The 121896-nt window shown below is 37.2% G+C and overlaps 9 protein-coding genes, 1 long non-coding RNA gene and 2 pseudogenes across 19 annotated transcripts in view; 11 read left to right on the top strand and 1 right to left on the bottom strand.

The window, feature by feature from the left end:
• Window positions 1-663: 663 nt before the first annotated feature.
• LOC149018068 (protein IN CHLOROPLAST ATPASE BIOGENESIS, chloroplastic-like) lies at window positions 664-6525 on the top strand. The gene is made up of 11 exons (XM_089152395.1): window positions 664-923; window positions 3729-3812; window positions 4642-4716; window positions 4812-4854; window positions 4946-5003; window positions 5161-5328; window positions 5405-5467; window positions 5555-5649; window positions 5774-5855; window positions 5948-6058; window positions 6163-6525. The coding sequence occupies exons 1-11, from the start codon at window positions 809-811 to the stop codon at window positions 6301-6303; spliced, it is 1035 nt and encodes a 344-aa protein (XP_089008521.1). The 5' UTR covers window positions 664-808; the 3' UTR covers window positions 6304-6525.
• A 205-nt stretch (window positions 6526-6730) lies between these two features.
• Window positions 6731-8273, top strand: LOC149018067 (disease resistance RPP13-like protein 4 pseudogene; annotated as a pseudogene).
• Window positions 8274-8322: 49 nt separating this feature from the next.
• On the top strand, window positions 8323-9070 carry LOC149018066 (disease resistance RPP13-like protein 4; annotated as a pseudogene).
• Window positions 9071-9468: 398 nt separating this feature from the next.
• LOC149018065 (filament-like protein (DUF869)) lies at window positions 9469-18230 on the bottom strand. 6 transcript variants are annotated; one of them, XM_089152393.1, is made up of 7 exons: window positions 17781-17973; window positions 17011-17126; window positions 14891-15035; window positions 12255-14742; window positions 12108-12168; window positions 10136-10355; window positions 9469-10036 (listed from the first exon to the last, which is right to left on the bottom strand). In XM_089152393.1, the coding sequence occupies exons 2-7, from the start codon at window positions 17107-17109 to the stop codon at window positions 9858-9860; spliced, it is 3192 nt and encodes a 1063-aa protein (XP_089008519.1). In that variant the 5' UTR covers window positions 17110-17126; window positions 17781-17973; the 3' UTR covers window positions 9469-9857. The 6 variants fall into 6 exon arrangements, with proteins under 6 accessions (XP_089008519.1, XP_089008520.1, XP_089008516.1 ...); XM_089152394.1 differs by having other exon boundaries at window positions 9469-10033; XM_089152390.1 differs by adding an exon at window positions 17982-18230 and having other exon boundaries at window positions 9470-10355; window positions 17781-17844.
• Window positions 18231-24197: 5967 nt separating this feature from the next.
• Window positions 24198-47204, top strand: LOC149018064 (SEC-C motif-containing protein / OTU-like cysteine protease family protein). Of its 3 annotated transcripts, XM_089152386.1 has the most exons (13): window positions 24198-24508; window positions 28997-29103; window positions 29262-29337; window positions 33626-33775; window positions 40015-40076; window positions 40530-40622; window positions 42642-42726; window positions 42842-42994; window positions 43152-43410; window positions 44045-44172; window positions 44255-44349; window positions 46335-46619; window positions 46722-47204. In XM_089152386.1, the coding sequence occupies exons 1-12, from the start codon at window positions 24461-24463 to the stop codon at window positions 46459-46461; spliced, it is 1383 nt and encodes a 460-aa protein (XP_089008512.1). In that variant the 5' UTR covers window positions 24198-24460; the 3' UTR covers window positions 46462-46619; window positions 46722-47204. The 3 variants fall into 3 exon arrangements, with proteins under 3 accessions (XP_089008512.1, XP_089008513.1, XP_089008514.1); XM_089152387.1 differs by lacking the exon at window positions 40530-40622; XM_089152388.1 differs by lacking the exon at window positions 24198-24508 and having other exon boundaries at window positions 29003-29103; window positions 29255-29337.
• Window positions 47205-49103: 1899 nt separating this feature from the next.
• LOC149018063 (F-box protein At5g67140-like) lies at window positions 49104-52948 on the top strand. The gene is made up of 5 exons (XM_089152385.1): window positions 49104-49454; window positions 49575-49721; window positions 50420-50555; window positions 52033-52131; window positions 52369-52948. The coding sequence occupies exons 1-5, from the start codon at window positions 49360-49362 to the stop codon at window positions 52579-52581; spliced, it is 690 nt and encodes a 229-aa protein (XP_089008511.1). The 5' UTR covers window positions 49104-49359; the 3' UTR covers window positions 52582-52948.
• Window positions 52949-53646: 698 nt separating this feature from the next.
• Window positions 53647-55552, top strand: LOC149018062 (small ribosomal subunit protein uS9-like). The gene has a single exon (XM_089152384.1). The coding sequence runs from the start codon at window positions 53750-53752 to the stop codon at window positions 54179-54181; it is 432 nt and encodes a 143-aa protein (XP_089008510.1). The 5' UTR covers window positions 53647-53749; the 3' UTR covers window positions 54182-55552.
• Window positions 55553-67138: 11586 nt separating this feature from the next.
• LOC149018061 (small ribosomal subunit protein uS9-like) lies at window positions 67139-71079 on the top strand. Its single transcript, XM_089152383.1, has 2 exons — window positions 67139-67683; window positions 70579-71079. Exon 1 carries the CDS (start codon window positions 67231-67233, stop codon window positions 67660-67662), a length of 432 nt encoding a protein of 143 aa, XP_089008509.1. The 5' UTR covers window positions 67139-67230; the 3' UTR covers window positions 67663-67683; window positions 70579-71079.
• A 9956-nt stretch (window positions 71080-81035) lies between these two features.
• LOC149018060 (protein FEZ-like) lies at window positions 81036-89162 on the top strand. The gene is made up of 4 exons (XM_089152382.1): window positions 81036-81645; window positions 86295-86594; window positions 87315-87955; window positions 88090-89162. Exons 1-3 carry the CDS (start codon window positions 81151-81153, stop codon window positions 87426-87428), a joined length of 909 nt encoding a protein of 302 aa, XP_089008508.1. The 5' UTR covers window positions 81036-81150; the 3' UTR covers window positions 87429-87955; window positions 88090-89162.
• A 2476-nt stretch (window positions 89163-91638) lies between these two features.
• Window positions 91639-97968, top strand: LOC149018059 (uncharacterized). 3 transcript variants are annotated; one of them, XR_016172893.1, is made up of 5 exons: window positions 91639-91723; window positions 91819-91898; window positions 96024-96114; window positions 96227-96358; window positions 97332-97968. It is a non-coding gene; the product is annotated as an uncharacterized LOC149018059 (long non-coding RNA). The 3 variants fall into 3 exon arrangements; XR_016172892.1 differs by having other exon boundaries at window positions 97275-97968; XR_016172891.1 differs by having other exon boundaries at window positions 96469-97968.
• A 1234-nt stretch (window positions 97969-99202) lies between these two features.
• On the top strand, window positions 99203-109959 carry LOC149018058 (NAC domain-containing protein 54-like). Its single transcript, XM_089152381.1, has 4 exons — window positions 99203-100013; window positions 108019-108318; window positions 108943-109547; window positions 109691-109959. The coding sequence occupies exons 1-3, from the start codon at window positions 99513-99515 to the stop codon at window positions 109054-109056; spliced, it is 915 nt and encodes a 304-aa protein (XP_089008507.1). The 5' UTR covers window positions 99203-99512; the 3' UTR covers window positions 109057-109547; window positions 109691-109959.
• A 9249-nt stretch (window positions 109960-119208) lies between these two features.
• The window catches only part of LOC149018057 (E3 ubiquitin-protein ligase MBR2-like), a 9820-nt gene continuing 7132 nt past the window's right edge, over window positions 119209-121896 (top strand). The window contains exons 1-2 of the mRNA XM_089152380.1: window positions 119209-120258; window positions 120347-120433. The gene's annotated coding sequence lies outside the window, so the exon portion shown is untranslated. The remainder of the gene's footprint in view (window positions 120259-120346; window positions 120434-121896) is intronic.

Here is a 121896-nt window from a genome sequence, read left to right as displayed (position 1 = left end):
ATTATTCATTTAATTCTTAAATGCTTTTTTTCTTCTTCCAAGGTTAAATTTATTTTATCATAGTTTTTATCCTTGAGTTTGCTTAATCCGAGACAAGTGTCATTTGTGAACAACATGCACCTCTTGAATGCTCTTGATTAGGTTACCTATGATAAGAAGAAATAGATAAAAACTTAAAGCAAAATTCTAACACAAGCTAATTGTATTTCGAAATCATTTTGTTCCAATTTCACATAAGTCTCACACTAGTCGCCACATCCTCATATATACTTTTGTATGCATATTTACATCCGCATATTTACTTAATTATTTTACTAGAGCGCATATGTGATTAAATCTCTAAGTATTGTGTGACATATTCCCAACCAATTAGTAGATTTCCATGTAATTATGTCGACATAATGCCATAATGAATCTTTTTGAACTATATGGCAAACCTTCTTTTAAAAAAAAAAACCCTTCTTCCAAGCTTCCATGAATGGGTTGGGCTGGGCTGCGTTTTGTTAAAGAACGTGCGGATTGGGGAGGCACATGAGATCAGGAAGGCCGGATTTGGGCTTATAATCAGAGTTTTTAACGTCATAATGGGTGATATTGGGCTTACTGGGCCCAGTTACGTTCCCCGTAATGGACTAATGGCGATTCGCACCTCCAACCGACGCTTGGCAATCTGCAATGCCTACCACAGGGAGCCAGTGGACGCAAACCGCCGAACCCTCGTTCTCCAGCCTGCAGATATGAATCGGCGCAGCGAAGACGCGTTAACTGTTTGGTGTTTGGTGCTTTGAATTGGCCGCGGAGGAAGAAAATGAAGGTGGGCGGAGGAGTAGCGATTGGTGGTCCATGTGCCACTGCACTCCCAACACTATTTGTTCGCCGCAGCAGAGCTGTTCTGGCGAGCTCTCCTACAACCTTATCTTCTGGTAAAGTATTAACTTTTCGATTACAGTCTGCATCATCATCACATATTTGAATAATAGTAACTATTCTGCAGCTCTTGTCTCTTTAGTTACTATCCTTAGTGCTTGATATTTAACTGTAAAACCCCAGTTTCCTAGACTCCCAACTCTAATGTCTAATTGGCACGCACAGGGAAACTCAAGAGTCAACCGAAAACCTACTCCAAAACTATAAGCATTTGGGAAATTGAAAAAACTGGGGCTAACAAAACTTTTCATTTTCTCAACTGTAATAATGGCATTCACATCTTTGAGAGTTGCTATACTAAAAGAAACAAGAGAGACCTCAATTCTCCCCAAGACTTGACAACCTGGTAATACTGTTTGCATCTATCAAAAAAGTAACATCTGTTACATAAGTTAATAGAACTTCTTTTCTTGTGAATCATTAGTTATTACTGTCTTCTCAGCAATGATGACCCGTCTACCCTTCTCTCTAGTACCTTTGTCTGAAACAATTAAAGAAATTTAATGAACCTTTTAGCTCAGCAAGTGAAATAGTCCTTAATCCAAGCATAGTTGCAAGAAACATCTTAAAGAGTTCAAACTAAAAGAATGGAGTTCAACTTATGGAAAGAATATAATTCCTACGCAAATTCTCTATAAGGTTCTTCTTACCTATCATCTTCTTGGTAGACCTTCCTTTCAGCATAGAACTTCACTAGAGGGTGTTTTATAAACAGATTCAGCATGCATGTCTACAATGGGCCCAAAATTGATCCCTAGAGTATCTTAAAATGAGGTTGAAATAACATTTGCATGTACAGTTATTATTCAGCCAAGGGTTCTCTACGTTTCTTTTAGAAAGATCAGATTTAACGTCCATGGGGTTAACCCTTTTTCAATTCACAAAATTAATCCTATCACTAAATCTACAAAGCACCCACAAGTTAATTCCTCTAACCGTATACTGGGTTCAGTTCTTACCTCAAAGTTGAGCTCAAATACTTGTAAAATATCCAATCTAACGCTTCAATCCTTAAGTTCCCAGGTTAGGCTTCTAGGGAAAGGTCACTCCCACTTTGCTAAGCTTAAAATCACCTATGTAACTGTTCAATTCCATCACTTTCATCTCCTCTTCTCTTCTTCATCTAACCTCTCAATCAATCTCTCCTCCCGTTTTGCAAATAAGTGAGCTCTTTTTGGGTCAACAGTTGAAACAAAAACAGATTATGTAGTCTGGTTCTATCTTGATTCTTGAGTCAGACGAACAAAGTTGAACCAAACCTTATCAAACCATTTCCCTTTCAAGTGGATTCACCTTGAAAAAAAATCAATACCGGAACCCTCATTGACCTAACTAAACCCATTTAATCAAGGTCCACTTTGAGCCACCTTTTGAACCAAATGGACCTTTAGTCCAATTCCACCTTTGATCCATGTAAACCATTTGTTGATTAATTTAGACCTGGTTCAAATTGTTCTAGGATTGTTTCATAGCCTGTTTGTCCTACTTGCAAACCTTAATTACTAAAGTACTCATTCTATTTATTTGTTACATAATCTTTAATGTCTTAGCTTAACTAGTCTTCTTTCACTGGTGCCTAATAATACGACAATGAAAATTTTATTTAAACAATAAAATTATGGGGCATTAGATTAACATATCTGAAAGGGTACCAATTTCAGTTCTTCCCTAAGGTGTCATAGTTTCTGATATAAAGAATTAGACATTTGATCCAAACTGACAGAAATAATTTGTATTTTTCTTTTCAATTTATATGGGAAGAATGGATACTCATGATAAGGCTTGGAGTAAGGGGGAAAATCAATCTGTAAATTTCTATCCCTGAAAAAATTGCAAATGAACCTATATCTCTTTTATTGTGCTCAGCCATGTGCATGCTTCTCTCAGTTGCAGAAATCACCATGTGCTCCACTTAGAAATACCTAATGTAAACCTTGTTGAAAGCATTTAGCAGCCTTGTACTTTATTTTCACCCCTATAGTAAGAATGAAGTATTGGGATTGGTGATGATATTTGTGTATAAAGGCTTTAGAATCAGCTGTATAGCTCCATCTTATGACCAGGTAATCAATCTCACAAACAGCGCCTGCAATTGAGGCATAGTAGTGGAACACAATCTTGTGCTCCAATGCTGTGTTTCAATTCTGAAGTGCTTGTTTTGAATTAAGTATGCTTTTGATGTTTTGATTCCATTATGGGTGTAGTAGAATGGGTTTTGTTTAGTTTATGGATGATGAATCTGAATTAAACATTTGGATTCTGTATTTAAAATGATTTATTTTGGAAAAGAAGCCTATTAGGGGTTCTGAATTGATCAGTTATGATTTTCATGTATATGTTGATCTTCTTGCCTTGGTTTCTGATATTGGTTAAGATTTCGGTATTTTCTTTTTGAGCCTAACTTAGGATAGTTGTCTATTTCTATGTATAGGGAATGGATGCTTTGTTTCTTGAAGAAAAGAGATTGCAATTGTATCTTTAAAAAAAGATTCTAGTTTGGTTATAGTGTATATCTACTTGTCTTCACCACGATCCTGGGTGGAACTTGTTTTCAATATCTATATCTATTTCCAATTGATGATGACACTATTTGATTTTCATGCCTGTTACCCATTTAGTTGGGATAAGGCTGAGTTTTTGTTTATGTTTGGCTTTGAATTGATATTTTTTATTTATCAAGTATTGTTTCTATGTGCTTAATATTGAGAGATGATTTCCCCCCCCCCCTTTTTGATTAGAAGTTTTGATGAATTCTGATTTAATGTATTGTATGCTTTTAACCATTTCCGGATGAAATGCAGACCATGTATCGTTCATCAAAGATATAGGTGCAATTCAACCTCCCGAGTATTTACAGTATTTATTGAAAATGCTTCACGTAAGAGGTATATGCTACACAACCTCTTTTATAATTAATGTTTGTTCTTTTCTGGTTCTCTTATGTGTTGTGTAGGGCATCTAGAAAGTCATGATGTTATTTTCTTATATCAGCATCTTTATTTTTTATTTGTGCTTCAATATTATCTGGGAGCTAGGGAAGCCCAAAATATTACTATGATATAAAGTCATTGGACACAAAGAGGTGGACATAAGCTGCCTTATACTGTCCCTTGGAGAAATGATACTTCAACTTGGAACCAAGTCACCTCATCCCTTCCCATCATGAAACTAAAAGCAAGTAAAATTGGAAATCCAGCTTTGTTCTCCCGAAGATGCAACAAGATCTTGAGGAATGTCCTTATCTGCAAAGATGGTCAAGAAAATCAAAGAAATACAAGCTGAAGTAGCCAAATATCAGCTGGCTGGTTGCTTTCTTGAAATGAAAAGAAAAGGTTTTCTCCATGGAGTCATAGAGAACCTGCTGGAACCAATATCAATAAGTCCATAAAGGACAACATATTTGAGTGACACAACACACAATGGTTGTGATAAATTGGTAATCAGAGTTGACATGACGACATCTATAACCCAATCCAGAATACGTATGAAGGCCATCTAAAAGCGCCTTCATTTCCACCTCCGAGTTGATGCATACTCTTAAGACCTTAGTTATATAGCTTTTCTATTGTAGAAGTCTTATAGCAAATTAATGCAAAGAATCTGAATATTCTTGAAGAGATGAAACTCTTTCCTAATATCTGTTTTATTAGACACTTTGACCAGGATTTTCATAAAAGTAGCTGAATTCTGCCATGGTCTTTATTCATGGTTCAGGTGACAGAATTGTGTCTCCAGGAGCTAGGCAAGGGTTGATTCCCCTTGCTATTCCCCTATCAGAAAATCATTCAGGTTCAAGCAAAACACCGTCTTTCTGGATAATCATCTACTACCAAAAAATTTGAAGTTCTAATAGTTGCACTGAACCATTCTCTCCTTTGTTTTAGGTGCTTTAACTGCATTGTTGAGGTGGCCAACAGCTCCATCTGGGTACAAGATCTAGTTTTTGATGTCTCTTTCTTCTTTTCTTTGTTTTTATTTGCTCTATTTTTAACAAGTATGTCTTCATTTGGTTACACAGGATGGACATGCCAGTTGTGGAAGTTCGTAAGCATGGAGTATGGCTTTTAGCCAAGAATGTAATACATTAAACTGGAAGGAGGCTTTTGTTTGCATGTATTTACTGATTATTGTTTCATAGATTAATGGATTGATTTGTATTTGAAATGTTGTGATTCCTAAGATTTAAGTTTAGGTAAGACATCAACTTCTATCCTCTTGGACTTCCTAATGTAGGTGGACCAATATATTCATAGAATGCTGGTGGAAGAAGAGGCCAACTGCTTAGTGGGAAGTAGTGGTAAACTGTTCTCTGCTTCCTCAGAGGCTGGTAAGAGACTTTACAGAAAAGGTGACTTCACTGAATCTAAGAGTGCAAACCTTGACATCTATCTTTTGAAGAAGGTATGGCAGAGGTATCTAAACTTTGTTGCATAATGACCTCACCGGGTGAAATTTCATGTCTAATTGTTCTTTTCAGGTTGGTCTATTTCCAGATGTCATAGAACGTAAAGTAATGCAGCACTTTGAGAAGAGGGACCAGGTACGAGTTCCGTAGTTTGGCTGATTCCATAAAAACAATGTCGGTATCTCGTGGTTAATCCTGTTAAGTGTTTTTACTTGGTGGAAGGTTTCTGCATTGGTGACTGGGGAGTTCTATACAAAGAAGGAGCATTTTCCAGGGTTTGGACGGCCTTTTGTATTCAATGCAGAGGTTTTGCTGAAGTTCGTAGTCTTGTCTCAGTAATTCAGAGGATGTTCGTCACTGGATTTTAAGTTTTCACATTCTGCTAGCTGATATGGATTTTAACTGGCTTCTAACAAAAACCTTTTGGATGCACTCCTGCAGGGTTGGGCGTAAGCTAGAAGCAAAAGATGCTGCGAGGGGTGCTTTGAAGTCACCATGGTGGACGTTGGGTTGCAATTACAAGGTTTCAGCTTCTTCATCTACTGTTTTCCTGAACTCTTTTATCTTTTATTCCTGTACTCTAATTTTCAGTGATAATGTTTTAATCCTGTCCAGGAAGTTGCTGAAATTGCAGGATGGGAGGATGAGCAAATTGAGTACATAAAGGAGAAAGTGTCAGAAGAGGGTAAACTGGAAGATTTGAAAAAGGGGAAGCCACCTGCTCAGGTTGTATGACTGATAGTTTCTTGGTTGATTGGTTTTATTGGAATCTAATGCATTAAGAAATCCAGCTGGCTTATTTATGGATACTTGTGTGATTCCCATTACAGGTTGCATTGGATGAAGCTGCATTTTTGTTGGATTTGGCATCGGTTGAGGGCACGTGGACTGACTATATGGAGCGAATTGCAGATTGTTATAAGGAGGCTGGACTCCATGATATTGCAAGATTGATTCTTTATAGAGATTGACTTGAGAGCTATCCTAGCAGATCAAGAAACTGACCTGGAGAATTTAAAATCTTCCCCCCAGTTTTGGATCTTTGTTTGTTCAACTTTACCTCACAAATGGAGGGATGGGCTTTTTAGGTTTTTGCTTCTTTGTTAATAATTATCGAGGCTTTTAGCTGGTCATATGATACAAAGTGGCAAATTGTTTTGTTACCATTAGAATATAATAAAGTTTTAAATTTTTGTTGTAGTTGCGAAATTAGTTCCAACAGAGTTCAGTGGTGAGTTGGCATGGAGGAAAGCAAAAAGAATTTGCTAGAGGTTCCAGCAAAAAAGTCAAAGTGTACATAGTGACCTGAAAGGGACTTAGGTGGGTCTCTATACCTGCTGGGATGAAAGAAAAGTCCTTCGTCCGAGGCTTTATGTGCAGTTACGGTACTTTCTGACAATGTGTCACTTTGTTTCCATAAATGATCATTCACAGTGGGAAGCTTGTTACACCCCAAGCATGGGAAAGCTATCCAAACTCTGTTCATGTAAGTTGCATAACTTTGGATTCGGCTCCACCATGCTACAGGTTTGACTTAACAGAAAATCTGCTCTGCCTAAGGCTGCTGAATGAAAGTCAAAGCTTTTTCTTCCTTATTTGTTCTCTCTTGGTGGTTTCATTCCTAGTTCAATTTCAATGTTGCATGGCCAAGATCTCCTTGAGTGGTTGAGGTCCAATTTCGACTACTTATTTTGCATTTTTTTCTTCTTGTTACAGGTAGGTATGATTGAAAAAGTAAAAAAAAAAAAAAGAGCAAATCTGGTGGTCGAGATTTCAATTTGACTATCCATTCCATCGGAATTATTTTGCATTATTAATTGCGTAGCATTGAAGCTCCATCGACTGCAGTAGTGCCCAAATTTTTCATGTTGTGGACTTGCAAACCACAGCTCATTTTTTTAGGTCTTTCTTCTTCATTTCACTAGTTTTTAGAGGAAAGACATGATGGAAGTGGTCGTTTGTGTTCTTTGGGGAGCTGATGAATGCTTTGCAAGGACAGAGCTCCATCACTTTGAATTTAAAAACCAGTTTGAGAGGCTCTAGGGTGGGCTGACACAAGAAACTTGAAAGATTGGCTATTGGAGCAAATAATAGCCTTATTGCCATTGTGATTGTTGGGTGGGGATTGGGGGAGACCACTACGGCTCAGAAGATCTTCAAAGACACAGAATTGGAGGCAAAATTTGAGAGTAGGATGTTGCCATGTTGGTGTCTGTCTCTCAGACATTTGCCAAAGAACTAATCATGAGAAATATCCTGAAGCACTTGGGAGATGCTAGTGTTGAAGATGATTGAGGCAAACTGTTGAAGAAAATAAACCAGTGTCTCCAAGGCCTTAGATATTTGATTGTGATGGATAGTGTTTGGAGCCTGGACATTGAATGGTGGCTTCGAAATTTTGAAGGCTTGCCAATGGGAAACTGGGGAAGTGTTATATTCCCTACTGTAATAGAAAGAGCTGCCCAAATGATGGGAGTGAGCAAGGGCGAGGATGCATTGGCCCGAATTTCTCTGTGAAGATTGATGGTGGCTCAGCTAGTAGAGTTGAGCAGCTGAGGGTGCGTCTGCCCAAATTTTCCAGCAAAGACAATAGTTGGTTCTGTAAGATAGCCTTCACAGTGGTGGGGATGAGTGTGGTAAGCCCTAAGTTTGAGAGCACTGGAAAGGAGATTGTGAATAATGCCAAGGCCTACCTCTAGCCATCAAGGCAGTGAGGATCAAGCTCTGTATGTTGCCTTACTATTATTAATGGAGGAGAACTGCAATTAATTTCAGAGAAGAGTTGGAACACAAGGCTGAGTCTGCTGACTCTGTGATGGCTTCTAATCAATCCAGAGTCATGCTTCTTCTGCTTCTCTATTTATCCAGAACAACTAGTAGGTTGGTATTCATCCAAAAGGAACTAGAAGATTGGTGGATTGGAGAGGGTTTGTTTCCATGAGGAATGACTGAATAATAACAGAGGCACCAGTGGACTTTTTCCAGGTTTGATGAACAGATGTCTGATAGAAGTGGTGGATAAGACTTAAAGACTTATAACGGGTCGTCAGCTGGGTCTTAGAAGTGGTGGATGATTTCCTTGATCGCAGGTGTTTTCATTACAATAAAGATCTCCCAATATTGTTATTCACAAGGGAGACTGGCAAAGAAGTACCCTGATACCATAAAAGGATCTTTCTAAATCAATCTTTGATACGCATTCAGAGAGTCTTCTGGATCAAATGGGATTCGACCAACATTCAACTTGGATCAGTTTTAGCAACATCCACCCTTTGGCTCAACTCCCTCCTCTGGATAAATTCAGTAATCGTTGAAATTCCGGATGCAAATAGCTGCCATAATCTTAAAATGCCTTGGATGTAATCCATTGTAGCTCACTTGAATACTTGCCAAAAGAGATGGGTCAAACCTTCGAGAATTGCTTGGGTTTAGACCTGCAAAATCAAAGCAATTAGATGGATGACACATTCTAAAGTTGAGAGCATTTTGTGACTCTGAAAGCTTGAATTAAGACTAACAAGAGGTGATAAGACTGGAGATGGTGCGGTTAATGTTCTTTTATATCGTCAACCATTGCAATTTCTAACCATAAATTGTTTCAACTCTCTTGGTGGTGATCTTGTGGTGAAGCTGCATAAACTCTTTCCTCCTCAATAACTTCATAAGCTTTGTCTCAAGTTCTTTCCACGGGTGATCAGCCCAACTTGGCTCGACAGCAGAAACATGGATTCTATCTGAGCATTATGCCGTAGAGTGATTTTTATTCATCATTTGTTTACTTTGTTTAGAGTTTGGACTGAAAGCTTCGAATTCTGGAGTATTATGAATGCTCACACATACTAAAACGTTTCTGCATGGATTTCAGGGTGGGAGAACAAATGCGGTGAGAAATATTCCTGAAATTTATAATCAACGACACCAAAGCCAACGTCTGCTGATTAATACCTAAGTAATTTTTTTTAATCAGCAAGCTATCTGTTATATATAACCCATGAGTTCTCTTAATATTTTCAGAAGAGGACCAAGGTAGAAGTTCTTATAAATTGGTGGTTCATCTGAATAATTATTTTCTTAATTAATGCCAAACAGCACTACTCAGTGGCACCATTTTGAATCCCCTATAACTACTGAACCAACAGCTCTGCGGTACAAAGGCGGTAGTTACCTGAATTCATAAAGCCTTAAAACAATATAGCAGGATAGTTTCAAGCTGAGGGTTTGTGGGTTCTCCATCAAATTGAATAATCAGAACTATACTTGATCTCAATTAACTATATAGCCAACATAAATTTCTAGAGGCTTTGTAGTGTTTCAACCCAAAAATTATATACACACTCAGGGGAAAACTACATACAAGTGTAACAAGACCAAACCAAAATCTCTTTCCAAGTCTCTCTCCAGCTACTGTATTTTAGAACAACAAAGCCTAACCTCTGTTATTTCCTATTATAAAGTTGCAATATCAAACATTTGTCACAACCAAACCACGGGCACTGCCCTTATTGATAACACTTCATTCCGAGAATCATGTGGCAACAGGTAGAGAATTCTTCTTTCTGTTCCCTCTCATCCTTCTTGACAGGAGCTTCTTCAGAAAGCCTACACCCCCACCACGTTTCTTAACAGGAACAATTGCAAGAGCATCACTTGTGGCTGTCCGTTTGTGCTTTATCTCATTTGAAGTAGGAGTCTCTTCTGTCTCTACTGGTACAATAGGATAATCATTAGAAGGAAGGGAGAGAGCCCTTAGAGGTTCTACACTGCAAATTATTTCTTTTGTTTTCGGAGACTTGAGATCCTCACCCTCTGCACCATCCTCTGCTAGCATCTGATCAAGTAGGGAAGAGCGATGTGTTGTGTTCTCTGTTTTATTCTTTGGAGTGGTGTCAGGGGTTGTGGAGATGACTTTGTCAAAGAGAACAGCTTCCCTAGGAGAAGTCAATGCCTTCAATTGTTTCCCCAGGTTTAAGATGGTTTCCTGGCACTCTGCCAGTTTTTCTGATGCTGCTGTTATCTCCCGGTCCTGCAAAGTTTGGTTAAAACACATTTGGGTCAATTCAAGTCTAAATAAGTTATACTTAAAAGGGCCTAAAAGAGGACCCATCTGAGAATTATAAACCCTGAGTTGCATGGCAAAGCAGGACTTCTCATCTAAAATGTAACTTCATAAATTATAGTGGCTTTCTTTCCTCCTCCCCTAAAACACCTTCTGTAATGTTTATTTATTCAAAAATACTTTGAAGAATGAGGTCAAAGAAACCAAATTATTTTGTTAAGTTACTTTTGCAAAGGGGGTGGGGGAATCAAAAGGTGGGGAATACCCATTAAATAAGACTCTTGCTCCCGTGGGGTCTGGGGAGAACAATAATATATGCAGCCTTGCCATGAAGTTGCAGTATAGAAACTGTACCATTGAGCCAAGGCCCATTCTCATGACCCAGAAGTTAAAAAATCACAAAGGGTTTAATGAGAGAGAGAGAGACTTGAGCTGGATATCCTTGACATTCTCTTCTCCCCACATTGCCTTTAAAGTTCAAGGGAAAATCCTATAGGACCGTTGTTTGGCCAATTATGGTGTATGGTATAGAGTGTTGGACTATTAAAAAGCATCATATAGATAAACTCAATGTAGCAGAAATAAGGATGCTAAGATGGATGAGTGGAAAAACTAAAAAGATAAGATAACGATGATCATATTATAGCTGGTATAGAAGTAGTTCCAATAAGTGATAAGCTACGAGAAAGTCGTTTGAGGTGGCACAACCATATTCAACAGAGGCCTATAAATGCCCCTATACGGCTATATGGAGAAGTGATTTAATCCAGATGGAAGGTATTAGAAGAGGTAGGGGCAAACTTAAAAACACCTTAAGAGAAGTGGTGAGAAAGGAATATGTGCAGCCAACCTCAATTAGTTGGGATGAGGCTTGTTGTTGTTGTAGGGCTATTTTACAAGATCCTACAAACTGGTACTCCAGATGACCTACTTTTAAGTGAATTGGAGGTTGTGGTCTAGTGACCATGGGTACTAGGTAGTTTAGCCATCGTAAAAAAAATTGGTGCATCTCTTTCATTGGTTGGAGATTTACTTACTTTATTCAAGGAAAGGTTCGATAAAAATCCAAAATGTAATTCTGTTAATTGTAATCAGATATTAATGCCTATTGCATTAAATAACAGATTGAAAGTCTACAGATACGGTGTTACCATGTTTCCAATCTTAGAAGTATTACACAACAAAATGAAAGACTCAAAACTGTTGCATTTTTTGGAATCAGAGAACATAGACACTCTTTTAAAACATGATTACATACTTATATGTATAGAGGGTTTTCTTACTGCAACTAAACAAAATAATCCTATTATAGCTATGATGTCCACCACGTGGTATGTTGGTTGGCATTCAACATGATGGACATGCTCTCCATGTCACCCTCTACTTCAATGGCAAGCTTCAGCCAACCAGAGTCACCAGAACATGTAAATGCAAAAGCAAGGTATAGAAAATGGCGAAAAAAGTCTCTTTTTTCGAATTTTATCACCAACAAGAGAAAGATGCTAATATGGTGGACCATAAAGTTGAGATAGGCCAATGCATTTGACTCTTTGGCCAATCAAAGTAACTCCCTACCCTTCCAATGCTCAGAATGACTGAATCAACCCCTCCATGTGCAGATAGACATATGAGAAGGTTAAAAGAAACCTTTCCTACTCATAAATACTGTAAATTTAGAAATACGCTAGCACTGTAAATTTTAGAAATGAGCTATCTTACAGTACGGAGCTGCTTTTCTTCTTGATTTGGATTGTACTTGGGAATTTCCTCCTTGGTCACACTGACAGTCAAATATCACAGCAAAGTTAGATATCTCGGCAACAAATAAAATTAGTTATTTATCTTATACAGGAAAGTATTTCCTACCTTTCTAGCTGGAGGTGTAGTTCAAGACACGTTGCTTCTAGTTCTTCACAGCAGTTGCTTTTGTTCTCCAGTTCTGCTTCTAGGGATGAAAACTTTTTGCGAGCCCCATTTAATTCAACCCTGGCAACTGTAAGCTGGGTGTCAAGATCTTCATTAAGCAACTTGTGATTTTCAATCTGATCTTCAACAATCCCTTTTGATTCTATTAACCTTTCTAATTCCATCTGTAACTTTGCTATGTGTTGTTTTGATTCCTGAAGTTGCATGGTCAAGTCTTCTTCCTTCTGAGTTTCTGACTGGAGCCTACCTTCCAAATCTTTCTTTGCAGATTGCACGTTTGTCAATTCTCCAAGACTAGATTGAAATTCCTCTGCATAGGACAAGTTACTTGGCACATTTTGAGTAGTGCTTAAGGCTAAACATGAAAACCGTTCACCGGATGAATGTTTTCCCTCCCTTTCTGGAAATAGACTGGTCATCCCCATTTCACCTTCGCTTTCACTTCGTGATTCATCCCAATCAAAATGCTTCTTTATCATATCCCTCATGCTTGAAACATCTTGGAGAGAAAAACAATGGTTGACAATCCATTCCAAAGCTGAAGATAATTCTCTGGCAAATTTCTCTAGGTCAACTTTTCCAGTCAAAAGATCGTTACAGGTTTGGACAAATTGCTGTAAAACTGCACAGAGTTCTGAACATTTCCATTGAAAAACACGAACTGTGTATCCTGTGGGGGTTGCCGGATTTTTGTGAAGTAAAGGAATCCCATTATCTACTGGCATTATTTGTGGTGTGTTGTAATCTGTTAAAGATGCTTGGTTAATACCTTCAATAAGCTCAATTATTTTACAGATGGAATTGCTGAGATTTGACTGGAGCTGCTGCTTGTTCAACTCCTTGGATAAGATGTTATTTTCCGATGCTCCATCAAATGAAGCTGCCCTTGGAGATGTATTTGAAGATCTCCATGAAATATAGCCACTAATATGCTTGGGCTCTGATGCTTCATAATGCCTTGGGGCTGCCTTGGCATTAATGAATTCACCACGGTTCATGTGCATCACTGCAGTTCTAATCTCCTCAAGAATTTCTTCAGGATTTTTTTGTGTGACATGACTTTGCTCCAAAATTGTCCTCAAAATTTCCTGAATCCAACTAGGAGATTTTGTGACTGATTGATCTATCAATTGGATCTCTTTATTCGTGTCACCAGAGCCTGAGTAACTATCACTGATTGGAACTATTTCCTTACCAGTAATATCTGAGAAATTAACACCTGTCTCGGATTTCAATGGGCTCATAAATGAAGGGCTTTCACCTGAAGAATGGGAACTTCCAAAAGGTTTATCAACAGATACAATTGCCAATTTTTCCATCTCAACAAAGTCATCCATTAGACTTAATTCTGGAATCCCAACAGTACTGCACGATGATCGCCTCAGTTTGCCATTTCGGAAATGCTCTAGTTCTGAGATCAAAGCAGAAGCCCAAGATCCAGCAGAACTTCGCTCATCTTCATTGCCAATGTTAGATACTGAATCAACGGATAGTTCATGGGATGAGGGAAAAGCCCTTGCTAGTTCCATAGGTGTTTGTTCTAGTGATGGTATTCCAACATGAGCCTCAACTAGTGATAATTTAGAAGCTGTGTCTGAACACGTGATCTTTGAAGATTGGAGTTCATTGTTTTTTTGGGATAGCCGTTCTTTGAGATCCCTATTTTCTTCCTGTATAGCACACAATTGCTCAGTTAAAAAATTGATCCTCCTACTAGAAGTGTCCAAAGACTTATCTGTGCCTTTCACCATCAAACCTGTCATAGAAGGATTCAACCTCCTCATATCTCCAGGATCTTTTCCCAGCATTTCAACTTCATTCTTCATTTTTGCCAGCGCAGCTGGACCTGGCAACCTCTTTCGAACCAGCAGACGTAATCTCTGACATTCTGCTTCTAACCTTGCAATCTTTTTCACATTCTCCAGGTGTTGCTTGTGTGATGCATCAGATGATCGACGGTTAAAGTTGCTTTCCTCATTTCGAATCTGAAGCTCTTTCTCAAGCATGCGGACCTCATATTTCAGAGAAGCCTTTTCCTTTTCCAAGGAGTCTAATCTTACCATCAGTGTTTTAAAATTAGTTTCTGCCTGGGATTTGCATCGCCTTAAGTCCTCATTCAATTTTTCCTTCACCTGTATGTCCTTCCTCAGATCAGTATTTTCTATGCCCAACTTGCTAAGCTTCATGCTTGCTTCTGCTAGCTTCTCTTCTAGAACAATTCTTTCTTTCTCAAATTGCGTAGAAACCTTCAAAACTGCATCATGAATTCTCTGCTCCTGCTCTTCCCTCACGAAACGTAACTGCTGCATGCATTCCTTTAAAGCTGCATCCACGTGAGTTAATCTTTCTTCTGTAGCCACTTTCTGTTGTAAAGCTTCATCTAGTTCTTGCTTGAGAGACAGAGACTCTGCTTCTGCCTTCTCCCAACCTACATAAGATTGTTCATAAACATGATCTGCTAGATGCTGAATAATAAACTTTCAGAATATATGTTCATAAGTCAATCTAATCTGCTGCATTGAGTAGAAATTCCATGCAATGCAAATAGGAAGGAAAAACAATTGTATCATAAGAACCTGCAATTGCTTCTTCAGCTACTTTAGCATGTTTTGTCACTAGATCATCTTTTGCATTGCACTCAGATATGGCCACAGACAGCTTCTCGTTGAGATTTTTCACTGATATCTCCAATTCTACTGCTTTCTCAATCTCAATTTTCTTCTAGATGATTAAGAAGGTAAAAATAAATCAGGAATATACTCAGGGCAGAACTTGATGTCCAAAATATTAAGTTTAAATTCAAAATATATGGTATGATAATTCACATAATTTACATGAAGAACAAATTCTGTACTTCCAAAAAGCAAGGTTTATGGATGGTAACGAAATTTTGTCCATATTTACCATATGAGAGTCTTGGGAAAACTAGATTGAAGATTTCTGGACTGCAAAAATAAAAATATAGGAGAAAGAAAGAAAGAGATCTGCTATTCACCAACAATAAAGAAATCAGACAGTTCCCTGATCAGTGAACTTATACTAACTTCTTGACTTTTATCCTTCTTCCTACCCCTCTTTAAGACATTTCTGCCTGGCTAAGAACCCTAAGGTTGCCAAAAGAACTTCTATGGTGATTGGGTCAAGCTCAAAGTCAACAAAGCTACACGAGGGATTAATTAAGCATAAGTTGATCATGTGACTGACATTTTAATCTTTAATCTTAAGAATGGATATTGTTTGCATCTAAATCATTCCCATGCACAAACAGAGGAATGGGATGGCATGGCCATGTCCACTGGAAGCCTTTGGATGCTTCAGTATAGAGAAGTAATTTGATTCAACTGAAGGAATTAAAAGAGCCATGAGCAGACCTAAAATCACCTAAGGAGAAGTTGTGAGGAAAGACATTCATATGTCTTGTATCAAGTATGACCTCAAATAGAGCTGGTTGAAGGGAAAAGATCCTTGTAGCCAGCCCAATTTATTAAGGATAAGGTTGTGTTGTTGCATCTGCAGAGAATTGTGAATTTCAGGTATTCAAATTCCATCAGTAAAAACTACCACCACTATTCCAGAGGTAATAGTTTAATAGTCTTGCATGCACGAACAAGATTCGTCTTGGAACTATAAATCTAGTTCCCCTTATTCCTCCAAGATTTTTATGCCAAATAAATATTTGAAACGTGTCCTCATTGGAATGTCCTCGAGGGAAATACAATTGATTCAAACCCCACCCCCTCCCCCCAAAAAAAAAAAATCCCAATCTCTCAAAAAAAAAAGTTAAAATAAATAAAATACCATCCCCATTTTCAGCAATTCTTATTTTGAACTAAACTCAGTGTCAAAGTTGTCTTTGAATTGAAATGTAAAAACATTTAAATCACAAGGTCAACAATGCTCAACTGAATACAGGGGAAGGTCAGTACTCGTGGTTTAACGTTTGGCTCTCCTCTTTCTTGACCTAAATCCAGTAAGTGGTTGACATTTGGTTTGGTTCTCCCCTTCTTTAGCGGATTTATCAAAAATAATCTTCTTCATGATAGGCACAACTCCTATTCTTCTCTTTTTCATTATTTAATGTTTGTGTAAATAGATGAACAGAGTATTTTGTGCAGAGATCAAGCCCCCAGCTGATGATCACTCCATCTGGCTTGCTGCTTCTGACTTCGTCTTGTTGGGTCTATATTATTGGTGGCAAATGCTTGGAACAATTCTGAACTGGAAAATTCAAAGACCTTGAATGCTTTCGTATGACAACCAGGCCTCCCCAAGCAATATCTTAAGCTTTGGGTTGGACAATTCAGCACCGCAGCAAGGGATGTCAGAGGAATTTCATCTTCAGTTGTTCTTTTTCGTGAATTCCATATCAACAGCCCTCTATGCTTAATTTGTATCTTCCTTTGTGGTGCACAGTATGTGTGTTCATATTCCCTTATCTCTCATTTTTTTCTTTAACAGAACTACCATTGCCAATCAAAAAGATGGAAGGACAATGAGAGCCTAACTCAGACAACTTTTGGGCAAATAATGTGACTTTATTCATAGTTATGCAAAGAGGTACAAGGCCAACTATATGCAGAGCTAATCATTTACCATTAACAAAGACAGCATAGTCTTGCATTGAAGAAATATGGAATAACAAAAAGAAGCTCATTCATTAATAGATGAATTCAGTAGGCAAGAAAGTTTCAGTTACCTCTTCTCCATTTGCTTTCTGCAGTAGGTTAGCTTTATCACTAACTACAATTGTCTTCTCTGTGGATTTTTTCCTCCAAAGCCATGTCTTTTGGTCCATTACGTCACTGAATTCAGCTATCAAACGAAGTAGCAAAAATTTTCTGAGGAAAGATCATAATGAAAAGCTTCATTTTTCTTTTATTCCAATTAACCATTTTGGTCGAAGATGGTTAACGTATGGCTGTTCATCAAAGGAATAGTACGTTCCATCTCACATTGAATCAAAATTTTAAGACTAGATTATGGGCTTTCAAGAAATAATTGCATTAATTTGACAGAAAACTGAAGCATAGAGGAAGATGACTCAGTTACTACATTTCCTGTTCTGTTTCACAACTGATTTGAGATGTGCCAAAAAAGAAAAGAAAAACAGACTGCCAACTAATTTTCAGAAGCAAATACCATTTCCTCAATAATTTATATTTTGCAGGTAACTTTAAAAGGAGATTTTGCTACTGTCATACAAAGAGCCTCAGCTGACATCTTAATAGAACAGAAAATCTGTTTCATGTTCTGTTTTATATGAGAGCTCTTAAGATTTAGTGATTAATTATCAGAGAAAAAGAAGAACTGGAATGGAGATACAAAGAGCGCATAAGAACAAACAAGACAGACCATCATGACAAGAGAAATACAAATTGGAGAAGATAGGCAAGATAGAAACAGAACATACACTTGAAACACACATGCAGAAGTGAAAAAAGAGTTTGAAGCTGTTACAGCTCTTACCTGATAGAGAATTTTAATCACTACTCCTGAATCATCCGTTACCACAGTGGAAGAAATGCAAACTCTGCATTCCAAATTCCAGATATCGGATTAAACCCTCTAGAAATGTAGAACAAACTCATAAACTACAGAAGAAGAACTGTTAAAAGACAAGGGGGAAAAATGATTTGGAAGCAAAAGATTAACACCACCGACAACCACCTACACAGTGAAAGAGAGAGAAAAGCAAGAATGTGGGAAAGCTCGTTTTGACAAAGTTTAGATAAACACAGTTCAACTTTTCTAGGCACTGGACCATCTACCATTATCAAGGTTCACTAGAGAAAGACCCAGTTCAAAATTTTCAATTATTCTCAGTGGTTTAGCTGTTGCTTTAAAGAATTTTGACTAAATGGGAAGAGACTAATGAAAGGAAAGGAAAGGAAATCAAAGCTTGAAGAGGAAGAAGCTGTCATCATCCTGAAATTCCAGATTATGATTATACATATAAATATTAATTAGGCATAAACATCTGGTCGATAGTCTTTCAATTTCAATTATTATTTGAGATTTTCTATTTGCTTTTCGTTTGTTAGAAGGAATCAACACTTTACCACCCCACCATCCCCAGTGTTAAATCAGAAGTTGTTGGCTTTTTCTATCATTATCTAAGCAAAGATTCTTTAATAAAATGGGCATTAGCAATATGGGATTAGCTTAATGACACCAAAGCCCCTTCTTAATAGTAGATTTCTTCCGTGCTGCCATCAATCAATGGAGGAAAAAAATAGAAGAAAACAAGAAAGTACTACTCACTATTACCCAGGAGAGACTACGACAGGTGCACAGGCCTAGTGGGTTCCAGACATTCAGGTTACCTTTTCTTCATTGATTCCTTCTTTAAAATCCATATGATCCAAAATCATATCTTCTCCAGCTATATTGTTTGGTTTTCTTTAAAGGCATTGAAGCATGCCTTCTGCTCATTTTCATCACAATGAGAGGAAACATAATTAAGATTGTGTTCAGTTTTCATTAACTTCTTCATGCCCCACCTTCCGTGCTCTATATAAATGGTTGGATTTTGGGTTTCTGGATCTTTGTAATGTGATGCCTTGCTCTCGCATTTATATATAGACCTTTTTCTAAAAAGTAAAAAAAAATTAATTTTGGTTGTAGTGAAGTTGTTCTTCTTTCTCTGATCATTCTTTCTATTAAAAATATCTAAGTGGATTGATGTGGAATGATAGGAGATTTTTATATAGGATGGCTGATGGTTCCTCTGCTGTTGTTTTCTTTTTGTTTATCTGTGGCTGCCAACTAATTACATTTTTATTCTTTAATTTACAGAATAATACACCACTTGTATGGACCATGGGGATTGGGAATTAGTGACAACTGAAAGATCAATTCTTAATTCTTATACCTAATTCCACCCAAGAACATTCTTAATGTGGTTTCAGGTTTCATCTTTCTTTCTTTTTTATTTTTTTATTTTTTTATTTTTATTTACTGATGCCCCTTTGTATTATAGTGAAATTATATACCAAACCCTATGATTTACAAATTTATTATTGTCCCTCACTTCAGTGTTGTTAACTCGTTTTTAAGTGTTAAGAGTACAAAGATCATTTTATCCTTTTTTAAATTCAAGATTTGATACAAAAAATATATTTTATCCTACAATGAGATATATGTAAAATTATCACTTTGTCCTTGTTGCTAAATCATGGAACCATCAGGTCTTTAGCATGGAACCATCAGGTCTAGTTCTGACTTTAATTTGGAAAAAATCACGAGAAATAAGTTTTCTCGTTATTATTTACCAACAATTAAAAAGTAATTTAACTAATAACTAAATCAATAGTAACCACTACTTAGGGTATTTTTAAAAATTAAAAAAATATCATATCATCATTTATCAAACAGTTCTTAGCATCAACAGGGCAAAAGTAAAAGCAAACTAACATATAAGGTTTGAGAAGTAATTTTTTTTAATAAAAACAAGAGATAAGGTTATAATTTAGCTGTACTACAATGGGACAACAATAATTTTGTATCCACTAACTATAGGTTGCATTTGAAGGCAGCTCTTACTCCTCAGTCCTTAGTGCAATGGTCAGTGGACTATAGTTGTAGTATGAGGTCAAGGCATCAAAACGACTTCTTAACATAAATTATTGAATTAAGTTTGAGTAGATTAATTTGCTTGTGATAAATTTTGTTTTGTTTTGTTTTTTTTTTTTTTTTTTTTTTTTTTATTCAAATCAAACTAATCATAAGGATTGAATGCCCATAAACCCAAGGGATGAAAAGTATAGAGGGATGAAAGTTTTCTTGCCTTCGGACATTATCATCACTATGCTAGAAGCACGTCTATGCTTGTAAGAATTTTAAGAAATGAATCTCTTTCCCACTCTACTTAAGAAAAAAAAAAAAGGCTGAAAAACTACCTAAAGCAATTTGAATCAATACTATTTGATTTTATCTATAAACGCTTCACTTTTCTTTTTTTTTCACTGTTCCGTTCCTTTTTCATTTGACTATTTTATCATTTCACTCTTCATATTCTCCAACCACAATTGATGGCCAAAGCTTTCATGAATGCCTAACAGGTTACCATATGCCAAAGTGATGAGATATACATCCCCATCACCTTTCCCTTTTCCCTTTTTAATGACAGCTTCACTTATAGCTTCAATTTAAAGCATGAAAACTCATGTTGCAATTGCTCATTATTGAAGCTAATAATAGTTGAAGAGAAGAAGAGAGAGACGTTAAGGAGAGAGAGAGTCTGAGTGTGCATATGAAAGAGTACGGAAAATAATAATCACATTAATTTATAATGAATTAGTACATAGCTTTATATAGAAACAAAATCATTCTTCATAGTGTTCTTGGAGTCCTTCTCTGTATAGTTCTAACAGTATTGTGGTTGTGGTGCTAAGACTCTAATGTTTTAGATTACATAAAATATTGATTAGGAATTTGTACCAATTAATATCTCCTTTGGGTTACCTAGTGTCTTTGTGAGCACCAATTGTAGAGTTCTTCTTGTATGTAATAACTGATGTTTGATCAGCTGTGAGACTTCTAACATCAGTATAATTTTTTGAAGTAACAGCAGTAGAACTCTTGGAAGTTTTGTTAGCTGTGGAATTTCTAACACCAATAGAACTCTTAGAAGTTTAATCAACTGTAGAACTTCTAATGGTAGTGGAACTCTTCAAAACGATCCTAACCACATATGCTTGAAATGAAGTGGCGGCTAGAATGTTGGTTGATTTTCAAAATACATCTTTAATACTCATGATGCAAATGTTGAGCCATAACAAGATTTTCAAGTACATAGAAGTTACAATACCAGTTTAAGAATCACCCACCATGATCTATTACAACCCAATTTGTTGTTAAATTTAGAAGGACATTACATTTCTACATGCACAAATCTGTTCTACAAACTTCACTCATTAGCTTTTCTAATCACAACGTTGATTAAATTCTATATTATAGCGCCAAGCTCAAAATTTTGGCTCTAGGGGCTGGTTTGGGTCGACTCAGTGTGGATCAATATTATGGCCAATTCAAATTTGAGCATTTAAATAAGACTGGTGCAATTTTGCTTCAACCTTCTTCATTGTTTTGTAAAATATTTTTAGTATGAATAAGACAACAATATAGAATTATGTGTTGTTTTATTATTTTATAGTTAAAGTCAACCTCATGATCAATGCCAAGATCAAAACAAGAGCTAAGGCTATGTAATGTCAGAGTTAGAATTGATTTAGGGTATTTAAGATCAGGGGTTTTTAAGTACACTGACCCAATCCAATGCTATTGCAACCCTAAGTAGGGGTAAGGGAAATAAATAGAAGAATTCAGAAGTCAAGATTCTAAAAGTTGGGTTGTATTCCCATTAAAGGTTACATCTCATATGTGGGTCCTATACCCATTAAAGATTTATATATCCATAGTGAACCATTCCTTTTCTTTTTTTGTGGGTAATACCGTGCCTTTTCTCAACAACCATAAAAGAAAAATAACATTTTTTTTTGTCTTCTACAAAAAAGGAGAGAAAAATAACAATAGAATATGAGATCCATGGTACACTGTGTTGGCGATATATCACCTACACAGGGCGATATAACCCCGAGTCGCTAGGGGGCGACACGACTCTCTCCAAGCAACAGGAATTCGCAAAAAGTTGGCAAAATATCTCCGAAAAGTCGACATTTCGGCGATATATCGCCCAATTCACATATTTAATAAAGATTTATTCGGGTTTTCATCGATTTTTTGTTCAATTTTTGCCAAAGTGATGTAGGACCTCTACGAGCTCCCCTGTGTCTGTCGACAACAAAATGTGAAGCATGAACCATACTCAACATAATTGTATAATGAATTGTAAACTTTAATACATTTATTCACAAGTTGCGCATTGTGTTCTCTTTGCATTGTTTACATTAGTTTATATTAATTTTCCAAACTTTCAGTTTTGCCCGCATATAGCCAGACATGTGCTAATAAAAAACTTTAGATTAAGTGATATTTCAAGCAAAAAATAATGTTCCCAATGTGTTTATTGGTCTCAAATTAGACTACACGTCAAATTTCAGGTCAAAATGACTTGAAATACCTTTCGAAATAGGGGTTCGATGTAAAATCGAACCCCAACCAAAAGTCACCCGACTTTTGGTGACATGTCGCCCAAGTCGCCTTGTCACCAGGGTCCGACACGGCGACACGGGCCGACATGTCAAACCTTGATGAGATCATGAATGGATTGTTTGTCCTGGCTAAGCATAAACCCTCTTCTCTTCCCGAGAGAAGTAAAAGCAGAAAAATTTACAAATTGAATCAAAGATAAAAAGGGTCAGGTTCTTGGAGTTGCCATGAGTGTTTGTCTAGCAGATGGGGTGCATACACCTTCTGATAAGGGAAGTGTGGGGTTCTCACTCTTTCACTTTGCATTCCTTAGTATAAGAAAAGCAGTTGAGACTTGAGAGACCAAATTTAAAACGCTTGCTTCGGATTCCCTCTTTGCTTTGCAACCACCAACATTTACCAGTTTAGCTGTCGCTTTGGATTCTCCATTCCACATGATATGAGCCACCAAGCATGGTAGTTTGAAAACCTTTTAACGTTCATCGTAGTCAGCTTATGCACCTCTCAGCTACATTTTCAATTTTTCAGAAATACTTTACACATGTTTTATGTATATGATGGAACTTCGCCTTGACCTCATACCATGGAGTTCAACTTCAGTTAATGCGCAATACTGTGCTAGCAATGGTCAATATTGAAATCTCAACGGTCCGTCTTGCTTTCAACCAATCACCTGCGAGATGGACGATCGAGATTGAAATCTCGACCGTTGGCAGTAGGTGCTGCGCATTTAATATGCAGCTGTCAAGTTTGCCCCCTATATCATGAGGGCTGGAAACTTGTAGAAGCACGGCAATGAAAGTCTTCTCAGTTTACCTTATGTAAGTATCATTGTCATGGGCCAAGGCCCAAATTCATTAATTCCCTAGTCACTTGTTTGGGCTGGAAACACTTGACTTTTGGGTACAAAATTCTGAGGCCCAACTGAGAGTCGCAGGCCCAGGCTCACGCTAGTGTGATTATGTTTAGACGGGCTTCTTAGATGGTGTGTGGCGGGTAACAAGTTCACTAGCAATAAACTACGGCCCAACCGTGCAGGTTGAAATTTTGGCCCACCCATCTGTCTGGCCCAGTCCAATGGGATGTCGTGGCATTTTTTTTTTCTTTTAGAGATTTTTGTGTGAATCTCTTTAGTATACCGTAAACTAATATTGGGTTGTTTACCAAAAAAAAAAAAAAAAAAAACTAATATTGGGTCTTCTTAATACAATATATTACATGTGGGTTTTAAGCAGACTAACACGGATAGTCACCATTAAGTATATTCAAATTTCAAACGTGAAGGAACTAAAGTGTCCCTCAAGTTATTTAATACATTGTTTTAATATATAATTTTTAAAATAGATAATTGGTCATTAATAGCCAGTTATATGGTAAAAAATATATTTATATCTAAAAAAATAAAAAAATAATATAATAACATAATATATTAAATAATTTGAAAGAAATTTTGGTCCTTCCACTCTATGTTTAAAATTTGAATATACTTAATGGTGACTAACAGTATTACTCTAATTAAATTCACGCGTAATTTATTGTACTAAAAAGACCCAATATTAGTTTGTAGGACCCCACATACGAAACAATAAAAAACCCAATATTAGTTTGTAGGACCCACATACGAAAACTTTTTTATTTTTTATCCTCTTTTCTTTTCTTTGGGGTAGGATTGTAGGAGGACCGTTTAAATTTATTTTTTTTTTTAATTTTATTTTTAAAATTGGGTTCTTAGCTCTTGCAGACATAAAAAAAAATTAAAAAGTATCTCGGATCTTATAGGGATTGGTCGATTTAGGGCTTTTGGACTTCGGAGTAGAAGTCGCCAATAGAAGCAGCGGTTTTAACGGGAAGGGAATGTTTGCGCTTCCCCCGAAAAAATCACAATAGTTGAAGCTCAAGTCGCCGCGTTTATCTGGGCGACCAAATTTATATGGTCTATTTGGTCACCACCTCCTACAGTTCTAAATTCCTAAATTCCTAATCTTCGTCGACTACCTGCAAATTTCGAGCGTGAGCTTTGGACTAAAGTAATCGTCATGGTTCAGGCAAAAAAGCAAAAGTTTAAACCCAAGAAGCATGTCCATGTAAGTCTTGCCATTGCCTTCTACAGCTCATTATACGCTACTTATTTGATTGCAGTGATCTTTTATATTATTGATAACCTTTTCCGCTACTGATCTCCATGATCGACTCGCAAGGAATTAATAAAATATCTGTGGATGTTCTCTAATTTATGTCTTTCTCAGTGTTTTTATCGGCTTGTAGTGATTCTGAAGTTGGGTTTAAGTTGAAAGCAGCCTTTGTGCCGGTATCTCTATTTTGATGTGATTAGAACCTTAGGCTATCTTTTTAATGAACTGCTTCGAGACATTAGTGATTTATCCGTGGTAGAGAAACTTGCTTGGTTTACTGGTGGTTTGTGCAGGTATTTTTCTGCAAATTGAATAGTGTTATTCCCAGATTGACATTGAGAGGGGGTGAATCAGTGTCTTCAAAAATTCGCTCCGATGTGAGGCTTATTTAATCTCAAAACATTCTTGTAGCTATCAACTGCACAAGGACACGTGCTCCACACACCACAATGTGGCTAGGTCTACCCGATAGTGTACCACCACTTTGCAATCAAGGCTCTCCAATATGTGCAACAAAGAAAAATAAACCAAAGACACAATGCACTTTACGTGGTTCAGCCAAATTGCCTATGTCCATGGAGTAATACCCTACCTAGGGTTTCGTATATTACTCAATACACTCCTAGATATTTTGACTGCTACAACAGTCCTGGAACACCAATCCCTGCTTTAGTCTAAAATGCAATTCAGACAAGGGCACCAACCCCAACCCCCTAGACAAGCTCCAACTTGCTAGGTTACAATGTAAAACAATAATTCAAGTTCTTCCAATTACATTCATGATCTAGGTCTTTCATCAGTTAACATAGCCTAGAAAATAATAGACAAAAACTTGTGAATACGGGTTACCTCACTTGTGTAAGATGCATGGTAACAACACTTGTTTTTTCTTTTTCTTCAATTTTTCTTTCTCTTTTCAATCTTTCTCTTTTAAAAAAAACTTTCTGCACCTCTGTTCTCTATTTCAAGCACACACTTGCTGCACTTTTTCAGACAGGCTAACAGCAGCCCTTTATCTCTCTTCAAAGCAGGTAACAACAACCATTTTCCCTTCTTTTCTTCTTCTGCTGCTTCTTCTTGTTTCTCTTTTCACTTTCTTTCTTATTCAGCAAAACAAAAGACTTTCCTGCAGCATCTTCTTCTTGTTCAAAAAACAGATCTTCAACAGCAGCAGCAGTAACCTTTTTTTGTTCAAAATGCAAACCTTCAACAGCAGCTTCTTCTTGTTCAAAATTGCAGCAGCATCAACATCTTCCAGCAGTAGCAGCAGAGCATCTTCATGTTAAAAAAGGTCTTCAATCAGCAGCAACAGCTTCTTCTTCTCTTTTTAAAATTTCAAAAAAAATGGAAGATATGGAGGAAGAAAAATTCAAATCGTTTTCAGCAATGTCTTCTCTTCTTTCTCTCAAATCTTCTTTTTCAAAATCATTGCAGCAATGTTCTCTTCTTTCTCTCAAAACGTTGCAGCACCATTTTTTTTTTTTTTTTTTTCAAATCTCAATTCTCCCAAATCTTTGCAACACTTTCTTCTATTTTTTTCCCTCTCAAATCTGATTTATTGCTATATAGAAGACCACTAATCTTTTCACGCACAAAAGCCCTCTTCTTTCCAATCTCCAAAAACGATTTTAAAAAAGGAACTTACCTTTTTGTAAAACTATTGAAAAAGACAACTAACCTTTTGTGTGTTGCTGTTCCATATCAAAAGAACCATTGTTGAACTAGTTTCAATTCTTGGCTGAACCAACTTGATTTGACCCCAACTAATAAGCCACTCAAACATCTCAATAATCTCACTGAAGTTGCCAACAATGACAACACCTTCATTTTAAGCCAATGGAACAACAAATAGGTTTCTGGTTGCACTGACATACTAATTGGTATTTATGTTTTCCAATGAGATCAGAAAAATGAGTAATTTCATGGTTGTGGTTGTAACTGTTTTATGGGGCCCTTCATAGTTTGGGTGAATGAACTCGGCCATAATATGACTCGTCCATTTTATGGTTTTATTGATTTGAGTAGATATTGATGAAAAAATAATACTTGTTGGAAAGACATTTTCTGTTTTCAGATTCTGAAAATTTGGAGAAATTGAAGGTTTTTGAAGTCTGAGGGCAATTATGATACCCATGAAATGCTTTTTAAGTTTTTGGTGGGACTTTTGTTGATTATAAAATGAAAGAGTATCCATAAAGTAATTTCCTTCAAGTGAATATTGGGTGTTGGCAATCTGCATGGGGGAGCAAAGAAACAAGCCAAAACATTATGAATATGCTAAAGGCCTTAGTGGCTCAAAAAACAACTAGGATTTACTAGATTACACATGAATGCTTTATTCTTGGTTATAGTGAATATGCTAGAGGATTTAATGGCTCATACCAAAGTGGCGGGTCTTGGCGGAGTGGTCAGTGGCCTATATTTGTAGCCTAAGGTGAAGGCTTTTAAGCAGCCTCTCATCAAAAATTGTTGGGGTAGGGCTGACTAACCTCCCCTCCCCCGCGGGACTCTACTTGTGCGGAAGCCTCAGCATTAGGTCACCCTTACAAAAGCAGTATTGTTAAACTATACATTCACTTGGTATAGGAATTTTTGCCTAATGATGTTATGACTCCTAGAGATAATAAGTAAGAAGTTGATATTGAACTCCTTGAAACAAAATTATGCCATGGCCTTCGCATGCTTCTTGTGGTTTGGACATAACACTTTGCAGATATTGTTATGTTTCTGAGATTGCTAATAAAGAAACTTTGAATCATTAACATCAAGATAATATCTATCACATTTTGACAATGGAAAATATGATATCATTTTTTTGCACCATGTCTACTCTTAGGCTTACTCGTGATCCAACAAACTCAACTGAACAATCATGCATTATTATTGAATAAATTCCAAGTTCATTTTCTCTATGAGAAACAAATGATGAAATATTTTATTTGAAGGAGGAAAAGATGCAGAATATCCGTGGAACAAAATGGGCCAAAAATCAGCTCAGCCCCTTTGACCTCCAACAGATTTGCATGATGGGTAGGGATTATGCACTCTGAGAGAAATTATAGTGAAGATTCTAAGCATATTCAATTGAACATTGGAAAACAGTCAAGATAAAGTTAAAGAATTTTCCTATGAGTTGCAGAACATTAGATAGTACAATGCGAATCCTGAACCAGTTAGATCCAGTGGGTGATCAACTTGCAACAGAATCATAGAAAAAAAGGAACAAACTGAATTAAAAAAATTTAAAATAACTCAAAGAGAACTTATCTCATTATGCTTGAAATCTGGTAAAAGGCTGTTCTTAACTGGCTGGGTAACCCTGTCGAGTTTGGTCAGAATCTGATTGACAGATCCACATATAGAACACAATCCTACTGAGAGTAAGATAGTTCAAATTTTACAGAATTACAGGACAGAAAAATTATTCTTTATTCTTTATTTTTATGTTTTTTTTTTTTTTGGGGGGGGGGGGGAAGGGGAAGAGGAGGTCATACCAGCAATTGGAAGTAGGGATAGAACAGTCAAACACGTCCAGAAATCTGAAGATTTAACAGTACTTGCAATCAGATCTTTAGTATTAATAGAAAGTTCAGGGGAACAAGAAATTTTGGAGAAATGCAAGTTAAACTAGGAAATAGAAACCAGTGAGAAAGATATACTTAAAACAGTTTCTGAAATAAGGATATAAAGGAATGAACATAGTTGAAAATAAAGATATACTTAAAACGGTGTCTAAAATAAGTCTCCAAAGGGATGAACGAAGAAAGAAAATATATGATTGATAATCACCATCAGATCTAAATGGCTGGAATTACCACAGCACCCTATGCTCGAAATCACCACCAGGGAGTTGAATCCCCAAATAGGGAGCATTCTGAATTGCCAAAGAACCAAAGTGCAAGGCAATATTACCTGAATTTAATTTACAAACTTACATAAAGACTCAAAAGAGGACCTAAACTAAGCCTAAAGCTCATTTGGCCAATAGCTTACGACGTTGTCCAGAATGAGTAAAACTCAGCATAGTTAAATGAAAGAAACTTAAAACAACGTGGGACTCATAGAAACCTAATCTTACCAAACAATTAAAGGTTAAGGTAATCAGACATTTAACACCCCCCCCCCCCAAAAAAAAAAAAAAAAAAAGAAAAGAAAAAAGGGGTTGTCGGACTAACTATTCCAATAAAACCCATTGGACCAAAGGCCCAGCATTTATAGAGCCCCACATGTATAAAACCCAACCCAAGACTTATTTATGCTAAAATTGGTAGTTTGGTACATTTCCGTGTTTTTTATCTGCATCACTGGATTAGATGTCTGGTTTCTTATTTGTTCATGGACTTCTGGCAATATCTTTCAGTTGTACAGCTCTGGCAATGCTTGATCTGTTAATCTGAAATCTTTTCCTAGAATGTTAAAGCATGACCTTATTTTGAGCAGGTAAAAAAATATGGGAAGCAAACTGACATTTCAGAGTTCCGGTCTCACCTTGATGCTTTGGGCTTAAAAATTGTTGAAGTGACTGCAGATGGTAACTGTTTCTTTAGGTTAGTGCACTGTGGACAATTTCATTTGTTATGTTCAGGTCATTGGCTTCTTTATCTGGGTCTACCTCGGTTTCTTCATTTGTCTTTCTGTTGAAGCTTATTTTTATTTATCAGGTTTTGATTCTCATAATTTAAGTTGATCATTTGATAGTTTGTAGGGCTCTAGCAGATCAATTGGAAGGCAATGAAGAGGAACATGGGAAGTATCGGCGAATGGCAGTGCAGTATATTCTGGTATGTAACTGTTTATCTAAGCTGTAAAAGATTGATAAACATTGTAAGCTTCTCTCCCCCCCCAGCCCCACAAAGGGGGGACTTATGTTTGTATTTCAGATATCTGTCAATTCCCTTTTAAATAAAAGTTTCTCCATTAACTTGAGTACTAATTTAAGAAAATCTATAGTGTCCCCCCTCTCCCTGAAACCCCCCCCCCCCCCAAAAGGGGGGGACTTATGTTTGTATTTCAGATATCAGTCAAGTCCCTTTTAAATAAAAGTTTCTCCATTAACTTGAGTACTCATTTAAGAAAATCTATAGTGTCCCCCCTCTCCCTGAAAAAAGGAAAAAAATAAATTAAAAAAAAAAAGATCTCAAGATACGGTAGAGGTGCTTCTCCATCACATTTTCCACTATATCAATACATGCTTCTTGTCCGGTTATCATATCTCCTATCAACTGTTGTACTTAATTGAAAGAATATTGGATGTGTATCAGATCTTTTTGCTGTGGATATTTGGCTACTTAAACACAAATTGAACATATTTAAGCTTCTAAAATCTTTAGTGCTGAGATTCATGGTATGACCATAGCATTATTAAAATGAGTCTTCATTTGAAGGCAGTTCTAGATGAGGCTAAGAACATCTCTTTTGATTCTTGAAGGATACAAAATATGGGGATGGACCATACTCTAAGTGAACTGCGATTTTGGGTGTAAGTTGCCATCTGAAAAAATGAACCTCTGTGGGGGGGGGGGGGGAACCAAAAGAAAGAACAAATTCAAAATTATCTGTGGATTAATGTTCTTTAAGAAGCTTGCCAAATTGATATTCTGGACCTCTAGTATTCAAAGGCATGATTTGGTGGTCTTTTCCATCAACAGGAAATAGTGGCCGAAAGGTTTTTCTATAGAACTTGAGAACAACTTGGACATAGAGAGTAATGATGGCTCAATTTCTCTTCAATTTAGGCCAAGATAATAAAGCCCCTTTAGAGATTACGACTATAGACAAAAACCACCCTTGAATTATAATATTTCTGCCAGCAGTGCTAACTAGATTGATGCAGAAGTGTGGTAATGTTTTAAGTAATTTCTTAATTGAATTCAATGAATTCCAAAACTCTTAATTGAATTCAATGAATTCCAAAACTCTATGACGTCTGGTCCCCAGAGCAGAAAAGGTGACTTGCTATGAATTTGAATGCCCTCATTCCTTGTCTTTCCTCTTTTATTACGCATTGGGAATATTTTAGTGAAATAGATGGTTGTAAAAGGGCCTCAGGTACTTAATTCATGTCATCCAGAGATAGAAAGTGACTTATGGAACAGCAGGCCCAGAAATCTTGTGGCACCCTTGGAGCACTTGAGAAACTAGATTGTATTTTGTCAGATTGAAACATGGAATAAAGAGAAAAACTATGCTGTTCTGGAACTTTGATGGCCTTTATTCATTTCATTGAAAGATGGAAATAAATTCTAATGTACAGGAATCCTCTGTTGAGGTACCTGATTATGGATTTTGGACTAGGCTTGAGACATAGCGCAATATTAACACACAATTATGGTTGATAATGCTGATAAGTTGCAATTATTGAATGCAGAAACTGATCTTTGGTCATTTTTGTGCAAGCTTTTGTTAACTTTATAAGCTAGACTGTGGTTGATGTGGCCTCGAATGAGGTCCAGATATCCAGGGTCTTGTCAGAACCAACTTAATAAAAAAATAGGTTTCCTTACAGTTAGATTATGGTCTCCCCGGGGTGAAACAAAGGGATCTCACAAATGAGGACCTTAGGTTGTCTGGTAGTTGTGAAACACGAAGGATAAGGTTATGTGGCAGTTAATGTAATTTCTAAATGATTTAGGTCAATCAAGCTGCTAGGGAAAAATTGCCAATGGGTGGTCTCCTTGCATAGGGTAATTCTCTTGTGGTAGGAAACTGGGGTTTGTAAGAATCAAAATGGGCTAAAACTTGGAGGGAATGTAAGTAATGATGTAGGGGATGATCCTCTAGTTTGGTGATATTCTTCTAATGGGTAAATTGTGCTGAGTCTAGGTTCTTCATTTTTAGGGTTTTAGGGGGTACAAAAATTCAAGAAAGTTGGTGCATCTTAAGTTTAGCTGGAAATACTTCATGCTAGAATTGAACTTAATGGCTTATGGGGCAGGCTATGGACAAAATTAATCAGAAGTTATGAAGGTTTTGATTTGGAGGAAAAGGGTTTGGTCAGGGACTTTAGGGGTTGGACCAAACAGAAAAACAGGGGGCAGAAGGTGGGATGGGGCTGTAGTGTACTAACCTTGATGTGCTTCAGTGGATGAAGTGATTACGGAGAGGGCACAGTGAATCAACAACCTGATACAAGAATCTTGGACTGAACCACCGACATTCTTAAGTACCTTGGACTTTAACCACCAAGGATGTCAGGTGTTGGATTTTAAGCAATGACTCCAACACAGTCCAAGACTCTAAACACCATACCAGTTTTTCACCAACGGAACAAACAACAAAGCCAGAGCTAGGAATTGCATAGAAATACTTGTCTGTCCTTGTATTCTTCCCTTGGGGGGGGGGGAAGGGGGTGATGTGTAGGCTTCTAAAGCAAGTTGGAGTACATCAAGGACTTGAAGTCCTAATTAGAGAAGGAATCTAATTCTCCAACTCATGGAGGCCTTCAAAAGATTAAAAAAACTGGAATTAAAACATATTTTAAAGAATGATATGCCCTTGTGGCGTAGGGTGGGTAGAGTACATTTAAAGACCCCCCCCCAAAAAAAAAAAAAAAAAAAAGAAGAAGAAAGAAGTGTATGAGAATATTTCCAATAAGAATATTTCCCTGCTAGTACTAATACAGAAGCCTGTAGGTGCTGGATAGCAGGTCTAAGAGCCCTATTATGGTGGTTGTCGTACACAGTGGTTGTAGTCTGAACCTCTGTTTGAGGGGCTTCCCTACTGCACTGATTATTGCAATGCTGTTATCATGTACAAATTTCAGTAGTAACAACGATCAGCACTTGGGAATTACTTTATCAGTGAACATTGATTGTTTCTGTTAAAATTTGGAATCCCATATATCTGGAACCTGTAATGCTTGATCGCATTACAGTTTTTGCAATTTTGATATTTTGTCTTATAAATAATTTTTTTGGGTCCCCTTGAGATTTTGTTCAAGTCATTTTTAATCGAAACAAAATGACATTTTGCATTTGCCTCCCCTTTGGTATCCGAAAAGATCAATAAAGGACATATCATCATGTTTATCATTAGAATACCCTTATAAATTTTCGATTTCTTTTCTTCAACTGGGGTAGATAATTCATCCATTTAAGTCAAAAGAACCAGACTCGAACCAGACTCGGATCGAACCAGACCTCCATCAACCCAAAACCGTAAAAACTAAAAGATAAGAATACAAAAAAGAAAAATGAAGAAGAGAAGTCAAAGCTGGAGGAGGCGCAGCCACTGGAGTTACCGCAGATTTGCAGTCTCCGGTGGTTTTTCTTCATTGGCAGCCGGTGCTGCTTTTCCCCCTCATTTTTCATTTGGAACATGCCCCTCTGTTTAGGAGATGTTTGCGCCTGGGTTGTAAATCTCATTGGAGACCAAAGAACTTGCTTCTCTGGTAACTTTCAACAATGTTTTTTAAACGAGTTTCTCTCTTTGATTAGTACATACTGTCTTAAGAAAATCTAACCCAGGGGTTGAGGCTTCCCAATGAATAAACAATGCAATGAAGGCATTTTTAACAATTATTTTGTTCTTTTCCATTCTATTCCTGGTTAGCTTGTGATTTTGGGCGTATTAACGTTCTAGTAGTTGATGGGTTTTGCTACAGAAGCTTGTGGTTTCATTTTGCTGTTGTTTCTTTTCAATTAAGTATCCATGGTTTAGCAGCAAATCTCTGCTACTAGGGTTCTTCTGCTTCATGCTTTCTGTCTTCCCCCCCTCCCCACACAAAACAAGGAGATCTAGTGGTTTGGTTTGGGTTAAATCAATACCAGCTGTTTGTGGTCCAATTCCGGTTCATTTTGGTTCTTTCCACATGTTTATAAGGTGTTTTGGTCATAAAAATGGTAATGTTTGCTTAATTGATTTTTTTGGATACCACAGGAGAGGCAAATGAAAAATATCATTTTATTTGGACTAAAAATGTCTTAGATCAAACCTCATGGGGGTCCAAGTGAAAATTACCCATAATTTATTGCTTCTGCATAGTGTGTTCGTTAGTTGTCTGCTACATGACTTTTGATCTAGCTTACTAATAAGTAAATCTGATGCCAAAACTATGTTTAACTTTAACAGAAGCATCGGGAGGATTTTGAGCCCTTTATTGAGGATGATGTCCCATTCGATGAATATTGCCTATCCATGGAAAAAGATGGCACATGGGCTGGGCATATGGAATTGCAAGCTTCTTCTCTTGTGACACATTGTAATATTTGCATTCATCGAGTAATACCTTTCTTCCTTCACTTTCTTGAAAAACATTTTCATGGTTTATGAAACTTAAAGATTTACATTTTTGAGGATTGCAAGCTTTTTAATTGTATGCCTAGGAGGTTCCTGATTTATATTATTTTAATTCTTTTTGCCTCTTAATACATATGCAAAATAGTTTGTTCATTTTGCTTTTGTAGATCTGAAAACTAAAAGAATATACTGAAAGACATACTGTAAGAAATGGAATAGTTGCTTCATTGTTGAGTATTTGTTAAGCAATAAGCCAGTAACTAGAGTGCGGTCTTTTCAACCAATACCATTAAAATTCTTTTTGGGTGAATACACTAGTGAAATATTATGTTAACTTTCATACGTAATTAATTCTTCCAACATATGACACAGTTATGATGCAGTATCCTCTTCATATTAAAAAATAACAATTAAAGGAAAAAAAAGTTCTACTCTTGCAGTCAGGCTGGTTTGGTCCAGATCTGAACCTTTTCGGTTTGATTTGGTTTACTACAGAACTAGTTTAGTTTCATGTCAACAGAATTGTGTTCAACCTTGGTGTGGAATGTTTTGGTTTCCTTGGAGCTAGGATTTGTAGGACCCATTTGAAGAGGTATTATGTTAGGGCCCTTGGAGGATGCCACGTGGAGGAGAGAGAGAGGGTTACCATGACCAACTTCTGGTTGGTGGGTTATAAAAGGAGGGGCGGGGGGAAGATGTGAGGAGAGGTATTGGTTAATTTGTGAGTGTTTTGGGGCAGCCTTTGGCTGAGGGCAGCATATGCTGTAGGGGGTGATTGGCACCATCAAAACCAGTGTAGCTTTCATATTTTCAGTGTTTTCTTTCTTGCTTTGTTACTATATAGGAGGTTCGTATCGTATTATATGTTGTAGTTTACTGAATTTCAGGAACCTTATTGCCATGTTTCAACATCTTGTTCTTGACACCCATCTTGCACCCTCAGAAAGAGAGATCTCACTTGAATTGGCGAGATCTCGTTCGAGATCTGGGATTTTTTCCCGGCCAACTCGAGGGCCCATCTCGGGGGATTTTAAGGGTCAGGTTGGGCTTAAAGTTTGTATTTAGACTATTTTTTGCCTTCTAAACAAACTGGTGGCCTTAGATTTGTGAGAAGACAACCCTAAGTATGGGTTCTAACTCGACCCTAAGTTTGAAACCCAAATGCTGCAAGAATGAACATGCAATGTTATAGAACATGAAATATATAACCATTAGGACATATAAATGAAAAGCAAGTGATAATATATAGCAAATAACTTAATTAGCAATAGAGTTCCATCGATATGAGTATGATACAACATCACATTCTCGACTCTTAAGAGTGCAATAATATAACCATCGTGAGTTTAATATAAATCATAAGTTCATAATAGAAGTGTTAGGTATGGCTCACGCTTCACATTCTGTTGCCGATGACCTTCCCCCAGAGGCATACGGGGGCCTTATATGATTTTGGGCCTTGGGATTTTCTTTGCGGTTTGGGCTTGGGCCTATGAAAACTTGTTGTGGCCTTGGTTGAAGAATTTCAAATGGCCTTATTGGATCTTCCTTTCTTGAGCTAGATGTGCTAAACCTTGTTGCAGGTCAATATTAGGGGTAATCCAACAAAAAAAGGCAAAAATGGAGGCTTGGAATGTCTTGGCGAGGTGGGAGGCGAGAGAGAGCCTCAACCTGTGTCACTCAAGAGTTGGCATATAAAGTGGCTAAGGGATGATGTATCCTGGGTTGGCTCCCCTAAAATTGGCCCCAAAAACCAGACCCAACAAGGCATTCAAAGCTGACTGAATACCCCAGGGGTATTTCGGTCATTTTCCAAGCTTCTTTTGGGGCTGAATATGGGTCTTGATAGAATCCCCTCGGTCCAAGGGTCAGTGATCTATTTTTATTTTTTGTTTGAGTTAGTAGTTTAAAAGTTTCAGTCCATTAAAGTTAGTATTGAGTTGTTAGGATAGGGTTCCATAATTTTAAGAACCTTTTCTTAAAGTAGTTTTATTTTTAATTATTTTCCTAATTTGGAGTCTGAGTAGTTGAGTTAAGTTGGTACTTATTTGTGAGTGTGATTTGTTTAGGATATGGTTCTCTAAAATGAAATACCTTATCTTGATTGGTGGTCTTATTCTAACTAAGTAGTGTTGGATCCCAAATAGGTCAGGGAATCCTTTTTTGAGTCCAATTCAATTGTAAACGCTATAAATAGCCTAGCCTTTCATGTTATTTCTCAGTTTTTGATGATTAATAAATTAATTGAGTGAAATTTTGACCTGGGAAGTCGTGGGTATTCCCCTTGGGAGTCTTCGTCTGGGTTAGAGAGCTTTGCTGTCTACAATTCTTAGATTTCTTCTTCATCTTCAAGCTTCCAAGCATTGAGTCCAACATTCAAGCACTCAAGATCATCATCCTCACCTATTTCTCTCCCTCTCTGTCCGCAGCCCTCACAGCCCCTCCCCTCAATCTCAGACCTTAGAAACAGCCCCCATCGCAAATCACCCCTTCCCCTTCTGGTCCAGCAGCTTCTTCCCCATTCAACCTATTTTAACCTAGTCTGAAATTTCTGCAAGTCTTCTTCAACCTTGGTATTCCTACAGAATTTTTGAAATTTCAGAATTGAATTTTATTAAGTTTTAACAATTAGAATCCATTCTAGTTAAAGGATCACATTAGAATTCGGTTTTGAAAGGCAGAACCAGCAGCCCTAGCCCTTCTTCCCACACTAACTGAAACCCTAAATTTCCCTAAAACCCTAGCCAAAACACCTAGAAGCCCTAATCAGTGCTGGTTCTTATTTAAGAGGATCTTGGATATCCAACCCTAAAATTCTGGGTTGCATCAATGGTATCAGAGCTATAAGCACCAGCCGTAGACAGCACTATGGATGAGCGAGAAATAAGTCAATGGCTAGGGCAAATTCTCACTCTAGCAATTGAGGTGAATTCCATGCTTGCAAACTTGACAGAAAAGTGGGGGATCAGCAGGCCTAGTCACTACACATAGAGCTACCCAATCAGTGAGTATTCTCAAATAAGGGAAGAGACAGTGTCCCAAAGCCACCAATCGATATCCTTAGAAGAAGTACACTGTCCTCCTTTAGAAGTGAAGCCAGAAAACTTCTCTAATAGTGAAGAACCCTTGGACAGCCCACAGGAGTATGATGAGTTATCTACCAATACAGTGATGCTGCCCTTGATTTCTTAGGTAACTCCAGAGGAGTCTGATAGGTCCCTAGTATCACGAGTCTACACTCGACAACGAAAGCAAATCCCTAAATTCTAGGGAAGGAAACGATTGGCAAATTTGAAGAGTCCTATTGTATTCAGGTTACTTTTTAGGATTAGATTGAAGAGTCATATTACATTCAGGTTACTTTTAAAGAGTCCTATTCGAATTCAGGTTACTTTTGAAGAGTCCTATTTGAATTGGGATGATTCTGTTAATTAATATTGTAGGAACGTAATTGCTATAAATAGGGGGACAAGTGAGTAGAGAGGATATGGAATGTTTTATGAGAGTTGTTGGGACACCACTGTGAGGTGTGGGGGTGACTGGCACCATAGAAACCAGTGTTATCTTGTTATTTCTTGCATTCTTGTATGAATTTTTGGGAAATATTATTAGGGTTTTAACAATTGGTATCGAGGCTGTAACGATCCAGGGAGGTGATATGGCTTTATCTTTGTTTTCTGGTGATGGAAAAGCGCATGAGTGGTTAATAGAAGTCGAGCAATTTTGCCGGCAACACCAAATTGAGTGTGAGTATTGGCTCAGAATAGCTCTCGAACATTTGGATGGTGATGCACTTGATTGGGTATACGTAAGGTCTTGGCAGAAGTTGGATTGGGTAAGTTTCAGAGAAGCCCTGCAGATTGAGTTTGGTGATGACCAGGTGACAAATGTGTGTGTGACTTTGGAAAACAACCAGGAAGAAGTTATGAGAGCTATTACAGTGGTCGAGATGGGAGACCAAGCATCCGACGGAAAGGCTGCCGAATGAAATCGCTGAAAGAGATCAAACGAGTACTGCGGTGGTTGCAGGCCATATTTGGAGAAGAGAGAAGAAGAGAATGAGAGAAATCGTTGTTGAAACCTACCGGATTAATTCCGCAACGAGGGAAGATGTCGCTCGATCACCAGTTTGCAAGAAAGCGGGGGATCGAAAGACGCCAGAGGCCATCGCTGGAAACCAGCAAGCGGTGGCGAGAGCCGTTGTTCGTAGGAGAGGAAGGCGAAGATGGAGATTTAAGGTTTTTAGGGTTGGTTCGGTTCACCTCAAACCGGTTCGTGGGTTTGGTCTAATCCCTATGAGCCAAAGATTGTGTTATTTGGGCCTCAATCAGTTATGTTTCGTCTCAAACTTAAGGCCCAAACAAACCCAACACAAAGACTGGGCCGCTAGACCCCCAAAGAAACCCCCTTGGGTCAAGCCCACTCCATTAAACCCCAGCAAAAGAGATTTTCAGATTTTCACCTTGAGGACAAGGTGAAACTGTTGGAGGGGAGTATTGATAGGTCCCTAGTATCACGAGTCTACACTCGACAAGGAAAGCAAATCCCTAAATTCTAGGGAAGGAAACGATTGGCAAATTTGAAGAGTCCTATTGTATTCAGGTTACTTTTTAGGATTAGATTGAAGAGTCATATTACATTCAGGTTAGAGTCATATTATATTCAGGTTACTTTTAAAGAGTCCTATTCGAATTCAGGTTACTTTTGAAGAGTCCTATTCGAATTGGGATGATTCTGTTAATTAATATTGTAGGAACGTAATTGCTATAAATAGGGGGACAAGTGAGTAGAGAGGATATGGAATGTTTTATGAGAGTTGTTGGGACACCACTGTGAGGTGTGGGGGTGACTGGCACCATAGAAACCAGTGTTATCTTGTTATTTCTTGCATTCTTGTATGAATTTTTGGGAAATATTATTAGGGTTTTAACAGAGTCCTAAGAAGACCAGCAAACCCACTCATGGAGAACCAGGTGGAAATCCTGGTTCTTAAAGATAAGACACTAACAGATACAGAGAACCAGGATTTCCACCTGTATCTGTTAGTCCCCTTATTTTCCATTCCCCTCCTTTTTGACTGAGCCCCCATCCTCCATTCTGCAGCAAACAGTGACCACCCACCCCATCCTACAAATCTTGCACCCCCCACCCTGGGGGGCCGCTGCCCATGCTCACCTTCACCTTCACTCACTCACAGCCTGACCCACACCCTCCCAAACCCCTCTGTTACCAACCTTATCCACCTTGAGAATCCCACAACCTGCCCCATCTTCCACTGCCCCCCTTTGTGAACCTGAGTCTGAACCCAAGTACCCAACCAACCCATGGTCACCATTAAGTTTTGTTGGACCTGTGCTTGGAAAGCCTGTTTGTTCAGAGGGAAGAACACAAAACTGCAGGACTGGCCTTTGCTTGTTTGGAAGTGGTTTTAATTAATTATTTATTATTATTATTATTATTAGTTTTTCTCTCTTCTTCTCTGGTTGAATTGTCTTGGAGTTTGACAGAACCACCATTACAATCTTCTATTCTGGTTATTGATGAAGAAGGTATCTTTCAGCCAACCGGTCCAGTTCAACTGGATTCCCTTCAGTGCCATCATGCGAAGTTCTTGTCCACCCACCAAGAAGTTGCTCTTTGAACCCCCAAACCATGTCACCATCCCACGGTTGTTGGCCTTTCGGACCCTCAGGCCATTTTGAACATGGCCGTTTTGCTCAAATCCTGACATGGGTCTTCCTGCTTCCTCCTCCCATCCTCAAAACTTTTCCCTAGTTTCCTCTGCAGCTCAAACCCAAACCATCTTGATCTACTACCCCTCCCTCAAACACCTTCCCCCCCCCCCCCCCCAAAAAAAAAAAAAAAAAATTCCCATAGCCCATGGCCATGCATGGTCGCTATCAAAGCCAATGCTGCTGTACCTCTGCTTCCATCTCCTACAGCCATGTGAAACCTACTTTGTATTGTCCACTTTCTAAAGGGGTAACTCCATGTACTCCTCTGAAATAATCATGCATCATTTTTTCCCAAAATTAATTTGTGTTGGCTTTATTGGATTCATGAAATTGACAAAAGCACTGTTTGATGAATGATCATGGCATAAATGTTATTTTGGCTACTAAATTTTGCATACATATAGTCATATCTAGCAAGTTATAGCGAAGTTTTTATTTAAGTATAATGTGCATATTCATTCTGCTTAGCTCTGCCCTTTGATGCAGCTGATGTCACCAAGGTGGTATATAAGGAACTTCGATGAACATGGAGTTCATATGATCCATTTGTAAGTGCTTTTGAATTCTATATTTGCTTTCAAATGTTGTTTTCCCTGGTCCTCTAATGAACTAGGATATATGTTGGTGTTATCTAGATATGTTTTGCAGATTAGTTATTGATGTTGTGTTTTATAATCTACTTTAGTTCCTCCTCCCCTAGAAAAGATGATGTTATCCTTGCAGTTGTAAGTTTTTTCCTTCTCGAAGTCATCTCTTATCCTGGAATACCAAGTAACGTAAATCGTTTCAGCCTAGAGTTGGAGGCTAAGAAATAGATGCAAATTTGGCATAGAAGATCTTGAACAAAACATTTAGTTTGGCTTCAGTGGAGAAATCTAATCCATTACTTTTTATAGTTTATATTCACAGATGAGACATGGTTTATTTTATTATTTTGTGTAGCCTAAAAGTTTCAGGGTATATGTAGCCTTTCTCTATCAAGTGACTATCTGCATTCTCAGTGAAGGTGCTGTGCTCTGTCAAGGCATGAAGTTTCTTCTTCTCAGTGAAGGCTTGAAGAACAGAGGGCATTCCCTGCAACACATTCCAAATAAGTAAAAAGAATTATGTCATACTGCTTGTTAAGCTAGTATCTACGTTGACATACTGCTTGTTTTCACTTTCATGTCAGGTGCTTTTAAAAAATGGCTAACCTGTAATTTCTATTGTGGATCCTCGTGTAGTAGCAAGGCATGGACCCAGGCAAAAGGATAGTTTTTGAACTCTAGGTGACTGGTTAGCAGACTATCCAAAACTTCCAGATAGAAAATCGGGAAAACGAAAGGAAAATTATAAAGAAAAGTGAGGATAAAGATAGAAAACAGGGAGAGGAGTGAAGAAGAAAAAATAGGGAATAAGAAGGGGAGAAAGCCAGGGCATTATCATCCCTCAGGTCGCCACCCATTGCCAAAATGCTTCAGTGGCAGCAAAGGGGTTGGATAAGGAGAAGGAGAAAGAGAAGGCTGCAGCAGCAGATCTCGCTGCCATTATAGGACTGACACTGCTGCAACTGTTGATGCTAGACCAGGAGGATGAGGAGGAAGACAGAGGAAGGCGCTTACCTGTTATCAGTTTCTTGCTTAAGGTTTTCTAAACCATTGAGGTGTTCCCCATCACAGTATCCAGCACCAGGAAGAGGGGAATAGGCGTTGCAATTTCTACTTCCAAATGGCTTCTGTTTCTACGTTCTACCCATTGACCTTCGACAGAATGAATTTATTATTTTACACTTAAGTCCTGCTGTACGACTAATGATAATAGGACAAGCGTATGTATGTTATAAGTATGGAACATCATTCATTTGGGTAAATAGTTATTTGACAGGAGACATGCTTACATGGTGCTTGAAAAGAAAACCTGGGTCCTTCCTCATTTCTGGGGGTTGCTTTGTGAACGGATTGAAAAGCATCCTCATAGATATGGTGACTACTATAAAACTTATCCTGTCAGTGTGTTGAAAACTGACTCTCACTAGTGAATGCACCCTCTTCCATGTAGATAGCTTTCTTTGGTCATTATCTAATTTCTGAAGATGAGATTATTTTCTTTCCCTTCTTTTTTTTGGGTGTGTGTGTGTAAGAAATGAGGAAAGCTTGGTGGAGTCGTGTTAGTAGCAGACCATTTACTTTGAGATAGTGCTCTTGTAATCATAGAAATCAGGTTGCAGGGAAATAAACGATAGCAAAACGGGAGTAGGAGGAAAGGAGGGAAGAGTAGGAGATATGACCATGGCCTCTCACCTATGGTCTTATTCTGCTTCGCTAACCATAGTGTCATCTCACAGCTCAGCCGTTTCCTAGAGCAACTAGGCAAAAAAAATCCAAGCATTTCAATCATAAAATTATCAGGTCCAGTGGTCCACCCATGTAGTAGTGGATCCTTTTACATCAAGTAACAATCAATAGAGACTAAAGATGCCACTAAATAATAGAAATCAGACTAGTTTTGTAGTAGTGCTACACAAAAGCCCCAAGATTCAGGTTTTTATATATTAGTCACATCCAGGCAATGGGTGTGGCCTGGTCTGAACCAAAAGGCCCAATTGAAGACCTAGGCCTATTTATGGACCTGGTTCTAAAGTCTATGACTATACTGTTTGTTGTAGTGCTTTTCTTCATAATACAGTAGGGTACCATGATTTTCCTTAGAGACTTGGTGTTCTGGTTTGGTGCCTGGATTTAGACATTGGAATATGTATGCTTGATGCATGTGAAGGTTATGAAGATGCTAATGAGTAAAATTATAGCTGCTTTGCATTTATGTCTCGAAGGTGGACTCACCCTCTCTATAGTTTTACTGCATTCATGCAATCGCTTAATCTCAAAAATCGAGGGTGCTTGAAAGAGTTAAAAATTGTAAATATCAGTCATACATTATAAATTTCAAGCTTGAATCTTAGCTTTAAGCGGAAAGACTTACTGCCTGTTCGGATCACATTCCTTAATGGCTTGATTGGCTTCCTCTGTGCCCTCAGTTGTGCTGTTCCCCTTAAATTGTTTCTTGTTTTACACAGTGGATTTTTTTTTATTGTCTTATTATGCAGTCATAACTTGCAAATTTCGACCTTATTACAGATCATATCATAATGAAGAGCATTACAATAGTGTGCGGTTAAAGGACGATCCTTGTAATGGGCCAGCCAAGCCAATTGCAATTAAGGTTTCTATTATAAGTAGAACTTGCACACTTAGCAACTGTAGTCTCTATTGTGCTTCTAAGTTTAAGCTGCAAATTGAAGTGAAAACCTGACGATGTCTAAAATAAATTTTGGAAGGCGGATGCTAATCTTTCAACAACATCCCAGCAAGCAAAAGCTGCAGTTGCCAAGTCTAGAGGAGCTCTGTATGGAAATGAAAGAATTGATGCTGGATCAATTAAACTGGTCATGGCTGGAAGTGGTTGTGAGAATGCTGATAAAGTTAAAGAGGTATATTCCTTTAAATGTATTCTCTCTAGAGGGTGTCCTGTCAAGACACTGCTGCCCTCCTTCAAAATTTAACCTTCTTTCTTTTAATTTTCAATGCAGTGTTTGATGATTTATTTGTTTTTCTTCTGTTAATTCTTTGTATAATATCTTATTGCAGGCTTTACAAGAACTAGATGGTGATGTTGATGCCGCTATTGAGTTTTTGATTGCAGAGCAAGCAATGGACGATGATTCAGTTGGAGACCATAAATTTCCTTCCCAAAGTGATCTTACAATTGCAGAGCAAGCAATGGACGATGATTCAGTTGGAGACCATAAATTTCCTTCCCAAAGTGATCTTACAATTGCAGAGCAAGCAATGGACGATGATTCAGTTGGAGACCATAAATTTCCTTCCCAAAGTGATCTTACTTCTGGTAATGACCTGTCAACATTTATTTGCAAAGGTGCCACATTCATGTTTACCTACTCTTAAGGCCATGCTGTTGTATTCTTTCAATAGTCCTAATAGCTGAAGTAAAAAAGCAATAGAATTTCGAAACAGCTTAATCAAAAGGAAAGAATTCTAGTGATAGTTATCCCTCAGAGAATTCAAAATGAATTGGCGAATGAGGCAACATTGTGGGCAATCATTAAGAAAAATGCTTGATCATGAAAATAATTTGTTTTCCTCAGAATTATGTTGTGATCAACTCTGGCAGAAAATTTTTTCTACAGGATTGAACATAACTTGGCACTCTACATGATTAATAAGGGCTAACAGCTAAATTGACCTCCTTTCTAAGAAAATGGTGTATCCAGTGCACGAGGCTCTGGCCAGTGTAGGGTATTTGGTGTGTTGGGGGAGGGGGGCTCACAATGTATGCAATCTTACCCCTGCTTTCACAGAGAGGCTGTTTCCAAATTAATATTTTGGGATACCAAAACAACAAGGCATACAGCAATTGTGGAGTACAATTTTCATTTTCTTTTTTCTGAACTTTTAAACAAGCTTGAAAGAATTGCTCTCTGAGTGTTTTCTACTTTAATAATATGTCTTGAGCATGTCAGGTCATGATGAAAATGCAAATGCTGAGCAGCTAAAAGAGTCTGCTCCAGACATTGCCTCTGAACATGAAGGACCGAGTAAAAATATCAAACAGTCTCGTGATGATAAATGCTCTCAACATGATGACAAGGTTTTTCTACTGGTAGCTGTATTTTTAGACAGTTCTTCTGATGCATAGCAATTCTTTTAACCTTTCCTTTTAATTCTTGTAGAAAATTCCAAGAAACAAGGTATGCCCTTGTGGTTCAAAAAAGAAGTACAAGGCTTGTTGTGGAACAGCTACTGGGAGATCTACTGACTTTGTAAAGTACGTGCTCTTGACTTTTTCTTTTGGGTCCCCTCCTTTTAGTGCTATTTGAATTTCCCAGTATCACATATGGATTATTCATGGAATCAAATGGCAACAAATTTATGTTGAAATCATGATATAATTTGGTTTAATAGGGACTGGAGCTGAAATGATTCACTGATCATATTTAGATTGCTGAAACCCCTAAAAAAAATCACAGTTTGTTTGCCTTGATCAAAATCACTCAAAACTTTTTAATTCATAATGACCAAACTGAAGACAAATTCAACATTTAAATACCAGTCATTGTTTGAGCCGGTCAAATTTTGTCAGAGTACCCTTCTAACAATTACTCTTCAGCAGAATTGTGCCCTAGATTGTAGATAGGCTTTTTGTAGCTGAACTTAAAATTTTTGCATTAGGGTTAATAGCATAATATCAGACCATGAAGAGTTCCATATGAATATCACCAAGAAGATGTCACCTGGATGGATATGCTGGGGATCATCGAAAATTCTCTATGGTTGGAATGGCCTAGTTTGTCTGGTAGGTGCATTTTCAACAATGCTCAAATCCTAGGAGGTGGCGGCCTTTGTTACTCTCCCTGGGGCCTGGCCTGCCTTATCTATTTATTAACTCCTCCTGGGGCACTGTCCATGTTAGTCTAGACAAGAAACTTGCATAAGAAGTTCTCTTCTTGAGGCATGCGATGATTGTGTTAGAAATTCACACTCAATTGTTATAGTCTACATGACCTAATGTTGCTTCTTATTTTATTTTAGGAGCAATTGGGAAATGGATGTTCCCTTACAGAAGACTTAAATGATGAAATGGCTTCCTTGTTATAACTTTCTAGAAATTAAAAGACCTGTCACATTGTATTCATAATTACACTAGTTCTAATATTGTTAAAGAATAAAGATCCCAATCTGATTGAATTGATGGGTTTAAAGCATGATTGAATGCTAATATTAGCACTTTCTGCAGTAAGTTTCAAGGAGATAGGTAGTTGGGACCCTTCTCCATTCCAGTTGTAGTGCAGAAAAGACGTGTGCAACATTTGGGCACTCATTTGAAAAGTTTTTGGTCATAAATTTCAAATTCTTCTCTTGGGGGTGGGGCTGCGAGAGAGAGATCTAATGACAGAAATCTGCAGTGCCAAAAAAAGGGTTCAAAGTGATCATGCTATGCTAATTGGGAGTTGAGGTCCAATTGGTATTACTAGGAACATTCACCAAGCTGGCTTTGCTTTGTTTACTTGATACATATTATTGAAGGTGGCTATGATGAGTGCTGTCTGTATATTGTAATTGGTCTTTATGCCCATATTACCTTTTTAAGGGTCCAAAATTTTTGTTCTAAATTTTAAACCCATGTATGCATTTTCATCTTTTTGTCGTTTTCAGAATGTTTGACCATACTTTTAAAGTGTTCCATTCAAATTTTGAGCCATTATAAACATGACTAGTGTATTTTCTTTTACCTTTTTAAATGACAATGATCTGAGCATTGCTGTGTAGATCCATACAACAACCAATAAGCCTTTGTCCCAGTGCTGTCTAGATCCATCAGTTCAAAATTATCTGATAATGGTGCATCCAATTAATATTGAATCTAGAGCCAGATCTGGTACGATTCTGTTTTCTTTATTTCTTTTATCAGATCCATTGACAACCTCTGTAAAATTGTGACCTCTTGAGAGAGTTGGGCCTTACCTATTGGTAACCTATATTTTAAGTGTCTGCCACCAGACATCAGTACAGTTGTAATGTATTGACAAGAAGGAACTTTTCAGGTGTAGCACTCTGATTAGCTCACTGTTACTTTAAATTTGTCACCTGCCATTGCCTAAATGAACAACGGATCTTCTTGATCCTTTTTATTTTGTCGCTCAAGTATACCTTGGTCATTTCTTCCTTTTCACCTGATTCTTCTGTCTTCCATTTATCCTTTCTGTAGAGGTCCCTAATTGATCTTCTCTTTGCCGTTGGAATTCGTTTCAGTAATCATAAAGTGGCTTCTGGTAAGGGAGGAAAAGAAAGAAAGCAGGGTAGGAAAGGTGCATCAACCAAAATTGCCCCTTCCAGTGGATCCAAAGGTCCTCCTGATGTGGGAGCACTTTGCATCTGACAAGGTATCACAATTACCAGCTACTCTGAGCCGTCTACAATTAGATTTTCTGTAAATAAATTGATTTACCTTTGTCTGCCAATGACAGAATGCTTTTTATGACTACCATTTGAGGAGAAACATTTACAGATTGACCAATCCACAACCAACCCATTCAGGTTAGACATGTTGGCACAATTATATACAATTTTGAGTTACCTTGTGCACTTACTTTGATATTCTCACAGTACCAGTTAAGCATTTCTTTTTCTGCTATGCAGGTCTCGACTGCATATGTTCTGTTTATTGGAGCATGTGTAGATTATCCTTCTTGACATAACTAATGGAAAGGCAGTATATGCTTGGATATCTAAGATGATTTAACATTTTGGTGCTACAGAGGGAATGGTTAGTTGGTGTTTAGTTAACAAATTTTTCAAGGCAGTTTGTAGGAATCAAGAACCATGGACTTTACTAGCTGATTTGTAAATTGTTGTTTCATGTCGTATGAGCACTGCCAACATGGAATGGAGCCAACCAGCCAATGAGGTTGAGATGACTGCCATGCAAGGTGGTATCAGGCCTTAAGTGTACATTGCTAGCTTTCTATTTCTCTGCTCCCTCTTTTGGTTTTCAGGCATTGAGAAAAAACTGTCTATTCTCACTTGTTTTGGTTGACCCCGTTTGTGCTATTAAGTATTGTACATAAATCTTTGTTATTTTCCCCCTCCAAATTATATCCAGTCAATCATTATAGTCTAAACCCCCCCCCCCCCCCAAAAAAAAAAAAATTAAATAAATAAAAATAAAGAAAAGAAAAGAAAAAAGGCTGGGTATAACTCTACCTTAAGTTGAAAGTCATTGTTTATACTCTAATAGTGTAAAATAATTTTTGAAGAGAATGGCTTTTTTTTTGTAAATGATTATGATTATGATTATGAGACTGATATTTACAAGAATTGTAGCGAAACTGTTTAGTTATTCAAATTATGTTTGTATGATTCTTTTTGAAAACGGCTCGGTTATCCTAATCTTGTCAAATAATTCTTCCAAATAAGACTATGATAGGATTTAAAAAAGACTTCACGGAAAAGCAGGTCTATGAATTTATTTTTCCAGTTTCTAGTTTATTTTTCTAATAGGTTTTTATCATCTCCTCATTTTGGTTTTTTATTCCAATTTTGGTTTTTTAAATGTATGTTTTCATTTTTGGTTTTTAATGCATTTTTTCAATGGGAGGCCTCTATTTTAGGGTAGTAGAGTAAACTATTCTAATCTTTTCTATATACATGGTTGACGCCCCTGCCCCAAGGATATTCAAACTTTTTACCTCTTGTTAGGGGTTGAATCTGTTGATCTTTTGCCAAATTAGCCAATCTCATTGACTTAATTTGAATATTGTTTAAGAATGTAATTCTTTACAGATCATTTGAAAATTAATAGCCAGATAATTGTTTTACTTAATATAAAATAAAGAATCAACTGATTTGTAAAAGAATCAGATTTTTGGAAGCTAATTGGTGTCTGAAGAACTGTGACTCTCAAAATTTATATTCTAAAAAATTCATGTTAACTAAATACAGTGTTAAACAATTTCACTACCCTGAAAATTGTGGAGCTAACTCTAAAAGTTTGGCTCAATCAGTTAAGGCTAATAGTCTGAATCTTCTAGAATCTTGAACCTTCAATATAAATTCCTTCTGGAGGATTGCTTGAGGTGTGTAAGCTTTTCCAACACCATATTGTCTGAAGAAAAACCTAAGCTTAAGATAATATATGTAGAGGCAGTAAGTTTAACAAAGTCTCGGATTTGAATATCTATCCTTTTACACTGCTCTACTCTTACCCAAAAAAAAAATTCTTATCGAGAGTGGAAAGATGGAATGCTAGAAAGTTATGTGGAGTGAATCCACATTATTTGATTTTATATTCAAAAGTTTATTAATTCAAAATTTTACAAGATTCAAAAACCCACTCTTTTGATTTTCACTGTTGGATTTAATTGTGTAAGACATGATGCAAATCTTATAGTAGAATAGATGTGAGGGTATTTTGGTCATAAAAATTAGAATTTGTCCTTAATTGATCTTATTGGATACCTACGGCCTAAGGGAAGGCAGATGCAAAGTGTCTATTTATTTGAACTAAAAATGACATGGACCAAACATCAGGGGTCCAGATGAAAATTACTCTAGAAAAAAAAATATATGAAAATTATGGATTTATCGAATAGGTTTTCGGTTTGGAATTCAATCCTGCTTTTGACCGGTATGATTCATCCCAAATCTGATCGAAATCCGGTTGAACCGATTCAACTCCGACTCCATTTTTCCGTCAAACCCGGCTAAAGAATGAACCGCCCCCTACAGCTGGAACTGGATGGTTAACGCAGTTGCTAACGGCTGTAATTCGAAAACGTATTCAGCAAAACGAGAAGTAACGTGATGATGTTGTTTTCGTGTTTCATTTTTATGCTTTTCAGGGGAAACTTGAGCCTACACCGTCGGATGCTCCATCCATCGGTTCAGACCCTTCTGGAGATCCGAAGAGAAACTTTTCCTCCAGCGTACGTAAAGCCGTTGAAAGCTATTTCAAAGCCTTGCTATAAATTGACATAATCTAAGATTATTAACTTAATTAAGTGTAGTTGATAAAGGATTAGAGCCGCGAAGATTGAATTTCCAGACGTAAGACATTATCCTTTCGCAAGCAACTAAATGGCTATTTTAGTTTCTAATTGTGTTCTTGCTTGCTTGTCCCTCCAAAATACTGAAACGTCAGGAGAAGAGATGATAACTGCGACAATTTCCAGTTGTCGAACTTTGTTAGACTATTCCCAATTTTAATTCCCTCTGGTTGAATTCTTCCTCATCTCTTCTTTCTTCGGTTTTATTCGAGAGAAAGATTGGGAAGAAGGCGATGGCCGAATTTGCAGAAGCGGAGATTGATCGCCTACCCGTGGACCTTATTGCTCATATATTCCTTTATTTACCTTCCTTCACTGATTTGGCCCAGTGAGTAGTTCTTTGATTTGGGTTCTCTAATTGTTTGATTGTAGTAGTAGAATTGAACTTCAGTTGTTGAATTAAGATGCTATCATCTCTCATATATTTCTGCTGCGCTTCTTGAACCAGGGCGAGTAGCGTTTGTTGGAAATGGAGACGAGCGGTGAAGCAATCTTTAGCTCGAAAAGAGTGCCTCAGCTTTGCTGGCTGGAAGATGGATGACGAGTCCACTGCCCGCCTCGTCGCTCTTGCTTACAACCTCAAGGAACTCGACATGTAACTCTCTCTCTCTCTCTGTTTTGCACAAGATGTATAGAATTTCTTTTCTTGTTCATTTCCTGATCATTGGGCTTATACCTTCGATGATTTGCCATTGACTCCTTCTAGAATACCTTTTTTCTTATTAAATCAAGAAATTAGGGCTACTTTTTTCTTTTTCTTTAATAATGATGATGATGGGATTCTTATTATATAACTCAATGCTCTGCGTCTTTGTATGGTTTTATTTTGAGGGATGGTGTGGTGGAGGTATATTTTAACTTCTGAGGCTGCACAGGCCTCTACAAGGTGCATCAAATTTAAAACTGAGAAAAAGTAGTTTTATTGGGTTACTAGCTTTCGGTGAATGTTTTGATAAATTAGGTCCCAAAAGTTCATATTGTCTCTTAAGCATTTCAGTCTCAGTGTGGGTTTCCAAATCAAAGGATATGCTCACTTACTATAATTTACAGGCCCAGGCAGCACTCTGTCCCAAGGATCATTTGTAAAGCGGAAAACAAATTTAAGTACTTATTTGTAAAATAACATAAGCAATGTAGTGAATTTGTGAAATTATAACTGAATATTTCATCCTCTCATATTTTCATAAACTGACTGTGGTGCTGAGGAACAAAGTCATCTAGTAATTTATAAATGGTGTATGAAATAATCACTCAATTATAATGGTTGTCATTTGCTTTATTTTTTTTTGTCAGTTCGAGGAGCCGTTGGGGGTGTCAGATAACAGACGATGGTTTGTATAGAATTTCTTTGGCAAAATGTATTAGCAACTTGACATCAGTATCCTTGTGGGGTATGACTGGAATTACAGACAAGGGTGTCATTCAGTTGGTATGTGATCATTGCATTTTAAGTCACCTAACTCTGATGAGAGTCTCTTGTTCTGTGTAGTTTCTTGATTATCTGTAATTTTGTATTACTATGTGGACTAACAAACCTTCTTCTTTTGTTCCACATAAACACATTAGCATTGTTTTTTCAAGAATTATTAATCAAGCCTATATCTCAGTTATATTTTGAACGTATGACAGAACTCTTTCTGTTTATATTGCACTGAGTTACTTATCTTTGAATTTGAGTGTCTTCCTGACTCATGGCTTGAATTTGCTGTTGAATAACCTCACCACACTCAGGCATTCAGATAGAATGGAGCATTGATTTTGAATATGTTGTTTGAAGCTCTTTTTGGATCTCCAAAAGCCACAAATATATCAAACACGGAGTGGGTTAAGTGATTTTAGTTATAAATTGTACGGCTTTGAAAGTTCCTGTGCCTCTCTTTATCTGAGAACATACATCTAGTTGGCACATAAAGTTTTGGTTTACATACCGCATTTATTAAAAGCCAATATTGAGGACCATGAAAATTTTATTTTGAGAATAGTCAAAGAAGTCTCATGTACAAGTGCCAGGGGTAGGCTGGTTGGGATTGCAGGGTGATCTTCAAAATTTTATTTGAGGATCTGGAACCTTGTCTATGAGTAATAATCTGCAGTGATCAACTAGTATATGGTCTTGGTATTAGTGAACCCCCTTAACATAGTGAGACCAAAGCACTCTGCAATCTCAAGCAGACTGATACTCAGAAGTCAGAAGAACTAGAACTTATTTTATATACTTGAATCTTGTAGAAATTATGGAGCATAGAATTGTCGATATTGGACACTTCCACCTAAATGGCCTCTCTTTTTTTCCACTACGGAGGCCTGGGTAGTATTGGGAGTGTACAGTGAGGATTTCCAATACAGGGGCTGGAAGAAGCATGTCAGGAGTTATTGACATAATACATTGATGTATTCAATATACACATTGTATTCACTGGCCTTATCTTGTCATTCTCTTTTCCTACTCCAGTATTGATGCTTTCTCCTATTCCTCTTCTTACTCCTTCCGTTACATGGTATTTTCGAGGCTTTTGTTTCTTTAATAAGCCTGTGACGAAAATAGTGGAACTGTGGGTAATTTCCATTCCATAAAGTCTCACTAATTCTCTTCTCTAGCCATACTGGTGGAGCTATATGGCGGCAATGGCCATCCAAACAGGGTAGCTTAATGCCTCCGAGAGGGTCTGATTAGTGGGTACAACTTCTGGGTGTTTGGAACCTTCTTAATACTTGTACATAGATCTATAGCATGCATATCAATAATTATGCTACAGTCTTGTCCTGTTATTCCCTTCTGTTGGCATGTTGTTCCTCTCTCCAATTAGCTGTAATACTCCAAAGTTGACAACTGCTTACAATGTTTATTCCTTTCGTATTTGAAGTGTCTTTCCATTTATATTTGCTGATCGATTTTTCTATTGCAGGCTTCAAGAGCTAGTTCCTTGCAACACCTGAATGTTGGTGGTACTTTTATCACTGATGAATCTCTATTTGCAATTGCGAATAGCTGCCCCAATTTGAAGGTGAGTTATCTGGTACACAGTAGAATGCATGCTCTGTAATTTAGCTTTTATCTGCACACCAGCAATAACTGTGTATTAGTGTTCTAATTGGGGAAGATATGTATCTTTTTATTTATCTTGGTGGTATAATTGTTATCTGAGGGTCCATTGCAGATTTGCTATGTAAATCATCTCCCTGCAATTCTTTCTTTTAAAGGTCAAAATCATTTGAATGTATGAAATGCTACTCTTTTACAGACTATAGTACTCTGGAGTTGTCGCCACGTTACTGAGAGTGGACTCTTCTTCCTTGTGAAAAAATGCCGGAAGCTGGAGTCGATCAATGTTTGGGGGATGAGAGTTCCTGTAGATTGCCTCATCGCTTTGCTGACAATAAGTCCTGCTCTTCAGATAAAGCCTGGAGGAGTACATCCTAATGCTGAAATAGTTGCTCTTTTGCCCATTCACTAAGATTCCTTTCGGAGTTGCTCCTGTTGCACTTTGTTCATAATTTGTTCCTTGTCTATTATCGTGTAAACTCATTGACAAAATTCTTGTGTAAAGAACTCATGTAAATGATTTGTTGTTAGATGAATTGCAAGTCTATGTTTCTTATGAATTGAACTCATGTAAAATGTTTCTTCTAGTGCTCCGTTTAATGTACATATTAGGGCCATAACTATTTACTGCTTTGGTTTGGGGGTTAACCTGTCATGCTTTCTGAATCCTAACTCTTGATTTAAATAGGATTTGGAATTTGTTTTTATTGATTTAATTTTTCATCATGAGGAAAATTGAACAAATTTCCCTTCAAAGGAAACAAGAAACATCATACCAATCCTACCATGATGGATTTTTGCATTAAATAGTTTTATTTGATTTTAATTAGAATGACAAAGTCTCTCTATCAGCAGAACAAGAAAAAAATGGTTTCAGAAAATCAAGCTGAAAGAAATCAAAGCTGAAACTGGATTCATTTACATGCGGAGCTTCTCCACTTATCTGAAATTCTAGATAAGCCTATGGAATATTTACTTTCAGAAATAGTTTGCATAAGGAAAAAAACTTTCACGAATAGTTCTTGGAAATTTCCATTCTCTGGTGTGGAGTTCATCACCATGCTGATCTGGGTGTGTAACTCGGTTTTCTTAATATTTTATTATTATTTGGGGTACAAAGACGGTTAACTGGTTAAGGGTATAAATGTATAATTTGCTATTATACCAAAGAAAAAGAAGAATAGTTTTTGAAAATCTTTTTTTTTTTTGGAAAGGAACTTTCGCGAATAATTTTTGAAAATTGATTTCATGAGAATGAGTCTTTTCTCTTGGTAGTATTTAACGAGAATGAGATTTGATATAAAAAGGCCATTACTAACAATGGAATTTCCGAAAGAGGGCTTGTCCAGTGAGAGACTCACCATGCGATGAGCTAAGTCATTAGCGTAACTGAGGACAGATAAGTAATTTAATTGACCACATTCCTTCGTTTCCGTCGTTGAGTTCCTTCTTGCTATAACCCTAAAAGCAAGTATGTATAAAACGTTTTGAGACCAGCCGCTGCAAATTTCTTTTGAGTTTTGCCTGCTGCAAGTAGGGTTTTCGGAACGAGAGAAGGCAAGATCATACAATTCGCTCTCATGGCGACAACGGATTCCGTTCAATGCTTTGGACGCAAAAAGACTGCTGTTGCAGTAACCCACTGCAAGCGAGGCAGGGGTCTCATTAAGATCAATGGCTGCCCTATTGAGCTCGTGGAACCGGAGATTCTCCGATACAAAGCATTCGAACCAATTCTATTGCTCGGTCGTCAGCGCTTCGCAGGAGTCGACATGAGGATCCGAGTACGCGGAGGTGGTCACACCTCACAGATCTACGCTATCCGCCAGAGCATTGCCAAAGCCCTTGTTGCTTACTATCAGAAGTATGTCGATGAGCAGGCGAAGAAGGAAATCAAGGATATCCTCGTCAGGTACGATAGGACTCTCCTTGTTGCTGACCCGAGGCGCTGCGAGCCCAAGAAGTTTGGTGGTCGTGGAGCTCGTGCTCGTTTCCAGAAATCATACCGTTGAGAGGAGAATGAAGGCGGGAGGTTTTCATCTCTTTTACATTTTTGCTTGAGTTATATTTTAGTTGCAGCATTGCTGAACGTCTTTATAATGTTGGTGATCGTTTTTGTGTTGTTGGGATATTTGCGAAGACCCTTGCAATTCAGATAGTAGTCTTTTTGTTTGTGGTGGGAAATTATTCCCCATTTTTTTTTGGGATGAATTATGAACTAGAGATTTCACTTTAAACGGAAATTACTTTTGTTTGTATAGTTACGTTTTCGTTTTAAGGCTTAACAATGTCAGCACACCTGATTTTATGGATAGAATTCTGGGATTGGGTGCTTACCGATTGTTAGGATTTATGTATTCCATTAGTCGCTTTATTGGATTTGTTAAATTTCCTCCCCGTTCCTTATTTTTTTCATCTGGGGACATTACAATTTAGACCATGATCTGCTTCTAAATACTGTTAGAAGAACTTACTTTTCATTCCTCAGGTATATGAAAACTGAATAGTTTTGGTCTAGAATAATTCGAAGGGAGAAAACTCTACTTCTTGATAAGTTGTTTATGCTAGAAATTCTTTAGGAAGTTTCAAATGTTACACATTTATTTTTAGTGACTACTTAGGTGAGACTTCAGAGATTTTATTGACTTTGGTTGCTAGGTGAGTGGTCAATGGTGTTGAGGTGTGGTGTTAGATTTGTTTAATTAAATCTAATTTTATATTAAGTTTCAAAATTAGTTTCTTATTTTCCTTTATTTTAATTGATTTTTATGTGTGTGGGACTCATGAGTTAGGGATTCATAATTAGGCTCTTTAAGACCTTTGTCATGGGTAGTGAGGTGGGCTATGAATATCAATTGGAATTGATATGAGAGCCTTATAGACCTTGATCATGGGTGATGAGGTGGGGTTGTTTATTGGATGGAATTTATTTCGATTCAAGTGTAGGTTACCATGGACCTCAAATACCTATGGGCACCTTCATAACCATTCATGACCATTATCATGAGTAGAATTAAATCAATTGAATCGATTAACTCTAATTCATAACCATGAGACAAATAAAATAATTGATTCTCCACTTAGTGGGGAAGGTAGGTCAAGGTTATTGATTCTTCATTCAGTCGAGGATGTGGATGAAGACAATTGATTCTCCGTTTAGTGGGGGAAGTAGGTCAAGACAATTGGTTGGCCCAATTTATGACCATAAGGAACTTAAAGGGTGTAAGGTTTAGTCTTGGGCCTGTATAAACCCAATCCCATTCCTTGCATACAATGAAAACAATACACAATGTATTTGTGTTCTTGTTTACTTCTTTCTTGCAATATTTACATTTGTCTTGAGTTTATTTTAGCTGTGTGGGTATTACTTTTGGCTCCTTGGAGGGACTAGAATAATTGCTATATCTTTTGGTAGAGGTTGTTTATCTTGGAGGTGGTGGTGCAAAACGGCCTTTGATAGGAGGGTGCATCAACTATACACTAGGGAACACCAAAAGAACAACACGACTAAGAAGATTTAGCTGAGAAATATCAGCATTAAGGTTATAACTATGCATTGTTTAACCTTTTCAATGATGATTGGGTTTGCAGATAATCCAAAGGAATTTCACACCCACTTCCTTGCTGACACGGTTCTGTGGCCTTTGGGGTCTGTCGCGTTAAGTAATGTAGAGCTTACAATATGTGCATTATATATAACACCCATTGTAGATACTGATGTCAGACGTGTACCATTTGTATATTAAGTCAGGAGCAAGTAGACGGTTTTGGTAAATCATAGGACTCCCAGCTGAACAAACGACATCAGTTGCCTATATTTAGCTAATTGCAGGGCACACATTACTGGAATGTATTTGTTAGTTGTTGAGAGGCTATGCTATTCACTTCCAAATCAACTCTTATTGCTCATACTTTATCCTGCCTAGTTTTTCCATTCATTTTACCTCTTTAAGTTTTTTATCAATTGATGCTTCTTAACTGTCCAACATTTCACTCTATTCATCATGGTTGGTCTTAGACTGTTTTGTAGTACCTTTTCCTTTTAATGTTATAGGAATAAGCAAAACACACCCCACTCTAGATGCACCTTTCAACTTCATATTTCTGTTTTAATTCCTCATGAAACATTGTATTGAATGTCACCTTTATACATATGATTGAGCCTAGATGGCTTAAATAATCACTTTGCGGAATCTTTGTCTGATTAATTTTCATTTCATTGCTCGTCCATGTATTTTATCTTTGATCCATTATCTTAGTTCCAAGTTTGGTCTCCATTTGTCTCATTTTGCATTCATCCTACTTTTGTTTCATCTATCAACGCAAAAATCATACATGAAGGAACCTCATCTCAAGAGTCTCTGGTTAAATCTTCCATGCGAAGCACAGACAACTAAGAGCTTAAAACTGTTCCTTTATACAATCCAGTTGTAATTAAAATTCACCATCTTCCCCTCCACCTTTCTTCCTTCCCCCACACTCCTTGTTGCTATCATTCATATTTCTGTTTGGCCCCATATATTTATTTGAGACACTAATCTTCTTTTATACTTCTAAATTAATTCTCTAGGGACACTATTTTTTCCTAGGTCGATGTAATCCATTCATATGATCCATGTTGCAATGTCTAAATCTTTCCTTTTGTCTTCAAAGTAAATAGTTTATGTTGTAGTATGTACAAGAATGGGGAAGGTTACTCTAGGTCTTCCCTTAGGGGGAAAATAAGTAAAATCCGTCTCGGAATGGTAGGTCAAGACTTCTTGTGAAATTATCATCTGGTGTTATTTGGTAAGATGCAAAGTTAGATCAAATTAACCTAATTCATTTTAGGGTGCTGAATCTGCTTTTTTGGAAAAAAGAAATGGGTCAGCAGAGTACTAGGAAGAATGTCAATCCCGTTTCATGTGCCATGACTTGTGATTCCAAGGCTGGAAGAGCGTTTCTGGTTTTAACAAGTCCTTTGAGAGGATCATTTTGTGATTAATATTTTTGAGATGCATCTATTGTCCCATGGAAGAGTTACAGAAGTTTGTGCCTTTTCTTTTTGGAAGACAGAGAAAAGGAGGCTGGGGGTTGGGTTGGTTTGTTTTGAGAAACCGTATTACTAATAATATTAACAGAGACTAAATATCTTGAGCTAAGTTGTCAGTGGCCAAGTTCAGTCAGTTTGGTTTTGGTGTGAGTTATAGGGAAACAGATACATCTGTTAAGGAATTTTTGGATTCGGCTTTGCAGGTTGTGTTTGTGTTATTGGTGTATATGATGAAAAATCCAAATTATTGGTGTATATGATGAAAAATCCTGAATAAATTTTAGGTCAGAGATTTGTCGACATCAAGTTTGGTAAAAGAGCGAAGTTATTAAAATTTTTTTGGTCGAAGTTGGTGATTGATGAACACAGTTTTTTTTGGGGGTAGAATTGACAAGAACACACTTGCTCGCTTTGAGTATACTCCTTTCTTTTTATGTAAGATATTTGCAATTGCATTATAGACCTGAAAGAAAAATTGAATAAATGATGTATTTTACTTCCTTAAAATATAAATTTTTCAGAAAGTGCTCAATGAACGATTAAATTCAGCCATGTGTTCTGATTTTTATCCTCTCAAACCCACTCTCTGAAAGTGAAAACCAAAGAAAAACACAGAGCACGAAGAGGGATAAAATCGAAAGCCCCCTATTCTATATCCATCATTGTCACAGAAATAACTGCAATCCGAGCAAGGTTCTAAAGTTTTTCTCCTCTCTCTCACTTCTTGTTTTGGAAGAACTTATCAAATGTGATAAGCCAAGTTTTCTTACAGAACCAGGCCAAAATGCGTTTCAGGATTTTGGGGTTGCGTAGGTTCATTTTTTTTTACCTTCCACTTTTTAGCGATACAAATTTGTATTGATCAGTACACAAAATGTATTAGCAGTGAGTGATTCTCTGGTACCTCGGATTTCAGACCCAAGTTTGTAGATTTGAGATGGAGAAATCTCATATTCTTTTCTTACTCCCATATGAAAAACCAAAAGATCAAGCTGAAACTGGGAAGAAGAAAGTAAAGAATTTCAGAGAAATCAAATTTGGGAACACAAAAGAGAGAAGGAGAGTGTTTAAACGAAATTCCACTCGAGTTTCAAGGAGATAGGTTTGAAAGATTTTTCTGATCCACACCGCATGTCCTGGAGATTGCACAATGGAATGAAAGTAGAATTGTTGTATCTTTCTTTTTGAAGATTGTAAAGCCATCTTGGACTTAAACTGAGTTTCCACGCTTCGTTGGAGTGCAGCAAGAAATGATATATTTTCAATGGAGTCCTCGTACCATCTGTTAAACAATTCAAGGGATTTTTGCCCTTCACAAGTGACCTTGCCTTCTACAGTGCCAGCATGGGGATTTTTATTTGGCATTGTCAATATCCTCGCTGTTAAGATTGTCTTTATTTAATCATTTCTTGAAACCATAGGGGATCCATATTCAAAAGGAAACTTAAATTGGACTAAAAGTGACTTGGACCAAACCTCAGGGGTCCAAATGAAAATTACCCTTTTCTTTATTATGAATATGATCTTATATAACCTGATTCTACTGAATCATGATTCTTTAGAAACATAATTCTAATATTAATTCAAAGGAATTGCGGAACCAAATACAACCTTGAGTAAAATAAACCATAGGTGAACCAAAGCTTGTGGAAATCAAATCAAATTGAAATTACTTTGTATGATTACGGTTTCCTAGACCCCAATTCAAGGTCTTCGTACTCTCGATGGCTACTAGAGGTACCTATTCCGGCAGCACCACACTTCTCCTCCCAAGTTTGGTTTGGTTGGCATCCATTTGGCAATTGAGAGGATAGGATGGAGGAAACCTGATGCATATGGGGTGGCATATGGGCTTAAATTTGTCACGTTGATTCGAAATGAGCTCGTGAGAAAGACACACTACTTTGTGGTGATGAAGGTCATTTTTTACGTTTCAGGATCATTTTGAGGGCGTTTTGGGCATTTTACTGTTTTTAGTGGCATTTTCATAATTTTGTGTTTTTTATTTTAGGTTTTTTGGCACTATAAAATCATGTTCTGTGAATCTTGTAGAGAGTAGTTGAATATTGTTGTTTCTGAATAAACATTTGAGATATAGAGTTCTCCATTGTTTCTATCCATTCACCTGTTTGGCCTTGTTTCTTTATCGTTTCAACATCAATACCCCTGGATAGAGAGGATTTTGATATGTCTAGAACTTGTATTCATTATGTATTCATACCCATTTAGAATAACATATATTAAAAAAACTATACGAATATCATCCACATCCGATTGAATCAATTTGAAAACTAGCAGGATAGAATATAATACGGAGCAGATATGGTATTGCCACTACCTGATCCAGATTTTAATCCCTTCACACCTCAATTCAGCTTGTGACATGTGATATTTTGTAGATCAAACCGTTTTAATCATTCTCCATCCTCACAACTACACTTGTTGGATTTCTAAACTGCTATATGTACATTGTTCGGATTCTAATATGAAGGCTAATTCTACTTTTGTAATGAGATTGGTTAACCCTTTTTTTTTTTCCTTCTAAACGAGACTCATTACTGGGGGGAACCCCTTATTGCTATATTTATGTGAAGTATTGAGGACGGGTTTGGAACTGGCGTTGCTGTCGAGTCTATGCAACCGACTCCGCTGAACGTATCCTTAATTGTTATGCTAATTTAAAATGATTTGAAAATTTTTATTTGATTTTTGTATTGAGTTTGACTCTGGTGAGTTTCAGGTATGTATGCAAGGAATGGTTCACCCTGATCGGCGATCTGCAAACTCAGCTCCAACTTTCCCTGCCTAAAGGTGGAGTCGGAATCGTCTATGACCTAGAAAACCCAGGCGTGTTTTCCTATCACAATGTAGATATAGAAAGCGGATTTGAGAGCAAAGTCAAATTCAACGTAGGAAAAATTGTTGGGGATTCTTCCGTGATCCCTAGAGACTCCTGCAATGATCTCCTCCTCTTAGAAAGAGAATTTTCACTTCAAGAGAGAAAGAGACGATACTACGTCTGCAACCCCATCACCCAATGGTCTTTGAAGCTTCCTCTATTCCTCTGCGGCAAGGGTTACCATATTTGTCGACCATCATTGAGCTACGACAGTTTGAATAAAAAATTTAAGGTTTTGATCATCTTAAAAGCACCTTCAAGATATGAACTAAACTGGGATCAAAGGTCACGAAAGTGTATGGTATTTACACTATTGGGCAACAAAGAGAGCGATGGTGTTGATGGCAATAGTGGTGGATCATGGAGAGAATTGGATATTCCTCTCACATCTAGGGAGTAATATATTGGATGATAGAAAGAGGACCGCTGACGAGACCTTTCATCTTACAGATGAACCTTGCAACTGAAGAATTCAGTTTAATCGATATCACATTACTACAATCCCCACACAAAATCCTAAGTGCATGGTTACAGTCTACACAACATGAAAGGTTCTCTATGTCTAGCGATTTGTGTTTCTTACGATCAGGTGGATTTGTGGGTTTTGAAAGATGCTGCGAAGCAAACATGGAGTAAGGAATTCAGTATCAATTGTCAATCAATGATTGATGCTGTGGAGCAAAAATGGAGTAAGCAATTCGTTAGTGCGGGTGTTCGATTACTCGGAGATAGACGTAGGCAGGATGCTTTTTGCTTTGAGGAACGGCTGTATTTTATGACAGAGAATCCTACACCTGTGATCACACCTTCTTGGTTTGCTGCAATGGACTTTGTGTATTGTATGATCTAGAAACTAGGCAGTTTAGGCTGGCTAATAAGTGTTTTGCTGGTTATCCGGTTTTTCATGTCAACAGCTTAATCGGCTTTTAGCCTTACCTTCATCTCAGTCCAAATTTGTTTCTGGAACTTCATACTTAAATCAAGCTTCATCTATACTTTTGAGTTCAGGTTACTGATTTATGATATTATATTTGTTTTTTTTTTAAATAAGATCCCATAATGGCTTCTGCTACTTAGATACTTTCACTATTATGAACTCAATCCAACTCTATATTTGTAACAATAACTAAGCAGTACCTATATTTCCTCACATCCAATCTAAATCAATCACATCTCTGCATTTGAGCATTCAAAGTGATACGGTCATCATTTGAAAATCTGTCCTGATCTGGACCAACCAAGATTGATAAGGTCTGATCAAATCCTTGTTGGATAGTGGCGAACATATTCTAATTGTAACCAGCTTCCTTGAAAGTTAGGGACAAGATGTTTTACTAGGTCAGGAAACTCGAATTGTCCCTTGAATCCAGTTCGGGTTCCACAATTCGAATACAAGTAATATTCTCTTTACAGATAAGGGTTTGAGAGACGGAAGGTATGATCATACAGTTTACGTTGAACTCCATTACAGAACTAAGGGAATCTCTTATGAAAACTATATAAATCGATTATGTCACCAAAGGTAGGTACGCTTTTGGAGTTATTCCCATTAGCATCAAGATCTATAACTTCCTTCCTTTATCTAAATCTGTGTGCTCCATTGATTTGATCGTTAGAGGCTTTACTCGACCATCCATGTCGAGCATGTTCTTGTTGGTTATGTCTTCTTAGTTGTCGATCAGGATTTTGGAGCAACAATTGGAGCCGTTTGTGGGAATCTAATTAAAAAGCCATCATGCCCACTAGAGCATAAATGCTAGTTGAGGATGACTCGAATGAGGACGGACAGGAGGTCAATAAAGAGGATGCACCCCGAGGAACCAAAAAAACTCCTCATAATGATGCCCTAGCAGGTTCATCCAACCAATTTGCTGTTGTTGATCAATTTAACGAATTTTAGAGACAATTGTTGGAGATGAACCAGTTAATTAGGGCTAGCATCCGCCAACAAGTAATTCTACCAGAAGCCACCCAATAAGATAACCCTATAAATCTAGATGGAGCAGAGGGCGATAGAGCAACAAAATAGTGAGATGGACGAGTGCCTCCGCTCGATCAATTTCAACGACCTTCTCAAAGAAATCGTGAAAAGGGAAAAGGTAAAGTCAGTGAAGAATCCCAGCCATCATGTAGGTCAGCGTTTAAGGACCCTCCTAGGAGATGATTATGAAGATCAAGAAAGTAGCTCTCCACCGGTCGACCACCGCAAAGTAAAGGACAACAATGAAATTGCGGCCAAAGGAACAAACTATGATCGATGATTCGAGGAACTTGATGAAAAATTAAAATAGTTAAAGGATTTAGGTAAAGATGTCCTATACTATGTTTTGAAAGAAGATCCTTTTGTTTGGGCTATTCAAAAGCAAATACGCCCAAGAACTTCAAGTGCCCGACCTTCAATATGTTCGACGGGACTAAATGCCCAAGGCACAATATTTTGCACTATAAGTCAATAATGTCCTCTTATAGGCATAGCCAAGTGTCATGTGTAGAATATCTCCAACGTCACTAATTGGAGCGGCATCCGAATGGTTTCTAGGACTCAAGAATGGGTCAATCTAGGATTTCAACCAACTTGGTCAAATCTTTTTTATCATGCTTCCAAAGCGGTGTAAGTACAAACAAAAGAGAGTACATCCTGTTTTCGATCAAACAAGGTCGTTCGGAATCAATTAGAGACTACCTACGAAGATTCAATAGCTTGACCATTTATATCAAAAATCTAAACGAAAAGATCGCCTTCCATGTCCTTTATCAAGGACTTAGCCATGAAGGTCTACTCAAGAGACTCATGTTAGACATGCTCGAGAATTATACAAACTTACTTGACCAATGTCACAAACAAGCTGAGATATCATAAACAATTGAGTCTAGAAAAAAGAACTGGTCATAGAGGTGAAAGCGAATAAAAATAAACTTCAAAAGATAGGAATTTGAACCTCGTTCCGACCAAGGGTGATCAGCCAGAGTCCAAGAAACAATTAGAGGGAACATACACTCCTCTGAATTCTAGTCGATTAGAGATCTTAATGCAATAAAAAGCCAAGGCTTACTCAAGTGGTCAAACAAGCTTCAGTCATGGCCACAAGAGTGTGACAACAATAAGTACCATGAATTTCATAAAGATCATGGTCATTGGATTAACAATTGCAAGCAATTAGAGGTAGAGATTGAAAATTAATCTCTCAAGGGCATTTGAAGAATTATCTTCGAACAAAACAAAAAGCTCATGAATCATCTATCAAAGATAGAAAAAGAGCAAGGTCAACCAGCAGAAAAAGGCGCAAAAGCCCCAGCAGAGGTCGACCAAGGGATGGATATGATAATCAAAAGAGAAGATGGTCCCCAATCTATACAGTGCTCAGTGGTCCAACTGAAGAATCAATCAGGCTGGCAAAGAGGAAGGCACGGTATGCGGGCAACAGTGAATTGGAGAAGTCGAATACTGAAAGCTTAAGTTAGATGAGAAGATGCTCGTTCCATGCGGTACCCAATTATATGGATTCATAGGATCGTCTACACGAGTGGAGGGAACAATCAGGTTAGACTTATGGGTTGGCGAACACCCGTGAGACAAGGTTGTTAAATCAACCTTTATGGTTGTCCAAGACTTATTGGCTTATAACGTTATCTTAGGTCGACCAACCCTCTGTGCTCTAGAAGCTGTAGTGTCAACATTACACATGAAGATGAAGTTCCCAACAACGAATTGAATCAAATGCAGTGTGGACCAAAAATCAAGCAGGCAATGTTATGTAAACTACATGAAGAAAAGAGCGAAAACAAGCAGCTCAACCATGGTTGTAGAAGTAAGAGATGATCGGAATGAAGAAACAATGCAGAGAGTTGAACCAATCAAAAAACTAGAAATTGATTCGACTAAGTTCAAAGCGACCATAGCGAGGAACGATGATTGGGGCCAAACAAGATATATATATTTAAAGTCCATATTAACCCAATTTCTTGAAGAAAACTTGATCGTCTTTGCTTGGTCAGTAGATGATATGCCCGGCATTGACAGACAAGTAGCCGAACACATATTGTGTATTAATCCTTAGGAGATTTCGGTTATCCAAAAGATAAGAAACTTCTTTGTCAAGAAGCATGAAGTAATCTGAATAGAGGTGCAAAAAATGAAGCAATCAAGATTCATAAAACCAATTGAGCATCCAACTTAGTTGGCTAATGTGGTCATGGTCAAAAAAGCAAAAGGCAAGTGGCGGATGTGCACAGAATATATCGACCTTAATAATAACTCAAAGATGGCTACCCACTTTTGAGAATCGACCTCCTTATAGATGCAACTGCTGCCCATAAGATGCTAAGCTTCATGGATGCCTATTGTGAAATCCCCCGAATTTCTAACCCTTAACCCATGATTTCAGGACCGCGTACCCGAAACCCAAGTTGGTGACAACTGTGGGCCATTCAAGTCGACCCCAAAGATTCGAAAGTGGACCCAATGCTAGTGGATGGACCTTGTGATGACTCGACCTCTCTTCTAGGGTTTAAGAGGAGAGAGAATGTCAATCATGACGGTATTAAAAGACTATTTTGGCACGTCCGAAAACCGACAATGGAGAATCCAATCGATGGGGTAAATATACCCAAACAAAGATAATCAAAAGACATTTCTTTCAAGCCATAAATCACCAAAATCGGACCTTGGTTGAGGGGTCAACCAAGGGCCGAGTTGACCTATCTAGACCGACCACCCGTCCCTAATGTTGGGCCAGATTCATGGATTTGTGTTTTAAAACCCTATTTTAAGCTTCTATTCACTCCTATACACATTTTATAATGCTAGTGCAAGTCTGAAGCTTGGGAAGGAGGGGAAATCAAGAAGAAACTTAGATTTCATCCACACAAAAGCACGCCGAGACCCGAATCATAGCGGAATCATTGGGAAAGGTGAGAGTTCTTCAAACTCTCTTCTTTAAACCTAAGTTTGTGGTTATCCTTCACCATATATGTTAGATTTTGGTAGTTGGGGTTTGTTAGATATAATGAATGCTTGCAAATAGATTTATTTATGTTTCCTTCTAGTTTGTGAGTGGTTTGTGTGAATCGTTGTAAACGATTTTGCGTTTTGACTCTCAAAAGAAGCCCGTGGACACTCGCAAGAGCCTAATTTGGGGCTTTTTATTGAGACCAAATTGAGTCAAATTGATGATACCTTTAGGACCCTATTACTATTAATTATATGTTCCCAAAGTTTTGTTTAGATTCGACTGCGTATTGGTGGTGAAATGATGATTTTTCTCCAAAATTAGGTTGAGAATGGCAGGTTTGAAACCAAATGACAAGTTGGATTTTTGTAGGATGATTTTGGATCTTTTTTGAAACCCAATTAGTTTCTAATTATTTCTCTTATTATTTCTCTTATAGATTAAGAATTTGAGATTGTTTCTCTTATACCACCGACTTTTGAGAGTGAATTTGTGACTTTGAGAAACGAAATCAAGTTGAAAGGTGAGAAATAAACTAACCATGTCTTGTATGTTTAAGTATTGCTATTTTTATTTTATTAGTGATATAAATTGCTTTAGTTGATATCTATCATGATATGCTTGTGTGTGACTTTTGCCGAACAAAAGGTTAAGAGTATATGATTGTGTATTATTCTTTCTTTTGAATCTTTTATTATCAATATGAGAATGTATGACAATGAATGAGACTATTCATCTTATTCTATTTTACCAGTTATGTTGTGGGTTCGTTCATTACCCTAGTGACCTTATGTGATTGCATCTAGACCTACGTACATGAATGCTAGGTCTTTAGAAGTGTTGGGCTAGGTAACCTTATGAGTACTACTACCCTTTCGATAGGGGTATTGAAGTCGGTTAACCGGTGATGTCAGTGGTTGGGTCTTGTGTGTCAAGCAAGCCCATTGTCATCATAGTTTTGTAGGGTTATATATAATAGATAAGAGCTTCTAGGCTCTCAAGACTGGTAACCAATCGTGAGAGTACATGAAGAGCATCATGTCCATTATATGTGGATGACCATTGTGTTAAGGAATGCGATCCAACAAATGTTGCCCGTACCATTCATAGGTGGGAAGGTATCGAACCAAAAAGGGCACTAGGCATAAGGGGAGATATCCAGACCATATGTAGTACGAGACCGTATGACATTGCATTAGGCCTAGAGTTATTATTGACACTCGCCAAATCTCATATCAAACGGTGATGTGAGAAAGTGGTGACTTATACCCCCAACATGGACTTTACCCAATAACTGTGGAGAACCTAATAGACTTCTCTTGTTGAGGGAGAAGTGACTGAGACTACCCAGAGGAGATTGGTGTTCCACTTAATGCATGTCTACCATAAAAACTTTATAATAGAGTTAGGAGCATACATCATAATCTTGCATTTAACCACATGTGCTTTGCCTTTAATTAGTCCACAACAGTCTCCACGAATAAATAATGCGTAGTTCATGGATGACTTTAAATACTGTGTCAGGGGCAAATCAGGGTTTTATTCCAGAAGTCTAACCAGTCGGTTGCTTGAATCAGTTGGTTAGGTCAATCAACCGCCTTAAGCAACCGTCCCGAATACTTTTTAGTACTTAGATGCTTTACTTATCTGATTGATCCCTAACACTGTTGTAATCTTAACTAACATGTGGAGCGGAAATCTTCCGGCTCGACCTTTCTCGCGCTAAAAATCCACTTGTTCAATCCATATGATTTTTGGCGAGTTCTTCTTCCGATTCTCAGTAAAGTAGGTTTTTAACCAACCAAATCCAGATCTATGGGTTTTAGGGCCAAAACATGGGCGATTTTTTTTTTTTTCTTTCAGAAAGGTGTACATGGGTCAGTAGTCAGGACACTTGTCCGTATTGTGAAATTATATCCTGCCGAATTTTTCGTAAATAAATCGGAGTATCAAATAGGTCGGAAATCACAATGCACGCGTCCCAAATGTAACTAAGGAAACAAGGGCAAATCAGTAATTCCGGTGACCACATTTTACTTGATTCCTTCTCGCTAAAACCCTAGACGAGGAAAGTATAAAATCTATTCAAGCTGGCTCCTTCAAGTTTCTTCGATCTTCGTTTGCTAAGGCAATAGGGTTTTGCGAGAGCGAGAGAAAGATTCCATTACCCAATTTGGTCTCATGGCGGCAACGGATTCCGTCCAATGCTTTGGACGCAAAAAAACCGCAGTTGCAGTAACCCACTGCAAGCGAGGCAGAGGTCTGATTAAGATCAATGGCTGCCCCATTGAGCTCGTGGAACCTGATATTCTCCGCTACAAAGCCTACGAGCCAATCCTGTTGCTCGGTCGTCAGCGCTTCGCAGGAGTCGACATGAGGATCCGAGTACGCGGAGGTGGTTACACCTCGCAGATCTACGCTATCCGCCAGAGTATTGCCAAAGCCCTTGTTGCTTACTATCAGAAATATGTCGACGAGCAGGCGAAGAAGGAAATCAAGGATATCCTCGTTAGGTACGATAGGACCCTCCTTGTTGCAGACCCAAGGCGCTGCGAGCCCAAGAAGTTTGGTGGTCGTGGAGCTCGTGCTCGTTTCCAGAAGTCGTACCGTTGAGAGAAGAATGGCTGCCGAAAGGTTTTCATCAATTTTCTACTTTTTTTTATATATAGTAGCAACATACTGAACAGTTTTTATAATATTTGCCGTTGATTTTGTCTTGTTGAGACAAATGCAAAACCTTTGCAGTTTGGATGGTAAGTAATTTGTTTGTGTGGTGGCATATCATTCTGCATTCTTCTTTTGGTCGAATTATTAACTATTGCTTTTAAATCTAAATAGAAAAGGCGTTTGTTTGTGTAGTTCTGTTCTTGTTTTATGGCATAACAACGTCATTACAACTTACCCAATTCTTGTTCACTCGTACAGATTGAACCGTGGGAATTAGGAAATTTGCTGATTGTTAATATTTTATGTCATATGTCGCTTATTGTACTGGTGCTTTTTTAATACTAAACATACCATTCGCAAGGGTTGAACCCATGACCTCTCCATTGAGAAGAATGGATTTTAGCACTCGACCAACCCTGCATTGGCTATATGTCACTTAGGTGATGCAATTCGATTATTTTGAAAATTAAATGGTCTTTTAATTATCTCATAGGGTCATGTATACTCTTATGTTGTTCTAATGTTTGAAGATAAATCTTTCTGTGAAGGCTTTATGGTTAGGATGTCAAAACCTGTTTCATTTTGCTGACCTCGTTTAGTTGCATTTGATTGAGAAGAGTATTAGTCAAGTTGAGCATTTGTGAATTTTATTAAGGCATTGGTGCATTTTATATAGAGGTGAAGAAAGTGTTCAGGTTATTATTTATATTGCACAAGTTGCTGGAGGAGTATGAGATTCAGGATTTAAGTAGTGTTAAACAAGTAATCTTGAGTATGACCTTAGGGGCATAGTCATCTCTTTTTCTGTTAAGAACTATGTTCAGTCCAATATCCTAGCACCCTTCCTTTTCTCCCCTTCCAATTATGTGGGGATTTCTAATTGATAGCAGGTTTTCCTCCTCTTGATATAACTGAAAGAATCTTCTTCATGTGCTAAGTATATGAAAATTGAATATTTTTGGGGTAGAAGGATTTAAAGTAAGAAGATTCTACTTCTTAATAAGTTATCTATGCTGGAAATTATTTCAAGAAGTTGCAGCTGTTACACATTTATTATTAGCGCTTACTGATCTGAGTCTGCAGAGGTTGGTTAGCTTTACTTGTCGGGGGGATATTGAATGGTCTAGAGGGTGTAGCATGAACAAAATGCAGAAGACTACTATAGGTATCTCCTTTGGGGAACCCCTTCAAATGTTAGATCAAGGCTTCAAACAAAATTATGGTTATTTAAGAATAAAAAACATTAGTTCTGCTATCATTACCAAGAATATTTGGTAACTAACTCAAAACATTAAGGCTATTAATCTTATTCATTTGATGGCATTCAAGCTCAGTTTGTGGTAGGGAAGAAATGGGTCAGCTAATCACTCAAGAATGTGATTCCTAATACATGTGACAGTGACTTCTTGCTTATACTAGTAAATGAGTGTTAAACTCAGCAGCAATTAAACAGTGGGTTTTAGAAAACCTTAGGACTCCCAGCAGAATAAATTGTGTGAAAGACCAAGTCAAAAAGTATAAACAGTCTCCAAGAGATTCAAATTCAATGTTTAAATTTGAATTCAAATTTAAATGTAATGTTTGTAAAATTTCTGAATTTCCTTAACCAATTCTGTTGTAAACGTTAACTTGTATAATAGTCCATTCTATTTTGAATTTCTTTATATGTACAGAAGACTTACCCCAAAAGGGTAAGCAATCATTCCAAGTTAAGTCTCATTGTTTCATGGTATCGTAGCCAAGGTTTTGGATTTTTTTCTTAGAAACACCAAATTTTCAATGGCTGGTCTTTCCTCTACTAGCACCCCCTTCCCAATAACCAAATTGAGGAACCTTTTTCTATTGATGGAACAAACTACCTTACGTGGAAGTAACCATTAGAGTCCATTTTTTATTACTTATATCTCATGGATCACCTTGATGGCAGCAATGCCAAATCAAACTATTACTATTGGAGAAAGACATACGTCTAATCCAGCATTCTAGACCTGGAGAAAGAATGACCACTTTGTTTGAGCATGCATCAATGCTACCCTCACATTCTTGGGCTCCAAACATCGAGGGATGTATGGAATGCTCTTGTACAACTCTTTCAACAATAATCCACTTCTTGAAGGACTTTGCAGTGAACTGCATAGGATCAATTATTTATTTTCGTAATAAGATAAAGGAGGAACAGTGTTGCCGAAAAGGAATACAATTTATCTTTAACTAGACTCTTCAATAGAATGATGCCTTATAGTCTTATTTTACATAGATAGATTAAGGTCAAAGCCTTAACCTTGAAAACAAAATGAACTCAATAAGCCTATTGGAACATTGACTGCAACCCTTACAACTGCTTCTCTGTATCTAGTATCTGTGTTACTTTTTGGAGCTGTTGCAACCAGAAAGAAGCTTTTGACAGACAGGTAGAGTATTTTGCATTAAAGTTGGTACCATTGCAAGAGAAGTCATTTTTTTTTCTTTTCCTACTTTTCAATTGATAAGACCATTGTGTTTGTTTCCTGCTGTCTGAATCACTGGACTCCATTGGCAGTTGGTTTTTTCCTCCCTCCCCCTCTTTTCTTCTCCCCCCTTCCTGATTTTAGTGATTATCCATTCTGCTCTATTGTCTAGTAATCAACACCCCTGCATGAAACTGGACAACATAATGCTCAAGGCAAATAATGCATAACAAGCTGACTTTATGGAAACAGTTGGAAATTTTGATGATTTATTTTGTGTACAACATCACAAGGTCAACCATTTTCTTATGGTTTCCAGGTTATAGTGTGAGGTTACTTAGAGTTCCAATTCTCAGTAGGCTCCTCCTTGATCTGGCTGGTCATTTTCCTATTTAACTCTTTCTTTACAATGCAGTTGCTTCTTTGTCTGGTCAGCCAAAGGAAAAGCAAAAGGAAAAAGAAAGTTAAAGGAAAAAGAGAAGAAACTCTAGGTGCTTTTTGTTTGCTATTATAATTTAATTTATGCTGGAAGAATATTTGTGAAGAATATATGCTATTATAATTTAAACAAAATGGTCATTCTTTCTCATGCTCAAACATCTGATTGTTAGAAGATGAAAATTTAAGTAGTACTCAAAACTCATGAATGAGTAAAGTGTGGCCAACTTTTCAAAGTGTCACTATCTTACAGAGCAGGGTGAAATGAACAAAAACACTATATTAACAGTTTCCTCCAATTCATTTAAAGATATTCAGAATAACAAATTGAAAATGATGACTAACAAGGGGGTGGGAAAGTTAAAGACATATAACATCCTAAGATTTTTTGTTTCAGCCCCCTATTGTATTCTTCTTCTTTTTTTTATTCCCCCTCCCCTTGTCCACACACCCCAACCCAAAAAAAAAAAGAAGAAAAGAAAGATCCATTCTCTAATATCCTCTCTTTCTTCTTATCTTTATTTTGTATTATATATTTGAAACCAGCCTAGATCCAAGGGATCCCGAGGCGATGAAAGAGCTTTGTTAGGTTACAGCTAAACATCCATCGTGAGTTCAATTGCAAAACTAAAGGCTCATATCGATTCTGCTGGTCTGAAGCGGGTTCTACTTAAATGCAATATGTGCAGGAACATCATGACCACCTCTGCAGATGAATCTCAGTTCTTGAAATTCTCACTCATCAATGCCAAGAACACCACGGGATCCGTGTTTATACTGGATATTCTCTCCTTGCTCTCCTCGGTGACGGAAAGGTAAATTGAAGACCAGAAGAACAAATCAAGAACAGGTCTTCAGCAGGGTCAAACCCTTTCAAGTTCTAGGAATGGTTAGGCCCCAAATGTGGTCACATCAACGCAACAAAACGCATAATTCCGGCAAGCATGTATTAATTCACAACAACTAGCCCAAGAGAAGCCAGCCAGAGCATGAAATAAACTGCCTGGCTTTCAAACTGGGTCCCCTAATCAACACAGCAGTACCTTAACCCCACTAGGTATTTGACTCAGAGAACTGGTGAAGTTTCTTCAATAGGCAAGTTCGGAGGTTGAATGGTTCCATTGGAGACCGGTGCCCTACGAAAAGTCAGCAGGGAGAGAAAAACACTTCACATCTACAGTAAAGCAATTTCATTTTTTATAAAAAGTTTCTAAAGGGTAACATTGAACCGAGGGAGGAGCCAAAATGGTTTTATGGAATGTATGTGGGATATCAAATGAAGATTCGACAATCACCAAAAAATTGCAACTAAAATATATAACTCATATTGTCAATGGGTACATTCATCCAGAACCCTAAGTAAAACTGAAGTAGCCTCAATTGCGCAAGTGCCAAATAGCCATGATCTTGATCATAAGCAATCTTTGAAGTAAATACGTCCTTTGTAGTTCCGAGCATGGTGTAAAACTATTGAAAGGGTGACCCCTATAGTTTCAAATGGATCAGATGCATTGATGACTGTTGATCTGGAATCCTGGATCAGAGTTCCCAAAAATCTCAAATTCAAGAGCGCTGCAGCTGTTGGATGCATGACCAGATTGGACTTAAACTTGGATAGAAGGTGAAACTTTATGCGGAGAAGTCATGTATGAAGCGCCAACTCCAATGGCTACTCTGCAAGAAATAGAGGGCAGCCATGATAAATATAGATGAAAACTTAGAGAAGTGGATTTCGATATGAATTAGTGGCAAAACCTGAGACCTTTAAACCTGGTAGAGGGCGTCGCTGCTTTAAGAAGACTCTTCTGGTCGACCTTTTGATGTCTCCCTGCTTGGTTTGGTGCTCTTCTCCTCTGGTTGCCATGTACCATCACTCTTTCTTTCCCAAGGTCTCGATGACCAACTCGTGGACGCCCAACTGTGCTTGGAGTTGGTGAGCTTTTGATGATGCATACTCTGCCTTCCTCTGTTGGTAATTCTTAGGGTTTTGGTATGTTCCTAAATGTCATCCAATCTTGCTGTGCCCAGTAAATCAGATCCTCTTCACCATAGATGAGAGAAACTCGGTCAAAAATGAATGTATTCAGAAATGTATATGGATACAGGACTTGGATTTTTGGGTTATCAGGGTCTTGCGTATTGATAATACCCTAGCAGAAGCGATTCTTGATATCAGGGTTTAATTTAGTTTTCAAAAATTTAGAGGCTATCAATGACAGGTTTCTGTACATGTAACTTTGACTAATTCTTTATTACCCAAAAAAAAGAGAAATAAGAACTTTGACTAATCTTTTCTTCAGTTCTTTCAATAAAAAAATATTACATAGGTCAGGCCACTCTTATTTATTTTTGGAGATACGTTTTGATTTTTATCAATTTACATTTCACCCGATATTTATTCTTTAATTCCAATAAACAATAATATACCCACCCCACATATAAATTTCTGAAATGGGAAGTTAGGAGCCACTTCCTTGATGTTTTTCTTGACAAGTAAACCAACACGAAAGTCTTGAGGAAATGGGAAAATGTTTTTCTTCAAGTGATTGTACAATTTTCACCTCCCATAATGATGATGTTCCCAAATCCACAAGAAAATGAAAGAACACATGATCTATATGGATTTTCGTCTGGTCTAGACAGAATTTCGGACATCTATTTGGTCTAATTTGACTAGAGGAGACGGGATTCTCTGTAACAAGACAGAGTCATACGAGATAATGCTCCTTTTAGACGAAAAAGAAATCCATCAATTTTCTGCAAAAATGAAAAACAAAAACACCCATATAGACATTATTCAAGATCTCATCATCTCATATCATAAAATTTCACCAAAAATCAAAAAAATATAAATAATAATAATAATAATAATAATAATAATAATAATAATAATAATAAAATCATGGATTAATAATTTATGTATATTATTATAATCATTTCATTTAAATACCAATAATAAATCAAATCAATATATGATTTAGGGTTTCAATTAAACTTTTGATCCTCTCATTGAATCTAATCCAAAATAAAATCAACAGAACAACTAACTAATCAAACGATAAAAATCACGATGTCATAACATTAATTATCATAGAAAATGACTTTGATACCTATTGTTGGATATGATTTATATTATTTCTAAAATAATTAAATCATGTATAATCAACGGAATTGTAGATAGATAAATATCTTTAGCATTCTTGTGGTAGGTTTGCATTTTCATCACTCCTTGAATCTTCTTAGTATTTTACTTTTTAGAATCATTCGCTTGAGTGTGTGTGGAACAACCTCATACCCAAACATTGCATTTAACAACAGAATTCAAGATCTCATCATCTCATATCATAAAAGTTCACGAAAGTCCAAGAAACATAATAAAAAATAAAAAACTTTCATAGATTAACAATTTAGTATTATTATAATCATCCAATTTAGATTACAATAATAAATCAAATCAACAGATAGTTTAAGGTTTCAATTAAACTTTGAATCCTCCCATTGAATCCAATCCAAAAGAAGATCAACAGAATACCTAGTTAATCAAACAATAAAAATAAAAATTCATAACCTTAATAATTATAGAAAATGGCTCTGATACCAACTATTGAATACGTACCGATTCATAATCCTTGAATGTAGGTTATGTTTTATAAGTTATAAACTTTTTATAATCTTCACGTAATCCATTAATGAGCCTCATGTAATCTTTAAGCATCATTTTCCGTTTTTCTTGTCTTAATTCAGATGCTGTCTCGAGGCAATATCCGAGTTGTAACATCAATATCAGGTAGTCTTCATATTTTTGCATTCGATAGCAAATCTTTACTAACTTGAGAATCTCCCTTCGATCAAAATCATCCAATTCTTCCATTTCGACAGTGAACAAACAATAATGATGTCCGTTTGCTCTGGACGTCGGTCTCTTACTAGATGGTACTTTTTCTGGACAAAAAAAATTATTTTTCTGCAAAAACTGAATCTGAAATTGCTCACAAGGATAGGATTCAATATCTCATCATCTCATATAATAAAATTTCACCAAAGTCCAAATTACGATCATAATGGGGAGGAATCAAGAATCGTGGGAATCATGGTTCTGATACCAATGTTGGTAATAAATCCATTTATCTCAATTTAATTAATTGATGGAAAAATCTTTACTTGGATTCACTTTTCTAAATTATGTAATATCTGCAGCAGAAGTAAATTGAATCCATGTAATTAATAGTATACAAAACGTAGAGATGTATATAATTAATAGTATACAAAACTTAGAGATGTATACATAAATTGCTCTAAAAAATAAGATGTCTAAGGTACAAATGTGAATGTAGACATGAATTTTACACATTCAACGATAAAACATGGAAGAATTTCATGTCTTTATAGTTTCTTTGGAAATGTTCTTCTGTTCTTTTGTTTTAATGAAATAGAAAAAGGGTTCTTTGTTGTTATTAGTTTGGACCCCTAATTCTGTCTTTCCTTCGATAATAATCCTCGACGCTCAAGGACAGTATCTAAACAGGCCTTCCGGACGTCCGTCTCTTACGAGCTGGGAGTTGGGAGGTTTGATGGTAGAGAGGTTTTTAAACTCGCAAAAATCTGCTATACAATGCAAAAATATGAAGAATGTCTGGAGGTAGTGTTACAGCTGGGAGCATTAAGACCAGACGGACTAAGAGCATTATGACAAGAATAACGTGATTTGGTGATTAAGGTCTACGGTAAGCTGATTCATTGATACCGTGAGGACTACCGAAGACTGAGAGCTCAAGAGGCAATTTCGCATTCAAAAATCGTGGATACTTATTTGTCGAAAATTTACAGTCAAATTGAATTTCTATCAGAACAATTTCTTGTGTTTCTGAGTGTACTCCTGCAAGACGATGCTTCCACAGAAGAAGTGATCGGTCGTTACAGGTTGCTGGAAGTTGATGTGTGGCGTTATTTGACGCATATCAGATACGGTGAAAACATAAAACTTGTTGCCTTAAACACTGGAAATTCATTTATTCATATTATTATAAACTTCTAATTTGGATCATAATAATAAATCAAATCAACAGATGATTTAGGGTTTCAATCAAACTTTGGATCTTCCTATTGAATCCAATTCAAAAAAAGACCAACAGAATACCTAGTTAATCAAACAAAAAAAAATAAAAATTCATAACCTTAATTGTTATAGAAAATAGCTCTGATATCAACTGTTGAATACGTACTGATCCACAATCCTTGAATGTGAAATGTGTTCTTGAGTTTTAAACTTCCTTTATTTTTCATGTAATCCATTAATGAGCCCCATGTAACCTTTAAGCATCATTTTTCGTTCTTCTGATCTTAATTCAGATGTTGTCTCGAGCCCACTCCCATTTGTAACATCAATTTCAGATAATTTTAGTATTTTTGCATTCGATAGCAGATCTTTACTAACTTGAGAATTTCTCTTCGATCAAAATCATTCAATTTTTCCATTTCAAAAGTGAACAAACAATAACGATGTTCGTTTGCTCCGGACGTCCGTCTCTTACGAGCTGGGGGCTGGGAGGGTTTGATAGTAGAGAGGTTTTTAAACTCGCAAAAATCTGCTATACAATGCAAAAAATACAAAGAATGTTTGAAGGTAGTGTTATAGCTAGGAGCATTAGGACCAGACGGACTGAGAGCATTAGGACAAGAAGAACGTGATTTGGTGATTAAGGTCTACGGTAAGCTAATTCATGGATGCCGTGAGGACTACCGAAGGCTGAGAGCTCAAGAGGCGATTCCGCATTCAAAAATCGTGGATACTTATTTGTCAAAAATCTGCAGTCAAATAAAATCTCTATCGAAACAAGTTCTTGTGTTTTGAGTGTACTCCTGCAAGACGATGCTTCCACAGAAGAAGTGATCGGTCGTTACAGGTTGCTAGAGGCTGATGTGTGGTGTTATTTGGCGCATATCAAATCCGGTGAAGACAGAAAACTTGCTGCCTTAAACTCTGGAAATGCATTTATTCATGTTATTATAAACTTCTCATTTGGATCCTAATAATAAATCAAATCAACAGATGATTTATGGTTTCAATTAAACTTTGGATCCTCCCATTGAATCCAAAAAAAAAAAAAAAAAAAAAAATCAATAGAATACCTAATTAATTAAACAATAAAAATAAAAATTCATAACCTTAATTGTTATAGAAATTGGCTTTGATACTAATTGTTGAATACGTACCGATCCACAATCCTTGAATGTGGGATCTGTTCTTGAGTCTTAAACTTCCTATAATCTTCACGTAATCCATTAATGAGCCTCACGTAATCCATTCGATAGCAGATCTTTGTTAACTTGAGTATTTCCCTTCAATCAAAATTACCAGTTCCTCAATTTCGACAGTGAACAAACAATAACGATGTCCGTCTGCTCCCGACGTCCGTCTCTTACGAGATGGTACTCTGTCTGGACAAAAAAAAAAATCCATTTTCTGCAAAAACTGAATCTAAAAATGCCCACAGGAATAGGATTCAAGATCTCATCATCTCATATCATAAAATTTCACGAAAGTCCAAGAAATATAATAAAAAATTAAAAATTAAAAACTTTCATAAATTAACAATTCATGAATATTATTATAATCCTCCCATTTTATCTTAATAATAAATCAAATTAACAGATGATTTAGGGTTTCAATTAAATTTTGGATCTTCTCATTGAATCCAATCCAAAAGAAGATCAATAGAATAACTGGTTAATCAAAAATTAAAAATAAAAATTCATAACCTTAATTGTTATAAAAAATAGCTTTGATACCAACTATTGAATACGTAACGATCCACAATCTTTGAATATGAGATCTGTTCTTGAATTTTGAACTTCTTATAATCTTCACGTAATCCATTAATGAGCCTCATGTAACCTTTAAGCATCATTTTCCGTTCTTTTGGTCTTAATTCAAATACTTTCTGGTTACATGAATCCAAGGAATTGAAATGAAATAAGATTTCAAATCTACTGATTCATGTTTCAAAAAATTAAATGTTTGGTTAGCCTTAATTCTATCGAAGTTTATAAAGTTTTGTTGGGTTACTCCACGTGAATTCGTAAATTTCATCAAGTTTATACTTATGGTGGAATCTATGGATTTCACCAAATACCTAAAAATGACTTAATTCACGTTTTTAGGCAAAAATGTGAAATATCTACATTTTATGAATTCAATGATATTTTACAATCAAATTGAAATAAATAGGAAAAATTACATGATTAGCCACTTTTAGATTTTCTTTTACAAAAATAACCACCCAATGTTTTACTTAACAAAACTGACTAAAACTAAGTTTTGGTTTACAAAACTAGCCAAAATAGTAATTTTTCATTCATTTGACATTTTTAGCCCCTAAAATTAACCACATTAAAAAGGAAAAATCACTATTTTGTTCAAAAAGAAAAAATCACTAATTTTTCATTCCCTTTGGACATTTTTACCCCTATATTGGTATGATTAATTTTAGGGATAAAAATGTCCAAATGGATGAAAAATCACTATTTTGACTAGTTTTGTAAATCCAAACTCAGTTTTAGTTAGTTTTGTTAAGTGAAAATTTGAGTGGTTACTTTTGTAACTGAAAACTTAAAACTAGCTAATCAAGTAATTTTTCCAAATAAATATCTGATTCATGAAATCCAGAGTTGTTTTACAACCAAACAAGTATAAATATTTGATTCATGAATTCAGGAATATGAAATCTATCGATTTCATGAATCCCATGGATGAATGTACCTCCTTGTGGACTTTGTGGCAATTATGTAGACTTAGCATGTTTCATCTCCTGTGAATGGATAGAGTATCTAAGCGGTGGGACCTTTAGGACTAAAACTTAATGTCTCAATCATGTATCAATTCTCCACCTATTCAAATACTTTTCGTCTGATTTTTTATTGGATAAAAACACAAACAAAGGTTATTTCTGTTTTCAAAATTACATGCCATTTTGTATGAATCGAAAGTAACAGAATCAAGACCCAACCCAATGAAGGTCCTAAATATTATATCTTAATGGTAAGGAATTTGAACTGATCACAAGAGGGTGAAAACAAGGAAAAGCAGATTAACACAAACTGGGATTGCATAGACCAAAATAAACCCATATCCTTGCACCACTATAACTTATTTATCACTTAAGTAATATTAATTCTAATCTTTAATGGAATGCATGTAGGAGAAGGCAAAGCACAAGTTACAAGGGAGTTAAAAGGAATTTGGCGCAACAATGCACAAATTCTTGATCTACTACCTCAGCTAGGAAAAGATGCATGGCCTCTAAAACTAACCCCACTCTTGGTAGAAATTGCAATAATCCTCCACGCTCATGGAATGGTTTATTAACTTTGCGTTAGAATCCTCCAATGACTCTAGCATGAAGAGTGTTGAGCTAACTATAAGAAATGAAACTGTATGGCTAAGCATTAATACCAAGTTTTTATCTCTTTCATAGAAAAATCATGTAAAGACCACCTTCGAAGGCCCGTTTATTGCTCCTATCCCTTCTTTTTTTTTTGCCAAAATAAAATAGTAGCGAATATATTAAATGAAAGAGTTTAGGTCATAGGACCTAAACAAACGAGAGGAATCCACAATAAACAGAGGTGGAATAGCCTACCATGATCTATCTAGGGATAACTTACAAGCACCCTTAGCAAGAAAATCAGCAAAACCATTGCCAACTCTAGAAAGAAACCCTAGAAAAGAAAGAACATTGTTTCCAAATATCTACCACTAAATTGAGACACATTCAATCTAAAGATGATTTGAGACCTTGGAGAGTATTAACAACAGGTAAACAGTCGAATGAATATGTAAATCAACCGCTCCTAAAGAAGAACCCAGAATGATCCCATCTCTAATGGCTTCAAGTTCAACAGACCTTGCTCCTATCCCATGAACCACGGAATATGCCCTCGTCCTTTTTTCTTCTAACTATTCTATAACCCATGAATTTTTTATGGCTATCTTGATTATTGATCTTTCATACAGGTTCATCACTTGCCTTCTATGGCCAATGATTCAAGCTCCCAAGAAGTCATCCCACAATTGATTGAGCTTAGCTACACACATCACCCTAGGACTAGCCAAATCTCTTTCTTTCGTTTTTGTGGATGTCTTTTACCGTTCTCAAACCAGCCCATCCCTCAAAGCCTCACGCTTGCATATTTTCTGTTTTATTTTTCTTTTCCTAGACTGTTTGTGAAAGAGTCCTTTGATTATATAAAATGGTTAAAAGACATAGAAGTTGAAGAGATAATGGAGGGGGAGACAATGAAAGAAAGTGGTATACCCCACCAATGACGAACAAATTTGAACTTCCTAGTTCCCTTATCTAGATAATTGAACAAGAAAATTGTTAGACCTAGGAATATAATGGAAATAAACATACTTAAAGTTAGAGACAAAATAAAAAACTTTTATACATCCAATCTAAGGACGTAGAAACACTTAATAAAGCTTGTCTTGACTCTTGAATATCAAGAGCCCCAATCTGAAGAGCTAGAAGCAAACCATCTTTATTGGTTTGAAGTTCCAAGATAGTTGTCGATGTACCTTCATTGCCCCTATATTGAGCTACTACAAGTTGCCTTGCGAGTGTTAAATAGTACAATCTCTCTCACTAAAATGAGTCACACCCTCTCAGGAGCCTTTCACAAAGAGTTGAAATACATTTATAATATCATCTCTATGAGCTATCTATCTTAGAATCCTCTCTCCCCTTTGTAATTTCTATTCACAATCGGTTAGTAAAACCAACACTTTTTATTGAAAATGTCTTCGACTTGATTTTTGTTGATGACATATGTAATATCACATTCTATATATAAAAAACGTCTTAAAAATAAAAAGATTAATAAAAGAAGAAAGAACGAATGAAAGACGCGACCGTGTGAAAAAAACTCAAAAATAAAAGTTACCATTCAATTTCGCAGAACAGGTTGCAATTTGCCGCGTTCTGAGTCTTCTGACATGGTGGACGGTGGACCCGCAGAAAACGCGTAAGCCGGGGGTATTTTTATTTTCGATAAAATGTTGAATCAGGAAATGTCAGGTTTGATTCCGACACATGATATTCTCCCCTAATGCCGCATATGGATGGAAATGCGACAAGGCAGTCATTTACCCGATTTTGCTGAAAAATACAAACGGTCCCTAACAATCAATCGATCGCCAAAAGCCGCCACTCAAAGGCCTCTTTCTTCAAAATTTCCATCTTGCTGCATCACTTGGCCAATCACGAGCTGCCACTTCAACATCGTGTTGTTTCCGTCCATAGAAGCAGCCGAAAATTCCATTAACAACCCTCGGCCCCACCAATAGCCCCACCAATAGGCTGAAGCTTCACAATCACGCTTCGAAACTTCCCCTCCCCTTCTAATAGGAGTATTACCCCCAAGTTACCCCCAACTCTAAGCTATAAGCTGTCTTTCTCCCTCTCTTCCGTCAAATTCTCCGTTCTTCTTATTACCCAGTAGATGACATTTGCCGATCGAAGTGGTGTAATTCGATCTCTATCTCTCACTCATGGGAGACCCAAACCCTAGCAACGCCAGAGCGATTCCGATCAGCTCACTACCTGGTGTTCGATTCTACCCTAATGAAGAACAGCTGCTATGTTACTATCTTACTCGGAAGAACGATAAGCTCCATGGTCTTGATCGTTCCCTTCGTTCTCCCAATGCTGATTTCACTTCTGTTGGGATGAATATGATTCAGGAAATCGATTTGTATAAGTATGATCCTAGCGACCTCCCTGACATTGCGTGTTTTGTTTATGGTCGTGGTGGAAGTAAGAAGCACTGGTATTGTTTTACTGTGAAGTCGTCGAGTGACCGTGTGAAGCGGAAGGCCGGAGGTGGGGTTTGGAAGAGAATGGGATCGGTACGGGATGTTGTGGGTGGAAAAGAAGGAGTTGTTTTGGGGAAGAGGAAGAGATTTGTGTTCTACCGTCGGAATTCGTCTGGTACCATGAAGACAGATTTGGTTATGTATGAGTACGCCCTCGTCGACAATCATATGGTAAGAGAAAGATTCGTTCTTCTTTTCTCCTTTCTATGAAAAACATAGTCCTGTTGTATTTGATCAAAATCAACTTCATTTTGGTCAGACGCTCACTTTCAGTTTCTTGGATTGATTATGCTTGTTAGATGTTAAAAATGCTATTTTCCTTCACGAATTTAGATAATCATCCGATATTTAGATAATCATCCCTTTTTTTGGTTTGGGGGGGGGGGGGGGGGGGACGGTGGGTTTGTTCTCAGGAGGGTTCAAGTAGCTAAGGAGTCTCTTCTGTTTTCCTGGGGCAGGAGATGTTCTCTAACTGTACAGAGGAAGATTCAAGTATTTAAGGATGTCTGATGCCTTTGATGGCTACTGAGCTTCATTTAGTCTTATGGTTCAGTTTGTGTCTTCTATAATGTAGGTGGAGTACAACAGTATCAGAGTTGTGGGTTAAGATTTCTGTGAGAACACTATCATATCCACTAATTGCTGATTGTTACCATTATATGACCTGAGGAAGGAATTAATTGTAAAAGAAAAGCGGTGGGAAAGGGAATATGATGGATACCTGATTAATTGAGGAAAAGAAAACTAAATCTATGGCTCTCTAGAGGAGATAAAAAAAAACTCCTATGGTTGTATTTGAGAGAACTAGAGTCTTTTATTTAATATTAGAGAACTGAATTGATTTCCTCTTTGTTTGATCACCTGAATTTACCAGAGAACAGGACCAAAAGGACATACCCTCCAACCTGAGGAAGAGTTCCCTGAATGCTGCAATACAATAAATGAGTCAATAATAAGAGGAAGAATCTACAAGATATATGTAGCTAGCTCTTAGCCTGCACTCGTTGGCTGACTGTTGTTCTAAATTAAAACCCTGGTAGTAGAAGGAACTACTTGTTTAATAGAGTAAAACAGAAATTCTTTGTTGACTCAATTAACTTATATATGAACTAACTAAAAAAATTATGTGTAATTGAGAAATCTGGACTACATATTCCTAAATCAAATAAAACCCCAAATCCTAATCCAACTTGGATAACTCAAAATACTAAATGTAACAGTAAAAAGGACAAATTAAAGGAAAAAAAGAAGCCAAAAACAAGCTCAGAGAGTGGCCCCCATCAGCTGATAGGGTATGGAAAATCTCTTACTTATAGAACAAAGCTTTCAGTTCTCTAACAAATGCTGGTCCCAAACTCTTACTATATTCTTAGTTCTTCCTCTTGCTGATTCTCAGGTGCATTTATACCAGCATTTTGTTTATCTTGCACTGTACCCTCACTGCAGGAGAGTAAATAAGAAAACGGGTTGTAGATTGTAGCCCTTTTACCCTCGTTGTAGAAGAGTAAATTGTACATAAGGACATTTATATATTGAATCCAAAATTGGCTTATGAGCTTTTCCATTTTAATGGCGCTTTCTTCTCTTGATGAGGGTTTTCTTGGAGTTGAACTGGTTTTAGTGTTAGGAACACTAGATCCTATTTTGACAGTGGGACAGTCTTCTAAGCAGATCTGCCATACAATTAAAGCTTTGGAAGCCTGTACTTGGTAAGGTGGCCTGTTCTAGGCCATTGTCTCTGCTTCCCCACTTCTCTTTCGCCTTTTTATTTGCTCTTCCCAGGCTCCATTGGAGTCCATTGAATTGTCATTGACATCATACCCACAACTTCTCCACCATCAGAAATATTCCGTACTGTGAGGATAAAATCCTCATTGGCCCCTATTACTTCAACCCAAATCTCAGTCCATTCTGCCAACTGGAAACCTTATTCCCCCTACTCCCAGTCTTATGACCAACACTGAAACCGTTAACCACTAACATTTTGTCCATCAGAATAATTCTGGAATGTGTCACCTCCATAATATGCCCGATATGTCAATCCTAATTTCATTACCCTGTCCATTAAAGCCCACTTGAATCCTAATTCTTCTCCACCTGCACTTAGTTTTAGGTATCCCAATCCGGCCATCCAAAGTGATCCTGACTTGGATGAAATCACCTTCCCCACCCCTTCATAATCAACTTAAAGCTATAGCCCCAACTGAGACCTCCAAAACCCTAAATTCAGTCACCCCTTTTGGCAACAGAAACCATAAGAGTGTAGGTCTTGGTTTGAGATCTTGACAATGGCTATCAATCCTATTGAGGTTACATCAGTCTTAGCTATGCAAACTGGAGATGCATGTTCTGCTTGTAGTTGATAGGTTGAAATTACTGGGTTTTAGCCTCTCACATCTCTGCGAAAGTGTTAAATCAGCCTGTTGCCTCGAGTCTGATCCTATTGTTGACATATAATCCACCAGATCTATGTTGTATCCTACTGTTTGCCTCTGGAAAACTAAAGTTTTCAGGCCTCAGTCAACTTGCACCATCAGAAAAACACTTCCAAGACATAAGTCCTGTCGAGATACTATTTATTGTTGTTATCCTTGTAATATTCATGCACGTCTAGCTGTGCTCCTATTCAGCTCCATAAAGAATATCATCATGTTGAGTAGCTCCAGATGTTGATGTTAAATATGGTAGCTGTGGTGGTGGTTATAGTGTGAAGTCAGCTGGTGGGATGAAATTTGAAGAATACTTAGATTGCATGTGACTCTTCCCCTTATAAAGCTGCTAGTTCCAACCTGTCAATGGCAGCCTGTGGGGATGCGTTTATGTTCTGGTGAGAAGTAACAATAGAGTTGAGTTTATCAGCATTAAACCTCAGTGAGAAATGGATTCTTTATGGAAGTTACCATTCTGTAAGATGAGCAATGTCTGCTTATGTTTCTTTTAAGTACTAAATCACTGAATAACCTGAGTATTGGTCACCGTGGTTGGGTAATGAGGATGTTCGGCTTCAATATCAATTGATGAAATCCAAGTTTCCAAAATACCCTGTTTGGATAGCTTCTGTGACCTCCCAAGCTCAAATGACTTAACAACCAAATTTGTGTCCATTATGTATCTTTATGAGAGTGAAAATTATATGATTAACCAGCAATTGGAAGGGGATTTTGGTATCTCATTTGGAAGGGATACATAAGAAATTGTATACATTTATTAGGGTAAACTATAAATTATAGAACAAGAAAATAGGATAAAGGAAGAAAGGAGGGATAAATGGGAAAGAAATTAGATGGTGACATTAAAAAACATCAGAACCTCTTCTACCAACAAAAGATGTGAACATAACTTACAATATAATAGTAACTACTACCTAGCCTTCAATAAGGAAACTTACAAACTAGAAATAACATCAAGCAAGGGAACTGAAATAAGATCTCTAACCAAGATAAAATTGCTATTGCAAAAGCATACCCTTGTGACTAACCAACACCTACCAACCCTTGTTGCTCAAAATATACAGGTTGGGTTGGGTTCTGATTTGGATTGGGTTTACATCCAATATTATCAGTTCAGTCACGATAGCACTAGCTGCTACATATGGTTTTGGCTGAGAGGAATTTCTATATAGATCAGAAACAGGCATATCTGGAATGTAGGCAACTCCCAGTACAAGGCAAGAAGGCTGAGATAAGTAGTTAATAATAGTGAATAATTGAAATGTAAAAGATAATTCTCACATAACAGTATCTTTGTCTCTATTTCTTTCTCCATTTTCATTTAAGTTCCTTGAGTAGTGATTACTTCATCACATCATTGCTTCTGTTAATTTTAATCTTGTCATTTCTGTCTGACAATTCAGAATTTGGATAACACAAATGTGTAAAGGGATTAACTAGTAAATAATTTGGATTTAGGAAAGAAAAATTCAATTTCTTCCTTCCACTTTTAGCTAAAATGTTTTATTCATTGTCATGTTTTGGTATGTCCATGTCTCCATTGTGCCCGTCCATTTTGAGATCCATTTCTTAGCAAAACATGACAATGAATACTCAAACTTTCTTATGACAAGAATATTTGTTGTATCCATGTTCATGATTTTTATTTTAATACTCAAACTGGATGAATATGATAGTAACAGGATTTCAGAGAATGACTAGTTTTGTATGAACTGAATGCATCACTTTGTCCAGCAATAGAATGTAGATGTGGTTATGCCATTTAGATGAATGTACGTGCTTGGCATTATTAAGTATTATTTGCCCCTGTTCTTTTATTTGTTCTTTGTTTTTTCTGTAAACAAACAATATTTGTTATGCTGATCCGTTGCTAAATTAAAAATACATTGTAATATTCATTTTGAATGCATAGAGATGGTCTAGCTGGACAACGTGTCAAATGTTAAACTCTATATTTATTCATTTACCCCATGTACTGCCATCCGTTCCTATGTATGTCCATGCGCTCTTACTGATAGTCTGATCAACTATTGAATTTCTTCCAATTTTCCAATTCCAATTTTCCAATCTTTTTTTTTTGCCACATTTTAAACTCCATTTAGGTTTGAAGCTTGACATGTGAACAGGGGCCTTAGGGTCTACCTGTCCACAAAATTTCAGTCGAATCTGATCTGCCACATGTGGAAGTAGGGCCCTGATCAAGGATTGGCTTTGTAGAGTCCAATAAGAAAGTGGTCTCCTTTTTTTAATAATACATTCCCTCAACAAACTGGAAAAATGTGGTTGGAGTATAGAGTGTGCTTATTTACTTTTCAGATATCCAATTGAGTAATCAAATATACAAGCTTAAATCTTGGATTCTGTGTGCAGGACTCTTTCTCCCTATGTCGAGTATTTCTTAAATCTTATCCAGGCACTAAAATCTCAAATCATGACCCAAGTTATTTTACTGAGAAAAGTGCGGATGTTCCTTGTAAAGAACACTATGGAGCCTCGACATCTGGCATTGGTGAAATATTAATGCATGCAGATACATCTGTTGGAACAGAAAATGAGATTCAGAGATTACCAGTAAACTCAGTCAGTGAGAAATATGATTCAGTTATTGCACAACAAAGTTCTCATGATGTTTTTCAGTTCCCCATGACCATCCCATGGCAGGATCAGCTGGTAAGGCCACTTTAACTGTCATTTTTTATTTTTGGGTCTAACACTTTAAATGTCTTCTGTAAACTAGAACTTCTTTTTGTAGAGAGGGGGGGGTTCTACTAGAAGTCTAGAACATGACATAAACTATTCAAGTTTTATACTATGTTGTTTTTGTCCGTTGTTCGCATATTCTTCAATGCCACAACTAATATTTCTCCATCTATTTCTCAGACTAATTGTTTACTCTGATTGGTTCTTCTGCTCTCTGCAATCATTTTGCCCCACTCTTATTTATTTATTTTTTTAAAATAAATTCGAGTCTTTGAAATCTAACCCACGTAAACTCTTTCGTCATATGCGGAGGAATTAGACTTGCATGGTGATGCTAATACAGCTATTTTCCTTGCATACCATTTGTGAAACTCCAACCACTGGGGCTTTGATTTTATTTAGTCTAGATGTGATCCTCTACCTAGATTCACATTGAGTTTTCATGGAAGCAAATGGTGGCATTAACTTCTCACAAAACAATTATTAAAATTTGATCTCTTTTTGGTGGTATATTTATTGGCAGCATCAATAATATATCATGAACTTGCTTTTCCTATGTAACGTGGAAATGACTTCCCCACCCACCCTCAACCCCCCCCCCCCCAAAAAAAAAAAAAAAAAAAACCGAACTCTTTCAGATTTGCCTGAATATGTCTGAGCTAGTACCTTATCATGATAATTGTTATGCAGGTGGAATCTTCAAAGGGAACTGTTAGTGGGACCACCAAATTTTTATTGGAGGGAGATTTTATGGAGTTAAATGATCTGAACTTCCCTCTTCCAGATATGGATCCTGTAGGATAGGCATAAAATCAGCTGCTTTTCAAGAAGTCATGCAATTCTACTTTGTACTTAGAGCAAGTTACCATCAGGAGTTCCTAAAGTGGGTTACAAAATGGAAAGTTGCTTTAATGAAGCAAGTGAAAATGAAAATTATGAAGAAAACTGCAACTTCATGTGAGTCCAATCCTACCATTGTACTTGGAAAAGATTACTGGTCAGAATCCCTTTTCTTCAATGGGTTGCCAGTAAGGGAATCATATTTAATGAAACAAGAGAAGATGAAGCTTCCAAAGAATGAGGCTGTTTGTAGTTGGATAAAGTCATTGTTGAGGATCCCATTAGATTATAAGGGAACATATTGCATATTGATATGGCTATGCTATTCCAGTTTTGTACTGTGATCTAGTTACCGTTCAGGATCCCATCTTGAAAAGATTACCAGAACGGGCATCAGTTAATTAAGCAAGAGAAAATGAAAAAAATGAAGATCCTACATGCAAGTTAATGTGGGCTTAGATGTTTTGGCTGGTGAAAACCCCTTGACTAAGGTAAGACTGGTTATTTATATTTATTTTCAGTATGTTGAAGTCTTTATATTCCTATCCCTCCCCTTTGCCTTCAGTATCTGAAGTCCTCTTTGCGTCCATTAACATTTGTGTACTTGTTTTTGCAATTTTAACAGGCACTAGTTGTCTAGTGAATTGAGAAGCGAGATAAATGAAGTTCAACTGAATCTCTTCGACCTATCCATGATGGGGTGGAGGTTGTTTTTCTTCTTTTATCATGGACCATTAGTATTTCATGTTTTCTGTGCTCTTTACTAGTTCAGTTATCCTGTCTTTAAGCCTTTTAGACTGCAGTTCCTTTAGTGGTTTTTAAAACCTTGTCTTAGTCTTTGTGTCTGAAGAATTATTTAAGGGCTTGTATCAAAAAAAAAAAAAAGAATTATTTAAGGATGCTACTATGTAACTTTGGACTGATTTGTTTAGTCATTAACTCTGCAGAGCCCTTGATATCAAACTATGCTATGTATACAAGGGGCGTGGCCTACTCTTAACACTCCCATGAGGATGTCACCCTCCTTCCTGTATGAAAAGATGCTCCTTGTTTTAATGTGCAGCGCAGCGCAGCACTGTACTGCCAAGAGTTGAAATCAAAATCTTGACTGTCCGTCTCGCTTTTTCACTTGCGAAATGGATGGTTGAGATTTTGATCTCAACCGTCGGCAGCAGGTACTGTGCATTTAATGCGCAGCATTTAAGTCTGCCGCCTTTTCGGAATATAGGTGCAGGCCACATTTCTGGCCAGAAAATTACTTCCCGTGTATTTAGAGTGATCTATCTATTGTTCCTCTTGTGTGAGTGCTGATAATTACAATTGCTATTGAACTGAATCGGTCAAACTTTATTCTGATGTGGGTTAAAAATGAGGAATTTTTTCTTTATTTACCATTGAAACCAATAAATTGGGGCCTCATTTAGCAATCTGAAATCAACTTGCACATGTATCAAGCATATCAGCAAGGCAAGTGAAAGTGAACTTTCATAATTCCGGAAAGTGAGACTGTTATTTTTATTGCTTGCTGCTTGCCGGCCATTACCTTATCACACCAGTCAATTATTAGGTCAATTCCAATCCACAATTAAACCAACCACGTTTCCAAGTGTAGTAATAATCGCACTCGAATGGCTATTCAACACAGTGCATATTCAATGTTGGTTGTCCGTGTCACGTAGGATTTAGTAATTTAAGACCACCATGGGCGCCTCTTAGGCATGTAGATCCTATAGCATTGCCTAAGATAGGTGTAACCCCACATGGAGCGTGGGAGAGATCACTGGCTTAAGCTTGTGAGCCATTGACACATTGTTGGTGAAATTAGGATTTACTCGCCCAAACTTCTGGGACTTTTGTAGGATTTTGCAAACTCGTTTCCTTCATCAAGACTACTTATGGTCCGGTGCATGTACAGCAAGGCTAACAACATACATATTCCTTTCATGTGACAACCACTGTCAACCACTTGGCTCTATTTCGCCTTCGTTTATTGATTTGCTACAATGCCTCTTCTTTTAGTCTTAAATGTGAGTTTGTCTAGTGGTCTGGTGGTGGTTTAGTGGTCTCAAATTACTTTCATATGGTTTGATAGTTTCTATGTTCCATGAACAAATTCTTTTCGATCATTTGTTTCTCACATTATGCAGTTGTGTGCTCTTTGAGTTGGGCATGAGATCGTTACCGGTTTTTGTTAAATAGACTAAACTTCGGTGGGACTATGTTAATGGGGTAGTTCATAGAACTAATGCTTACATAGGTCGAACCCAAACGTCCAAACATTGCATAGCGACGGGTGCAAGATCGCTACAACTACATCTCCTCTTATTTTAATTGAAAAAAAAAAATGTAAATTATCTAGGTCAACCGTTCAAGTAAAAAAAAATTTGACGAGAGTGGGTACAAATGACATAGGTCTAGGGCTGCAACTGGGCCGGGCTTTTGCAATCCCAAGCCCAGCCCTATATGGTATAATTTGAGCCCATTCCCGCCCTAATTGGCCCTAATTGGGCCGGGTGGGGATGGATTGGCCCGACCCCCCGCCCCTAAGGCCCGCCCCGCCCCGATTGGCCCGCCGGCCCTAATTGCCGATTGGCCCAGGCCCTAATTGGCCTTGTCCCTAGCTTTAATTGGCCATATCTTTGGTCGTAAATATCAAATGTAAGACAGGTAGTAATTGAAATACATATTAAAGTAATTAAATACTTAAATTCTAAACTCAATTCTGGAAAATAAAATATTAAAGATGTCAACAAATAATCCAAAACTTAGATTCAATATGTATTTAACTATTTATACCCATTTAGATTTTAGAGAAATAGAGAAATCCAAATTTCTAGGGTTTTTTAATTTACTCTCTCTCTCTCTCTCTCTCTCTCTCTCTCTTTTATTCTGTTTTTTCCTTTGGTTTTTCTCCAGCAGCAAAGAGTTAAAATTATTCATGAAATAGAATAAGTAGAGAGAAGAATTGTAATTAAATTTAGGCATATTTGAAAGTCAAGTCAATTATAGAGAATGTCACACAAACTCTTTTGTAAACTTAGAAACATTAGAGATTCATAATTCAAAAGGAATCGATAAATGAAAATTTTATCTTCAAAGTCAAGAATTTAAGCCGTAGGTAGGTATGTTTTCATTCACAACTGCTCAATAAATTGATATCTTTATTCAATACAAAAAAATCATATTCAAAACCTTGTTAAATCGACAATAATTTAGTATTCAACAAAAAAAAAAGGTATTTTTTTCATAGTTAAAGAAAATGATGTTTTAGTTACAAATATTGCTATATGTTTTTAATAATTTTTTTTGAAATATCATAGTAAATTTGTTAGATATTCATGATGAGAAGTTAGGGTATAGATTTGTTAGATATTAGTTCTTTATGTAATAGTTATTATTATTTATAATATATTATCTCGCCTTAGTCAAAAAACAAAATCCATATTTTATTGAACTAAAAATGACTTTGTTGGAAAAATAAAAATTACCTTAAAAATAATATAAAAAGTGAATTTATAGTATAATATGATCAAAGTGACTAAATATCAAAATCAAGACTCATATCAATGTTAGTATGAAGATCAGGGTAAAAATCTAGTACTGTAGTACATGATCATCGTCAAATTATATTAAGATTATAGCCAAAATTAGGGTCAGGATCAGGGCCAAAATCAAATAGATGCTTATTACATTGGTAATGAAGTTATAGTTTATTTTTATTAATTTTCTACAAAACATGATCATGTTTTTAAAATTTGACACGTGTCAAATATCCACCTTTATGTATTACAATTAATTCCTCTCAATGGGGTGGAGGGTCCGAGTCTAGACTCAAATCGGCCAGGATCGGGGTCGGGCTAATATCGGGCCAAGATCGGGGCCAGATCGAACGGGGCCAAGATCGGGCCAAAATCGGGGCAGGATCGGGCCAAAATCCAGGATCGGGGCCGGCGGCCAAAATCGGGCCAGGTCGGGTCAAGATCGGGCCAAAACGGGGCGGGTCGGGCAAAATCGGGACGGGCGGGAAGGAGAGAATCCGGCCCGCCCGTAGTCGGCGAATTTGCCCAACCAGGCCAAATCTTTAGCCAGCCCTATTCGGGCTCAGGGCGGGCTTAGGGCGGGTGAGGGCCGCCAGGGCCAAACTTGCATGTTAAAATGGGGAAATTCTTCGTACGAAAATTTGAACTTAACTACCGAGGCACCGACCAACTGAAAAATCAATTGATATTTTGCCGATCGTCACTTCCTGCTTCAGTCACGTATGTTTTCTCCCTTCTCCTTTTGATGATTCCGTTTCGTTTATTGTTTACCTAGTTCTTCTTAGATTTAATGGATTATATCTCTGTGTTTTTAGGAGTTTTCGAGCTAATTTTATGCCAAGAAATTTTGAGGGGAAAATAGAGACGGCAGCCCTTGCTAAGGGTTTTCTCAGCGGTAATGCCCATTCTCTTTTTTCCTTTTCTTTTCGTTCGATGTTTGCTTCTTGGTGTTTTTGTCGTTATCAATTGGGATAATCTGGATGATCATCAAGAAACGGTCTTGTTGATCATTGACTCTTCATATTATTCAATTTCTTAGGGAATGTCTTCCTGTACTCTAATTGCTGAGATGAAAAAAATGCAGATATCCTTCATGCATTTATCAAGTTTTCTATTGAAGTACCCTACATTTGCTTTTTCAGAGTTTTCTTGATTTTTGTTTGTTATACATGTCTATCCTTTGATTATTATGATTTAATGGGTTTTTTCCTCAATCCGGGTGATTAACTGCTGAAATAGGAACTGTGTTCACAATCCTGAAAAACCTGAAGCTACTTGTCTCCAACCTATAATGGAAAGGGAAAGAAATCCTGGGTCCGTATATCTAGTTATTTTACAACAATGTTGGATTAGGATGTCATGGTTTCTAGATTGTCAAGCGGGTAGATGGTCTGTTCTACATTTGTGGCGTGGGAGGAGTTTGTGAGACAATATTCACTTAACTAATTGAAGTTCTGTTGGGAACTATTCTCATCTATCTATAAATTTGGATGCAGTGGTTTATCAGCCAGTCTCATTGGGTGAGCATTAACCTTTGTATATTTACTAGCAGTCACTCATAATTAGCCATTCACCTGGCACTCCTTCCCTCATTTCTGTCATGTACCTCTTGTCAAAACCTGTGTCTCCTTTGGGTTGTTTCAAGTCTTGACTTGTATATCGTTTTTCTTTCATCATTTTGTTAATAATATCAACTAGAAAAGTGGTCTAATATCTATATAATGATAGTTTGGTCATTTTATCTTGGAATCTTCATGACTAGTAACTCTTGTAAGCCATTTAGTAGCATTGTGTGTATGGTACTCCATGCAAAGAAGCTTATGACCCTCATTTCTAACAAAACATATGATTCTTTAGAGTGTTCAGCTGTTATATGAAGAGTTTGTTTAGTCTATTGGCCTTTTGTGTCAGCTTTAACATGCGTGCATTTGAATTTAAACTTCCTTCACCCATCCCCCCCAGAAAAGAAGGGGGTATTCTTTGAGGTTAACAACTTCAAATTGGATCATACAATGTTAAATTATACCATACCCTGGCAACATTGTGTAAGACTTCTCATATGACCCTAACACCATATTGGTTGCCAATTTCTTTTTCCCTCGAAATTTTCATGTAGGGTACATTGTAGATACCAATGCCTTGAGGGTTTTCATACATACTTCAGGAATATCTTTCACATGTTGATAAATCTTTTCTAATTTAAAAAATTGCATGAAAGCCTAATGGTCTCTACCTATGACCTTGTTTGCTGAAAAACCAATTTTCTTCATTACTGTCTTCTTTTTCAGAATAGGAGCTTTATTATCATCAAGACAAATGAATGCCTCAATATATGCCATAAAGTATGACTAGAATATGTCTTTTTCTTTTCATTTTTTTTTCTTCTACTTATGGGGATATTTGGCTATAAGATATGATAGATTTATAATGAATTAGAGTGTATAAGATGTACATTAAAAATTTCACTTAAAACGCCTCGACTGCCACAAAAGCGCCTCGTCTACTCATCACCTCAACTAGCCTAAACCACCTCGCATCGCCTCGTCGCCATGACAACTATGAGTTCCACTGAAACTCTCGTAACTCCCAAACCCCTAAACCAAACCCTAAACCCTTTTAGGTCTATCTTCCCCTACACCATCTCTACCTCCGCTCCAAACCCTAGGCCTATCTAAGAGTCCTAAACACATTAGTAGACCTAATCCTACTTGGAAATTCTGCAACTATAGATTGTTTAGAACAGAAGAATTCTCTTAAATTTTCAGTCCTAATCTTAGCCTAGACATAACCCTGGACCTACCTACTCCTACATTCAAGCATTGGGAACCCAATCAGACCTAGCTGTAGGGTTCCTTGAGAGTTCTGAGAGTGATTAAGCTGCTGTTTTCTGGGTTTCAACCCAAAACAGCAAGGGCTTAAGGCCTATATTGCTCCTGGTTCAATGTTAGAGGATCTTGAAAGCTGGCCCAAACCCTGTGTTACATCAAATTGTTACTTATGTAGCAATAACTTTGAGCATTAATTGGAGTATATCTTCAGTGAAAAATACCATGGGAAGCATGGTAGAAGATCTCGCTCTCTTCGAGAGATCTTGCCACTTTTTTTTTTTGGATATGAGGTTCATCCGGGCTAGCTTGCGCGCACCACGATTACATCCTCAAGGGAGCTTTTATATAATTAATGCCACCGAATGGGTGCAAACCCAAGACCTCCCCTAAGGAGGTTGAGCCTTTAACCGCTTTACTAACCCATCATTGGCAGAGATCTTGCCACTTTGAAAAAACCAAGATCTCGAGATATGCGATTTTTTTGCTTCAACTCGGTGGCCCATGTCGGTGGGTTATAAGGTTCCAACTGGGCTGAAACTTGGTATTTAGCCTATTTAAGGCCTTTTGAACACATTGGTGGCCTTGGATTTGTCTGAAAACAACCCTAAGTATGATTTCTAAGTCTACTCATAGTGTGAAACCAAAATGTTGTAGGATTAGGGAATGTAAGGTTATACAACATGTAATATATAACATTTAAGGCATATAAATGAAAAGCAAGTGTATCAAATGTATCAAATAATCTAAATGTCATCAAAATTCTATTTATATGAATATCACAATCTCAATTTTCAAGAATAGAATAATAAAATTATACAACCATTAGAAGTTCTATATAAGTCATTAAATTACAAGTTCATGAGACAAACATAGAATGATTGATCTTCCTTTGATATTGGAGATGTGCTAAGAGTAGTTGCAAGTGAAAATCTATCCAAAATCTGCAAAAAAATGGCAAAAATTGAGAGTTCCAGCAAGATATGACAAGATACAGGGCGAATATGGCAAAATCTCGAGGAAGATATCCCAATTGTTTGCTCTCGATCTCCATCTGGTCTCACTTCTTTGAAAAAGCAAGATATCTCGCGAGATCTCCCACCATGGGGAAAGACATCCACTACAAGAATTTTTACCTTTAAATCCATCAGTTTTGGTGATCTTTTAGTCTCTTATATGCAGTGAGTGATGACTTCTAGCTTTGGGGCTATTTCTAAAAGCCATGAATTTTTATATATATATATGTACTTGTTTTTTAATGCTTAAAGCTATGAGTTGTCTTGTAGATGCTATCTATTTTTAACCAGCTCTTTAGCAAAATTGCTAGTTTGATATGCCAGGCTCAATGGCATGGTTGTCAAAGCGTCTGCCTAGGCGGCAAGGCGGTTTTTCAACCGCCTTGTTTTGAACGTTTTGTTAACATGCAGTTTTTTGCCGCTTTTTCATCTAATTGCTACCACTTTGTCGCTTTGTGCACCTTATTTCAGCCTAGACGCCAAAACGGTCGCCTTTTTTACATTTTGTACATAATAATATTGTTTTCTTGATTTTTTTAAAATCAAATTTCATTCTACAAAGCCGTATACGAACTTAATAGTTAGTCATTTCGGAATCGGGAATCAATGAATCATTAAATGGATAAGGCACTTATTTGGCATCACACTATCATAGGGGTAAGTGAACATGTAAAATTATTACTTTCATTTTTGTATTTATAATTTGATATAGTTTATAGTCATATGTTATGATGCTTGATGAGATGAACTTATGCTTGTGTTCTTTTTTGAATAATCTTTCATAATTCTGATTCTTGAATGTTTGTTTAGCTTATAATAGAAAGTTTTCAGCTTAAAAGTAGTCGTATTGAAAAAAATTGACCCAACCACTTTTGTCACCTTATTGCTCGCCTAGGTGCTGCTTTGTCCCCTAATTGCCTAGGTAGAGCCCCAACCACTTTGGTCGCCTTTTCGCCTTGACAACCTTGATCAACAGAGACTATTAGTGGGACCTGTGATAAAGAAAGTCTTACAGCAGAAGAGGAATCTTGTGTTTCTCCTTCTGCAGGACTGCGTAGGAGAATTCTGTAAGATAAGCTGTGGTGATTTTGTTGACCGGAATTTTTCTGTTATTTGAGCTTCTTTCCCTTGTCCTAAGTAATGCAAATTTTAGTTGACTGACTTGGTTTAAATGCACAGGCATCCTGTGAGATCTCAAGAAGGAACTCATAAGATCACCGAGACTGATCAAGCTAGGTGCTGCTGCACAGGCACGTATTGAAAAGCACAGGTATTTTTAACTATTTGGTCCGTCTTCATGATCCATTTTTGGTCTGAGTAAACAAACTATAAGTGAAGACTTCAATAACATATGACACTGGTGCTGTTGTTATTTGTGAAAGCTACTTGAATTCCTCATTGCCTCCTCCAACAGAAAGCTCCAAGAAGATTTGACAGATGAAATGGTGGGGTTAGATAGACAGCTCAAGGAGAGCAGCATTTTGATAAACCGATCGTTGCAAGACACGGAGAAGGTATAACTCATAAACAGAAAATTGAAACTATATTCTTTATTTTAATAATTTCATTATCTTATAGTGCTTTGGTGCTCTTGCTGTCTTTTCTCTTTCCCCCCGTCTTCTAGGACTGACTCAAATCCTGTTCAAATTCAAGATTGCTATCCTGTAAACTTGAAGAAAAACTAATCTGTTTAGAAGAGTGTGTGGACTCATCAAGTCAATTTGTGTCAATCATGGACAGCTTGCACTTTGGGTATCTACTTGAATAATCACCTGTATATTTGTCTTCTGTAGGCATATCATCTTTAAGGTCTCTACTTTGTTCTGCATCAATGTGTCTTATCTCATTGACCGAAAGTAGAGCAATAAGATGGCAAAAGAGTTTTGACCTTCACATATGAAGGGCTTCATGCTTGTTACATCCTTATTGTCCCACAGACTAATGATGTGGGCCATGTGGCTATTCCAACTGTTGGTTACAGTGGACAGGATATGATGCGACATGTCTAAATTTTAGACCCAGGTTTAATAAAAAAAATTCTTATGTTGAGAGTTTGAGACATGCCTATTGTAAGCCAAAAATTACCGTGCACTCTCACATGTTCCCGGAGTTTTTAAAGGTCTACTTCATCACTTTGACTAGTTCACTAGAGCTGAAATTTCACATATTAGCCGTGGACCTTGTGTTCAAAAAATGGGGGTGCCATCTGACCTGTAAAGAGCTGTAATGTGGTCTACAGTATTGTTATAGCCTATTATCGATTTCCTTTGTGGTGGTTGTGGTTGTTTTGAACAACTGAAGAGTTTTAGTGTCTTGATTTATTTGTGGATATGTCACAGCCCATTGGCTTTTCAATCTTTGTTTCTGTTAATTGATATGGGGGCATTCTCTCGTGGGAATCTCAAACTGTTGTGAGCCCTTCCACTGCAGCTGAATGTGGTCAACTACAGAGCCCACCCTTTCATATTTGTCATGGCTTGAGTGCAGATAGTTGATTCAACAGAGATGGCAGTGGAGAGTAGCTTGGCATGCTCTGGCCATGCAAATAAAGTCAGAAAGTTCCCAGACTTCATGTTTAACTTGGCTTTTAATTTTTTTCATGACTTGTGCCTTTATCATGGTTGTCCTTCTCATTCGTGTGACCAAGTATTATTGTCAATGAAAAACTCTCGTACTTAGTACTATTACTGTTCATGTTGTATCAGAGAAAATATGGTAGTTTGTATCTTACAGTGGGCTATTACTATTCATGTTGTATCAGAGAAAATATGATAGTTTTCTTACAGAGGAGCTCCGACTGCTGTGAGTTCTGTATCAAACTATTTCTTATTATATGCAAACACCATTCCACAACTAGAACGAAAGCTTAATGATGCTGAAATCAGAAGAGATCAATTTCATTAAAGGAAATTAGATGGATACTGTGAATTTTCACAAGCAAGGTATCATCTATGCCCTTAAGGCGTGAACCATGAACGAGTTTGAGTGAGAACTGAGAACCCGAGGCAAATTCGTCTACATATAAAGAATAATAATGCTTCCTGCCCCTTTGTCCTACACTCCTAAGTCCTACCTGGTGGAGAGATCCAAGAACGATCTCCCGTTTTATGTGGAAGAACAGTGAATCACGCCTGGACCTTGCTACAGTTCAGTGCCATTAATACACTGAACCATTAAGTGATGTAACTTGGGTCGTCGTATTAAGATCTCGGTTGAGATTATAATCTCAATGAAATTTTGACTATTGATTCTTGATGGTTGATATTCTGTCGAGACTGAAATTTCGATCTGATGGCCGAAATCAACGCATAATGGTTCAGTGCCATTAATGACGCAGAACCAAAGCAAAATTCATCACGTCCAAGCTTCATAGAGAAAAAAATTAGCTAGTGCAGATATAAGAGCATTCGGTAGTATTTTCCTTAAAATGGTTTTTTTTGGGAGGGGAATTGTTACCTTTCAACCGATAACTTTTTTCTTTTTTTGGGTGGGGGATGAATTGGTAGTTTTTTTTTATGAATATATCATAGAGAGTGTTGAATTTCTAACCTCTTTATTAAAAGGTGTCGTTCATTATCAACTGAACAATCTCTATTAGATAATTTTGTACCCTTATCCAATTATCTTGCAATTTTGTACCCTTATCCAATTATCTTTCAAATGAAATAGAATAAAAGAGAGGTTTGGAATCTACTTATATCTTTGGTAAACTAAGAGTGGAGTTGGGAGCTTGGGACCTGCATATAGTAGAACTGTAGATCTGAAAAAGTACAAATACCTTATATACATTCAAAGCCCGCCTTACCCATCCGGGCCATACACTTCTTATAACCTATAAAAATTTGATAATACCCATATTAAAATCTGCAAATTGTCATGTTTAGGGCCTCAAGCACAGAGAGTTTTATGTGGCTTGTCGACCACAGACTATAGGGGCCATAAGGTACTGGTGATAGATTCTACTTTCTTATATTTTTTTATTTATTATTTTCTTGTAACTTGTAAGCCCTTGTATATTAGTGGTCATCAAGCCGTCCCCAGGGGAGTTGATCCACACGGTAGTGGGAGCGAAATAATCCCAGGAAGTGTTTCTTTCTTCTTTTTTTTGGTAACCGGAAGTGTTTCTTTCACAGAAAGGTGTTTTATTTCCACGAAAAGTTGATTGGGTAAATGTTGGGCTTGATTCTGACATGATATATTATCCCCCGAATTTCTTACAAAAGAACACAAAGAACCCCAAGAATTGACCAACGAAACTAATTCAACCCCAAACAGCCGCCGGACCCCGTTTTCGTTATTCCATAATTTCCATTTCCGCCTTGTGCGTTTAACCGAAAAAGGAATTATTCGCCTTCTCTGCTCTCGACCAATCACGAGCTGCCATTTCGACATCGTGTTGTCACTCTCGTCTTATGTGATGTCTATAGAAGAAGGAAAATTCCATTAACAACCCTTGGGCCTTGGCCAGTTGGCCCCACCAATACATGCTGAAGCTTCACAGGCACGCTTCGCGCTTCTACTACTACTACGACTACTTTCCCAGCTCTTGGTTGCTGTTGTCGTTCTCCCTCCCTCCTCAAAGTTTTCCATTTCTTATATTTACGCCTTAGATGACATTTGGATGTTGGAGTGCTGGAACCGAAGTAGCGATCTCTCTATCTCTCATTCATGGGAGACCCTAACCCTAGGAACGCGAGAGCGATTCCGATCCGCTTACCACCTGGTGTTCGATTCTACCCTACTGGACAGCAACTTCTATGTTACTACCTTACTAAGAAGAACAGTCGTGATGAACTCCATGATTCTGATCTTTCCATTCCTTCTTCCAGTGCTGATTTCAAATCTGTTGGAATGAATATGATTCAGGAAATCGATTTGTATAACTATGATCCTTGCGACCTCCCCGACATAGCTTGCTTTCCTTATGGTCGTGGAGGAAGTAAGAAGCATTGGTATTGTTTTACTGTGAAGTCCTCGAGTGAGCGTGTGAAGCAGAAGGCGAGAGGTGGGTTTTGGAAGAGAAGGGGACCTGTACGGGATGTTGTGGATGGAAATGAAGGTGCTGTTTTGGGGAAGAGGAAGACATTTGTGTTCTACCGTGGGAATTCGTCTGGTACCATGAAGACTGATTGGGTTATGTATGAGTACGCCCTCGTCGACAATCATAGGGTAAGGGGAAGATTCTTGTTTCTTTTTTTTCTTTCTTTTTTTTGTCATTCTTTCGCTTAAAGATATAATCCTGTTGTATTGCGATTGTGGTAGTTGATCAAAATCTACTTCATTGTGGTCAGATGCTCAATTTCAGTTTCTTCGAATGATTATGCTTGTTAGGCGTTACGTTAAAAATGCTATTTCATTTTTGGAAGAACGGGAAGAGTCCCCGGGGAAGAGGCGGACTCGTTCTGAGGACGATTCAAGTAACTAAGAAGATTCTTTTGTTTCTGGGGAGGGGGATGTTCTCTAATTTTGCTAAGGAGGATTCAAGTATTTAAGGATGCCTGATGCTTTTGCTGGCTAGTGAACTTGATTCAGTTTTATAGTTCAGCTTGTCTTCTGTAGTGTAAGTGGAGGACAACAGTATCATAATTGTGGGTTAGGATTTCTTTGAGAACACTATCATATCCACTAATTGCTGACTGTTACCACTATATGACCAGAGGAAGGAATTAGTTGGAAAGGAAAAGCTCTGGGAAGGGGAATATGATGGATACCAGACTGGGGGAAAGTAAACTAAAACTATGATTCACGTCAAGGAGTATCATCCCTGCTATGGCTCTCTAGAAGACATAAAAATCTCCTATTGTTGTATTTGAGAGAACCAGTGTCTTTTGTTGATGTTAGAGAGCTGTTTTGACTTCCCCTTCTTTGATCACCTTAAATTAGCAGAGGAAAAGGAGAAAAAAGATTTGCCCTCAAACCTGAGGAAGAGTTCTGACCGTTGCAATACAATAAACCAGTTAATAATAAGAGGAAGAATCTAAATATTGCAAGATATATGTAACTAACTCCTTGCTTGCACCCGTTGCCTCTACGGGTAAATTTTGTTCTAAATTAAAACCCTGTTAGTAGAAGGAACCTCTTACTTAATTAAGTGAAACAGAACTCCTATGTTGACTAAATTAACTCATATATGAACTAAACTTAAGATTAGTTAGGTGTAATTGAGAAACTTGGATGACATTCCTAAATCAAATAAAACTCCAAATCCTAATCCAGCTTGGATAACTCAAAATACTAAATATAAGTATAACAGTAAAAAGGTTAAATGTTAAAGAAAAACAAAGCCAAGAACAAGCTCAAAAAATGGTCCCTTTCAGCTGTAGGGTATGAAAAGTCTCACCCATGTAGGACAACACTTTCAGTTCTGTATCAAATGCTTCACACCTCAAACCCTTATTATATCTGTAATCTTTGCTGATTCTCAGGTGCATTTATACCAGAATTTCATTTATCTTGCCCTGTAGCCTCATTGTAGGAGAGTGAATTGGACACTGATTATTGAATTCAAAAATAGCTTATGAGCTTAACCATTGGGATGGTACTTTCTTCTCTTGGTGTTGAGAAGTTAGGAATACTAGATCGTACTTTGACTGTGGGACAGTCTTCTAACAATATCTGCCATAAAAGTAGAGTTTGGTAAGCCTGTACTTAGTAGGGTGGCCTGATCTAGGCCATCTTCTCTTCTTCCCCGCTGCTCTTTCATCTTTTTATTTGCTGTTTGCAGCCTCTATTTAAGTCCATTGAATTGTCATTGACATCAAATCTGCAACTTCTTTTCCCCACCATGGAAATATTCCTTACTATGAGGATAGAATCCTCATTGTCTCTCATTACTTCAACCCAAATCTCAGTCCATTTTGCCAACTGAAAACCTTATCCCCCTAAGTCCTAGTTTTAGGACTAAAACCTGAAACTGTTTGTTGTTGAAGTCCTGCGGCGATAGCTGGACTTCTAGCTATTGGCGACTGGATGGGGTTAGTGTTGTCTTTCTATTGTTATTGATTCACAAGGTCTATTCATTCTTTTAGTCTTGTAATTCTGCCGTTAGTTATTTTTAGGCAGATGGTATTTTGTGTAGTTTTATGACATTATAAAATATCCTGTGATTAGGGGAGAAACAACTCCTATCACAGGCCCTTTCTTTAGCTTGCAGTACCCCCTTCTTCTCTCTTCACTCTTCACTCTCAAGTTCTTCTTCTTTGTTCTTATGTCCTTGACTGGTTACAGAGATCTGCAATTGTAACATAGCATTAGAACCCCTTTAACTGGCTTAAGTTTGTCCCCCCCCCCCCCCCCCCCAAAAAAAAAAAAAAAAAAAAAGCTCTGCTGATCATGACATCTGGAGATTTTCGCCTCTGGTGTTCAGCCACCCTTTTGCTGCTCTAAGTATCTTATATTGATCCTTCTTCAACCACTTAAGAAGGACCAGAAAATATGCCAATCGATGCAATTATCCACCCAGGGATCAAGGTGATAAAGCTGCTACTTTCAGACATGCGACTGGTTTCTATGTAGCCTTTTTGCTATTTTCTAAGGTTCAATCTACACTGTATTGCTTCTCTGGGATAATGTTCAGCTAAATATACCAGTGAGTTATTTATCCAAAGTGATTCTGACTTGAATGAAATCACCTTCACTGCCCCTTCATCATCCCTTTATAGCTATAGCCCCAACTAAGATCTTCAAATCCCTAAATTCAGTCACCCCTTTAGATCATACCCGTTGAAGCGATCATCTAAGGCAGCTCTCCGGTCATAGAATACCTAGGGGTCTAGGGATCCACTGAACTCTCCTTAGTTCACGCTTGATTTTGTGAAAGTCTCCACCTTTTCTCAGGTCCTGTCCTCCATTGAAGTAGGATCAGATGTGTTCTTCTAGGGTAATTGGTGTTTGGTGACCTCTCCCTTGTGGTGATCTTTCATCGGTGTCATACCTGTCATACCTGGATTCAAGGGTATGGCCATTCCTCTCTTTGTCTTCATTGTATCCACCAGCTGGAACAACTTCTCTGTGTCTGTGGTGTTCACTACTCGTGTGGGAGGGGTGGGTAGGGTCTGCTGCAGTAAGGCCACCCGATTACAACCCTTATAACTGTGCTAGGCTCCTGTTGATTCATCCATAGCTCTTATACCAGTTGATACAACCTCAAAATTGAGGGCCAGTTATAGGATCCAATAGTTGAATTCAGCAGGCAAGTTAGGGTTTCTCAAAACCTTGTGGTTGGGGATGTTGGGGCTGTTTAGGGTTCTTAGGACTTGTAGGGACGATCTATTAGGCTCGGCTAGGTTTTGGAGGTCTAGGGTTGTTGAAATCTAAATCTGAAATTTTTTTTATTGTGAGATTTTATACGGTACCCACTATTATTGGGGTGAAACTAGTGACCACCCACTATTATGCTCTAAATTACATGGCACCCATTGTCAACATTACAAGTTACCCAGATTTTCTGTTAAAGTGATGGATAAAATGACCTAAATGCCCTTAACCCATTTAACTCATTTAAAATTTGAAATGCAAATTACTCGAATGCCCTTTGGGCAATAAAATGATATTATTGCCCTCCATTTGACTCACTAAATGACCTTAATGCCCTTGCCAAATTACCCCCATTGTCTCACTCTCCTCACATTCTCTCTTTCCACCCTCTGACTTCCCTCTCTCTAATGGTAGAGAGGGTAGTCAGATAAGAAGACTTGCAGATAATATATAGTTATAGACTTGCAATATGGATTGTATGCCTGTCGTTAGTTATTTGAGCCACTAGACTGTGCATAACAGGAATCTGTAAGTAAATAATGATCAAAGGTCAGTTGATGCAGCAATTGTAAGAGGTTATTTACGATTTGTTGCCCTGCTTTTTCCCGGGCTTTCTGGCTTCATTTATTAGAGAATGCAAACCGTAGTCAGAATGAGGCCTCTTGCTTTCTACCTCACTCACTGAATTGGTGTTCTCTTATATTCATAGGGAAAAAAAAAAAAACAGGGCCACAAATTTTCTAGCCCCTTGTGCATTAAAAATTCATTTTGGTAGATTAACCAAAACTTCTCGGTTCAGGGTTTGACCTGATGCCTTTAATACATAAATTCAGGTTTCGACCAAAAAAAAAAGAAAAAACAGAACTTATGTTTATCACCACTGTAATCCGTCATTCAATGGGATCAACGATTTCTGCATAAAAAACAACAGATAGCTCAACTTGCCTCTTATCTTCATCATCAATCGTGGCAATATGATTAAGATCTATCAAAGTGAATCCAAACTTAGTGGTATTTGAAGCTGTAACTTAACCCTAGATTTGATTTGAGATTGTTCACTGGTTGGGGTTTCTTCTTGATGAGAATTGGTGGAAACCCTAGATTTAATTTGAGATTGTTCACAGATTAGGGTTTCTTCTCCCATTTTGAATTAAACTGGTAATTCTTCAATTCATTAATTTCCTCAAAATTCAATAAAAAAGAAAATAGAGAATATATTTTAATCGAACAGATAATCCTTCAATCCAATCATATGAATCTAGAAACAGATAACATCATCAACATCAGAACTGAAAGTCGATTTTATATTAGAAAGAACAAAAGAGCTCCCCTAGGAAGTGCACCAAAGCAGTGGATTGAACCGAAGAAGAAGAAGATGATTGAACTGAAGAATCCCTTCACCCACTAAATGAGTAAAATGGGGTAAGGTTATTTAGGTCATTTGGAGAGTCAAATTGGGGGTAATAATGTCTTTTCAATTCCTAAAGGGTATTTGGGTAATTTGCATTTCAAATTGTAAAGTTAAATGGGGGTAAGGGCATTTAGGTCATCTTACCCTTCACTTAAACAACAAAACTTAAGTTTGGGTAACTTGTAATTTTGAGAGTGGGTGTTATCTAATTTAGAGCTTAATAGTGGGTAGTCACGGTTTCACCCCAGTAATAGTGGGTGTTGTGTAAAAAAGCTCTTTTTATTTTTATTTTCCAAATTTCAGGTTTGAATTTTGAAGTCTAGGGTTTAGGGAAAATTTAGGGTTTCTAGTTCTACGGCTTCTAGGGGTGGCTAGGGTTAGGGTTGAAGGTTCAGGATTGGGGGGGGGGGAAGGGGATGAAGAATCCACAAGGGAGTGGGATTCAAGAGGTCTGGGTATGGGAGGTTAAAGTTATTAGGGTTTTGGGGAAAGAAGATGAAGTGCAGGTTTTAGTGTTTATGGACAATTAGGGTGAGGGATGGGGATCGAATTCTAGGGAGGGAAATGGAGGTGATTATTCCAAGAGAGGGTGGGATATGGGGAAGGAGGCTAAAAGATATGGGAGTTAGGGTGTGGGGAAGAAAGTGTTGATGCTGCAAGCTTGGGGAGGGGAAAAGAGATGTTGGAATTAGGGTTAGGGCAGAAAGAAAGGATGCTGCAGGGATGGGGGAGAGGTTTTAGACTAGGTTCGATGGGGGGAAAGAGAGGGGGAAGGGTGGGATGCTTTTCTTACTAGTTGAGAACCTGAAGAAGACAAATCAAATAAACAAAGATCACAAACAGGCTGCCACAGGGTTTCCTCCCTTGAGAGCCTTCACACTCCACTCGATTTCTCCTTCAAGCAAATTCTATTAATCATCAAAACTATCTTGATTACATGTGTAAGGCTGTATTTATAGCCTACATTGAATGACTTAGACTAGCATTCAAATTTGAAACCAAAACAAAGGACTCCTACTTTAGTTATGACTCCTACTTCAATAAGCACTCAACTTAGAAAGGGAAACAAACTAGAATTTCTGTTTTAAGAGAACTCCAAACTAATTTACAAGTTTACAACTGCAAATTAAAAGAATTTCCACTCCAAGAGGGATCCTATTTAAGATAAAATTCCTGCTTAACTACTCTTAACTGGACTAGGACTCTTACTTATTAGGGACTAACTCAAGTAACAAAATAAAATTAGGACTGGGTCCTAATAAAATTCTGATTCTACTTAGGTCAACTTTGTTGGGCTAGGGGTATCCAAAATGACCAAGATACCCATATGCTGGCTGAAGTTTCCTAGGCTGCTGGCAGGGCCACATGGTGCTGGGCCACCATGCTGGGCCTTCCTTAGGTCTCCCTGTTGGTCCTACGTCATTTTTCCTATAGATCTGAAAGAGGGACGTCTGGAATATAGGCAATACAAGACAAGAAGCAGAGATAAGTAGTTAATAATAGTAAACAATAATGCACAAGATATTTCTCTCATATTGGTATCCTTATCTTTTCTTTCCCCATTTGCATTTAGGTTTTTTGAGTAGTATTATTTCATCACCTCATTGCTTTTATTAATTTCAATCTTGACATTTCAGTACTGACAATTCAGAATGTGGAAAACACAAACCTAAAGGGATTACCTAGTAAGTAATATAGATTTAGGAAAGAATTTTTTTAATTTCTTCCTTCCTCTTGTGTTAAAATGTGTTAGTTTTTGTCATGTTATGGTATGTCCACATCTCCCTTGTTCCTTTCCATTTTGAGATCCATTTCGTACCAAGTCCTAATGTAGTATTGTACTTGAATGATCAAAAGAGTAGCCAATCAAGATCTGTTCATAGGGAATGGGTCCAGATTTGACAGATTAAGTATAATACAAAAATCAGATGTGGATCAAAACTGACACCTAAAGTGTTATCAAAATGAAAGTAACATAACAACAGGGACAAAATAGCTCTTCAAAGTAGGAGTAGAACTATGAACCAGATTTGAGTTAGGCTGACGTAGATTACCATTATGAAATGACAGAGACACCCTGAGATCTGATATCAAGTAGATGGCAGATCTGAATAGTAACCGAAACAGAAATGGTCGCTAGAGTAGACTTGTTAATAGACAAAGAAAGAGAGGGAACAATAAGACAATTGAGAAATCAATAAGGACAACAAAATAACACTCAGGCTTCACACCGTAAGGTGGATTGATTGGATTGAACACCAACCTACCGTGATCAAGCTCAAGGTTTATCCATAGAAGAAGAAGGGCTTGCAAAGAAACTTTTATTTCAATTGATGAGTGAAGTGCTTTACCCTCTTACATAAGTCCATTTATATAGCCAATCTAAAGACATAAACATTTAATACACCAACCAACCACTAGTTAACACCCACCTAATATTTTACTCGACCACTACCTAGCTTTTGACAAAGGAAAGCTCATGTTGTCAGTGAGTTCTTTATTTTCAAACTACAACCCTTTTTATTGACTTTGATGAATTTCTCAAGTTGTCATTCATAATAGACTAGATTTGGGCTTAGGTCTAGCCCATGAAGATCATAACATGTGGGCTGATTTTACCACACCAAAATTGTCCTAGCCCATGAAAGCCATGGGCTGATTTGGTTCATACATAGCCCACGAATGCCATTGAGCTTCTTTTTTCTAGCATATGTCTTCAGCCCTGCATCAAGTCCTATTCCTAATTCCACCTTTTCAGTGACAAGAATATTTGTTGTGTCCATATTCATGATTTTTATCTTATAATCAAACTGAATCAATATGATAACGGGATTTAAGAGAATGATTGGTTTTGTGTGACATTGAATGCATCAATTTGTCCGCAATAGAATGTGCTTGTGGTTATTACATTTAGGTGAATGTAGGTGCTTGGCATTATTAAGTATTATTCTGCCCCTGTTCTTTTATTTGTTCTTTGTATTTCTGTTATTAAACAATATTTGTTATGTTATCTGTATGCTAAATCAAGAAAACCTTGTAATCTTCATTTTGAATGCATAGATGGTCTATCTGGACAACACGTCCTCTCTATTTATTAATTTACCCCCTATGTACTGGCATGTGTTCCCATATATGTCCATGGGCTCCTACTGATATTCTGATCTACTATTGGGTTTCTTCCGATTTTCCAATCTTTTGTTTTGCAACATGTTTGAACTCCAGGGATTGAAACTTGACATGTGAACAGGGACCTTAGTACCTACCTATCCAGAAAATATCAGTTCTATGGAAGAAGTAGGGCCCTGATCAAGGATTTGCTATGTGGAGCCAAACGAGAAAATAGTCTCCCTTATTTGATAATGCATTCCCTCAACAAATTAGAAAAATATAGTTGGAGCATAGAGTGTGATTATTTTCTATATGGATATCCAATTGAGTAATAAAATATACAATTTCTATTCAAAAAATGATGTTTTATATGGCTTAAACCTTGGATTTCATGTGCAGGACTCTTTCTCTCTATGTCGAGTATTTCTTAAATCTTGTCCGGGCGCTAAAATTGCAGATCATGTCCCAAATTCTTGTACTGAGAAAAATGTGGATGTTCCTTGTAAACAACATTATGGAACCTCAACATCTGGCATTGGTGAACTACTAATGAATGCAGATACGTCTGTTGGAACAGAAAATGAGATTCAGAGGTTACCAATGAACTCAATCAGTGAGCAATATGATTCAGTTATTGCAGAACAAACTTTTCATGATGTTTCTCAGTTCCCCATGACCATCTCATGGCAGAATCAGCTGGTAAGGCCATTTTTTAGCTGTTGTGCAAACTAGAACTTCTTTTGATAAAAGAGAGAAGGAGAGGGGGTGGATCTACTAGAAGTCTAGAACATGATTTGAACTGTTGAAACTTTACAGTATGTTGTTTTTGTCTTGTTATTCGCATTGCCGCAACTAATAGTTCTCCATCTGTTGCTCATACTAATTGTTTACTCTGATTGGTTCTTTTCCCTCTGAAATCATTTTCTGCACTCTTCTTCTTCTTTTTTCTTTCTCTCTGTCTTCTTCTTCTTCTTCCTTTTTTTTTTTTTCAAGTAGGGATTAGAATTGTATGCAAATACAGCTATTTGTTCCTGTATCCCAGTTGTGAAACTCCAACCCGTGGGGCTTTGATTTTAATCATTTTATTTAGTCAAGATGTGACATCCTCTACCTAGATTCACACTGAGTTTTCTTGGGAGCCAATGGGATACAATAGCTGGTGGCATTAATTTCGTGCAAGACAAAATTAAGATTTGATCTCTTTTCTAGTGGTAGAATTATTGGCAGCAGGAATAATATATTTTTCCTACGTAACTAGCAAACCAACCCCAAACTCTTTCAACTTCGCCTCTGATAGTATCTTACCATAACAATGTTATGCAGGTGGATTCTTCCAATGGAACTGTCAGTGGGAGCACCAGTTTTTTATTGGAGGGAGATTTTTTGGAATTAAATGATCTGATCCTCCCTCTTCCAGACATGGATCCTGTAGGATAGACATGAAAGAAGTCATGCAATTCTACTTTGTATTTGGAGCAAGTTACCAATCAGAGTCCCTATAATGGGTTACAAGAAGGGAATATGTTTTGTGAAGCAAGAGAAAATGAAAATTACGAAGAAAACTGCAAGTTCATGCAAGTCCAATTCTTAAATGGGTTGCAAGAAGGGAATCTTATTTAATGAAGCAAGGGAAAATGAAGATTCAGAAGTAAAAACTGCAAATTATTGTGGCTATACATTTCTACTTTTGTAGTTGGATAAGTCACTGTTGAGGATCCCATTAATATATAAGGAAACATACTGCAAATTAATGTGGCTATGCTATTCTACTTTTGTACTCTGATCAAGTTACCGTTCAGGATCCCATTCTTGAAGGATTACTAGAACGTGTATCATTTAATTAAGCAAGAGAAAGTGAAATTATGAAGATTTACATGCAAGTTTATGTGGACTCAGATGTTTTGGTTGGTGAAAACCCCTTGACTAAGGTAAGATTACCGGTTATTTATTTTTGGTATGTTGAAAAAAAAGTTTGAAGTCTGTTACTACACTTCTGCCTCTTTTGCCTTTAGCTTCTGAAGTCCTCTTTGTGTGAGTTAACATTACTGTACTTGTTTTTGCAATTTCACAGGCACTACTTGTTAGTGAATTGGAAAGTGATCCATTTGATAAGGCAAAGAATCTAAGTGAAAACCAAGGTAAATGAAGTACCAGTTGGACTTGACTAAATCTTTTCAACCATCTCCATGATGGGGAAGAGGTTGTTTTTCTCCATGTTTTCTCTGCTCTTTAGTGGTTTGTTTATCCTGTCTTCAAGCTTTTTAGACTACAATGCCTATCTCGGCCTTTTGTTGCTCCTCTGTTAGTTTGCTATTTGTCTGTGACTGTTTTAGACTATAATCTGTGTGTATGAGGGAGAAGTTTTTGGTTTTTTTTTTTTCCGTGGGGCGGGGGGGGGGAGTTGGTTTGTGGGTGGAAGCAGGGGTGAGTGTTTGGAATTGATGATAAATACTGCCCATCCAGATCTCCCCATAGCGATCTGGATCAGGCAGGTTCAGTCCTGGTTTCTAGTTTGGAAATTTTTTTTGTTAAATCTTTGGCTTGGTCTTTGTGTAAAGAATTATATACGGGGACGCTGCTCGTACAATTTTGGACTCTCATTCTTTTAGGGCTCATTCACCTTGGACCGGGATAAAAAATTATGTTTGGGGGGAAACGCCTTGATCGTGGTGGATGTGCCCATGTATAGCTTTTTTCAAATTCGATTACCAATATATACAAGGGGGTGGGGCCTAGCTTCTGCGACAGCAGGTACAGATCCTGATCCAGAGATGGTCATGAACAAAACAGGCTATCACCCTTCTTCCTAGATGAAAAGGCATTCCTCGTCTTGAGGAGGGAGAGACATTGAAATGAAAGTGCAGGCCACACTCTTGGATAGAAAACTACTTTCCAATTTCCATGTATGTATAATGTCTGTCTGTAATTTTTGAATGATGCTTGTGTGATTACTGATGCTTTAAGTTGCTATTAACTAAATGAGGGCTACATCTCAACCAACTAAATAAATGTTAATTGTCCGTGTCACCTAGGATGTGCCAGTAATTAACATGAACATGGACATATCGTAGGCAAGTAGATCCCAAAGCGTTGCCTGAGATAGGCATAACCGCACAGAGCATGGGATTGACTGTTGGTGCAGCCGTGCAGGTAGATCTGGCGTCCATTGTGTGTTACGCTAACAGCTTTGCTTAACATGATCTCTTTCTGTAACCAAACCTTGAAAGGAAGCAATTTATCTCTCATTTTGACTAGTTGTGCTTTGGTGTAGACCTGTAAATGGATAGTCGAAAATTTGCCTCCGAATTCTCATTTGTATTTGTTTAAGGATGTCTGTATTCTGAATTTCTTTTATCGGAAAATATTCACATCCATCCACTAAGTAACCGGGTTCGGATAATTATTTATCGGATCAAATAATAACCGGATAAAAATTTATGCAAATAGAATAAAGTATTAAATTATATCGGATATCAAATAAAGTTTCGTACTCGGATAATGATTTTGCTAAGTTTGAATCCAATCCGTTACAGGGCATGTAAAGCAAGGCAAACAGCATACACAAGTACACAACGTTTCTTATGACCACCGCTGCCCAACCAGGTCTTGCTTGTGGCATGGCACAATGCCTTGCCAGATGTAATGGGTGCCAAGGAGAGGGAGAAAGAGAGAAACGTGTGATCCTTCGTCTTGTTGATTATGTAACGACTTCTTAATGTACCTGTGGGCCTGTGGCTGTATGCTCTTGCATCACATGTCGATGCCGAACTGATAATTGGTTGGCTTTGAGTCTATGACAGTCTCCCACTTTCTCGGATTTCATTTCAAATAATCAATTGATGCCCTCGTCGACACTTTGGATTCAAGTAACACACCGGGTTGGTAGATGTAGGTTCAGAAAAGATAAGCCACCCATTAGTCATTTGTGCTACATTATGCACAAGTCGCCTTCTTTGAAAGATACCTCTCCAACCCAACCCTGTAAATCATCTTCTTCCTAACTGTGCACCTCCACTACTGATTGATTTTAAATCCTAATTATTAAATCTATAGCTATGATGAAAGAGAGTAATCCCATGGAAAGATGCCACGAAAGGCTTTCATATGCAGTTAGAGGGGGAGGGTCCCTTTATTAACCTACTTGTCTCCAAGGTCTTTATTATTTTCTTACCGTACACCTTGTTTTGATTGTTATTGTTCTCTCCCAATGTCCTGAAGTTGCTATGTTGCTAATTCGGGTTCGTTAGATTGTGTTTGGCATGGTCTCCAAGATCTCTTATTTTCTTACCATTTGCCTTGTTTTGATTATTATTGTTCTTCCCCATAAAGTCGCTATGTTGCTAATTAGGGTTCCTTAGGTTGTGTTTGGCATGGTTTTTCTTTCTTTTTTTCCCCTTTTTTTTTTTTTTGAATATCAATAGTGAAAACCATTTTTGCATAATAAAAAAAAACCGTTTGGAAACCCTCCAATGGTTACCTAATTGCAATCAATTTTTTTAAATTTTTTTAAAGAATGGTGAACATACTAACTCTTTCTTCACCCATCTTTCTTTTCTTGAAAATGATCCTTGTTTCAGTCATCGATTAAACTAGAAACTGCCTTACTGGTACTCAAATAAACCATCAATCAAAGAATAAAGCTTTTCAATTGCAAATTTATTATGGGGGCAAATATCAGTAGAGTACACTTTTGGCTAATCCATACAAACTTTAGGGTAATTTTCATATGGACTCCCTGAGGTCTGAGGTCTGGTCTATGTCATTTTTAGTCCAAAAAATTGAAACTTTGCATATGCCTCCCCTGTACTATAGAAAAAGTCAATTTAAGGACAAATTATCGTTTCTATGACCAATTTGCCCTTTTTTAATCTTTTTTTTTTTTTGTAAATTTCATTTGGACTCCCTGAGGTTTGGTTTATGTCATTTTTGGTCCAAAAAATATGAGACTTTGCATTTGCCTTCCTGTACTATAGAAAATGTTTTTTAAGAACAAATTATCATTTTTATGACTAATTTGCCCTTCTTTTTTTTTTTTAATTTAAATCTTTTACATATACATCCTACTTGCCGTGAAACTTGTGACTCCCCTTTTAGTACAAAAATAGGGTTTAAACTAAGGGGTACTTGAGTGATTTTAACATATAAATATATTTTTGTCATATTTTAAAATTTATTTAAATTTTAAAATTTTTCTATAATTTTTGGACTAAGAAGGAGTCATGAGTTTGTATATAAAAAAAGAATAAAGGCAAATTGGTCATAAAAGTGATAATTTGTCTTTAAATTGACATTTTCATTAGTACAGGGGGAAGCAAATGCAAAATCTCAGCTTTTTTGGACTAAAAATTACATAAACCAAACTTCAGGGTTCAAATGAAAGTTGTCCAAAAAAAAGAAGAATAAAGACAAATTGGTCATAGAAACGATAATTTGTCTTTAAATTGACTTTTTCTATAGCACAAAAGGCATATGCAAAGTCTCAATTTTTTTGGACTAAAAATGACATAGACCAAACCTCAGGGGGTCCATATGAAAATTACTCAAGACTTTATAATGCAAAAGATAGAAAAGTACTCCTATCTAATCTCTGCTCAAAAAGTAATAACGAGCACTAGCAGATTAGCGCTTAGCACCAACACCAAGTTTGGGGCCCTTGGGTGCAGTGCCCGAATCCAAATAATCACCTCGTCAGGGAAGCATGGTTTTGCCACCACAAATTCAATGGGATCCACAGGTAAAAATTAAAATAAAAAAAAGATTCCATCACCCAACCCCTGGGTCCCCCTGTATTTTTTGTTAGCCCTCCTATTCCAAATGAACCTACTACTTTGGTATATGATTTAATTGAATGGAATAGAGGAAGGTTGAACTCTAGTCTTTGAATTCACTATTCTCACCATTTGAATTGAATGAAATACTGACCATACCCATCTTGTCTAAAACCACTTCGCATTCATGGCTATGGATAAAGCATAAACAATAAGTTTTTTCAGTTAAGACAATACTGTCTATGTCTATCAATGATGCTAAGGACCAGCAATAGTGCATCTTCATCTAATCCCATGAACTATTGGAAAGAGATTTGGGAAATCCCTAACATCCTAAAGATTAAACATTTTTTTATGGCGAGCTACTAGTGATGCAATTGCAACTTGTGAAAATCTATTTAATAGGAATTGCAGCTTGTCACCTCTTGTTTACTTTGTGCTTCCTCCAGTGAGTTTGTATTACATGCTTTTGTTGTCTCGCCTCATGTGCAAGATTGTTAGAGGGACTCTCCTTTGAGGATAGAATATTGTGGGGAATTTTATAGAAATTCGATGCATAATTGGATTAGGTTTCTACATTCAAGATTTGCGCAAAAGTTGGTGGTTTTTACCTGACTGAAAGTGTGCAATTGGGGCTATTAATGGGTTTGGCTTCTCCCTTGACTGTGCTGCAATTGGCATTCTTGATGAGATTACCTAACTGAGCGATAATTTTGATTCAATCATTTTTAAGTATGTAACTAGGACTTATAATGTTTTTGAGGATTATATTGTTAGATGTGCTAGGTCTTTTGATCTTGTTAGGGATTGGTGGAACCCCCATCCCCTCTTTTCTCTCTTTATGTTGGATTCTATTATCTCTTCCTCTAGAGCGGTTGCCCTTGAGCCTCTAATATAATAATCATCATTTGGAAGAAGGAAAAAAAAAATCCTTAATCCTTCTTTCCATAATTTTTCTATCATTTTTTTTTAATTTGTTGCTTCTTTCTATACTTGTATGTTTACCCAACAATTCAAGTTGTACAGGGTGAATTGGAACCGTGTTCCTTATCCTAACCAATACAAGTTTTCACATGAACCCCACCAGAATGGAAATTGCTTGGGTGCTGCATATTAAATGTGCTCTACTACGCAACACGCGGTCAAGAACGAAATGAGAGTCCAGATTTTGATCTCGACCGTTTGTTTCACAAAAATTTCAACATTGGTACAAAACGAACGGTCGAGATTTTCAACCATACGCTGCACAGTGCTATGGTGCACCTCCCACCTTGTGAATGATTTATCTGCTTTCATGGATGTATCAAAAGCCTCTGTGCTGTTATTAGCATTTAATCAACCTCCATCCTTCATCTTTCTCTTGCGCAGACGTGCAACGCATGCTCCTTCTGTATAGGAGCCATGTAGCGGCTCCTAAGATCATAGCCTCGGCTAGGGTTGAGTCCAAGTGGAATGATTGTGAACTAGTCTGCTACGTAAGGTCAAAGTTTTCTACTCCATATGAGCCTTGTTTAAGAGTATGTGAATCAAAGCTACTAAGGAGCAAGGCAACCCATGTCGGCATGGAAAGACAGATCAATGGAAGTGGTCAGCAGATGATCTCTTGAGTTTTTTTTTTTTTTGGGGTAATCTGATGACCTCTTGAGTGAGGTACAGTAAAAGACAAGAAACCTGGGGTGCGATAGCAGGTAATGGTGTGTGATTTTGTTGAAAATTGTTGTCTTGAATATGGTGTGGTTGACTTGTTTTGGGGGGCAATTCATGGTGCATCAGAGGACAGCAACACATAGGGGAATTGGATTTCCATATAACAGAGGCGTGTTGGTTTTCAATACATCATGTCAAGCTTGGGCTACAATTCAACGTTGGTGGTCCAAATGGCAACAAATGGGTGCAGTGTAAGCATAAGCGCGCTCAAGTACAAGTACAACCATGTTTGAGCACAGCAGAAAGCATGGTGGTGCTGGGCACCACGTCTAACTTAAGCTTTAGATACCATTATGTTGTTACTCCGGGGCTGGGCACACTAAGAAAGATGTGGCCGGCTTCAGCATCTGAAATAGTAGTAAGGTTGCCTTTGCCATGGTTTTTCTTTTTTGACTTTTATCCAAAAAATTGTTTTCAACATGTTTGGTACCATTTATAGGAGCTATTTCTGTTTAAAAAGGCGTGAAGAAAATTGAAAATTAAAAATAGGTAAGGAGCTGTTTTATAATTTGGGTTTGGTCAGTATTTCTTTTTGCGAATTCAAAGTTCATGTGATAATATGCGGATAAAATTGTAAATGTGCAAACTTCCTCTATTCCAATCAATCAGATCATATACCACAGTAGTAGGTTCATTTGGACTCGGATGGCTTTACCATTTTTTGTAGGGAGTGAAGGTACCCAAGTATCAAGATAAATGGAAGTGGACAACCCATTTCCAATTTTTTTAACCAAACCTAGGACAAGAAAATCCCTTCCAACCACTATGCCCTTCCAACCCCAAGAGCTATCTCTCGAAGTAGTTGCATTAAATATATCATGGTTTCTAAGATATTTGGCAAAAATGACTCTAGCCCACAAAGTATCGGTTGAGACCCTTGTTAAAACAACCTAGATATCTAAATCCCAAACCCCCAACCCTCCTCACTTTTCTTTTAGTGTCCCCATTCAAACAATGTAATTCCCTTCCGTTGATTGTTTTTCACCAAAAGTATATGATTTGTTGGGGGATCTCATTGCATAAATCATGGGGCACTAAGAAACATGACATTGCATACATCGGGGAGGGCATGCAATAGCCTTTTTTTAACCAAATTGGGTAAGATACGCTCTCGAACTAGTCAATTTTTATTTTAGTTTATCCAATATAAAAGAAAAGGCACGAGATTTAGACTTACCAAAAGTTGTTGGAAGACCCAAGTAGATACCATGACATTGCACCTCTTGAATATCCAGTGTTGAAGTTACCTCAGATCTCATACCTGAGGGTGTTTTTAGGTCTAAAGAGCACCTTTGACTTCTCTAGATTTATTTGGAGCCCTGATAGTGACTTATAATCCTACAACAAGACACTAACAAGTGAGGCATTTTAAATTGTATCAGAGAAAAATATTATACAATCATCAGCAAAAAATAAATGATTCAATACTAGTGTCTATCTCACAATCCTAATCCCATGGAGCATTTGCAAACCTATATTGGATGATAGTCTTTGGCTTAAGGTTTCCTAGCACAAGATAAATGTGTAAGAGTTAAATTGACAGCCCTGTTTGATGCTCCTTTAGGATACAATTTTCTTAGTGAGGTCCCCATTTATCTTGAGTTGATATTCAATTGTTGTAATGCACTACATTACCCATTGAATCCACCTTTCAGCAAAGCCAAATCTCCTCAAAGAGTGTTCAATGAATGACCATTCAAGCTTTCATGAGCTTTACAATGGTCAAGTTTCATGGCCATATAACCTTTTTTAGACCTATATATATTTATTCATAAAGTGCAAGCACTTATGTGCAAGATACATATTATTAGAGATAAGAATTTCCCTAGTTCTTCTCAAGAGGGCATAGGCCTATTTTCAAATGAAGAAAGGGAAGATAAGAATTTCCCTAGTTCTCATTGTGAAGATCTAAGTCCCCTTCCCAATAGAATTTCCATCCACCCAAAAAAAATCAGGGAAAATATATTCTTTACTCTCATTTTTCTTTTTTCATAAATGGTTCTCAATGTTGGTCACAGCATCACTCTTTTGTAATTCTTAGTTATTATGATGCAAATGGAAATGGGTCGATAGAGGGTTAAGAAAGAGAAAGACAACCAACAATAATAATAACCTGAAAGAAGTGGGTTTCCACTCACTATAAATTTTGCCCTTACATTTTTATTTTATGGATAGAAACTTGTGAAGCACCATGGCATGCATTATGCATTGTCAAGGACATTATCGGTTTTTGGATTTGCTTTCACAGGATGTTCGATTCAATACCATGTATGTGAGACTAATCAATGTGCTGACTTCTTAGCAGGTTTGGTTTCGGTTCCAAAAAAGGTTTCCATGGATTCTGGGGACTTACCAAAGACCCTTCTCAGGTAAGGGTGTCAATCGGTACGGTTTTGGTAATTTGGTACGGCTTTGATACGGTACCAACTTTGAATACCGAAAACCAGAACCGTACCGTACCAAATTTAAACGGTACGGTATGGTTTTGGTATTTACAAAAACGGTTCGGTACAATTTCGGTATTAAATCGGTACGGGAAAACGGTTTAAACACAGTATCTAGTGTGGTACAATTTTTGTACGAATGAACTTATGCCACTTTTGTTATTATTTCATTAAGATCCTAATGAAATTGTGATCAACCAATCGATAGAATTTGAAATTAACAGAGATAAAGCAAGTAAATTTAATTAATAGAGACAAAACAAGTAAATCTAAGAAGAGGAGTGAATGATGAAACGAAAAATTGAAATAGGGAATTAGGGATATGGTAAAGGTAAAGTGTTTTAATTGCAAAATTACAATTTATATCTCTTAATTTGGTACGGTACCAATTCGGTACGGTTTCGGTACGTACTGACGGTATGAGTACCTAAAACCCTAACCGTACCGAAGAAATTCGGTTTCGGTATGTACCGTACCGAAGAAATTCGGTTTCGGTATGTACCGTACCGAATAAATTCGGTTTCGGTATGTACCATACCAAATTTTGAACGGTACGGTATAGTGCGGTTTTAGATGGCGCGGTTTGGTACGGTTAAACGATTTCGGTACACAATTGACACCCTTATTCTCATGTATGTCTAGGAAGAGGCTCGCACTAGAAATTTTTTTTAGTTAATTTAATATACATCTAACCTTGTTCCAAAATAATAATAATAATAATAATAATAATAATAATAATAATAATAATTTTGAGCCATCAAAGGGTTGATTAGGTAGGTGATTTTAAAGTCCTCGTAAAATTTACCTTTTTTATAAATGGATGGTTTTTATTAGTACAAGTCATAAGGTTTTTTTACTTCTTGGTAAAAGAAAGGAAGAGTTACTCCATGATTAGTGATCATCGCCTCCACCATGAATGCACATGATATATTCTACCATTTTGCATACATGAATACATGATTAAAGTGCGAAAGGATGTAGAAATAAGATAACTTATGTAATTTACCACAAATAGAAAAAGCATTTCTCTTAAGGAGCTTTTTATTTGTTTTTCAAAACATGTATACATTATTACCCAATAAAATTTTTACTTTTTTTTCATTTAAATATGTTTTTCATAATATCTCTCCTGGAACATGGACCAAAGTCTCTTCATTCAATTATAATACAATTTTACCTTTGGAGAAGTTTCTTTTCCTATCCCTCTTTTGCTTTCCAATAGTTTCAATTGAAAAAGGAGCATTATTAACACGTGCATAATGAATATTCTTTACAAGCAAACACATGCAAAGAGATTCCATCACAATCCTTATGTGGAGACATTTAAGTTTCCTGTACATAAAGAGGGAGTCAAAAAAAATTTATTCCAAAAATAAATTAATCCAAAACCTTCCATCAATAATTAGCCAATTAGCCAACAAAAAAAAAATTTAGGTGCTGTGCCCAACCGCAGCTTTCATGGAACCCAGAAGGCCAGCCAGGCCAGCCACCACCACCATGAAATTGCCTCACACGCAATGACTTAGTTAACAAATCCAATACATCATGATCCACACCCACACAGTGGAGAGAAGAAAGAAAAAAGAAAAAAATTAGAGCGAATTGGTTTCGCGTGTGGCTCAGAGAAAGCGAACTGACCCTTTTCATTCCTTGAAATGGGGTGGAGATAGGAACAAAACAGAGGCCCACGGATGCCAGAAGTCATCAGCGAAGAAATTTTATTTTTAAGTTAATGTTATCTTAGCAAAAGATGTTAACTTAGCACTACTACTTGTCCCACTTCTGAGAAAGAGGAAAATACGGAGAATTTAATTTTCTTTGGGAAGGGAGTAAAGAAAGGAAAATGCGGAAACAGAAAGGTATGATGAACAGGTGTAAAGCAGGGGGAGCGACAAGAGCTTGGCGTGAGGAAGGAGGTCGAAATTGAGAGAGAGAGAGAGAGAGAGGCAGATGGGGTAGAAATTTTTTCTGGGTTCAAGAGAATCAGGACTGGTGAGTTGTGAGATCGGAGTGAGTTGTTTGTTTGTTTGTTTGGGGTTTTTATTTACTATGAAGGGAAATAATGGTAGAATACAGAGGCATTTTCTTTGAGGCATATATACAAACACTTGCAAGTCAGAGGTTTTAATGACCATAAAATCTTATTGGTTAGGGTAGGAAACAGGGCAATTTCTACCCATTGCTTTCCTTGATTTCCTTTCAATGGGAGAATACATTGAAGTGGTATAGAGATTAGGGAAACGTAGAATCTCTTTTACTTTCTATTTTCACACATTGAGAGATGGGAGAGAATTTCTGGGTTTAGATTATTCTTGATTATTATTATCATTATTTACTGTCCTCTTCCAGCCCACCTTCCTCTCCAACCCATCTCCTCCAAGTCTTCTATTCTTTCTTCCTCGTTTCCTCTCTCTCATCCCAATCGCTTCGCATCTCACCCACTCTTTCTCTTCGTTCTTTTCCGCCGAACGACTTTTATCGCGTTCTCATTGAGAAGAAGCTCCAGAAACAGAGGGAGTGTAGATTTACGGAGAGGGCGAGGGAGACCTCTTCTACTGCTTCTTTTGGGTTTCTTCTTCTTCGTCTGTTTCTTTTTCCCTTCTCTGAGGGAAAATAAGGAAGAAATTTCCTTCTCTGTACGAAAAATTTAAGTTACTCTACCGAGGATTGATAAATCAATCGATCTTTGTAGCCGATCGTCATCTTCCTGCTTTAGTCAGGTAGCTTTCTCTTGATGATTTTGTTTTGGTTTTATTGTTTACCTAGTTTTTCCTAGATTTTTAATGGATTATAATTCTGTGATTTTAGGAGTTTCGAGGAAATTTGCGATTTTTGTGCGAACAAATTTTGAGGAAAAGATAGAGCCGGCAGCCCTTGCTTAGGGTTTTCTCAGTGGTAATAGCCGTTCTTCTTCTTTTTTTCCATTTCTTTTCATTCGATGTTTGCTTGTTTTGTCGTCATCAATTTGCATAATCTGGATGATCATCAAGGAACGGTCTTGTTGATCATTGACTCTTCATGTTATTCAATTTCTTTGGGATTATATTCCTGTACTCTAATCGCTGAGATGAACACTACAGATCTCGTTCGTGCATTTGTCCAAGGCTCGAAGTTTTCTGTTTTAGTACCCTGCATTTTCTCTTTCAGTGTTTTGTTGGTTTTGATTATTATACATGTCTGTACTTTTAGATAATTGTTATGATTCCCCCCCCCCTTTTTCACCTGGGTTTTCTAATGTTGAAGTAGGTAGTGTGCTTACAATCTTGAAAAACCTGAAGCAACTGTGCTCGAAGCTCGAACCTATAGTAGGAAAGAAAATAAGTCTTGAATCTCTATATCAATTAATTTACAGCAATGTCAGATTAAAATGTCATGGTTTCCAGATTATCAAGCAGCTCGACGGTCTGTTTCTACATTTTTGGGTTGGAAGGAGTTTGTGAAACAATATTCATTTTAACTAAGCTCCTGTTCGGAGCTATTCTGTTTCTATTTAAGAACTTCAGATTGGATGGTTCTTCTGCCAGTCTCGTTGAGTAAACATTAACCTTTATGTATCTATTGTCAGTCTACTCATGATTATCCATTCGTCTGGATCTCCTTTCTCGTTCTGCCATGTTCCTCTTCTCTAAACATGTATGCACTTCTGCTGGTTGTTTCACCCCCCCTTTTTTTCTTTTCATTTTTTTTTTCATTTTTCTAACTATTTTGACTAGGAAAGTGGCCTAATAATCAGAATGTCTGTATTATGATATCTTGATCATTTTATCATGGAATGTTCATGATTAGTAACTCTTGTAAGCCATTTGGTAGCATTGTGTATGCTATTCTATGCCATAACCTATTTAATGAAGCATTCTAACACTCATTTCTAACAAAATATATGATTCTTTAGAGTGTTCAGCTGTTAGGTGAGGAGTTTGTTTAGTCTATTGGGCTTTTGTATCAGCTTTAACAGGCATCCATTTGAATCTAAATTTCCTCTCCCCGACCCCCAAAAAAGAAGGGGGCATTCTTTTGATGTTAGCAACTTCAAATTGGGCTTGTATAATGTTAAATAATGCTATTCTAGCCTGATTAATAAGAATTTAAAAAACTGAAAGTTATTTATCTATATGCTATTTGGAGAGTTATTGGACCTTCTTGAATCTTAGTAACAATTCTCAAGACTTGGAAAAGGTTCCAAAAACCGAGTCAATCTATTATGGGGGGGGGGTAAATTTTGTTATACCATTCTTTATGAACAAGATGCTAATGCCCCTTGGCAGGCTGTGGTGATGGAGAGAGCACATTCCACTTGAAGAAGTGGGAAAAGTTTTTGAATCTTAAATACAAGACTTGCCTTTAAATGAAGCAAGAGT

Source organism: Hakea prostrata, chromosome 4 (genome assembly GCF_041222555.1).
Source record: "Hakea prostrata isolate BN-2017 chromosome 4, UWA_Hpros_2, whole genome shotgun sequence".
In the NCBI taxonomy this organism is placed as follows: Eukaryota; Viridiplantae; Streptophyta; class Magnoliopsida; order Proteales; family Proteaceae; genus Hakea; species Hakea prostrata.
Note: the sequence above shows the minus strand (reverse complement) of the source record. Positions and strands in the feature narration are given on the sequence as shown.

What these genes read in the sequence shown, in the direction of transcription:
- LOC149018068 (XM_089152395.1), top strand. Translation starts at nt 809, where the DNA reads ATGAAGGTGGGCGGAGGAGTAGCGATTGGTGGTCCATGTGCCACTGCA. An exon ending in TCCTACAACCTTATCTTCTG is followed by an intron (nt 924 to 3,728) that starts GTAAAGTATTAA and finishes GATGAAATGCAG; the next exon opens with ACCATGTATCGTTCATCAAA. An exon ending in AATGCAGAGGTTTTGCTGAA is followed by an intron (nt 5,650 to 5,773) that starts GTTCGTAGTCTT and finishes GCACTCCTGCAG; the next exon opens with GGTTGGGCGTAAGCTAGAAG.
- LOC149018065 (XM_089152390.1), bottom strand. Translation starts at nt 17,109, where the DNA reads ATGGACCAAAAGACATGGCTTTGGAGGAAAAAATCCACAGAGAAGACA. An exon ending in AGAAAGCAAATGGAGAAGAG is followed by an intron (nt 15,036 to 17,010) that starts GTAACTGAAACT and finishes TTAATCATCTAG; the next exon opens with AAGAAAATTGAGATTGAGAA. An exon ending in AAGAAAAGCAGCTCCGTACT is followed by an intron (nt 10,356 to 12,107) that starts GTAAGATAGCTC and finishes CAAACTTTGCAG; the next exon opens with GACCGGGAGATAACAGCAGC.
- LOC149018064 (XM_089152386.1), top strand. Translation starts at nt 24,461, where the DNA reads ATGGTTCAGGCAAAAAAGCAAAAGTTTAAACCCAAGAAGCATGTCCAT. An exon ending in CTGCAACACATTCCAAATAA is followed by an intron (nt 40,623 to 42,641) that starts GTAAAAAGAATT and finishes ACCTTATTACAG; the next exon opens with ATCATATCATAATGAAGAGC. An exon ending in AGATCTACTGACTTTGTAAA is followed by an intron (nt 44,350 to 46,334) that starts GTACGTGCTCTT and finishes AATTCGTTTCAG; the next exon opens with TAATCATAAAGTGGCTTCTG.
- LOC149018063 (XM_089152385.1), top strand. Translation starts at nt 49,360, where the DNA reads ATGGCCGAATTTGCAGAAGCGGAGATTGATCGCCTACCCGTGGACCTT. An exon ending in TCCTTCACTGATTTGGCCCA is followed by an intron (nt 49,455 to 49,574) that starts GTGAGTAGTTCT and finishes TTCTTGAACCAG; the next exon opens with GGCGAGTAGCGTTTGTTGGA. An exon ending in AACCTCAAGGAACTCGACAT is followed by an intron (nt 49,722 to 50,419) that starts GTAACTCTCTCT and finishes TTTTTTTGTCAG; the next exon opens with TTCGAGGAGCCGTTGGGGGT.
- LOC149018062 (XM_089152384.1), top strand. Translation starts at nt 53,750, where the DNA reads ATGGCGACAACGGATTCCGTTCAATGCTTTGGACGCAAAAAGACTGCT.
- LOC149018061 (XM_089152383.1), top strand. Translation starts at nt 67,231, where the DNA reads ATGGCGGCAACGGATTCCGTCCAATGCTTTGGACGCAAAAAAACCGCA.
- LOC149018060 (XM_089152382.1), top strand. Translation starts at nt 81,151, where the DNA reads ATGGGAGACCCAAACCCTAGCAACGCCAGAGCGATTCCGATCAGCTCA. An exon ending in CCCTCGTCGACAATCATATG is followed by an intron (nt 81,646 to 86,294) that starts GTAAGAGAAAGA and finishes TTCTGTGTGCAG; the next exon opens with GACTCTTTCTCCCTATGTCG. An exon ending in TCCCATGGCAGGATCAGCTG is followed by an intron (nt 86,595 to 87,314) that starts GTAAGGCCACTT and finishes ATTGTTATGCAG; the next exon opens with GTGGAATCTTCAAAGGGAAC.
- LOC149018058 (XM_089152381.1), top strand. Translation starts at nt 99,513, where the DNA reads ATGGGAGACCCTAACCCTAGGAACGCGAGAGCGATTCCGATCCGCTTA. An exon ending in CCCTCGTCGACAATCATAGG is followed by an intron (nt 100,014 to 108,018) that starts GTAAGGGGAAGA and finishes TTTCATGTGCAG; the next exon opens with GACTCTTTCTCTCTATGTCG. An exon ending in TCTCATGGCAGAATCAGCTG is followed by an intron (nt 108,319 to 108,942) that starts GTAAGGCCATTT and finishes AATGTTATGCAG; the next exon opens with GTGGATTCTTCCAATGGAAC.